Here is a 133,739-nt window from a genome sequence, read left to right as displayed (position 1 = left end):
ACATCTTTATCCAAATCTTTGATATAGATGACAAACAACAACGGGCCCAGCACTGACCCCTGGGGCACACCACTAGTCACGGGCCTCCAGTCCAAGAAAGAACTTTCCGCCATCACCTATCATCAAGCCAATTATGCATCCAATCAGTCAGCTCTCCCTGGATTCCATTGTGGATAGTGTAAGGTCGCAGAGCGAGTGAATCACTCATGCGGTCCATTCTAAGGTTAAATGGAAACATATCTGTTTGATTGACTGTTCACCTCAGAGGAAGGGGGAGGGCCGTTCACCATTACTGTGTGATTCTCTCCCCCTCCGACTCCCCCACCCCCCTCCCTCTCCCGCACTCTCCCCCCCACCACCACCAAACACATCCCTCTTCCTCTCCCTCTATCCCTCTCTCTCCCTTTCTAAGTTGAAAGCTTGGCACTTAGGGACCAACGTACAGACGTTCAGTCATCACTTAGAACACAGAACTGTATAACACAGGAATAGGCCCTTCGGCCCACGATGTTGTGCTGAACTAATTGAGCTAATGACACCTGATCTCTGTCTCCACATGGTCCATATCCCTCCATTCTCTGCACTTCTTGACCAATCCAAGATAAGAAGGTGCATGATCAGTCACATCTGACTTCACCTTCCCTGTGTGATCATCACATGCCTTACAGACTCCTGCAATTGGGGTCCGGTGGTCTCATTCCTGAAGTATTCATTTGATCAGTTAAGGCTCTGGTTACTATGGAGATGGTAACAGGAGCAGACCCGTTATATCCAAGGGGACCTTCTGATATCTTGTGCACTGTTGCACAAACCAAATCTTTATTCTTTGTTGGGGGAAACGTTCACTGTTCTCTGACACCCCACTGCCATCTTGTAACATAATATGTAATTAACCTGACAGCCCAATTTCCCCCTGTTCGCTATTGTACCCGATCACCATGAGGGCCAGCACTTTCATGACAGACAAACCCCCCCTCCCCATTCTACCTTCTCCCAGGGGCTGAAGGAAAGTTTACAAAGTGTTGTGACTTTCAATCTGCAGTTTACATGAGCTCTCTGATGCAGGAGTGAGAGGCCAACTGTGAAAGGTGGAGGGAACCAGGAAACTAAGAGTTACTGTGATAGACCACAAAGAAAGTCAAAGGGCACATCACAGTGCAGACAAAGAATGCAGTTGGAGTGCTGGTCCTTTAAATGGCATGGTTTCAAGGGACATGCGTTTGTACAGCCAGGCTGTTCTCTGTCTCATTACTCAGACAATTGAGGTTGAAATTCAGGCATGAGACAAGTTTTGCAATGTGTACTGTTGTTGAAGTTATTTGGGATTTTAATGCTGGAAAATGAGGTGCAAAGCAAAACAAAAACCGACCAAAATATCAAGACTGATTTCCAGACAGGTGATGTCGCTCTGTTCCAGGTTAAGCAAATTTAACAGCTTTATGAAGATGTTCTTTGATCCAGTGCCCTGCCGCAGGAACATTTGTTGCAGAAGGGAAGGACAGCCAATATGTTATGGAAATGCAGTTTAGTTCTATCCCTGTGATGGACTTGGTGGAATTAACTCTCTGTGTGTTGATTCCATTGATGATTGAACAATTGGGTCAGGAACTTGAGCAGGAACAGACCCTCTGTATCCAGTCATCTCACTGGACCTTCTGGTATCTCTTAACTTGTAAATGAAAATAAAAAATGCAGATGTTAGATATCTGAAATAAAAACACAAAATTCTGGAAGCACTCAGCAGGTCAGGCAGTATCTGTGGAAAGTGAAAACCTCTAAACGTTTCAGGTCATAGGGTCACACAGCGCGGAACCTGGCCCTTCAGCCCAACTGGTCCATGCTGACCAAGACGTCCATCTAAGCTGGTCCCATTTGCTCACATTTGGTCCATATCCCTCTGAACCTTTTCTATCCATGTACTTGTCCAAGTGTCTTTTAAATGTTGTTAATATACTGGCCTCAACCACTTACTCTGGCAGCTCATGCCATGTACGGATCACCTTCTGGGTGAAAAGGTTGCGAACAGGTTAACTCTCTCCCCTCTCAACTTAAACCTATTCCCTCTATTTCTTGATTCCACAATCCTGGGAAAAAGACTGAGTGACTTCACCCGATCCATGCCCCTCATGATTTTATACACCTGTATAAGTTCAACTCTCATTCTCCTATGGTCCAGTGAATAAAGTCCGAGCCTGTCCAACCTCTCTCTGTAACTCGGTCCTTCATGTCCCAGCAACATCCTCATAAATCTCCTCTGCACTCTTCCCACTTTAATGGCACCTTTCCTACAGCAGGGTGACTAAAATTGAACACAGTATTCCAAATGTGGCCTCACTAATGTCTTGTACAACTGCAACATAACATCCCAACTTCCATACTCAGTGCCCTGAATGATGAAGGCCAGTGTGCTAATAGCATTCTTTGACACCTTGTCTTTGACACTTTAAGGAGTTTGTATATTCTCCCCATGATTGCGTGGGTTTCCTCCGGGTGCTCCGGTTTCCTCCCACCTTCCAAAGACGTACGGGTTAGGAAGTTGTGGGCATGCTGTGTTGGCGCCAGAAGCGTGGCGACACCTGCGGGCTGCCCCCAGAACACTCTATGCAAAAAGATGCATTTCACTGTGTGTTTCGATGTACATGTGACTAATGAAGAAATCTTATCTTTTTTTTTGTTTGGAATTGATCTGGGATGGGGGGGGGAGCAGAGAGAGAGAGAGAGACAGAGAGACAGAGAGACAGAGATAGAGAGATGTAGAGAAAGACCAAGAGAGACACAGGGAGATAGAGAGAGAGAGAGAGAGAGAGAGAGAGAGAGAGGGAGAGGGAGAGAGAGAGAGGTGGGGAGAGAGAGAGAGAGGGGGGAGAGAGAGGGGGAGGGAGAGAGAGAGACAGAGAGGGAGAGACAGAAAGAGGGTGGGGGGGAAGAGAGAGAGAGAGAGCATGAGAGAGAGAGAGAGCAAGATAGGGGGAGAGAGAGAGAGAGAGAGGCTCAGATTCTACACTGGCCATATGAAATCCAGTTTAAGGCATTGGAAGTATATTTGTTTCTATTCCTGATATGAGATTCCCACATTTCACAGAGAGATTGGTATTTAGGGAAATGAGTGATTAGTGCACATTTAAATTTGGAATTTGAAATTCATAGTTTGGGAGATAGATTGGAATAACTGCGGAGTAATCCTGAATGTCGTTTTTCCAAACATTGTTTTTCTAGAAGTTTTGAAGATTTGTTTAAGACTTTTGACCTACTGATTTTGAGTCTTAGAATTCTTTTGGAAAGCTTGTTTTGATGTGATCATGAGCAGAAATACACTACACCCGTGCAAATCCTCACGGCATCCGGCGACCCCGTGATCTCTGTCTCGGAGGCCGATATCAGAACATCCTTCAAGAGGGTGAACCCTCACAAGGAGTCAGGCCCCGACGGTGTACCCGGCCGGGTATTGAAAATCTGTGCCGACCAACTGGCTGGAGTGTTCAACCTCTCACTGCTGCGGTCTAAGGTCCCCACCTGCTTCAAAAGGGCAGCATTTCCATTAATGGTCCCCTCACTGCTGACTCCACCTTCCTCAGAGCTCACCATCCAACGAAGTTTAACACACCGGTCCATTTAAATGTCTGCTGTGGGAACTCAGGCTTCCTCAGAGTCAGCACTCCAAGGGTTAATGATTGCAAACTACAACATAAGCTTAGCATATGTGTTTGCATAATATATAAGTTGATGTTATTCCTCATCACCTACATTCACAATCATCTTCAGAAAACAATATAAAAAGGTTTGAACTCACTGTTCCAACAGCAGATCCACCTGAAGGTGCCAAGAATCACCGGGTGCATCCAATGGTGATCAGAACAGTCCAGGATGCTGAGGCTCTGGTTAACTCTCTCTGTCCTCCTCAGGCTCCAGGTTGCAGGAACAGGAGCAAGAGATCTTGTGGAAGAATCGTGCGAAAGCATTATCTGTCATCCGATCTTGAAGGTCACTGCGTATGATGTAAGTACTGTTGGGAATCAGCAGCGGTGTAAAGTGAGGAAGATTGGATACTTGTTATAGAATCAGAGGGTCATAGAGTTATAAAGTATGGAAACAGGCTCTCCAGTCCTGGTAACATCCTTGTGAATCGTTTCTGCACCCTTTCCAACTTAATGACATCCTTCTTATACCCAGGTGACCAGAACTGCACAAAGTACTCCACACAGTATTCCAGGTTTGGTCTCACCAATGTCTTGTACAGCTGTAACATGACATCCCAACTCTTGTTCTCAATGCCTTGACCGATGAAGGTAAGTGTGCCAAATGCCTTTTTCACTACCCAGTCTACCTGTGTCTCCATTTTCAGAGAACCATGTACCTATTCCCATGGGTCCTTCTGTTCCACCACACTTTCCAAAGCCCTACCATTTACTGTGTAAGTCCTGCCCTGGTTTAACTTACCAAAGGGCAACATCTTGTACTTGTCCAAGTTAAATCCCATTTGCCATTCTCTGGCCCACTTCCCGAGTTGGTCTTTATCCCCTTGTATACCCTCTTCACTGCCCAATACACCACCAGTTTTGGTGTGGTCAGCAAACAATCACAATGTTAACAACATTGTCATCCAAATCATTAATATAGATGACAAACAACAGTGGAACCAGCAGCACATTGCTGGTGACAGGCCTCCAGTCTAAATAACAACCCTCCACTACCACCCTCTGCCTCCTTCCACCAAGCTAATTTTGTATCCAATTGGCCAGCTTCCCTTGTATTCCATGTGATCTCACCTTCCAGACCAGCCTACCATGCGAGTACATCTACTGCCCTGCCCTCGTCAATCCTCTTGGTCACCTCTTCAAAAAAATCATGGTTTCCCATGCACAAAGTCATGGTCTCTATCCCTAATGAGTCCTTGCCTTTCCAAATGCTGGTAGATCCTGCCCCTCAGAATCCCCTCCAGTGACTTTCCCACCACTGGTGATAACCTCACTGGCCTATATTTCCCTGCCTTGTCCTTGCAGTTTTGCTTGAAAAAAGGCACTTTCAGTCTTCTGGTACCTGACCCGTGGCGAAGGAAGTCACAAATATCTCAGCCAGGGCCCCTGCAAATTTCTTCCCTAGCTTCCCACAAGGTCCTTGGATACACTTGGCCAGGGCCTGGGGATTTATCCAACTTAATATGCTTTAAAACTGCCAGCACCTCCTTTTTTCTGATGTGCATATGTTCCAAGACATCACTGTTCATTATCCCTCAATTCCTGAGCTTCCATGGCCCTCTCCACAGTAAATACAGATGAGGTATCCATCATTTAAGACCTCATCCATCTCCTGTGATTCCACATATTGACAACCGCACTGATCCTCAAGGGAACTTATTCTCTCCCTAGTTATCTTTTCACTCAATATACCTGTAGAATCTTCTTCAACCTTTCCTGCCAGAGCTAGTTCATGTTCTCCCTTTGCCCTTCTGATTTACTGCTTAAGTCTGCTCCTACATCCCTTGTACTCCAACGGGATTTGCTTGATCCCAGCTGCCTATACCTGTCATATGTTTTTTCCTGACCAGAGCCTCAATATCTTTTGAGAAGCAGGGTTCCCTAATCCTGCCAGTCTTGCCCTCCACTCTAACAGGAACATGCTGTCCCTGAACTCCATGTACCTCACCTTTAAAAGCCGGCCACTTCCTAGTCATCCCATTACCTGCAAACAGTCCCCGCCTGTCAACATTTGCAAGTCGGAGACAAAAGAGATTTTTCAGATGCTGGAATCTGGAGCAACAGACAACCACACACACACCCACACACACACACCCCCACCCACACACACACACACCCACCCACCCCCCCCCCACACACACACACCCACCCACACCCCCCCCACACACACACACACCCACACACACACACCCCCAACCCACACACACACCACACCCACCCACACACACACCCCCACACACACACCCCCCCACACACACCCACCCACACACACACACCCCCACCCACACACACACACCCACACACACACCCACACACACACCCTCACCCACACACACACCCACACACACACCCACCCACACACACCCCCACCCACACACACACACACACACACACACACACACATACACCCACACCCACACACACACACACACATACACCCCCACCCACCCACACCCACACACACACACACAATGCTGGAGGAACTCAGCAGGTCGGGCAGCATCTATGGAGGGAAATAAGCAGTCGATGTTTCAGGCCAAGACCCTTCATCAGGACTGGAAAGGAAGAGGGCAGAAGCCAGAATAAAAGGGTGACGGGAGTGGGAGGAGCGCGAGCTGGCAGGGGACAGGTAAGTCCAGGTGAGGGGGGAAGGTAGGGGGAGAGGGGAATAAAAGGAAATGATGTGAGAAGTTGGGAGGTGAGAGGTGGAAGAGGCAAAGGGCTAAAGAAGAAGGAATCTAATCGGAGAGGACAGTAAACCATGGAATAAAGGGAAGTGGGGAATGAGAGGGAGGTGATGGGCAGGTAGTGAGGGCGGGGAAGGGAAGGAAGAGCAGGTTAAAAGGAGAAAACAGAGGGGACTGGTTACAGGAAGGTGGAGAAATCAACACTGATGCCGTCAGGTTGGAGACAACCAAGGTTGAACATGAGGTGCTGCTCCTCCAACCTCCATCTGGTCTCAACGTGGCAGTGGAGGAGGCCGTGGATAGACATGTCAGTATGGGAATGGGATGTGGAATTGAAGTGGGTGGCCACCGGGAGGTCCTGGCTGTTGTGGCGGAAGGAGCAAAAGTGCTCGACGAAGCGGTCACCCAATCTGCGTCAGGTCTCGCCAATGTAGAGAGGCCACATTTGCAAGCCTACATCTAATGCCTTGGTCACCTCTTCCAAAAAAAATCACAATTTCCTGCCACAGAGGAAGCCCAGTGTTTCCCATTTTCGAGCAGGTTCATCCACATATTTGGAGCCCAAACCAGCACCAAACCAGTATTTCAGGATCTTCACTATTTTCTACAGTTCCTTCAAATAAACACCACCAGCACTTTTGGCTTTCACTCATAGTATTTGAATTGTGATCATACCAAGCTGCGCAGAAATGCCGTGAGACTTTCTGATGCTTGTACACCAATCATGCAGTGAAGGCTGTGACCATTCCCCTTATCTATGCCCCTCTATAAGGACATCCCTCAGCCTCCAATGATCCAAGGAAAAAGCCTGAACCTAGCCAGTCTCTCCTTTTATTCAAGCCCTCCAGTTCTGGGAACATCCGTGTGAATCTTTTTGACACTTTCCATCTTCACGACATCCTTCCTATAGCTGGGTGACCAGCACTGCAGACAATACTCCAAGTGTGGTCTCACCAACATCTGGTACAGTTGTAACATGACATCCCACCTCTTGTAGTCAATGCCGTGACTGATAAAGACAAACATGCCGGATGCCTTCTTCACCTCCCGCTCTACTCGTTTCACCATTTCCAGGGAACTATATATTTGTACCCCAGGGATCTCTCTTCTGCAACACTCTCCAGGTACCTGTCATTCACTGTGTAAGTCCTACCCCGGTATAACTTCCCAAAATGCGACGCTTCACACTTGCCTAAGTTAAACTCTATCTGCCATTCCTTGGCCCACTTTCCCAGTTCTACACCAGGGTCTGGTTAAACTTCCTCCAGAGGTTAAACCATGTCTCTGACAGTCTGTCCTGTGTTGTGGAACTGAACCACACAGACCAGGAAGGATGTTGGATTCTGAATGTCTCCTCATCCTCACTCCCCACTCCCTCTGGAGTTTATCCCAGAGGGAACGGGGACTGAGGAATGTTGCCTGATGACATCTGTGTTCTGACTGCATAATTACTTCCTTTTTTCAGTCTCAAAAATAGAGTCACAGCTAAAGTTGAAAACATAATGAAGATCTGGCTACATTTAGCACAAGGAAAGATGAAAATCTGTTTATCCACCCATGTGTAGTCTGCAAATATTTGAAGTATTACAACAAACAGTGTAAACTATTGCCTGATGGTGTGTGAGCGGGGAGAAATCTTCCCTAGAGAGGAGGATTTCCTCCTCAAGGCGAAGTTTTACTCAATTGGTCTTGTCAATAACCACACTCAGAATATCTTCAGTGCCGTCCGTGAACTCAGCAGTGAAGTTGCATTGCCTCGTGCATTCCTCATAGGTTTAAGCTGCCTTTATTCGCATTGCATTTAGAAAGATCTGTCTGACTGGGGAAGGGATGCTCTCCAGATCCTCCCCGTCAGCAAGGTCTTCCTGAACTGGGTGTACCACAGACAGTGGCAGAGCAAAGTCCAATGTAGAACCACAGCCCAGAGCTCACAGTACAGTCACTACCCCACCTGTAGGACCCCACTCCCCACTCCACTCGATCGTTTCCAGTTGTGGGCATGGACCCCTCTCCCTCTGGGGAATGGGCTCAGACTCCTCAAGCTCAACCCACAGTGGAGCCTTGCTGATGACAGAGGAGCCTTTCACCCAGTGTGGAAGGACAGGAAACTTTCTGCTTTTTATTGAAGAAGATAAAAATGATCAGAAAGCAAAATTATTCCACGAGCAGCAATCCCTTTACGTTCAACAAATTCTCTCAGTCATTCACTCCAGTCAGAGCATGAAGACTGCGGCCTCACCAGGCACCCACCACACAGCTCTGACACCGATGCTGCCCATCAACCTTACTGCTGTTCCTTTGACTCATCTGTTTCCTTACATTACCCTAGGATTATGACGAGGTAGATTTCCCAGCCCTTCCTTGGCTTTATACGTTTACTAATGGAACGGATTTGAAGACTGCAACAAACATTGCCCTGGACAGATTTTTCGATTATTCACATTTTAATAATGCTGCTGGTACGTGAGATGTTTCTTCAGTCTAACAGCATAGAACATGTCTTGTGTCTCAGTGTGTGACCCATCTTATTTCAAACTAGTGTGCAGGCAGGCAGACAGGATCCATAGTTGGTTAACCTGATGGTTTTCTGTGCTTCACGTCGTGAAAAAAGGACACGGGACCAAAGGAGGCCAGTCGGCCCTTCCTAACCATGCTAGCTCGGGTCTTCCCATTTTCCATCCAATCGCTTCTTCCTGCAGCGAGGTGACCAGAACTGTACACAGTTGTCTGGTAGCAACATCATTCCTCTCTCATACAGTGCCAGCTTCAGTTTCCAACTCGTATATTCTTTGCTGGTTTCTGACTAGTGGAGCCCACCAGCCCTCAGATCCTCTTGTGAGTGAGGCTGGGGTTCAGTGGGAGGGAGCTCAACTGTGCAGGAACACTGGGCAAAGTTCCAATTCGGGAGTTTCACTGAGTGTCCCGAATCTGTGTGTGTGTGTGTGTGTGTGTAAATTAAAATAAAAAAACAACCTAAGTTTAAAGCACAACTCTTACACATGGGTGGTGATGAGAGACTTCTGATGGCTGTACACTAGGTGTGGTGGAGATGGTTGCTGCTTTTTGTTTGATGAGGTGGGATGGGATTCTTCTGACACCCGGTACCTTTCGCCATGTCCCCACCTGTAATAAAAACAGAAAATGCTGGAAATACTCAGCAGGTCAGGCAGCATCTGTGGAAAGAAACAGAGTTAACATTTCAGGGCACTGAAATTTTGTCCGTACTGCACCCGTAACCCGTCCCACCCTGAACAATGTGGTGAACGATCTGCTAATACAACACTGTAACTGTAAATTGTTCTTTCTCCACAGGTACAATAGTTCCCATCTCTGCACCTTGGATAGTTTACACTCCATTTGAAAATGCTGTTATGAAACCTGAATTTAAATTTTTTGTTTCATTGCCACTTGAGGGTCCAAAGTCCACCTGAACCAAGAGATCCATCAATTTGAGTAGTCACTAGTCCTCCATCGATGGTTTATGAGAAGTGAGATTTGTTGGCATTTGTAACGTTTCATATACAATTTTCGCATTGTCTTCCTGACATCACTGCACTCAGGCACTGTCAGACTGAGGTAAGCGGGCTGGTCCACATGGGGAGAGACCTTGACCGTCATTAACGGTGTTAAGAATGAGGTGGTTCATGTCTCACAACCTTCACTTCCACTTCTGAGGACATGGCCACTCTCCACACCGACATGTTCGGAAGGAGCACCGGATGTGACCCACACATGATTTCACCTGACATCATCCCTGGTGAGGATTCTGTAGCTGCTAAATGATGTAGCTGGCAATTCCTCTCTCAGACTGTCCCATTAGTATTGGACCACTTACTGATGCAAAAATACACTGGCTCATGAAACTCCCACAGAAGCCACAGTGAATATGCACTTTCTTAGATCCTTGTCACATTCAAATAAAACATTATTATTGACAATCAATACAGCCGCAGATGCTGGAAATCTGAAATAGAAACAGAAAATGCTGGAAACACTCAGCAGGTCAGTCAGCATCAATGGAAAGAGAAACAGTTAATGTTTCAGGTCCGTGACTCTTCATTAGACCTGAGAAAGTGAGAAAACAAATTAGTCTCAGCAGCAGAGTGGGGGGGGGGGGTGTTTAGGGTGATGGGTGCAAGGAATGGAATTCCTCTGAAGGGATGAAATCATGTTGCTATTAAAGGACAGTTAAGCTCCTTGTCTGTGTCATTTGTCGCTAATGTTGTAAAGTCTGGGTAAAGTTGCGCAGTCTGACTCCCTGGTTCATCTTCAACATGGATGTACAATCCCCTTACACCTCCATCCCACATCCGGAGGGTCTGAGGGCCCTCTGCTTCTTCATCGAACAGAGGCCCAACCAGTTCCCCTCCAGCAACACACTCACCGCCTGAACCTGTCGTCACATTAAACAGCTCCATTAGTTCCACTCACTTTCTCCAGATCAAGGGTTTAGCCACCGGCATTCACATAGGCCCAAGTCCTGCCTGCCTCAAAAATTTCATCACTTTTGCAGTCAATTTCCACCCAGCTCTTCCCTTCACATTGTCGATCTCTGACTCTTCCCCTTCCGTGTCTGTCTCCATCTCAGGGAATAGGCTGGCCATGAACATCCACTACAAGCCCCCAGACTCCCACAACTATCTCGATAATACTTCCCCCCACCCTGCCTCCTGAAAGGTCTCCATTCCATTCCCCCCTTTTCTCTGTCTCTTTCTTCGTTCCATACAGCTGCCTCTGAAATGTCTTCCTTCTTCCTTACTGTGGCTTCCCGTCTAATATAGTGGACAGAGCCCTTAACTGCATCCCATCATTCAGCACTTGGCCCATTGCCTTCAATGCCAAGGTGATTTAAGTGCTTGCCTAGACAGCTCTTAAATGTTCTCAGTGACTCTGCTTCCATCACTCTGACAGTATATTGCAGGTACTCACCACCCTCTGGGTGAAAAAGGTCCCACTTAGATGCCCCCAAAATCTCTTACCCCCTTACCATAAATCTCCGTCCTCTAGTTTTATTATAAAGAGAAAAGATTCATGCACCCTATCCTATCTATACCCCTCATAATTGTATATACAGGCCCTCCCCAGGCTTCGGCAGGGTTCCGAACCTGGGTGGCACGGTAGCGTAGTGGTTAGCACAACACTATTACAGCACCAGCGATTGGGGTTCGATTCCCGTTGCTGTCTGTAAGGAGTTTGTACGTTCTCCCATGTCTGCGTGGGTTTCCGCCGGGTGCTCCGGTTTCCTCCCACATTCTAAAGACGTACAGGTAGGTTAATTTGCGGTTTAAAACGGGCGGCGCGGACTCGTTGGGCCGGAAGCGCCTGTTACCACACTATAAATAAAATGTTTTAAAAAATTAAAATGTTTGTAACCTGAACAGTTCACTGGTCAGAAATGCAGTGGCAAACCAAGTTCCCACACGGTAGAAGATGTCTGTAGAGGTCATCTATTCCTATGGGACAACCCAGAGAAGCAGCTAAAACCTCATTTTGCCATTCTTAATAATAAAGCTGATCTTAACAATTTTAGCCTAAGCCTGTCTCCTGGGGAACAGATAGGATGAACTGCAGGAATCTTTTCTTATCAGAAGAGAGAAGAATTGGAAGATGAAGATTTAGGGTAAGGGGTAAGAGATTTAGAGGGGGTCTGTGGGGAACATTTTCACAGCATGTCTCGAGATGGGATTTGCAAAATGGACATCAACATGTAGCGAGAATGTATCCTTCTTGGGTTCGATGTGGCAAAGTTCCAGCTAGTCTCCAGGGCAATCACCTTCAGCACTACAACAGCAGGCAAATCCATCCCGCTGGTCTCCCAGATGGGCAGTACACAAGTCAGGCAGTCTTAAACTGGGAAGGACCTGTACCTTAATCGTGTCCCTTTCAACCTCCTCTTCCCCAGGGAACACAGACCTAGATTCTCCACTCTCTTCTCATACCCAACCAAGGCAATATCCAGATGAATCTCCTCTGCACCCTCTCCATCACCATCACATCTTTCCTAGAGTGTGGATGCCTCCGCATTCAATGTATCATCCTTCCCAGTTTCTGCCAGCACCAGCAAGACTCCACCACCAGACACATGTTCCCTCCCCTTCTCCTTCAGTATTTTGAAGGGACTGCTCCATTCTCAACTCCCTGGTCTGCTCTCCTGACCCTGCCTACTGCTGCCCATCATATGGCACTTTCCATTGCAACCGAAGGAGGTGCAACACTTGTCCTTTCATCTCTTCCCTTCCCACCATCCAAGGACCCCAAACAGCCTTTCCACATAAGGCAGCAATTCACTTGCACTTCTTCCAATCTAGTGTACTACACTCGGTGTTCACAATGTGGCCTCCTCTGCACTGCAGCGACCAAACACAGACTGGGTGATAGCTTCAAGCAGCACTTGTGCAAAGAATTCCTGACTTGAGTCCGACACCAAGTAACTCCCAACAGAGGACAGCAGTCACACACAGGAGGGAGGCTGTGAGTGTTGTAACCCTGGAGTTCATCTGTCTGAGGGGAGGATGGCGAGGCTAAAGGAAGGACTGAGGGAGGGAGAGCGAATTCAGAGCCTCCCAATGGGGAGCAGCCTCTGCTTTACATTGTCTGGGGCCGACTGTGTTGCAAGCCCAGAGGGAGTGATGAAACCAGCTCGTTTTCAACCTCAGCGATCGGGAGAGCGTTTTTAACAATTTAATCATAAAATATTTAATTTTTATTCCAAATTAGTCACTGGATAACTGAGCAGAAAAACGAAGACTATGTGGCACTTGCCAATGAATTAAAAAAGGACTTGGAAAATAACCAACGTTCCTTTGACAGCTGTGGTGTCTTCATCGGATGGTTCAACACACATGGGCATGTGAACATCTGCAAAGAAATGAAACAGTATTTCTCTCATGGAGGTTCTGTTACATTTACAGGTTTCAAACAGTGAGATGTGCTGAACTCTTTTCTTAACTTTAACACGGTCTCCCACCTGCAAAAACATGTACATCTGTGGCATCTTAATGGGGTAAAACAGGCTCTGGGTGATTTACACACATTGGATTTAACCCTGTATGTTTGCCACTTGCGGTTTTGTCCGTGTGTAAACACTGCCCTCTAATGGCAGTTGCCAGTTCCTGCCTCCCACCCACACAGTTGAAGTGTGGGAGCTCACACTTCATTCACAATTAACCAGTGACATTAATTCCAAAGTGAAGCTTTCTTGCCCATTCACTGGTTTGTATTTTACATCCACTGTTTTGTGGTCCAGTCTAGGGGCCCTGATCGATGATTCCTGCCCAGGGTCCACACTGATTGTCCACTGCCTGATAGTCCCCGGTTCTGCGTCTGTGTCTCCCTGTCACTCCCCAGGTGAAATATGTTGGGGAGTCACATGGTCTTCCACCCTCACCTTAACCAGACATTTGGCTCCAACCCTGACAGATCCGACCGCCCCAGACAGAGGAGCCCTGGCTGCTGCTGTTCTGTTTAATATTGTTTATAATGAACTACCCCCTTGAATCCCAAGTTATTTCCCAGTGTCCAGTGACCTACCAGTTGCGTAGGTGCTGAGAAGCCATACTGCACGGTGAGAGAATCACTCAGCCAGTAATAGGAAGCATCACATTTAAACTTTTCTGGTGAGAAATGTAGGAATTTGGGGAAAGACCCATCAAGGCAGAGATATTTGTTCACAGTCTCCACACCACACAGTTGTACATGCGTGGGGACCTCCTCTGGGCAACAGGGATTAATGACTCTGGGAATTTCCCTTTCCTCTAATCTTGCTTTAAACAATTTGTGCACTGACTGAAAATAAGATGGTTCTGAGGACAGATACAGTTGCAGAGCATTCTGTCTCCACTCTGGGATGGATTCTGTGTGTGTTTACACAGTCACACTGAGCAGAACAGTAAAAGATGATATGAAAAGAACTGATTGAAAATGGGAAGTGCTGGGGGCACAGAGCACTGAAGTTGTGGTGGGTGAGGTCAGATGTGGGATTGTAGGCCTCTCTCTGAGCTGGTTCCAGGCTGATGTACAAAATAAGGAAATGCTGAAACTTGAAAGAGGTAGTGTGTTTTTGGTTTGAAAAATATTGCTTTTGCCAGTTCAACCTTCCTGTTCAGTGCCCTGCCCTCTGCAATGTGGAGAGTGTGGTACACTGGGTGCTGTTGGACGAGCAACTCATTGACTGGAGGAGCCAGCTCATGGACCATTGCTCCTGTTAACAGGCGGCCCATTCACTACTGTTCTGCGGGAGTTGATAAACTATCATCTTCAGAGTCTTCGTCTGTCCTTTGCTTTCCAAACCGCTGGGAATGTATTCTCACTCTGAAATAAAGAGGGTGATGCATCACAACACTTGGTCTCCAGCTCAATTCTTACTCAGAAACAGAACTGGCCACTGATCACATCACTGGTCTCGCAGTTGGCTCAGTGGACAGCTGGGAAGGTGCATGATCTGTTGGTCTTCTTTGCAAGATGCTTGGAAGACAAAACAATCTTGCTCCATTTGTACACAGCTTTGTTGACACCACTCCATTTTGCTCTCCATCCATCAGTCTGTCCTCAACAACTTGTTCCTGGTCTATGTTTGCTACACATTAACATGCAAGTGATCAACCAAGCAACGAGCCCCACATGGATCCAATATTCCGAATTCAAAAATACTGCAAATGCTGGAAATCTAAAACAAAAACAGAACATGCTGGAAATACTCTGCAGATCTGTGAGTTAATGCTTCAGGTCAAAGACCCTTCATCGGAACTGAAAAGGAGATAAAAGAAACCTTCCTCTTATATTTGACCTTTCATTGTGCAATACCTCAAACTTATCTGGATTAAACTCTATCTGCCACTTCTCTGCCCACACTTCCAACTGGTCTATATCTCACTGAATGCTTTTATAACCTTCCTCACTGGCCATAACTCTGGCAATTTTTGTGTCATCTACAGCCAACTAAATTTTCATCCAAATCATTTATTTATATCATGAACAACAGAGGCCCCAGCAGTGATCCTTGTAGAACACCACTAGTCACAGACCCCTAGTCAGAATAACAGACCTCCACCACTACCCTCTGTCTTCGTTGACCATGCCAATTTTGAATCCAGTTCTGCCAGGTCTCCATGGATCCCTCTGCCTTAATCTTCTGGATCAACCCATCATGAAGGACCTTATCAAAAGTTCTACTGAAGTTCATGCACACAACGTCAACTGGCCTACCCTCGTCAATCATCTTTGTCACTTCCTTAAAAAACTCGGTCAGGTTTATAAGACGTGACCTCCTCCAGATAAAGGCATGCTGCCTATCCCTAATAAATCTATGCTTTTCCAGATGCGTGTAGATCCTAACCCGAAGAATCTTCTCCGATCATTTTCCGACCACTGAAGTAAGGCTCGCTGTCCTTTAATTTCTTGGTTTTTCTCCATTGTCCTTCTTAAATGAAAAAAAAACATTGGCTATTCTCCAGTCCTCTGGAACCTCGCCTGTGGCTCAAGAAGATAAAGATCTCTGTCAAAGCCCCAGCAATTTCCTACCTTTCCTCCCTCAATATCCTGGGTCGGAAGCCATCAGACCCTTTGGGACACCTATCTTAATGCTCTTCAAGAGCCCCAACATCTCCTCCTCGATATCAACGTGCCCTTGAGTATCAGCACACCCCTCCCTGATCTCGCTCTCCTCTGTGTCCTTGGTGAATAGCAATGTGAAGTCTTCGTTTAGTACCTCGCCCACTTCCTCTGGCTCCAGGCATAAACTCCCTCTTTTAGTCCCTGAATGGCCCTACTCTCTCCCCAAGTTATCCTTTTGCTTTTAATGTAGGTGGCTCTTTTTTCCAACATCAAGCCCTCACGTCCTGGGGTTGATCATAAGAGGAAACATCCTTTCGTCATTTATCTTGTCTACCTCGCCAAGAATCTCATTTGTTTCAGCAAGATTGCCTCCCATTCTTCTAAACTCCAATGAGTAGAATCCAATCGGTTCAAACATTCCTTGTAGGAGAATCTCGCCACCTGAGCTCATCCTAATGAGTCTCCTCTGAAGCATCTTAAATAGGCGGAACTTAACTGTTCACAGGACTCTGGATGTCGTCATAGAGTAATACAGCATGGAAACAAGCCATTCGCCCTATCACATCCATGCTGACCAATGGACACCCAACCATATTAATCCCATCTTCAGGTGTCCTGAAGAAGGGTCCTGACCTGAAACGTTGACCGCCTGCTTTTCTCCACGGATGCTGCCTGGCCTGCTGAGTTCCTCCAGCATCATCGTGTTTTTCATCCAGATTCCAGCATCTGCAGTCCTTTGTTTCTCGCTTAGTCCCATCTTCAGTGGTTGTCCATAAACTTTCATGCCTCAGCTATTCAAGTGCTTGCCCAGACACTAGCTTAATGCTGTCAGCAACTCTGCCTCCACCACTCTCTTGGACCACGTATTCCAGGTACTCACCATTCTCTGGGTGAAAAAAGGGCCCCTCAGATCCCCTCTACATCTCTGATCTCTTACCCTAAATCTATGTCCTCGAGTTTTACCCTATCTATACCCCTCATAATTTTATCCACCACAATTATGTCCCCTCTTAACCTCCTCCACTCCAGTATCTCCCCATAAATGCACCGCCCCATCCCAATCAACATCCTGATAAATCTCTTCTGCACCCTCTCCAGTGCTGTCACATCCTTCCTGTAGTGCGGTGACCGGAACTACCCGCAGTACTCCACCTGAGGTCTGACCAATGTTTTATAGTTGGAGCATAACTTTGTATTCAATGCCCTGACTAATGAAGAGTAGCGTTCCATATTCTTTCTTAATCACATAATTTACTGCAACTGCTACCTTCAAGGATCTTTGGACTTGTACACCAAGGTCCCTCAATCTTACTGTTGTCTCATTTGTGCTTTATACAGTTGCAGTGAGACTTCCCTCCACGGAATCATAGAAAAGTACAGCACAGAAACAAGCCCCTTCGGCTAACCTCATCTATGCTGACCATGATGCCTATCTACGTCAATCCCATTTGCCCACATTAGGCTCAAATCTCTCTACTTCTTTCCTATCCAAGTACCTATCCAAATGCCTTCTAAGTTGTATCTGCCTCCACTGCCTCCTCTGGCAGTTATGTTCCAGATATCCCCACTCCATGAAAAACTTACCCCTCAGATCTCCTTTAACTTTCTTCCCTCTCACCCTCCAGTTCTAGACTCCCCGGCCCTGGGAGAAAATTTCTGACTATCGATCCTGCCTATGCTCTTCACGATGTCATGAACCGCTATACGGTTCCAGTGAGAGTAAACCCAGCCTGTCCAATCTGATGAGCAGCTACTTCCCTTCAACTGTTTGGTTCTTGAATTAACTGGCAAAACCCTAATCACCATGACAGCATGGCAACACCACTAAAATTTTTCCTTTTTTTTGTTCTAATTGTGTTCTTTTCTTGTAAAAATTGCATATAATTTATGTTTATGTTTTCCTTGTGAATGCTGCTTATCTGATGCTACGTGCCTGTGATGCTGCTGCAAGCAAGTTTTTCATTGTGCATACATGTACTTGTACATGTGACAATAAACTCGACTTTGACTTTGGTTTTCAACCTGACACATCGACAATTCCTTCCCCCCCCAAACAGATGCTGCTCGACCCACTGTGTTCCTCCAACAGATTGTCTGTTGCTCCAGATTCCAGCATCTGTAGTCCCTTGTGTCTCTATCCAATCTCTCCTTATAACTACAGCCCTCCATTCTAGGCAATGTCCTGGTTACCACATCCTTCCTGTAGTGTGGCGACCAGAACTGTACACAATACTCCAAATGTGGCCTAACCAATATTTTGTACAACAGAAATATGACGTTCCAATTCTTATACTCAATGCTTTGGCCTATGAAGGCAAGCATACCAAATGCCTTTGCACTACCCTATCCACTTGTACTGCCACTTTGAGGGAGCTGTGGACATACCCCAAGGCCTCTCTGTCACATCAATGCTCCTAGACTCTGTGCCTTCCTATACCTCCAGCACACCAAGACAAACATCGAGTGCTTCTGCAAGGTCTTCAACTCGGCAAAAGATGCTCTTTGGTCCACCTGAAACCTGTTGGTCTTCCAGAGCAACGTATGTACGTTAGCGAGTGCTGCACATCCCAGACCGCAGAAGTGCACGCCAAGGCATGCACTGGAGCTTGGTGCAGCTAATGCAAAGGCTTTGTGGGGAAGAGCTGCAACCTATGGTTCAAGCACAAACAGAGATGATCCATCAGAATTGAGGGTGGAGGCTTTAAGAGTGGCAAACGCAACTTAGCAGTTGAGGGGGCCTGAGGGTTCAAAGACGTTAGTAGGTCAATTGAATTATAATTGGTTGGAAGCTTGACCAATGTAAGTATGTAACCTGTATTGTAAATTCATTTGTTGGATTGCATGGGATTATCTTCCATTTTAAAAGAGTGGCAGTGTACCATGTACAAGCATAAGGATGACTTTAAGAACTATTGAATGCTAGTTGATGCATTGTTGTACTAGGCACTGCCATTTAATTGACGGTTACTTTCTTCAATAAATTATGATCTGCTGGTTGCTGTTATTTGTAGCAATATCCTTGAGACACAGAAGTGGTTCTGAAATGAACAGCGCTCTGCATACAGATAGCCAGTCCTGTGTACCTATAATTTCACTGGAAATTAAGTCATGGGCCACACACCAGCATTTAAGATATCCAGCACAAAGTTCAAGACTTTTCTTTGGGGTATGCTGAATATACATCACTTGGAGCAATGTGTGCAGATTTGGTCGCCACACCATTGGAAGGATGTGACTACGCTGGAGAGAGTGCAGTGATTCACCAGGATGTTGCGTGAATGGGAGGGTCGAGGGATGGGGAGAGATTGGACAGGCTGGGTTTGTTTTCCCTGGAGTGAGGGAGGCTGTGGGGTGATCTGATCGTAGCATATTGAGATTGTGAGAGGCATAGATAAGGTAGTCTTTTTCCCATGGTAGGGGTATGAAAAACAAGAGGGCATAGCTTTAAGTGAGGGGTAGGAGTTTCAAAGGGGATCTGAGCAGTATTTTACACAGAGGGTGGTTGATATCTAGACTGCACTGCCAGAGGAGGTGGTGAAATCAGATACACTCACTCTGCTCAAGAGGCAGTTAGTGTTATGAACCAGCAACAAAAGAAACACACTGAGTAATGTATCAGTGTTAAAAACTACTTCATTAATAACTACTTATGATAATAAGAAAAATAAAAGTAAAAATGTTAGATTGTTGGAAGTAAAAATGTTAGATCTTAAACATTAACCCCAAAAACTAAACTCGTCGTGTGTGTGTGTGGCAAACTCCCAAACTCCAAGTCCAGGAATAGTTTTCAAAGTTCAGTTCAGCAAGCCATAAGGTGAAACGTGAGCAAAGGCTTCTTCTAAACCACCGTTGACTGAAGATAAGACATAGACGTAGTGAGAAAATAGAGAGTAATTACGAAATCCAAATGTTCCACGATGGAACCCATACGACACCTCAGTGTCTACTCAGCAGTGACCATTCAACCGCATCTGCCTCACCCCAAAAGGCTCTCGAATCGTGGCCGTCCACACAAATACCTGTTTCCTTCTACAGGTCAACAACAAAGTGAACTCCACTGCTTTGTTCCGAAGTATCTGCCACCCCGAAAAGCATCTGAGATGTGGCCGTCCACACAGATACCTGTTTCCCTCTACAGGTTAACGATAAAGTGGACTCCACCAGATTCCTCCAAAAATCTGCACGTGGATTATAGTGACAGGCACAGTTACTGTTTTTCATCCATCGATAGAGAAACTAGCAGGCTGGTCTCTCTCCCTCTCTCTCTCCTCTGACGGATTCCAACTGACTGCTTCAAAAATGTCATTACTTCCTTTATCTTCTGTTGTCGTAACCACACCACACACACACACACACACACACACACACACACACACACACACACACACACACACACACACACACACACACACACACAATGCTCTATCTTAAAGGGACATTCACCAATAGTAACCTAGTCCATAACAGTTAGACAGACACTTAAACAGACAAGGCATAGAAAGATATGGACCTAATGCTGGAAAATGGGATGGGCAAGAAGGTTAGCATTAACACAGTGGGCTGAAGGGCCCACTTCTGTATTGTACCACTCCATGACTCATGGTTTTGATGGACAGATGCATGGAGCCCAAGCATGCACAGCGGTGTCCAGATTATACCTGACGCCACATGGGGTTTCGACCCGAACTGTTGACAATTCCTTTCCTCCTACAGATGCTTCTTGACTCGCTGAGTTCTTTGTGGCCACTTCTGTGAGCTTCACTCAGGAAGATGTAGACTGCAGACGGCATGGGTTACTCCTTCAGAAGTGTGCCATGTGGGATGTCCTGCAACTTACTGTATACTTCCCTCTTCCATTTGACCTCCCAAAGTGCAACACCTCACACTTGTCTGGATAAAACTCCATCTGCCATTTCTCTGCCCACATTTCCAACTGGTCTATAACCTGCTCTATCCTTTGACAATCTTCCTCATGATCCATAACTCCACCAACGTTTGTGTTGTCTGCAGCCCATCTGCATTTTCATCCAAATAGAGGTCCCAGCACTGATCCCTGTGGAACACCACTGGTCACAGATCTCCAGTCAGAATAACACCCTTCCACCACTACCCCCTGTCTTCCATGGCCAAACCAATTCCAAATCCAATCTACCAAGTCTCCATGGATCCCATATGCCTTAATCTTCTGGATCAGACTACCATGAAGGGACCTTGTTGAAAGCTTTTCTAAAGTCCATGTAGACAACATTCACTGCCCTGCCCTCATTAAACATTTTCATCACCTCCTCATAAAACTGAATTGAGCTTGTAAGGCATGACCTGCCCTGCGCAAAGCCATGCTGACTGTCCCTAATATGTTTATGCTTTCCCAGATCTGAGTAAATCCTATCCCTAAGACCCTTCTCCTTTAATTTCCCTACCACTGATGTAAGGTTTACCTGCTTATAATTTCCTGGTTTGTCCCTGTTGCCCTTCTTAAAAAGAGGAACAACACTGGCTATTCTCCAGTCCTCTGCGACCACTGTCATGAGCCCAGCAATCTCCTCTCTTGCCTCCCTCAATAACCTAGCAATAGATCCCATCAGGCCTTGGAGAAATTATCCACCTTAGTGTTCTTCGAAAGACCCAAAACCTCTTCCTTCTTGATGGCAACGTCCCCCAGAATATCAGCACACCCCTCCCTGATCTCGCTATTCTCCCATGTCCTTCTCCTTGGCAAATACCAACGTGAAGTACTCATTTAGTACCTCACCCACTTCCTCTGGCTCCAGGTATAAATTCCCTTCTTTGTCGTTGTGTGGTCCTACCCTCTCTCCAGTTATCCTCTTGTTTTTAATGTATGTATAAAATGCCTTGGGATTCTCCTTAATCCAACTCACCAAAGACATTACATGGCCCCTTTTAGCACCACGTTTAAATTTTCTCCTGCTTCCTTGCAGGGTTGGAAAGAACTGAGGGAACGTCTGCGGTAGGATGGAGAGCAACAGAAGCTGAAGGACATAAGTGGTGGCGCAGCTGGCTGAGGGAGGGCGGTGAGGCTTGTTAACCAAAGCTGATCTGTCTGGGGGAGGTGCGAATAGAAGAGCAGATGAGTGATGATAGGGGAGGGGGAAGGAAACCATGCTGGAGCTGTGAGATACAGAACACAGCAGTTGCTGAAATTCTGAAATGAAGATGAATGCTGAAAATATCCATGGAGCAGGAAGCAGAGTTAACGTTTCAGTCTGATGACCTTTCAGGACAACACCATGTTCTCTTTCTCATTACCTGCTTTCAAATCCCCTTTCATCCCATAAAGTGTACAACGCCATGGACTTTGTGCTCAATTGAATTTTGCACCATGGACCCTCAGAGAAAAAAAATCATCTGTGGCCAAAACATACCATTGATTTCGCAGTCACCGAACCAGGCACATCAGCACTTAAATTAACTAAACTAATTTAATCAAATTAATTTAAATTCAGTGTTTGATTTAATGTGTCTTTCTAGATTTTGAAGAAACTTTGAGCTAGTTATGTTGAGACTCCAATGCTGTTTAAGCAGTTGGAAAAGTAATTTTGGAGTTGGCTCTGCAGGGGTGACAGAGGTCGATCACTTCAAAGACGTCTCATCAACAGCAGAACCTCCTGAAGGAGCCCAGCTATTATTGTGACCATAAATTCAGAAGCCCCTGGAAGGCTTGCTGGCCGCAATTCCAGCCGGATATAGACGGACAATGACAACCGGATGCAGAGGAACAGAGGAAACCAGCAGTCCTACCATGGAGGAATCACCCAACTGGAACGTAACATCGAGATGAATGGATGCAGAGGACAAAGAGGGCGATCGCAGTGGGGAAAGTATAGAGTGTGGAGGGTAAAATGGATTCCAGGATTAAACTACTCTGTGAATTTAATCTACTTATTTAAACGTTTTAGGTAGCTGGTGCAATCCATTACAATAGGTACTGCAGAGGAGAGGGGTGCCTCAGCCCTTTATTTTATGGATGTATTCATACGTGTCAATGTAAAGAGGAAACTACATTACAGAGCACTTTATTGCACAGAAGTACATGGAAGAACACAGCACAGAAACAGGCCGTTCGTCCCAACCAGTCCATATGCCCCACTCAAGCCTCTTCCCCGATGATCAGTGCAACGCTCCATCCCCTTTCCCTAAGTTGGCCAGCTTTCCTCTGGGTGAGGGATATTGTAAGTAAGTTCGACACCACACTGTGGAGGCAGAAATGGCCTTGCTTAACCTCAGAGCACGGCTGCAGAGGGGGTAGGAGGGTGGTGCAGGAAAGGGGACTTGGGTTGGAAGAGAGGTCAACCCGCTCACAGCTTAGTGGGAGTGTCTCCCCAGTGCTAGTGAGGTCCAGGTTCTTACTATTGTTAAGGTTGTAAGCTCCCTCTTTGTCTTCATAGTTACATCAGCAGCTTCCAGCACATCACAAAGCACTTGTCAACAAATGAAGCACAATCAAATGTGACCAACGGAGCAAGAACTAATAGCTTACAGCCCCACAAAACAGCAATGAGATAAATCATAAGATTATCCATCTTTTTGATTTCAGCTGAAGGATGATTATTGGCCAGAACACAATGGGAAACAAACCTGCTCTTCTGCAGAAAGTTCCATCAAACTTTCTCCTGCATCCACTGAGAGAGCAGCAACTTCCTCAACTGAAAGACAGAACCTCTGACAGTGCAGCATTCTCTCAGTGATCACCCCAACTGAGCTGTTTTCCACTATGCACAGACAGAATGTTGGTTCGAATCCAAGTGACACCCAACCTGGTCTCCGCAAAAATCTACTCCACTTGTTTATTTTATATTCGGAGGTATATCCCAGCCTTTAGGGAGCACTTCAGAGAGAAGGAAATGAAACTTGTAAAATTTGTATCCCCTTCCTAATTTTCTTCTCCCTGAGTATCTACCAGAATACTCAGCTTCTATCCCACTGTTATAAGACTATTGAACAGTCCCCTAGTATGATAAGATGGACTCTTGACCTCACAATCTACCTCGTTATGACCTTGCACCTTATTGTCTACCCGCACGGCACTTTCTTTGAAGCTGTGATACTTTACTCTGCATTCTGTATTGTTTTACCTTGTACTACCTCAATGCACCATGTAATGAATTGATCTGTACGATTGGTATGCAAGACAAGTTTTTTGATACCTTGATACAAGTGACAATAATAAACCAATACCAATTCCAAATCCAATTCGCACAAAGCGAACCCCTGGTTGCGTGGGTATAGGCTCTGCCACACAGGGTGAAGGGTGCAACAAATCTCCACAATGCACTACGTACTTTCTGACAACATCAAAGCAACAAAGGAAGCTTGAAGATCTGCCGAGGCATCAGCTTCACTTCCTGAAGACTCCAATGGTATCTTTGATGAAGGTTCCATACTTCATATGGACACAGCACGAAAATAGGACATTGGCCGCCAAATCCATTCCGAACATCAACCATGCAATTACACTACTCCTACATTAATCCCATATTTTATGGAGTCATAGAGTCATACAGCACAGCAACAGGCCCTTCGGCCCACCACATCCATGCTGACCTTTTTGCCCATCTACGCAATTTCCATTTGGCCCACATTAACTGTAAACAGGCCCCACCTTCTCATCAACTCCTGACAGATTCTGCCACTCACCTACACACTGGGGGCAATTTACAGTGGCCAATCAACCTAGCAATCCCCACATCCTTGGGACATGGGAGGAAACTGGAGCACCCTGGGGGGAAAGCCATGCCGTCATGGAGAACGTGCAAACTCCGTACAGACAGCACCGGAGGGTAGGATTGAACCCAGATCTCTGGCGCTGTGAGACAGCTGCCCCAACGTATCGCCCACTCGGCAAATGTTCGGTGATTGTCGTCGGCCGGTTTATCACCTCGCCCTGGCTGTGGAGGGGTTGGGGTGGGTGGGGGTAGGGGACAAGTTGGGAGAGAGATTTGTCAGCACAGCTTAGAGGGAAAGGGCGGTTTTTATTGACATCTCCACCAGCCAATCCCTGGTCAGAGATCAAGACCAGGTTCCTATTCTAAAGAACCCACAACATAAAGTCAGCACCAATTAGTTTCCAGGATTCTATAATTTAAGCCCGTTCATCCCAGTGATATTATATGCAGCCAAATCTCACCAGCTCATCTCTCACAGCCAGAACCACTAGCCAGATTGATGGGTGCAGTGCCACATTGTTTCAGCACTGTGACCAGGTTGAGCCTTGGTCTAACATATTCTCCATTCTGTTTTCCTCTTTACTGCCTCAATGTAATTATGTATGGCATCATCAGTCTGGATGGCACGCAAAACAAAAGATTTTCACTGTATCTCAATACATGTGACAATATTAAACCAATACCATTTCAATCCCAGTTGTCCAGCATTACACTGACAACGAGTGGTGAACTACTGAATTAAAAAGCAGAGTCACCGGAAACTTCAACCGAGCCGAGAAAGGGAACAAATGGACTCTGTAAACAGAAAGGATAAAGCTGGAAAGCTGGTGGGGGTGGCAAACGAAACTGAGGTCAAAGTGGCAAAGGACAAAATAAACTCTGATCCCAATAAGCTCATTGCCCCAGAATGGTCACGGAGAGTAAAACTCCGATAATCCAGCACACTCGAGGCTCTGGTGTGTGCCGGTTTAGCAGATTTTCTGGACTACTGGATGCTATTCCTGCTAACACACTATCATTTCATTTTCCCTCCATGTTACGCAGCCGGTTAGTTTAAAGAGGGGTGGGAAATGTACAAGAACTCCGGACCCCGTCGCTGGCCACAAACCTGAAAACATTCCGGATTCCTGGCGTTCAGGACCCCAACCCCGGCTCCAGCTACACACCCAGCCCACATCCAGCCCGGACTACACCCCCCCCCCCCCCCCCCCCCCCCCCCCCCCCCCGACTCCACTCACAATCTGGAACCCCCAGCTCACAGTCCAGACGAATGAATGAGCCAGATGCCGAACCATCAGAGTTTCGGGTGCCGGATTATCAGAGTTTTACTTGTAGTTGGGGCGGGTGGGGGGTTGTGGGGTAAGAAGTCTGTGGAATTGTCTAACAGTCAGTCACTGTGCAGAGAACTTGCTTCAGTCGGAGCAGCTTGAGAAGGGCTATTGGCCTTCTGCCCAGGTTTGCTCTGACGAGACAGGTTGGGACTGTTTCTGACCGCAAGTTTCTCTCCCTCATCTCCCTGAGAGCGCCTCCGTCCACAATCAATCAGCTCAGCCAATACCTCTAGGGAACTCGTCCAGCATCACACACACCCAACACCATATGTTTGGGAACACAGGGTGACGGAGTTGTCCTTCACCTCTGATGACTGTGCTGTTCAAAGTTTATGGGTTCAGATTCTCAGAGGCACGCAACCCCCCCCCCCCCCCCCCCAAACATCGCCACTCTCGGGTGATTGGGTGGGGAGGGTCGCACTTGAGAGATAAGCAAAAGCGGCCTGGGTTCTGATCGCACACTTGGTACTCCTGTCAGCTATGGATCCAGTGCTGGGGCAGTACCAACACCAACGCTTATAATTATGGCTTTTACTAATTACAGAATCATTGTGTTGGGTCTTCTCTCCAAGATCCAAACCAATTAAAGACATGAAGCTATAAGTCTGATACAGTAATCACCTCTGAACCCCCACCCCACCATCTCCCTCCCCGCCCCCACATAAATTTTGGTCTTCCGTTGTTCCTCCATGCATTTGCCTCTTCTGTTGCTATTTGCTCTGTAACCACACCATTTTTTTTTTGCATCCCAGCTTTCCCAGATTCAAAGCCCCGCTCTTTGTGGACTCAGCCCATCCGCTTCACCACGTGGATGAAATAGCACGGTGTGTAGTCCTGGCCGGGCTGGTGAGGCTTAAAGTCACCATACAGGGTGTGCTGGCATCTTCCATGGAAGGCACTCTTCAGGAGCTCGGTGAAGGCATCCACACGGTGCGGGTAGTAGGAGAGGCGGAAGGTGCTGAGGGAGACAAGGACAACACAAGGACTCTCACTTGGGTTGCACAGTGCGGAGCGTGCGAAGAATATGAACAACATAGTTGCAAAAGGGTTCATAATTAGCTGCACATCCTTGCTACAGCACCACCAAATCCACCAAGAACCTACAACCGTTTGAACGAATTGAGCCTCGTTAGGGCCAAGTCTGCTTTTTTGTTATTGTCCTTATCCGCCTGCAACTGACCGCGATGTGACCGAGCACAGAATGTGGAAAGTTACTGAACAGGAAAAGAAAAACTTATAAGATGGGATAGTAAGGAAGAAAGTTGAGCAGTTTGGTTGAGGGCTTGGTCCCTTAACTGTTCCCTTGCTAGCAAGATGACAAAAGAAGGATTTTGCTGTTAGCAGTCGGTGTGCTCAACTTATTTACAACAAGGTGAATTATGAAGTCAACACTAAAAGGCAGAGTTTTGGAGTCCAAGTCCAAGCGTCAGGGATAAAGCAAGCACCTCAAAAGGAGAGAGCCCAGAAGGAGGACATTTCCAATGACGGAGAGGTGTCATCGGGAGTCCATGCTGGTGGAATGGGAACAGGAGGACTCTTCTGGCATCAGGGGAAGATGCTTTTGACTTCACCCAAGAGACTGAGTCAAGTGTTGTTAGTGCGATGGGACCACAAGGTCGCAGTGCAATGGACAACGTTGATATTTTTTATTTTTTAAAAAAAATACTGGTGAATCTGTGGAACTCGTTGCCACAGAGGACTGTGGAGCCAAGTCATTGGGTGTGTTTAAGGCAGAGGTTGATACATTCTTGATTGATAAGGGGGTTAAGGGCTACAGGGAGAAGGCAGGAGAATGGGGCTGAGAGAAAAAAGAATCAGCCATGATTGAACAGCAGAGCAGACTCGATGGGCCGAACGGCCTAATTCTGCTATATCCTGTAATCTTATGGTCTTCTGGTTATCTTGCGGACATTACTAATAAAGAAGAGGGGCAGGCTTAGGAAAATTGTGCGAGTGACATTTAACCACAGGTGGCTTCAAGCTGAGCAAGGCTGGCAGATGAAATCTCCCAGTTAGATGGGTCGGGGAAGATGGAAAAGGGTAAGGAACATTATTGATAAATGATAACTAAGTTGGCTGGAACATGCTCTGAGTGAGCTGTGTGCACTGAGGGAAGGGCGCATTGTGCCGTGTACGTGATTCACAAATTCTAACAATCCTGTGAATGGTGTCAGCTCAATGGTGTCCAGCAAGAGAGGCTGCAAACAGATGTGGCTGAAGTGTCAGCCATGCAGGCGATGACTGTCTCACCTTAAAAAGGGATGACAACAACGAGAAAACATCCGGCACCCATGGAAAAACAAAATGCAAGTCAATATTAAGAAGGATCAAACTGGAAAATGTTATTATTGAGATTATGGCATGTGGGAATATATTGAAAACGCATAATCATGATGACTATGTCTAAGTTCGGGGGCTTTCAATTGAGAAAGTATATGTTGGATTCGACTGTTTTAAGTAGCCTTTTAACATGTATAGTGTTTAATACACCTCAAGTGTCTGCACAAGGAATGGCCACTTCCTCGTTTATTGGTTCGTCCATCAGGTGAGTACGTGTTTTCTCATTGGTTGGTTAGGCCACAGGTATCTAATAGGTTTCCTGCTTGGACTATTGTTAGCTAAGGAGTACCTCTTATCTGTTATAAAAGGTGTCGATTTTTGTTAATCTCTCTCTTGCTTATCTCTCTCTCTCTCTCGCCTCTATCTCTCTCTTGCTCTCCACCACCCCCCCCCACCCCCACCGGCCCTAGCTCATCTTTAGTTCCTTTGTCTCGACTCATCTCCCAGTAGTAAAGCTAGTGCCATGTGCTCTGTGACTGTTTCTTTGTTTTAGACTTTTCCAATAAAACTTTGCGAAGCACCAAGTTGTTCTCAACTCATTCCCGGACTCCTGAAAGAATCTGCGGATTTGAAAATAACCGGATCCGACAGTATATGTACCACAATATATATTGATTATTTGAGGTCATTTTAACAGCTGTACAGCAAGATATGATATCTTTATTCAAAACACACAGTGAAATCCATCTTTTTTCTGCGTAGAGTGCTCTGGGGGCAGCCCGCAAGGGTTGCCACGCTTCCGGCACCAACATAGCATGCCCACCAACTTCCTAACCCGTACGTCTTTGGAATGTGGGAGGAAACCGGAGCACCCGGAGGAAACCCACGCAGACACGGGGAGAACATACAAACTCCTTACAGGCAGCAGCCGGAATTGAACCCGGGTCGCTGGCGCTGTAAAGCGTTATGTTAACCACTACACCCACTTAGTTATATGTGAAGCTTACCAGGGTGGTGATCCGTTGGGATTAGTATAGGGCGTAGATAGAGGGAGATGGTTAGTTTAGTTTAGTTTGTTATTGAGAGTAGTACATGACCTAACACCTGTTTATATAATTAATGAACTGTGCATATCTGTGAATTTTCACATAAATAGTTATTTGTATAACTTCACATGTATCACTGATAGATTTATGTAATATGTAGATAATTGTTAAGGTTTTGTTTTGAAAAGAAAAAGCAATGCAGTGTGTATACCTTTAAGAACTACATGTGGTGTCACCTTTCATACAGTGTTGCATCAGCCACTATGTTGTTTGCCTTCAGTCAAGGATGTTTGTTTAGTGATTCTGTCCTTGTTACCTGTCTTAACCACTAGCAATATCAGGCAGCCCATGAACACAAAGCGCTTTGAAGGTCAATGAGTCAAGGTGGTGCAGTTAAGGTAGAGGTCAGGCAGATATAACTGAATGGTGGATTGGGGTCAAGTGGCTGCTACTACACAGGGTGCAGAACCCATCATGCAGTAAGTACAGGAAGGATGGAGAGGTATCAGCCTCTGGGTGCTTTCTCATTCTCATTCAGGCGCTGGGCAGGAAGCCAACAATTGCAGCCCTGAGAACGGAGAAAGCAATGGAGTGCAACCCTTACACTGATCACCTTTGGGATAAAACAGAGAGGGGCAGGGGCAGGAAAATGGCATGAGTGACATTCGTGGGCCAACTAAACTATGTTGGCAGTGGACATAGATATTATGGCCTTTTCACAATCTTCCTTTAGTTTCGCGGAGAGATACTTCAAGTTATTAAGATTGAAGATGTTTATTTATTACTCAAGTGTACATTGAAACACAGCGAAATGTGTCTTTTTGCGTTACTGAGACTGTGCTGGGGGGCAGCCCGCAAGTGTCGCCACTCTTCGGGCGCCAACATAGCACGCCCACAGCTCCTAACCCGTACGTCTTTGGAATGTGGGAGAAAACCAGAGCACCCGGAGGAAACCCACACAGACACACGGGGAGAACGTACAAACTCCTTACAGACAGCGGCCAAGATTGAACCTGGGACGCTGGCGCTGTAATAGCGTTAGGCTAACCGCTTCCTGCCAGCTAATTCACATACCTCACACTCAGTGAAAGGATGCAAGCCAGCACATGACCATCGATAGTCGACATACAAGAGCAACCCTAAGAGTGTTGAACTGCTGCATTGATGTAACAGGACTTTCATTTTCAAAACTGAATCTTAATGGTTATTGTTTGCTCCTGTTCCCTCGCACAATCCTACCTCACTTCTGGCTGCTTATCTTCCTCCTTATTTGGGACGTGAACAGTGTAATCCAATGTCACCATGTGAGGCTTGTTGTTTACATAGAGCACAGAGGTGTTAATGTCTTTGGTCAGGTCACTCTGGAAGACACAATTTGCAAAGTTTCCTGCATTAAAATGGTGATCGCGCTTCAGAAGAATGTTGGCCTCCAGAGCTGGTGCATGTAAAACAATTCTTTATTTCACATAGTAAAAAGAGTCTGGAATGGAGGAAGATTTGATTGTAGTGTTCAATAGTGTGTTGAGTTTATTCAAGTCGTGCACAAATACAGTGAGGTACAGGTACAATGAAAAACTCGCTGGGCCAAAAGGCCTGATTCTATGCTGAATCTTTCTGTGATTTTCACTCCACAGCAGTGGTGGCTTCACCTACAATTGCTCTTACAGGGGACATGGAGCTACCATTGCAATATCTTGGTATAAACGCCAAATATTGCCAGAAACTCAGAATGAAACAAATGCAAAGCAGTAAAACAAAATGCTGGAGAAACTCAGCAGGTCAGGCAGCATCCCCTCCCCTCCTTGGACTCTGTCTTTACCTCTCGTTGTCTTGGTGAAGCAGCCAGCATAATCAAAGACCCCACCCACCCAGGACATTCTCTCTTCTCTCCTCTTCCATCGGTAGAAGATACAGGAGCCTGAGGGCACATTCCACCATACTTAAGGACAGCTTCTACCCCATTGTGATAAGACTATTGAACGGTTCCCTTATACAATGAGATGGACTCTGACTTCACGACCTACCTTGTTGTGACCTTGCACCTTATTGCACTGCACTTTCTCTGTAGCTGTGGCACTTTACTCTGTACTGTTACTGTTTTTACCTGTACTACATCAATGCACTCTGTACTAACTCAATGTAACTGCACTGTGTAATGAATTGACTTGTAGGATCGGTTTGTAAGACAAACTTTTCACTGTACCTCGGTACAAGTGACAATAATAAACCGATACCAATACCAAGCATCCATGGAGGGAAATGAACAGCCGATATTTCGGGTCGAGACCCTTCATCAGGACTGGAAAGAAAGAGGGGAAAAGCCGGAATAAGAGGGTGGGGTAGGGGGGAGGAGCTGGCGGGCGATAGGTGAATCCAGGTGAGGGGGGGAAGGGGAAGCGGAGGAGGTGGGGATGACGTGAGAAGCTGGGAGGTGATGGGTGGGAGGAGGCAAGGAGCTGATGAAGCTGGAATCTGATAGGAGAGGACAATGGACCCTGGAATATAGGGAAGGAGGTGGGGAAGCAGAGGGCGGAAGGTGTGGGTGATGGGCAGGTTGTAAGGACGGGGCAGGATAAGAGAAGGGGTAATGGGGCCAGAGGGATAAAGCAAAACAAAAGGGGCCGAGGAATGACAGAGGGCTGTGGTTACCATAAGTCCGAGAAATCGATGTTGGCGCCATCAGGTTGGAGACTACCAAGACAGAATATGAGGTGTTGTTCCTCTACTCTGCGTCTAGCTTCAACTTGGCAATAGAGGAGGCCGTGTCGGTATGGGGATGGGACGTGGAACTGAAGTGGGCGGCCACCGGGAGATCCCGGCTGTTGCGGCGGACGGAGTGAAGGTGCTCGACGAAGCGGTCACCCGATCTGCGTCGGGTCTCACTGATGTAGAGGAGGCCGCACCGAGAGCGCCGGATACAATAGATTTGTAGGTCCAAATGCAAAACAGTGTCGGACTGAACACACTCAAAAAAAGTAAATTGTTACTTTTAAAAGTATTCAAAAGTAAATTGCACTGCACCAGTTCTACTGATGTACGTTACCTGGTAGTAAATATTTTTGCCCTTCGGAGCATGGCCTGTTTCCAGGATGGCATCATAATTCCGGTGGTCAATGATTAATATTCCACCTGGTTTCACCATGCTGGCGATATTACTTAGTGCCAACTTCTGCTCGCTCTGGTCACCTGCAGCAGTCCGAGAAAATGAGAAAGGTTCCAACTTGGCGTTTGTGGTTCAGCAAGGGGGTGGTTATAGGGAGGAATGGGGTAGGGTCATGTTGAGAGTTCAAATGTGATAAAGATCCCAGACAGGACCCACATCATCCATTCCTGCTTTTAAAATCAATAGGATTAGTGGCCAATAATCAAGTCGGACGTGGAAGCGAGTGTTCTCACGTATCGAGAGACCTGGCGTGTAAAACCGAGGCCCGGGAGCTCCCCTCGGCCCAACAAGCCAAGCCACAAACTCCGTACAGTCCATCTGTGTTCTCTCTTATCGCCAACGCACCCATCATCTCCATCACTAAGCACCCTCCCCTCCTCCTGCACCAACAGGGCCCTGCTACCATGGGTAATCCCGGCTCCCCATCCAATCCCCTTCGCTCTCCTCCTGACCATTCCCCAGCTCCTCTGATCTTTTTCCAAAAATTCCATCCCTTTGTCTAGTGACTCCTCTCCTAATCTCCCCTGATATCACTCCCGCCGACTTCTCAAATCCCCTCTGGTGTCACAGTGTAATACAGGACGGAAACAGACCCTTTGGCCCAACTCGTTCATGCTGAACAAGATGCCTATCTAAGCTCATCCCATTTGCCTGCGTTTAGCCCATATCTCTCCAAACCTTTCCTACCCATGTACCTTTCCAACTGCTCTTCAATGTTGTTAACCTATCCCTGATACATCTCTCCTTCTGAACTCTTTCCCAATCTCTCTCTGACCCACTGGCATCTCCCCTATCCCCACTAAACTCCCCCTGACCCATCTCTCCCCAATCCTCTCCAATTTCTCCTTCGACTTCCACCTACTGCAAGTACCTCCTGACTCTTCTAAGTGGCACGTCCTGTTCCAAGCATTTCTAGTCTCATATTAGAACCTGCCACCAATTCTTTGGCCACACAAGAATAAAAGAAGTCAGGCAAAATTTTACCTTTGAAGTCCGGCAAATGTGCAAATGAATTCCCCAAACAAATCACGGCATCAAACCCATCACCTGGCTTCGGGATGTCCAAGGGTAACGTCAACCAATTGGCTTCTTCGATTACTGTGAAGCAAAGCATGCTGGTTAATGGGCTAAAGGAGTGGGGCCATCAGAGATAAGTCACACAAGGGTAAGTCCTGAAAGGGGTCAATGTGGCTTTCTCGCCAACTCAAACAAGCATGACAAAAGAGGAATGATAGATACAGATCTATTAACTTTCAAAAGGGAATTGGATTGCTTTTTCAAAGAAAAACACTGCAAGGCTGGGAGGCAAGTGCAAAGGAATGAACTGTCTGGGAGCTCTGTAAAAGAGCTAGCACTGACAGGATGGAACAAATAGTCTCCTTCAGATGTCCAAGACTTTTATAACAGCTATGTCCCAAAGCACTTTACAAGTGTCCTTTTAGAGATGCAGTAGAGACTGTAAGTGCCACAGCAGCAAGATCCCATTCAGTGAGGAAATAATCTGAAATAAAAAAGAATGCTGCAGATGCTCAGTAGTATCTACGGAGTGAGAAACAGAGTTAATGGTTCAGGTCAACTAATTTTTTTTATCACGATTGAGAAAAGTTAGAAATCAAAGATGTTTCAAGTTGCTGAGAACACGAAGGGACTGGAGAGAACAAAGTAAATGGCCGCACGAAGATGGAGACAAGAGAGGCTGACTGATACAAGTGGCCATCTCTGACGAATGGTCATCAACACTAATTTGGTTTCTCTCTCCACAGATGCCACCCAACTTGCTGAGTATTTCTGTTTTTATTTCAGATTTTTTTTTCTGATTTTCAGGGCGACAATCTGGCTTACTTAGTGATGTTGTTTGAGTGGTAAATATGACTAGGATACCATATTACAGTAACATTGGAAGGACCCACCACAAAACAAAAGCCCAACAAGTCTGGAAGATTCATGGTAAGCAGGAGAGTACACTACATCACATACCAAGAACAAATAAAGAAACAACATTTCCAATAGCACACATTTAAGACCACTAGCAAACCAGATGATACAACTGAAAGCATTTAATGACATGTTAACATTTGGAATACATTGCCAGATGGAATGGAGAAAGGAATTTCAACCGAAACTTTCAAATACCAATTGAATAAATATTTCAAAAGAGAAAGAAACTGCAGGGACATGGTGAAGGAGAAGGGAGGGGTGACGCTATCTGAATTCCTCTCTGAAAAAGCTTGCCTGGAAACAATGGATAAACTTGTCTCCTCTTTGTGTTATATGCAACTGTGCAGACCACAATGGTCAGATACCAGCCGAGCCCGTGCTGTTCAGAGCAAACAATTGTCCTTTGTTTTATTATAAACCATCCAAACCCTTTGATTAGATGCTCATCTGTGATCACCCCCAGGTATCCATTATTCTATATATAAACCCCCTGAACCCCTGGATTAGATCCCAGTCTGTAATCACCCCCAGGTATCCATTATTCTATCTATAAACCCCCTGAACCCCTGGATTAGATCCCAGTCTGTAATCACCCCCAGGTATCCATTATTCTATATATAAACCCCCTGAACCCCTGGATTAGATCCCTGTCTGTAATCACTCCCAGGTATTCATTATTCTATATATAAACCCCCCTGAACCCCTGGATTAATCCCAGTCTGTAATCACCCCCAGGTATCCATTATTCTATATATAAACCCCCTGAACCCCTGGATTAGATCCCAGTCTGTAATCACCCTCAGGTATCCATTATTCTACGTATAAACCCCCTGATCCCCTGGATTAGATCCCAGTCTGTAATCACCCTCAGGTATCCATTATTCTACGTATAAACCCCCTGAACCCCTGGATTAGATCCCAGTCTGTAATCACCCCCAGGTATCCATTATTCTACATATAAACCCCCTGAACCCCTGGATTAGATCCCAGTCTGTAATCACTCCCAGGTATCCATTATTCTATATATATAAACCCCCTGAACCCCTGGATTAGATCCCAGTCTGTAATCACCCCCAGGTATCCATTATTCTATATATAAACCCCCTGAACCCCTGGATTAGATCCCAGTCTGTAATCACTCCCAGGTATCCATTATTCTATATATATATAAACCCCCTGAACCCCTCAGTTAGATTCGAGTGTCTAATTAAATTCAGGTATTCATTTTTTGATTAATTTGTGGACATCACTGGACAGGCCAGCATTCATTGTCCCTCCCTTCGTGCTCCCAAGAAGGTAAGGAGTTGCTCTTTTCCATGTACTGCCAGCGTTCCTACAACACTTTGGGCAGAGAGTTCCTGAATTCAGACACAGCAATACTGAAGGACCTGCAACATATTTCAACATCAAGGTGATGTGTGACTCAGAGGGGAACCCGCAAACGATGATATACCATGTGCCTGCTTGGTCTTTGTAGAATTGGGAGGTGCTGTTAAACCGGCTTGTTGAGTTGCTTCAGTGCATAAGAACAAGGAAATATAAGAGATAAAAGCAGGAGTGGACCATAAGGGATAAGGGTACTCAGACCAACACTGCCATTCACTAAAGTCATTTTTCCATGTGATAACAACGTGCAATGTTTACATCCAGTAAAACCTGAACATCGGCTTAGGCAATAGGTGGCAGGTAAAATACAAGACTCACAAATGTTTGGGAAGGAGCATCTCCAAAACAAGAGAGTCTAACCACTTAATTGTGATATTCAATGCTATTACCACTGCTGAGTCCTGCATCCTTGACTGTCTGGGAACCAGAAACTCAATTGGACCAGACACTTAAGTACTGTGGCTACAATTATTTTGTTTTTATTTTGTTCTAATTGTGTTCTTTCTTGTAAAAATTTATGTATAATTTATGTTTTTCTTGTGAGTGCTGCTTATATGATGCTATGAGCCTGTGATGCTGCTGCAAGTTAGATTTTCAATGCACCTGTGCATACATGTACCTGTGCATGTGACAATAAACTTGACTTTGAGCTTTGACTACAGCAACTGGGTTTCCTGCAATAACTTACCTCCTGACAGCCCAAAGCTTTTCCAGCAAGCACAAGGTGCGAGGCTGGAGCGTGACGGAATACTTTCCATGTGCTCAGATGAGTCCAGCTCCAGCAACTTTCAGGACATTCAACACCACCCAGCCCACTTGATTGACAGCCCATTCACCACCTGGCACATTCACTCCCTCCACCACCGGCCCACAGTGGCCGCAGTGTGCACCGTCTACAAAACGCGCCGCAGTTATTCATCCAGGCTACTGTGACAACACCTTCCAAACCTGTGACCCCTGCCACCAAGAAGGATCAGAACAGCAGGTGCACGGAAACACCACTGACTGCGTCCCTTTCCAAGTTGCATCATCATCCTGATTTTGGAAATACATCGCCGGTCCTCCCTTGCCACAGGTCTACATCTCGGAACTCTGTCTCCCGGAGCTTCTTCATCAGAACGACTGCAAGGATTCAAGAAGGCAGCTCAGCACCACCTTCTGAAAGGCAATTAGGAATGAACGATAAACACTGGCCTTGCCAGATCCTGAAAAATGAATGAAAAAGGCGACTATTCCATGGACCTGACATTTGCCTTATAGAGTCATACAGCACGGAAACAGGCCCTTCAGCCCAACTTGTCCATGTCGACCAAGATGCCCATCTAAGCTGGTCACATTTGCCCGTGTTTGGCCCATATCCCTCTGAACCTTTCCTATCCATGTACCTGTCCAAATGTCTTTTAAGTGTTGTTATTGTACCTGCCTCAACCACTTCCTCTGGCAACTCATTCCATATGTGGACCACCCTCTGGGTGAAAAAAGTTGCCCCTCGAGTTCCTATTAAATTTTTCCCATCTCACCTTAAACCTGTGCCCTCTAGTCTTTGATTCCCTTTCCCTGGGAAAAAAGTGTGTGGATTCACCCTATCTTTGTCCCTCATGATTTTATACACCTTTATAAGGTCACCGCTCAGACTCCTATGCTCCAAGGAATAAAGTCCTTGCCTGCCCAACCTCTCCCTCTGTCCTTCTTGTTACAGAGCGCCTCAGTGCACCCTTTTAGCAAGATACTTACCCCAATTATCAAATGCTTCTTCTTTCCGTCGGTTCCATCGCTCCTTCAAGGCATATTTCAGCATCTTGTCGCTGGCGTCTGAACTCACTAGGGTGAAGCCCTCCTCCAGTAGCATGATGGAATCCACTCTGTCAAGACAAGGAACAGGGAGATGAGAGAGTGCAGAGGAGACTTACCAGGATGCTGCCTGGATTGGAGAGCATGTCTTATGAGGATAGGTTGAGTGAGCTAGGGCTTTTCTCTTTGGAGAGGAGCATGAGAGGTGACTTGATAGAGTTGTACAAGATGATAAGAGGCATAGATAAAGTGGACAGTCAGAGACTGTTTCCCAGGGCAAAAATGGCTAACATGAGGGGGCATAATTTTAAGGTGATTGGAGGAAGGTATAGGGGGGATATAGGAAGTTTTTTTTACACAGAGAGTGGTGGGTGCATGGAATGCACTGCCAGCAGAGGTTGTGGGGGCAGATACATTAGGGACATTTAAGAGACTCTTAGATAGACACATGAATGATAGAGAAATGGAGGGCTATGTGGGAGGGAAGGGTTAGATAGATCTTAGAGCAGGATAAAATGTCCGCACAACATCGTGGGCTCTAGGGACCCTACTGTGCTATAATGTTCTACGTTCCATGAGAAGGGGCCCACTCAATGTGGTAAGACTGGAACAACCTCACCTCTGACACAGTTGAAAAGGGACATTCATGGGCTTATTCAGAAAGGCAACCTTTGGACATCTTTAGAGAAGGAACCGATCCTTACCTCAGCGAGGCACACAGGATTTATACAGTGTCTTTCACAACTTCCAGGGCACCCCATGAGACAGAAGAAGCATAATAACGTGCCAGTGCATTAGGAAAAGTAGCACACAGCAAGCTCCCACACAGAGCAGATCATGAATTTCAATAAATTATTTAAGGTATCAGCTGACCGTTATAGCGCAGGGTAACTTTAAATGGTGAGCAAGAACACAAGGACCTAGGCAGGTCAGGTGACAGGGAAAGAAGGCTACCAATATTAATCAGTATAAAGAAATATGAAGCAGTACATTTTACGTGAATGTAGTGTGAATGCAAAGAATACAGTCAAACTCTGATAATCCGGCCCCTAATTGTTCAGGATCCTGAATGGTCCGGCATCAGGCTCACTCAGTCTGGAACTAAACTCAGGGTCCAAAGTGCAAGTGGGGTGTGCATCCAGAGCTGGACTTGGGCTTAGGGATGCGAGTAGGTTTGCAGCCAGAGCTGGGTCCAGTACACTTGTATATTTCCCGCCTGCTTTAAACTCCTGAGTTCACCAGAGAATTGAGTATACTGTTGGGTTACAATGCAAAACAACAAGTGAAATCAAAGGGTGTTGGGGTATTATTAGAAGTAACATCCAACAGCCCAGAAAATCTACCAGTCAGCCACTACCAAAGTTCAAAGGGTGCTGGATGACTGGAACTTTACTGTATTGCTCCCTCACTGTTCCCCACAGTTGGCTGCACAAAGTTCAACAGTAATCTTGTCCTCACTCCACAAACTTTTGTTTCCAAAGGTGGGTCTTGGATATAGGTAAGTCTAATACAATAGCAGTGACAGGATATGGGAGCTTTAAATAAGAGTGTTTCCTTTATTTCAGGTTATCTACAGGAACTGTGAACACTGAGTTTACATCATATTTCATGTAATGCAATGATGTGGCAAACATCCTCAGACTAACATAACTCATTTACATTTTATACATAACGCACCACACTGCCAACAATGGTAACCAATTTGTTGCCTGGCTTCCTTTGGCTTCTTCAGCTGTGTACTTGCAGTGTGAGGCTTGCAGCCTCTTGACTAACTGCTGTTCTGTGATCCTTCATTGGTAGTTGACTCTCTGTCAGTATTAGGAATACACTCATTGCCATAGATCACTTCAGCATTGACAGGCATGTCCTTTGCTGAGATTGCTTTATCCAAATGGACATCACTGACATGATTTCTGATATTCAAACACCATTGAACTACTGACAGGCCTCGTCACCAAGGTCCCACCGTTGAGTGTCCTACTTGTTCATTGGTCCGGTAATTCTCTCTCTTGGTCAGAACCGCTCAAGACTTTGCCTTCTGCTTCAGTTTCTATCGCTCTTCTCTCCCCCTCTCGTTAGACTGTAGTGACTCCGTCATGTCAGGAGACAATGAAGCGATGACAGCTCTCCCAAAGTGAGCCAGCAGCAAAGTATGGAGTGGTAAAGTATTTGAACGAGTTAGACCATCGATGATTCATTGTGAAGCTGAAGTAACTTTCCCTTAGTGTCAATAAAACAAAAGAGCTGGTCATTGACTTCAGGGAAGGGGGCGGTGTACATGCACCTGTCTACGTCAATGGTGCTGAGGTCGAGAGGGTTGAGAGCTTCAAGTTCCTGGGAGTGAACATCACCACAGCCAAGAAAGCTCACCAGCGCCTCTACTTCCTCAGGAGGCTAAATAAATTCAGCACGTCCCCTTTGACACTCACCGACTTTTATCGATGCACCATAGAAAGCACCCTATCTGGATGCATCACAGCTTGGTATGGCAACTGCTCTGCCCAGGATCGCAAGAAACTGCAGAGAGTTGTGGACACAGCCCAACGCATCTGGACACCAGCCTCCCCTCCTTGGACTCTGTCTTTACCTCTTGCTGCCTTGGCAAAGCAGCCAGCATAATCAAAGACCCCACCCACCCGGGTCATTCTCTCTTCTCTCCTCTTCCATCAGGCAGAAGATACAGGAGCCTGAGGGCACGTACCATGAGGCTTAAGGACAGCTTCTACCCCACTGTGATAAGACTATTGAACAGTTCCCTTACACCGTCAGATGGACTCTGACCTCACCATCTACCTTGTTGTGACCTTGCACCTTATTGCACTGCACTTTCTCTGTAGCTGTGACACTTTACTCTGTACTGTTATTGTTTTTACCTGTACTACATCAATGCACTCTGTACTACCTCAATGCACTCTGTACGATCAGTATGCAAGACAAGTTTTTCACTGTACCTCAGTACAAGTGACAATAATAAACCAACACCAATACATTTTCTCCTTTAAGGCTTCTTTCCATCCGACACATCGATAAATGTTTGATGCCATACATTACATAAGACTCATTTAATTGCAAAGCAAACTGTGGTCCTTAGTCAGGGACTCACTCTCCCAGTATTTCAGGCCAGGCAAAGATCCAACATCAACTCTTCAATGGATGCCTTGCTATCATACAAGTACCTACATATCTGACTTCACATTTTTTTTGACTACACAATGAGCACAAGAGTTGACACTGACTCATTGCTGGCAAACTGTACAAATTAACACAACATCCTCCAATTTTTCTTTTATCGATGTTTGCCCAATACATACAACTCCTGCTCTTCATACTGGCAATTCCAGTGCGTTCGACATCAACGATCCTTAATCAGGGGAATACTTATAAGGACTTGGTATTTAGTCAGTGGGCCAAATGGCCTCCTTCTGTGCCACAACTGTCCAGAACTACAGTAGGTGCTTGGCAGTCGGCAGTTAAAAGTTAAGATACGGCAAACCTTGGCCTATAAATGTGGCCTCTAGGACAGGTCATGAATGAGGAAATATCTAGGGAGCAATAGTCAACCAGTTTTTAATGATTATCTACCTGGACGAGCACTTGAATTGCTAAGGCATAGCAGGCGACAGACCAAGTGCTGGTAAACAGGATTGGCACAGATGGGTACTTCATGGTCAGAATAGACCTGTTGGACCAAAGGGCCTGTATCTGTGCCATATGACTCTATGACTCTCCAACAACTTCTGCACTTATTGGTGAGAGATTGATTTTGTACCTTTTTTTAAAATTGAATTTACATTCTCATATCGTCAAGCTGAGGTATGACTTTGCCTTCTCTGTCTTTATTTCATCTAGGCCTACAGGTGTGTCGCAATAATTGGTCCAGTATGGTTAAGCTAAACATGCTCTGCTATCAGGAGAAATGGGCTGAATTGGTCTTTTGATGGCGCCCTCCCCAAGTTAGTTCATCTATCCTGAGGTCCACACCAAGCACCCTTCCTTGGATCAGTGACACTGGACCTTGGAATACTAATCACTGCAGTATATACAATGTTGGCTGTAAACAATGATTGTTAGTCTAGTACTGTCCCCCCCGTCCTGTGACCAACTGTTCTCTGAAATGCAGGAATGTTATAGGAAGCTCCAGAGCCAGCCTGTGAAGATCCCTTGAATAAAATATGCTCACTTTGTTTCAGATCTTTCTGCTTCATGTTCATTAGTCTGTGCAGTCCCCAATGGATTTCATTAAAGATTTGATATTTTCATCTATGGAAAATTGGTGAATTATTCTTTATTGTCACATGTACCAAGGTACAGTGAAAAACTTTTTTTGCATGCCATCCATACAGTTCATTTCATCACATCAGTACATCGAGGTAGTACAAGCAAAAAGCAATAACAGGATGCAGAATAGAGTGTTACAGTTACAGAGAAAGTGCAGTGCAGGCAGACAATAAGGTAAAAGGCCATGTCGAGGTAGATTGTGAGATCAAAAGTCCGTCTTATACAAGAGGTCCATTTGGTAGTCTTATAACAGCGGGATAGAAGCTGTCCTTGAGCCTGGTGGTATGTGCTTTCAGGCTTTTGTATCTTCTGCCCGATGGGAGGAAGGAGAAGGGAAAACGTTCTCCCTGTGACCGCTTGGGTTTCCACCACGTGCTCCAGTTTCCTCCTACACCCCATAGACACATGGTTGTGTAGGATAACTGGGATGGGATTAACGTGGGATTAGTGTAAGTAGGTGGCTGATGGTTGGTGTGGACTCGGTGGACGTGTTTCGTGCTGTATGACTTTGGGAGAATGACCCAGCGGTTAATTGTATGAAGGGCCTGTTTACGTGTGTATGAATGTGACTTTGCCCCTTGTGTATTTAAGCCTAATGAAATCCACTGCAGAAGGTACAGAAGTATGTACTGAGCACACACACTTCACTATTGTGGTTTCTGACACTGGCCCCTCAATCTTCCAACACAGAAAACATCTGACACGAAGGGCTCAGCTCAGGGCCAAGGCCTTTGATAGTCTCTTTGGAACTAATCTCCAATCCCCTCCCACCTCCCCCCACGTTATCTTCTTAATATCCGACAAATATTTTTACACGCAGCTCGGTGGCCTGGTTGAGTTCTAGCACTTCCTTGAACAGCACTGTTTACTTGAACTCTCTCGGAGTCACAAGAGCTGGACAAATTACAGAGTTCAAAACGTGGCACTGAGCATCTCATTCTGTTTTGAGCTGTGATTATTCTCCCAGTCCAAGCAAAGTAACTCAAACTCTCCAGCAATTGAAGTTACTCCTGACTGTACTTCAAGCAAGCATATCATAGCAAGCAGATGAAACACTTGCATTTATTATAGCGCCTGTATGGCTTCAGGATACTAAAGTCAGAGTCATAGAGTCATACAGCACAGAAACAGGCCCTTCGGCCCACCATAGTTAGGCTGACTTTCTTATCCACCGATATTAATTCCATTTGTCCTTCTATGCCTTGCCTATTTAAGTGATTGTTTTAATGCCTCTTAAATGTAGTAATTCTATATGATTCCACCACCTCCTTTGGCAGAGTGTTCCAGATATCAACTCTCTGTGAGAAAACTTACCCCTCTGAAGCTCTTTTAAACTCCCTCCTCTCAGCTGAAACCAATGCCTTAGATGCCCCTACCATGGGAGGAAGATTTTGACTCTTCACCCAATCTATGCCTCTCATAATCGTGTATACTTCTGTCAGGTCACCCTCAGCCTCCTTTGCACCAGGGGAGAAAAGCCGAGCCCATCTAATCTCTCCCCATAACTCGACCTCTCATCCGGCGAACACCCTGGTGAATCTCCTCTGCACTCTCCCTAGCTCTCTCAAAGTTAAGATAAGAGAAGATATCTTTATTAGTCACACGTACATCGAAACACACAGTGAAATGCATCTTTTGTGTAGAGTGTTCTGGGGGCAGCCCGCAAGTGTTGCCACGCTTCCGGCGCCAGCATAGCATGCCCACGACTTCCTAACCCGTACGTCTTTGGAATGTGAGAGGAAACTGGAGTACCCGGGGGAAACCCACACAGACACATGGGGAGAACGTACAAACTCCTTACAGACAGCGGCCAGAACTGAACCCGGGTCGCTGGCGCTGTAAATCGTTACGCTAACCGCTACATTACTGTGCCTGCCCAAAAGCAGTGGCCCATATGGGGATCGAACCCGCGAGCTCTGAAGCATAATCAATGCTAAAATTTAGGGAATACATCAAATGGCTTATCGAATAACACAAAGCGATATAGATAGAAGATTGTGGCACATGGGGGCTCAAAAATATTGCTGTTCCTTCATCATCACCAGGTCTAAATCCTGGAACTCTCTCCCCAACAGTGCAGCTTCACCAGAAGGACTGCAGCAGTTCGAGAGAGCAGCTCCCCACCTCCCTCTCAGGGCCATTTGGGCAAGAGCAGTAAAATTGGCACTGTGGACAAGGCCCAAATTGTGTAAAGAAAGACATGGAAGGAATATGGGGATGTGTCATTGGAAGGTCTGTTAGAATATATTCAAAAATGGAAGAGTCCACACTGGAAAGTCAAAGGTGACAGAGAGAGAGAGAGAGCGAGAGAGAGAGAGAGAGGGAGAGAGAGATGTACAAGAGCAGATCTACAAACAACCACCAACGTTTGGTTTCAAGTCTCATCTCAGATCTGGCATTTCCAACAAGACTGGAGTGTCAGCCGAGGCTGTGTATACCGGCTTCTGGAGGGGGCAACTGACCCAACGTTCTTGTTGGGGAACCTAAGGTCAGTCAGTCATCTGCTTCCTTAAAAAGGAATCCAGACACAAATGGTATGATTTCACTCAAGGGGTGTAGAGAAGGTTCACTAGAATGGCTCCAGGAATGAGGAACTTCAGTACCAAAATTATTCTGGGGAAGCTGGGGCTGTTTTCCTTGGACCAGAAAAGGTCAACTCATAGAGTCATATTTCACAGAAACAAGCCCTTTATCTCACCATCTCTTTGTTGACCATCAAGTAACCATCTATACTAATCCCATTTACCAATGCACGATCCTTCTATGCCTTGGTGATTCAAATGCTAGTCCAGATGCTTTATAAATGTGAGAGCCTCTGCCTCCACTTCCTTCTAAGGCAGTGCATTCCAGATGCCAACCACCATCTGAGTGAAAAAATTCTTCCTCAGATCCCTTTTAAACCTCTTAGTTCTCACCTTAAAGCTATGCCCTCGGGTCTTAGACACCTCCGTCATTGGGAAAAGTTTCTTACTCTCCACCCCACCTATTCTTCTCACTATCTTTCCCGGTTCCCCCCTCAGCCTCCTCTGCTCCATGGCAAACAAGCCCAGCCTATCCAGTCTCCAGAGAGCAGACTTGACGGAGGTGTCCAAGGTGTTTAAACAGGCAACATGGAGGGAAGCTGTTCTCCATTCGTAGGTAGTTCAAGGGCCAAGTCTGAGCAGAAGGATGCGAGGAATATCATTTTTACGTGAGTGATTTTGATCTGGAATTCACTGCCTGTAGAAATGGTGGAAACAGGACAATTAGGGCTTTGGAAAGGGAATGGGATCGGCGCTTGAGGGTGAATATTTTTCAAGGCCATGAGGAAAGAGCAGGTGGAAAGAGACACCAAACGTGAGTCATAGAGTCAGACATCACGGAAACAGGCCTGTCGGCCCAACTGGTCCATGCCAACCAAGATGTCCATCCAAGCTCGTCCCATTTGCCCGCATTTGGCCAGCATGTGGTTTTATTGGCCAACAGGACATGTGCGCTCGCCGGCTTTATTTTTGTTTGTAGCTTTAACCGTGCAGTACACCCTTCGGGTAAGCAGATCAGGTGGCAGCAGACAATGAAATGTGTGCTTGGCGCACTCTAGCCAACAACGGGACCATCAACTCCCTTGAAGGACTGAAGAGATTAACCTTGGTCAACAAAGCAGGAGCCACTATTGAAAACTGTACTGCAACAAAACTGAACTGAAACCTCATTAAAAAGGATTTGATTATACTTGAGGCATAAAGATATGATCAAAGTTACTGGGTATAACACTGCAGAACAGTGTCATACTCATTAAGATTAGGCTGTAAGACATTTTGCAATGTTCACTGGTAGAGCTTGCAGTGAGGAAATTTTTGTTCCCACCCACCTAACTGAAAAGGGGAACTTGGGTGTCAGCCATCGGCAGTGGAGTTACAGAACATGGAACACTACAGCACAGTACAAGCCCTTCGGCCCACAATGTTGTGCCGACATTTTATCCTGCTCTAAGATCTATCTAACCCTTCCCTCCCATGTAGCCCCCTATTTTTCTATCATCCATGTGTCTATCTAAGAGTGTCTTAAATGTCCTATATGTATCTGCCCCCAGCACCTCTGCAGGCAGTGCGTTCCATGAACCCACCACTCTCTGTGTAAAAAACTTACCCCTGACATCCCCCTTATACCTTATCTTATCTTACATGCCTTGCTTCAGAGCTTCAGCAGGCAAGTTACTTACTTCAGGATACCCGGTTCCACAGTCTACTGCCACCGTCTTGCATGGCTGCAACACACAAAATGCTGGAGGAACTCAACAGGTCGGGCAGCATCTACGGAGGGAGATGGGATAGTCGATGTTTTGGGTCGAGACCCTTCATCTGGACTGTGGCTCTACGTGGCTATCCCAGTTGAGTTTCTGATCAATGGTGTTTCCCCCACCCAAAGATATTGATGTTAGATGAGCAATGGTAACACCAATGAAGGGCAGAAGGTCAGGTGGTCAGACTGTCTTCCTTTGGAGATGATCTTGCCTGGCAATTTTATGATGTGAATGGCTCTTGACACTCATCAGTCCATCACACACAAGATGCTGGAGGAACTCAGCAGGTCAGGCAGCATCTAGGGAGGGGAATGAACAGTCGGCGTCTCGGGTCGAGACCCTCCATCTGGACTGGAAAGGAAGAGGGCAGAAGCCGGAATAAGAAGGTGGGTGATAGATGAGTCCATGTGAGGGGGGGGGGGGAGGTTGATGGCGGGGGGGGAGGTAGATGGGGGGGGGAGGGACGGATGATAGGGAATGATGTGAGAAGCTGGGAGGCGATAGGTGGAAGAGGCAAAGGGTTGAAGGAGGAGGAATCCGATAGGAGAGGACAGTAGACCTTCCCCCTCTCGCCTGAACACCTATCATCTGGAAGAAAGGATTAGAGGAATGTGGGCAAAGCACAGGCAAATGGGACTAGCTCAGATTGACATCTTGGTTGGCACAGAAGATTTGGGCCGAAGGGCCTGTTTCCGTGCTGTATTACCCTATAATTCTATAAGTGCTGCTTGATAGGGAAGGTGTGGAGAGAGGGCTGCTGCTGAGGGCTGTGCCTTATCCAATTGAAGCCTTTATCCTGAAAAGACTCCCCGTGAAAAAGTTCCCAGAGCTGCAAGATGTTGATGCTCCTCCTAGCGTTCTGCAAAGTACATTTTGTGAAATATCAGGCAGCTGGTTGCTTGCAAATTTTAAAATACCACAAACTATTAAAAAGTCTGTATTTTTATTACTCCACAACTTACAATCTCTTACATGGACTGTGAAGGGAAAAACACCATTCTAACCTGCTGTCCTTTCTTGGAATGGCACTGAATTATTTTCTGAAATGATTCCTGGTCAGCAGGCAAAGGCTGTTGATTGCACCAACTTGTGTTTGTTTCCAAGGTAAGATGTGGCAAAACAGCTGTAATTATGCACAGTGCCAGCCATACCTCCAGCAGCGGCCAGTCATGTTCAGCCTTTACTTGGGGGGTGACCCAGAGCACAAATCAGTTGCCAATGATCTACAATCTCATCCAGGAGGCCCTAAAACATACTAAAAGTCCACTCAGAGATTGGGGCAGGGAAGGGGGCGTGTGGAGTGGGGGTATAGGTTTGGAGCATCTACAATTATCAACTCACTCTTGAGGGCTCACTCCAAATTATTAACAATCCCCCTACCCTGACTTTGCAAGGTGCTTGTCAGCTACTAAAAGGAAACGGGGGCTATTGCTGGGGAAAATCTAAGGATACCACAGAGAAAGAATTGAAGAGGGCCGTTCAGTTTGGAAGCATCCACATTGGAGTGGAACAAGAAATCACATAAAGGCCATAATGGAATTGGAATTGAAATTGGTTGATTGTTGTCACATGTACCGAGAGACAGTGAAACACTTAGTTTTGCATGCCATCCATACAGATCGTTTCAAAACATAAGTACATCAAGGTAGTACAAGGGTAAAGCAATAACAGAATGCAGAACAGACTGCGACATTTACAGAGAAAGTGCAGTGCAGGCAGGCAGTAAGGTGCAAGGGCCTGGACAAGGTAGATTGTGAGGTCAAGCAGTTCATCGTTGATGTATAGGAGGTCCGTGCAAGAGACCTATGGCAGTGGGATAGAAGCTGCTTCTGCTTCTGAGTAATACACTTGGAATCAAAAGCTTCTAATGGAAACTACTAGATTGTTGTAAAAACTCATTTGGTTCACAGAGGTCCTTCAGGGGCAGAAATCTGCCCTCATTACCCGGCTTGCCCTATTTGTGATTCTAGACTTATAGCACAGTGGAAAACTGAAGCAAACCACCCAGTTCTGGGGCAAATTGGGAATCGAGCAATATAAGAAGATTTCTTTATTAGTCACATGTACATCGAAACACACAGTGAAATGCATCTTTTGTATAGAGTGTTCTGGGGGCAGCCCGCAAGTGTCGCCACGCTTCCGGCGCCGACATAGCATGTCCAAAACTTCCGAACCCGTACGTCTTTGGAATGTGGGAGGAAACCAGAGCACCCGGAGAAAACCCACGCAGAGACGGGGAGAATGTACGAACTCCTGACAGACAAGAGGCCGGAATTGAACCCGGGTCACTGGCGCTGTAATAGCGTTACACTAACCGCTACACTACCGTGCCTGCCCACACTAACCCAGCAAGGACCACCCGTACCCTGTGAACAGTCAATTTAAAAATAAGCCCCATCGCACCTGCCATCCCCAACACTCAAGTGACAGAACCAAATGGAAAAAGGGTACGTTGTCCTAACAAAAAAAATGCAAGTAACAAGACAAAAACAGAAAATGCTGGAAATACTCAGCAGGTCAGGCAGCATCTGTGGGAAGAGAAACAGTTCACATTGCAGGTCTGCTACCCTTCATCCCGACATTTTTCTCTCTGCAGATGCTGCCTGACATGCTGAGTGTTTTCACTATCTTCTGTTTTTATTTCAGACTTCCAATATATGCAGTTATTTGATTATTTGCATTCAATCACAGTGCCTTTGAAGATGAAGATGATTGGGTAATTCACCTGTCAATCAAACCTCAGTAACCAACTGAGGTCGATTTTAGCAGTCATATTGTATTACATAACAATTCTCCATTCAAAGCGTTTTTCTGGAGAAGTCGCCCTTCATATGTTAGAAATTGCAGTCGTTTCTGTTGCATGTGTCATGTGTGTTCCTCAAGCAGGGGTGCACAGATGGATTCTGTTTACTGAGGACATAAATCTTGCTCACTGTAAGTCTGACAGCCTATCAGTCCCCAACTATCATTTCCTGGCAGCAAGTTCAGAGGACACTCTGAAGTAATAAACACATAACTAAAGATTAAACCAGCAGTTTTTCAATATTTCCAAAAGCATGTTGCAAATTCTAGGGTTTGTTTTCCTAGGTGGCTAAGGGGTGACCTAATAGGAGGTTTATAAGATTACGAAGGGGGTGGATATGGTAGGAGATAAAAGTCCTTTTCTCATGGTAAGGGTGTCTAAGACAAAGGGAGTAGGTTTAAGATGAGAGGTAGGAGATTTGGGAAGGATCTGAGGGGGGATGTTTTTTTCTCACAGATGGTGGTTGGCGTCTCAAAAGCACTGTCTGAGGAGACAGAGACTCTCACAGCATTTAATAAGCAACTGGATGCTTTCTGAATCACTAAGGCACAGGATGCTACGGACCTAATGTGGGTAATTGGGATTAGTATAGATAGATAATCTGGTGGCATGGATGTGGTGGATCAAAGGGCTTGTTTCTGTGCTGCATGACTATGACTCTAAATCGGGAATTAAACATGGGATGCATTTGCAATTCCAATTAAACAAAAATTAGTATTATTTATTTTTTCATTTGTTGTATAGAAAGTGACATCACTGGCAAGACTGGCATTTCTTACTTGTGCCAAACTACCCTCAAGACAGCAGTGGTAAAATGAATCCATGAGGCTGGTTGAGCCAGAGAGCATGGAAACTGGCCCTTTGGCCCATCAAGTCCATGCCAACCATCGATCAGCCATTTTTACACCAATCCTACCCTAACCTATTTTATTCTCTACACATTCCCCCCATCAACTTCCCCCAGATTCCACCACTCACCTGCACATGAGGGGCAATTTACAGCAACCAATTAACCTACCAACCTGCACATCAGTGAGAGGAATCCGGAGCACCCGGAGGAAACCAGGCAGTCACAGGAATAACGTGCAAACTCCACACAGGCCGCACCGGAGGTCAGGATCGAACCGGGGTCTCTGATGCTGTGAGGCAGCAGCTCTCCTTGTTGTGCCACTGTCAAGGACTGTGGCCTTCCTGAACCAATGCAGTTTTTGTGTTTTAGGGCTTGTGGTTGAATGATCTCCAGTGCCAGTTTTATGCCCAGGCATCAATACTATAACCAGAAAAGTAGAAACAGGAGTAGGCCATTCAGCCCCTCGAGCCTGCTCTATAATTCTAGATCAGGGCTGACACTTAAACCCCACTCCATAAAGATGAAGGCCTTAAACTTCCATAGGGTATGACCCACCTCCTGCTATTAATGAATGGAATACTAGAGGTTTTGTGGGTAAAGGCTACATCCTTCCTTATTATGGAAATTTTCCATTGGATCTACTCAGGAAGTTGCTCTCTGAAATAATCTAATTACATGTGCAGTTGTCCAATTATTAAGAATAAGAGTTGATGTGGGCCAGTTCCTCTTATCCAGATGTGCTGTTGGAGACATTCAGACGGCTGATCCAAGTATATACTCAGCAGTTGTCTTGGTGAGCTCGCTAGACTTATCCTGATCATAATTCCAGGCGATACAAGTCATCTGAAGCAAGATCAGGATTGCTGGAAGAGCTCAGCCACTCAGGCAGCATCTGTGGGAAGAGCATCCGGTCAAGGTTTGGGGTCCGCCGCCCTTCCTCAGAACTGGGGAGAGGAGGGTAGAGGGTCTTCACTTTTCTCAGAGCTGGGAGGGAGAATTGAGGTGTAAGACCACATGGAGATAGGTTGAGCCAGATCAGGTGATGACGAGCCTGAGTACTGATCCTTTGAGTGAAGCAGGGTGAGAAAGGGACATAAGTATGATAGTGGGAAACGATGAGTGAGCAATTTACCCAAAGTTGGAGAATTCGGAGCTCATTCCTGAGGGTTGCAAACAAGATGTTGTTCTTCCAGTTTACATTGGTAGTGGAGGAGACTGCAGACAGACAGGTTGGAAAGGGAGTGGGATGGAGAATTAAAGTGGCAGATAGCAGGAAGCTCAGGATCACCCCTACGGACTGAGCGCACTGTAGGTGCCCCACAAATAGATCACCCATTCTATGATTGTTTTTTCCATTGTAGAAGAGACCATATCGTGAACACTGAACGCAGTACACGGGATTGGGAGAAATGCAAGAGAATCACTGCCCCACCCAGAATGACTGTTTGAGCCCCTGGATGGTAAGAAGGGTGAAAGGGCAGAGGCTGCACCTCCCCTGGTTGCATGGGAAGATGCCGAGGGACAGGGAATGATGGGCAAGGACAGAAGAGTGGGCCAGGAAGTCACAAAGACAGCGGTCCCTGCAAAATGCAGAAAGGGCAGGAGAGGGGAAGACATGACTGGTGGTACGATCGTGTTGGAGCTGACGAAAGTTGTGAAGGATAATGCGTTGAATGCAGAGGTTGGTGGGATGGGAGGTAAGATCCAGGGGAACTCTTGTTTCTGTTTTCAGGTGAGAGGGAGCAAATGTGCAGTTGAGAGCTCCGTCCACTATGGAGGAGGGGAAGTCACGCGTCAGGAAGAAGGAGGACATTTTAGAGGCACCAGGATGGAAGGCTTCATTATTGGAATAAAGAGACAAAGAAACTGGGAAAAGGGAATGGTGTTCTTACAGGAGGGAAGGTGAGAGGTATAGACGAGATGGGCTTGTCAAGGGTGTTAGTGGCTGAGATGGAGACAGAGAGATCCAGAATGGGAAGGATCAGAGATGGACCATAAAGCATGAGAGCAAGACGGAAGTTGGCAGCAAGAGTCATCCGATTTTGAAGTCCTACATGGATGCTGGATGCGACATCCATGCAGTCGTCGATGTATCAAAGCGTTGGGGAAGTGGTCCCGAAAAAGATTGGAGCAAGGACAGTTCCATGTATCGAACAAAAACACAGGCACAGCTCAGGCCCATGCAAGTTCCCATGGCTACACCTTGAATCTGGAGAAAGTTGAGTGGAATTGAAGAAGCTGTTGAGCGCAAGGAAAAGTTTCTCCAATTGAGTGTGCTGGTGGAGGGGAACTGGTTGGACTTCTGTGCAAGGAAGAAACTGAAGGAACTCACTGATGTGTGATGGCATTGTATAGGGATTGAACATCCACAGTGAAAATGAGCTGGTTAGGACCGGGGAATCGGAAACTCTCGAAATGGTGGAGGGCGTCAGAACTGTCACGGATGTAAGCGGGAAGGGACTGGACCATGGGGACCAGGATTGAGTTAGGGAGGAAGAAATAAGTTTGGTAGGGCAAGAGCAGGCAGAAGCAATAGTCTGCTGGGACTGTCCTGTTTGTGGATCTTGGGTAGGTGGTAGAAGCGGGCAGGGCACGGTGGGCGCACTACTAGGCTGGAGGCTCTGGAGGGAAGATCTCCTGATGAAATCAGATCTGTGACAGGTTACTGTCTGACTGGCTGAGTTCTTCCAGCATTTCTGGTTTTTATTTCAGATCCCAGCATCTGCAGTTTTATTTATTTTCCACCGGATGTGTGTTTTTTCCCTGTCGTGTCCACCCCCTCTCTGCGCCACACTGTCACAAAACTTAAAAGATTAGTCAGCATCATTTTCCCATTTTACTAACAGAATGTTAAAAGGACGTTTGTTCAAGATAACAACCACAACAGACAGTAATTTCTTGTGAAAAGCTTTTCGTGGTCATAGGCCAGCAAGACAGTAATCTCAGTCTGTGTTGAGTGAACCAACCTCGAACGAATTGACATTGCTAAACGTTGCACGCATCATTTGTTACCGGAACACAGGAATAACAGGCAATCAGGTTACTTATTGACCAATCTTCCGGTCTTGCCAGGAGCAATTAAGCATCAGCTTCACCCGTTGTGAGACAAGAGTCACAAGCAAGCATGACAGGGTTCCATGCTTAAAGGACACTTGCAAACCAGTAGGGCATTTAAGAGCATAAGAAATTGAAGCAGAAGACACAAGAGACTGCAGATGTTGGAATGTAGAGCAAAAAAACGAGCTGCTGGAGGAATTTGGCGGGTCAGGCAGCATCTGTGGAGGGAAACGGACAGTCGATGTTTCTGGTCAAGACCCGAGTAAACCCAAAGTCAAAGTCGAGTTTATTGTCATAAACACAAGCGCATGTACGTACAGGTGCAATGAAAAACTTACTTGCAGCAGCATCACAGGCTCATAAGCAGTGTTCACAAGAAAAACAGAAACATAAATTATACACAATTTTTACAAGAAAGAACACAATTAGAACAAAAAAAAACTATTCATTCCTTTGTGCTTGGTCCAACACCCAGCATCACTTTCCATCACTGAGCCCTCGATTCCCCTAATATTTAATATTCCCCAAACGTTCTCTGGTTTAGGACAATTTGGCAGCTTCAAAGTTGTATTGGATGACAAAGTTTCAGTTCCATTATATTTACATTGAATTATGGTTCTCAAATAGCTATGGCAGGATTTGAACCAGTATTCTTCAGATTATTCCTCCATCCTTTGGGATTACATGCTTGCCCTCATTGGTCAGGACACAGAACATAAAAATTGGGAGGTTGTGCTGCAACTTTACACTGGTTGGACCGCACTTGGAATATCGTGAGCAGTTCTGGTCACCACATTATCAGAAGGATGTAGCTGTGCTGGAAAGAGCGCAGAGGAGATCCACCGGGACGTTGCCTGGATTAGAGGACTTTTTTTTGAGGAGAGATCGGATAGGCTGGGCTTGTTTTCCCTGGAGCAAAGGACACTGAGGGGTGACCTGATGGAGATATATAAAATTATAAGAGACATAGATAAAGTAGATAGGGAGAATTTTTTTCACCTGATAGGAGTATAAAAAACAAGAGGGCACAGGTTTAACATGAAGGAAGGAAGGAGTCTAAGGGGATCCAAGGCAAAAGTTATTTTTTTTACACGGACAGTGGTTTATATCTGGAACTCGCTGCCAGAGGAGGTGGTAGAATCAGATAGAACTATTATCTTTACCAGGCATGTAGACAGTCACTTAAAAAGGCAAGGTATAGAAGGATATGGGCCAAATACAGGTAAATGGGCATAAAGGGTGACATGGACGTGGTGGTCTGAAGGGCCTGTTTCTGTGCTGTATGACTCTATGAATAGATATAACAGATGTACTGTTGAATGCATCCTGACTGGTTGCATCATGGTCTGGTACGGCAATTGGAGTGCACAGGAATGCAAGAAGCTGCAGAGAGTAGTGGACTCAGCCCATCGGTAGTATCTACACGAGGCGCTGCCTCAAGAAGGCAACATCCATCATCAAAGATCCCCACATTCCAGGTCATGCTATCTTCTCGCAGCTACCATCGGGCAGGAGGTACAGAAGCCTGAAGTCCCACACCACCAGGTTCAGGGACAGCTACTTCCCTTCAGCCATTCGGTTCTTGAACCAACCGGCACAACCCTAATCACTACAGTTTAGAAATACTACAACCACTTTGGTCATTTTACACTAAATTGGATCTTTTTTTTGTTCTAATTGTGTTCTCTCTTGTAAAAATTGTGTACATTTATGTTTACTTTATGCTTTTCTTGTGAATGCTGCTTGTAATGTTACGTGCCTGTGATGTTGCTGCAAGTAAGTTTTTCATTGCACCTGTGCATACATGTACCTGTGCATATGACAATAAACTCGACTTTGACTTTGAATATGACAAGAATCAGAAGTATATATCAATAGGGAGAGGTGGGGATAACAATGTAGTCTGGTTTTTGTTGCTGGTCATGTCTGCAAGAAATTTCATGTGGGTGCATCTCAAGCGTACAAACACACTTGCACACACACATGCACACAAACACACCCATGGTTACACACACAGACACAGGAGGAGCTGCTCCTTAAGACAGCACATAGCCTAACATCATTTATACATAAATAATCAGAAGAATTGAGGGGTATTTTTCACCCAGGGGATAGTTGAAATCTGGAATTGGCTGCCTAAGGAGGGGGTGGACGTAGATACTCACAACATTTCAAAATAAGTATCTACTTTCTTTTCCACAGAGGTCAATAGTATACCAGTAAATTGGGCCATCATCGCCAATGTAGAAAGTATCCTAACAGGTTGCGTCTCAGCCTGGTCCGGCAACTGCTCTGCTCTGGACCGACGGAACCTGCAGAGAGCGGTAAACACTGCCCAGTCCGTCACAGGCTCCTCACTTCCTTCCATCCTGTCCATCTTCACAGTGCTTCAGGAAGGCTAGTGGTATCGTCAGTGATGCCTGCCACCCTGACCGTTCCCTTTTCTCTCTTCTATTTTCTGGGGTGAAGACACAGGAGCTTGAAAGCCCGGACGACCAGACTCAAGAACAGCTTCTTCCCCACTGCTATCGGACTTCTGAACCAATCACCTCTTTCACATTCCCTTCCCGGTGCTGCTGCCATATTCTTGGGTCTCTTAGTTCTACCGTTCCCATTACTGTCACTTCAGCATTTCTTTTTGCGTTACCTCAGTCTGCACGACTATACTTTGTACCATTCTGCTGTTTTGCGCTTGTCGCCGTGTTTACGCTTGTATTTATTACCACCATGTTTACTCTGCGAACTTCACACGAGCAAGGAACTTCACTGCAGAGGATGAGCCAAATTGCTGTTTAAGTTGCTCCGGTTTCTGATGTATTTAAAGTCATTAAAATGGACACAATGAACCGAGAGCCAATATGTTTTTCTCCTTAATGTCCCCAATGAGTTGCTTTATGCAATGCAGCAACACGGAAGATGAAAGGGAAAGCCAAGTGTAATTGCAAATTGCAAATTTTGATTTGGCAGCAACGCAGCAGAAACTCCGGTTAGAAGCGGCTGGTTTTCTTTGCTACTTGCCGCCGAGGTGCACCTCAATCATCCAGTCAGCATCCGGAGCCTCCCTGGCCTCTTGCTTGAAAGCAGCTGAAAGTGCGGCCAAAAGGAGCTACTTGGCGTTCATGGTCACCCCTCCTCCTTTTCGCAGGTGGAAAGCAGAAGGTTGGCTCTCTAACCCTCCACCTACACCGCGAGATTCCTGTCCTTTCATCATCTGCCAGTGCCCTTCATCTGGCCTCCGCAGAGGCTTTTGAAACCCAGTGGCACCTCTGAAGATAAGGCCTGCGGAATTGTTGTTGATCCACTTAGTTACATAAACATAGTTACAAACTGCAGGGAGTTGTGGACACAGCTCGGCAAATCATGGAAACCAGCTCCCCCTTCATAGGATCAGTCTACACTTCTCGCTGCCTCAGTAAAGCAGCCAGCATAATCAAACACCCCACCTACCCCGGACATTCTCTCTTCTCCCCCCTTCCATCAGGCAGAAGATACAAAAGCCTGAAAGCACGTACCACCAGGCTCAAGGACGGCTTCTATCCCGCTGTTATAAGACTATTGAAAGGTCCTCTAGTACAATAAGATGGACTCTTGACCTCACAATCTACCTCGTCATGGCCCTTGCACCTTATTGTCTGCCCGCACTGCACCTTCTCTGTAACTGTAACACTTTATTCTGCATTCTGTCATTGTTTCCCGTCTACTACCTCAATGCACTGTTGTAATGAAATGATCTGTATGGATGGCATGCAAAACAAAGTCTTTTTGCAGTACCTTAGTTGCTGGAACATTGTTGGAGTGGTTCAGTGTTAGAGTGGGGGACTGAGGCTTTGGCTTGAGGCTTCAGCCAGAAGAGGCTGAGTAAGTGACCTAGGTGAGGGGAGTGCGAGCAGCTCTTTAAAAGAAGTTTCAGTAAGAAGGCATTGGTAAGAACGGGTAAGGTCTTTATTTTGTTGTCTGTAAATCCTTAGTCCTTGATTCAGTGTAGGCAGGATGGCAGTCAGGGCAGTGGAATGTTCCTCCTGTAAAATGTGGGATGTCAGGGAATTTTACTGTCTCCCTGATGACTGCATCTACAGGAAGTGCACCCAGCTGCAGCTCCTGACTGACCAGGTCAAGGAAATGGAGCTGGAGTTGGATGTACTCAGGACCATCTGGGAAGCTGAAAACCTCATACGTGGGACTTTTACCGAGGTGGTCACACCCAGGGTACAGGCTTCAGATAGATGTGTGACCACCAGGAGAAGCAAGGGGCGTAAGCAGATAATGCAAGGTTCCCCTGTGACCATTCCTCTCAGCAACAAGTCTACCCCTTTGGATACTGCTGAGGGGGATGGCCTATCAGGGCACAGCAACAGCAGCCAGGTCAGTGGCACTGTGGCTGGCTCTGCGGCTCAGCAGGGAAGGGTAAAGTCAGGCAGGGCAATAGTGATAGGAGACCCGATAGTTAGGGGGACAGACAGGAGATTCTGTGGCCACGAAAGAGACACCAGGATGGTGTGTTGCCTCCCAGGTGCTGGGGTCGAGGATGTCTCAGAGCGGCTTCAGAATATTCTCAAGAGGGAGAGTGCATGTTGGCACCAATAATATAGGTAGAAAGAGGTCCTGCACAGTGAGTATAGGGAGTTAGGAAAAAGGCTGAAGAGCAGGACCTCCAAGATAGTAATCTCTGGATTACTCCCGGTGCCTAGTCAGGGCAGGAATAGGATGATAGAACAGATGAATGAATGGTTGAGGAACTGGGGCAGGGTTTCGGGTTCTTGGATCATTGGAACCTCTTCTGGGGCAGGGGCGACCTGTACAAGAAGGACGGGTTGCACCTCAACTGGAGGAGAACCAATATACTGGCTGGGAGGTTCGCTAGTGCTGCTCAGGAGGGTTTAAACTAGTTTGGCAGGGGGATGGGAACCAGAGCACCGGGTCAGAAAGTGGAGGGATTGAGAGGCAGGTAGATGTCGGGGCCAGTAAAAACACGCAGGAGCAAAGTAATAGACATGATGGGATGGACAGTTTGAAGTGTGTGTATTTGAATGCTAGGAGTATTATTGTTAAGGGTGATGAACTTAGAGCATGGGATCAGTACATGGAACTATAATGCTGTAAACTGAACAGAGACTTGGCTGAGAGAGGGACAGGAATGGATACTTAATTTTCCAGGGTTTCAATGTTTTAGAAAATATAGAGAGGGAGGTAAAAGGGCGGGGGTGGGGAGGGAGTTGTACTACTAACCAGGGACAATATCACAGCTGCACTCAGAGAGGACATAATGGTGGACTTGTCCACTGAGTCTATATGGGTAGAACTCAAAAATAAGAAAGGTGCAATCACTCTAATGGGATTATACTACAGACCCCCCAATAGCCACTGGGACATTGAGGAATAGATATGCAGGCAGATTAGGGAAAGGTGTAAAACTAATAGTGTTGTAGTCAGTGACTTCAATTTCCCTAATATAGACTGGGAGCTCCTTAGTGTAAGAGGTTTAGATGGGGAAAAATTTGTTAGGTACATCCAGGAGGGTTTCTTAAATCAACATATTGATAGTCCAACGAGAGGAGGGGCTGTACTGGACCTGGTGTTGGGTAATGAGCCTGACCAGTTGACCAACCTTTCAGTGGGAGAACAGTCGGAGAACAGTGACCACACTCCTTAAGTTTTAAGTTAGCCATAGATAAGGATAAGTATGGACCTTGCGGGAGAGTATTAAATTGGAGCAGGGCAAATTACGGGAGTATTAGGCAGGAACTAGGGAGAATTGATCGGGAACAGCTGTATTTGGGCAAGTCCACATCTGACATGTGAAGGGTGTTTAAAGACCAACTGCACAGAGTACAGGACAGGTATGTTCCAGTAAGAAGGAAGGACAAAGAATGGCAAGGTTAGGGAACCTTGGATGTCAGGAGAGATGGTGAATTTAGTCAAGAAGAAAAAGGAAACATATGTAAGGTTTAGGAGGCTAGGATCAAACAGAGCACTTGAGGATTATAAAGAAGCCAGAAAGGAACTCAAGAAGGGAATTAGGAAAGCCGGGAGAGGCCATGAAAGTCCTTGGCAAGTAGGATTAAAGAGAATCCCAAGGCATTCTGTCCATACATCAAGAGCAAGAGGATAACTAGGGAGAGGGTAGAAGCACTCAAGGATAAAGGAGGGAACATGTGCTTGGAAGCGGAGGATGTGGGTGAGGTCCTTAATGAGTACTTGGCATCAGTATTTTCCAAGCAGAAGGACATGGAGGAGGGGGAGATCAGTGTGGAGCATGCTAATATGCTAGGGCATTTCGAGATAAAGGAAGAGGTAGTGTTGGGTCTCTTAAAAAATATTAAGGTGGACGTCCCCAGGGCCTCATGGGATAGACCCAAGGTTATTGGGTGAGGCAAGAGATGAAATTGTTGGGGCCTTGACCAATGTCTTCATGTCCTCTCTAGCCACAGGCGAGGTTCTGTAGGACTGGCGAGTAGCTAATGTTGTTCCATTATTCAAGAAGGGAAACAGGGATAATCCTGGTAACTATAGACCAATGAGTCTCACATCAGTGGTAGGGAAGTTACTGGAGAGGATTTTTAGGAATCTGGAGCATTTGGAAAACCATAGCCTAATTAGGGATAGTCAGCATGGCTTTGTGCAGGGCAAGTTGTGCCTTACTTACTTGTTTGAGTTTTTCGACGAGGTGCCGAGGTTGATTGATGAAGGTAGAGCTGTAGATGTTGTCTGCATGGATTTTAGTAACGTGTTTGACAAGGTCCCTCATGGGAGGCTCACCCAGAAGATTAAGATGTATGGGATCCACAGTGAATTGGCCGTTTGGATTCAGAACTGGATTCCCCGTAGAAGACAGAGGGTAGCGGTTGCTGGGACTTATTCTGGCTGGAGGTCTGTGACTTGTGGTGTTCCTCAGGAATCCGTACTGGGACCTCTGCTCTTTGTTATGTATATAAATGATCTGGATGAAAACGTACATGGGTGGGTTAGTAAGTGTGCAGATGATACGAAGATTGGTGGTGTTGTGGACAGTGTAGAAGACTGGCAAAGGATACACCAGGATATATCAGTTGCAGATATGGGTGGAGAAATGGCAAATGGAGTTCAGCCCAGCCAAATGTGAAGTGTTGCACCTTGAGAGATCAAATGTAAAGAGATAGCACACCGTTAATGGCAAGACCCTTAACAGTGTTGATGAGCAGAGGGATCTTGGGGTCCAAGTTCAAAGCTCCCTGAAAGTGGCTACACAGGTTGAGAGGGCGGTAAATAAGGCGTATGGCAATGCTCACTTTCATTAGTCGAGGCATTGAGTTCAAGAGTCAGGAAGTTATGTTGCATCTTTATAAAACTTTAGTTAGGCGGCATCTGGAGTACTGCAATCAGTTCTGGTCACCCCATCAACGGAAGGATGTTGAGGCTTTGGAGAAGTTGCAGAAGAGGTTTACCAGGATGCTGCCTGGATTAGAAGGCATGTGCCATGGGGATAGGTTGGACAACCTTGGGTTGTTCTCTCTGGAGTGGCAAGAGGCTGAAGGGAGACCTGATAGAGGTTTAAAAGATTATGAGAGGCATAGACAGAGGAGACAGTGAGTATCTTTTCCCCGGGGTTGAAATGTCTAATACCAGAGGACATGCATTTGAGGTGATAGGGCTTAAGTTCAAAGGAGGTGTGCAGGGCAAGTTTTTTTTACATAGAGAGTGGTGGGTGCCTGGAACGTCCTGCCAGGGGTAGTGGTGGAGGCAGGTATGATAGAAGTGTTTAAGAGGATCTTAGATAGGCACATGAATGTGCAGAGAGTGGAGGGATATGGACCATGTGAAGGCAGAAGGGACTAGGTGTCATATTTTTATTAGTTCAGCACAACATCGTGGGCTGAAGGGCCTCTTCCTGTGCTGTACTGTTCGATGTTCTATGTTCTAGTGCTCATCCAGATGCTCTTTCAATGTTGTGACAGTCTCTGCCTCCACCACCTCCTCAGACCATGCGTTCCACATTTCAGCTACCCTCTGGCTGAATAAAATCTTCCTCAGATCCCCTCCAAACCTCTTACTCCTCACTTTAACCTATGCCTTCTGGTCTTTGGCACTTCTGCTATAGGGAAAAGTTTGTCAGAATCTACCCTATCTATGCCTCTCATAATTTCATACACTTCTGTCACATCCCTCCCACCCCCCAGCTTCCTCTACTCCAAGGAAAACAATCCAAGCCTAACCTCATAACTCAAAGTTTCCATCCCAGGCAAATTCCTGGTGAACCTTCTCTGTACCCTCTCCAGTGCAATCACGTCCTTCCTATCGTGTAGCAACCAGAACTGCACGCAATACTTCAGACCTGCCCTGACCAATGCTTCATAAAATTGTACCAAGACCTCCCTGACTGCTCGGTATTTTGGATTTCAAGCACCTGCAGTATTTTGGTTTTGCATTTTTGCATCTAGACTCATTCCTGGGACAATGAGGACGTCCCATGAGAATCAATGGAGCAGTTCTCTGGAGTTCAGAAGAATGGAAGGAGATCTCATTTAATCCTTTAAGGTTCCAAGGGGATCCCAATGGAAGATAGAACTAGGGGACCTGGGAACACTCTTGGCTCACCCAAGACACCTTCCAAACCCACCACCTCTATCAGCTAGAAGGACAAGGGCAGCAAAAGCCTGGGGAACACCACCACTGGGAATTTGCCCTCCCAAGCCACACACCGTCCTGACTTGGAAATATATCGCCCGTTCCTTCACCGTCACTGGGTCAAGATCCAAGAACTGCCTCCCTAACAGCATTGTGGGAATACCAGACTGTAGCGGTTCAAGAAGGTAGCTCATTATCACCTTCTCAAGTTCATTTGTGGATCACCAGCAAATGCTCACCTTACCAGAGATGCCCACATCCTGAAATATAAATAAATAAAAAAGAAAAGCTGATGCATACGCTCTTTGGCCAAATTTATTATATTTCCCCACAAAATATACTGAGTGTAATTAGTTTGCCAGTAATTTTTGGTGCAGTCATTTTACTGCGGCAATTCTTTTTGAATTCAGTTCTGTTCAGTTATTGTGTTCGGTTCTGGTCGCCTCACTATACGAAGGATGTGGAAGCTTTAGAGAGGGTGCAAAGGAGATTTATCAGGATGCTGCCTGGATTAGAGAGCTTGTCTTGTGAGGATAGGTTAAGCGAGCTGGGGCTTTTCTCTTTGGAGCGAAGGAGGACGAGAGGTGACTTGATAGAGGTGTACAAGATGATAAGAGGTATAGATTGAGTGGACAGTCAGAGACTTCTTCCCGAGGCGAAAATAGCTCACACGAGGGGGCATAAGTTTAAGGTGATTAGAGGAAGATAAAGGGAGGATGTCAGAGGTAAGTTTTTTTTTTACACAGAGAGTGGTGGGTGCATGGAACGCACTGCCAGCAGAGGTTGTGGGGGCAGATACATTAGGGACATTTAAGAGACTCTTAGATAGCCACATGAATGATAGAAGAATGGAGGGCTATGTGGGAAAGAAGGGTTAGATAGGTCTTAGAGCAGGATAAAATGTCGGCACAACATAGTGGGCCGAAGGGCCTGTACTGTGCTGTAATGTTCTACGTTCTATGAATGCCGCAGTTCTCTAAATGACAAGGAGAGTGCGGTTGATGGGTGTGTGAGAGAACAAGTTGAAGGGTTAAAGGGAAATAAGGAGAGAGGGAATGGGAGGGATGGGATTGCTTTGCTGGGAGCGGTCAATACCCTGAGGGAGTGAATATCTGTTGTAATAAGCAAAAATGTTACATGTATGCAATGTTCCACTCTTGCTGGCATTTTGCATTTTTCACTAAACAAAGTCTTCACCCAGTGTTATGAATAATTACACATGAGCAACTCAAAGAATGGTTGTGGTGATGTGAAAAACAGAAAATGTTGGAAAGGCTCAGCAGTTCCGACAGCATTTGTGACCAAAAATGGTGTGTTAAAGTTTCACATCAGTGGGCAGCACAGTGGTGCAGCTCACAGAGCTGATGCCTCACAACTTCAGTGACCCAGATTCAAACAACACCTCGGGTGGGGTCTAACTGGAGCTGGCCTGCGAGGATCGGTAGGTTAATTGACCACTGCAAATTGTGCCTGGTGTTCAGGCGACTGGTGGAATCTGTGGGGTGAGGTTGATAAGATATCTTTATTAGTCACATGTACATCAAAACACACAGTGAAATGCATCTTTTGTGTAGAGTGTTCTGGGGGCAGCTCGCAAGTGTCGCCACACTTCCGGTGTCAACATAGCATGCCCACAACTTCCTAACCTGTACGTCTTTGGAATGTGGGAGGAAACCGGGGCACCCGGAGGAAACCCACGCAGACACGGGGAGAATGTACAAACTCCTTACAGACAGCGGCCGGAATTGAATCCAGGTTGTTGGCACTGTAAAGCATTATGCTAACCGCTACACTACCGTGCCTGCCCATGGGAATGTGGGGAGAAAAGGCTATAGGGAAAATTGGTGGGGAAGGGGATTGCTCTATGAGTTGGCATAGACTCAATGGGCTGTACAGCCTCCTTCTATTAAGTTATTAAAAAATTGATAGATATGGTACAGTATGACCTCCAAATGGAATGAAAGATCAACAAAGTGAAATGTTCACTCTCTTTCCGCTCATGTTGCCCAAGATGCCAGGTATTTCCGGCATCCTCTGTTTTTATTAGAGATTTCCAGCATCTGCAGTATTTTGGTTTTGAAGCTCTCCAGCAAGATTAGTACAAGTGTTTTAACCATCCAGCTTCAGTCAGTCATAGAGTCATACAGCACGGAAACAGTCCCTTTGGCCCAACTCGTCCATTCCAGTCAAGATTCCCATTCGAGCTAGCCCCATTTGCCCGAGTTTGACCCACATCCCTCTCAGCCTTTCCTAACCATGTACCCATCCAACTGCCTTTTAAATGTTGTTAATGTACCTGCCTCAGCCACCTCCTCTGGCAGCTCGTTCCATATACGGACCACCCTCTGGGTGAAAAAGTTGCCCCTCAGGATCCTATCAATTTTTTTTTCCCCTCTCACCTTAAACCTAAGCCCTTGATTCCCCAACCCTTGGAGAAAGACTGTGTGCATTTGCCCTGTCTATGCCTATTTTATGTGACAAAAATATATCTTCGAAAGAAGATTATCAAAGTGTGTGTGATTTGTTTAGTTCTTAACTAAGTGAACCCGCCTGCTGTTCCCTGTGTTAATTCGGGGTCGATCAGCTGTCCCACAGAACTGCTGCCATCTGGTAAAGCAATCATTCTTGTTTTGAAGATCACAGCACCTTAAGAACACTGAACTCAGCTCATGGCAGATCTCTCAAGATTCAGAATTGTACAGCACAGAAATGGGCCCCTTCAGCCCACCTCATCCATGCTGACCATGATACCTATTTGTTTCATTCCCAGATTGATGCGGGGTTCTGACCCAAAACATTGACAACTCCCTTCTCTGCCACAGATGCTGCTCGACCCACTGCGTTCCTCCAGCAGATTGTGTGTTGCCCCCATTTGCCTGCATTAAGCCCATATCCCTCTACTCCTTTCCCATCCCTGTCCAAATGCCTTTTAAACATTATACTTGTATCTCTAAAAGCTACCCGGCTAATCTCACTGTGCCAATTGCCTACTGGACAGCTGCGTACTGATGGATGAATTCTGTTTTTTTTACACTGCAGTGATTGCATCATGGAGTCAAATCCTCGGCTGCAGAAGGTCGTAGGCTCAGCCAGTTCCATCATGAGCACAACCCTCCCCACCATCGAGGACATCTTCAAGAGGCGGTGCCTCAAGAAGGCGGCATCCGTCACTAAGGACCCTCACCAACCCGGACATGGCCCTCTTGTCGTTACTACCGTCAGGGAGGAGATACAGGAGCCTGAAGACCCACACTCAACGATTCACGTACAGCTTCTTTCCCTCCGCCATCAGAATTCTGAATGGTCCATGAACCCATAAACACAACCTCATTGTTCCTTTTATTTGCACTATTTCTTTTGTAACTTATAGTAATTTTATGTCTTCATACTGTACTGTTGCTACAAAATTTCACGTCATAAGACAGTAATAAAAAATCTGATTCTGATTCTGAATTTTCTAGATGGCACCCGCCCCAATAATCAGTCTGTCAGTTTTTAAACTGCCAAGAGTTGGTGGACTTGGTAAGCGCTTTGCCCAGTATCTATACGTACACGTCTCCTTTAAAACAAGCACAAGGGAACGGATGAACAGATTTTTTTTCAAATACAGAATCTGGTTTTCACATAACAATTGCCTGTATAGTCACAGTCTGGTCACTGCAGCAGATTCCATATGGTAAACACCACGCGTCCTTTTTACGAGCTTAAAGCAATTAAATCCACGTTTCATTTATTAAAGGACACAGCAGGCGTGGCCCCGGTCACACTGAACAATCTCACTTCAGAACCCACTCTGACAAATCAGCCGATTCCCATACAGGATGCATATGTGTGAACATTCCCCGAGCAAGCGGGGGCATATATATGTATATTAACATGTAATGGGGGATTTGCTTCGGTTTACCTGTAATACGAGACTGCAGGGTGCTATTGATTGCAAACACACAGACGCGCTCTTCAAAGGAGCAACAGAGCATGTAACACAACGCTGCAGTGGGGAACACCAGGACTTCTAGATCACTAAAGGAAAGCAAAATAGGTGCTCGTGTTTTGTTTTGGTTTTGGTTTGATGCAATTTCCCCTACCCGGTGCCGCAAGCCACGTCCAGGATTCGCTGACACTTGTGCTGGCGCAGAAGCTGCACAACCGCGTTCCTGTACTCGTCAGTCCTGCTCCGGGTGTCTCCAATGTACAGCTGCCAGACCTTGGCTGCTTTGCCGTCGGCGTACTGGTCGGGCAAGCCGACAGCCGCCACCCCGAGCGACCGGGTCCGGTACACGCTGTCCACCATTCCCCCAGCAGATTGAAGGGGGAGAACGGGAATGAACGGATGGGATGGTAAACCTGCCTCCAAGCCCGAGGGTGAGGGAATCAACAGGGAAACCTGCGACCTGTAACTTCACCAAAACTTCCTCCCTCGCCGCGAAACTTCAGTGCAACTCCAGCCAAACTTTGGCAGCCAATCGCCGACCTCGCGTCTGGCCACGCCTCCGCCCCGCCCCTTTCCTCGCGTCACAATGCCAAGTCGCCCCGCCCATTCAGGTGGGCCCAAGGGGAGATCCCGCCTCCCGGTGGTGCTGGCTGGTTTAGCCCTCCCCCGCCCACACCCCCCCCCTTCCTTGGTCACGATTGGCCAGCGGCCACGTCACTCTTCGCTCCTCCCGCCTCCTTGCCCAACAGGGGAGCCCTCGCCAGAAAGGTCCCAAGAGGAGAGGAGGGGGGGGGTGGGGAGAGGTGGAATTATCTACTAAAAATCCATTAAAATGGAGACTGATAGTCCTGGAAATACTCAGTGGATCAGACAGCGTTTCCAGGGAGAGAAACAGTTCATTATTTCAGGTTAAGCATGAGATAACAGGAGCAAAGTAAGATAATTGCAAAGAGGACACAACCAGTGTCAGAAATGTGCCCAAGACCCCAGTCAGTGAATTGAAATGAGGTTGCCTCCGATTGGGAGGCTCACAGTTTTTACCCCACTGCCGCGTCAGGTTTTATCCTGAGGCAGCAATCTCCTAACTGCACCAACACACACAAAATGCTGGAGGAACTCAGCAGGTCAGGCAGCATCTGTGGAGGGAAATAAACAGTCGACGTTTCGGGTTGAGACCCTTCACCAGTCCTGATGAAAGTCTGATAAAAGCAGTGCAGAAGCTATCCTTGAGCCTGGTGGTACATACTCTCAAGCTTTTGTATCTTCTGCCTGACAGGAGAGGGGAGAAGAGAGAATGATCAGGGTTGGTAGGGTCCTTAATTATGTTGGCTGCCTTACTGAGGCAGCGGGAAGTGAAGATGGAGTCAATGGAGGGGAGGTTGGTTTGTGTGATAGACTGGGCTGTGCTCACAACTCTCTGCAATTTCTTTTGGTCACGGGCAAAGCAGTTGCCATACCAAGCTCGTGATGCATCCGGACAGGCAGAACTAATTCCTGTACCTACATAACAGGCTGGTATTTGCAGTGACTGGGAGTCACAGGTGTGGGTGGGAGGTAAGGAGAGGAAGTAGTGGGGAGAAGCTGCAAACAAGATAAGATTTCTTTATTAGTCACGTGTACTTCGAAACACACAGTGAAACGCATCTTTTGCTTAGAGTGTTCTGGGTGCAGCCCGCAAGTGTCGCCACGCTTCCGGCGCCAACATAGTACGTCCAAAACCTCCTAACCTGTACGTCTTTAGAATGTGGGAGGAAACCGGAGCACCCGGAGGAAACCCATGCAGACACGGGGAGGACGTACAAACTCCTTACAGACAGCAGCCGGAATTGAACCCAGGTCGCTGGTGCTGTAATAACATTACGCTAACCGCTACACTACCATGCAGCTAGAAAGCAGGCAGTAGGATCCATCTTCCATTCCCCCCTCTGTCCGAGCTCACACCCTTCTGTGCGAGGGTGCCCCATCGGCTTTCGATGGTCGTGCCAGGCCACTTACATGGTGTGACCATTGCCCGCTGCCCAACCTAGAGGCACCAGATGACATCAGAAACCTGTTCATGGTTGCAATGTGGATGCCCCAGCCTCATGGTCATACAGAGATACAGCAGGGAAACAGGCCCTTCAGCCCACTGGGTCTGCGCCGACCATCAATCACCCATTTGCACTATTGCTACATTAATCCCATTTTTTAGTCCCCCCCATATTCGCATCAACTCCCCCCTAGATTCTATCACTCACTTCCACACTAGGGGCATTTTACAGTGGCCAATAAACCAACCCAACCCAAGCCCCACATCTCTGGGATGTGGGAGGAAACTGGAGCTCACAGGGAGAATGTGCAAACTCTAAACAGGCAGCACCGGAGGTCAGGATTGAACCAATGTCTCCGGCTCTGTGAAGCAGCTGTTCTATCTGGTGTGAGCAGCATTGCAGGTAAAGTTTGAGAAGTTTTGTTTGCAAGAGTATATTACAGCTTTCAAGACCTATGTCTCAGCCCCTAGAAGACGTGAATGTTGATGTACATTTCTGTGCCACATAACCATCTTGTGAGTGAGGCTAAGACAAACCCACCCGTAAAGTTGGTGAGGCCGTGCCCACTGTGTGTTAATTTGCATGTGCCCCAGTTTGTCCTATTGTTAACCTATTGAATAGTCATCCGGGTGGATTGGATCCTCTGGAATGCTTAAAAGGGAGATATTTGTCGGGAGTTTCTTTGGGCAAGAAATCAATAATCAGTGCCATGAATTGTAAACTGATGCCAAGAGATAAGATCATTTTTTTGCATGCAAGAGTTCTTAAGGTATGGGAGGTTTTGACATTGTTAACATTCATAGAGTCATAAAGTTATACAGCACAGAAATAGGCCCTTCAGACAAGCTTGTCCTTGCTGACCACATTGTCCACCTGAGTTAGTCCCATTTGCCTGCATTTGGCCCATATCCCTCTAAACCTTTCCTATCCATGGACCTGTCTAAATGTCTTTCATATGTTGTAATTGTACCCGTCTCTACAGATTCCTCTGGCAGCTTGTTCCACATACCCACCACTCTCTGTGTGAAAATGTTGCCCCTCAGCTCCCTTTTAAATCTTTCCCCTCTCACCTTAAACCAATGACGTCTAGTTCTACAGTCCCCTACCCTGGGAAAAAAACTGTGACCATCCACCTTACCCACACACCTCATGATTTTATATACCTCTATAAGTTCACCTATGCCCACTACACTCCAGAGAAAAAATGTCCAGCCTGTCCAAACTTTCCTTATAACTCAAGCGCCCCAGTCCCAGAAACATCTTCACCGATCTTTTCTGCACCCTTTCCAGCTTAATCACATCCTTCCTATAGCTGGGCAACCAGAACTGCACACAGTACCCCAAGTGGGGGTCTCACCAACATCTTTTATAGTTGTAACATGAAGTTCCAACCCCTGTACTCAATGTCCTGATCAATGAAGGCAAGCATGCCAGGCACCCTTTTCACCACCCTGTCTACCTATGTCTCCACTTTCAGGGAAATATGTACCTGTACCCCTCGGGCTCCCTGTTCCAAGACACTTTCTAGTGCCCTACCATTCACTGTGTAAGTCCTACCCTGGTTTAACTGATTAAAGGAGTTCCTTTGAAAGCAATCCAAGACTAAATCCAATTGATGTCCCAAACCTCATGATTTTTGCTTCAAATCAACTCTTCCTCCAAATAATAAAATGAGGTAGCCCTTCCAATTGTATCTTCATTTTGCAACTAGGTGGCATTAAAATGCTGACGCACAGCGTGTGAATCAGCAATGCACACATATCAGTTGTAGCTGTGGCAGCAGGCACAGCTACACAGACAATGGAGAAAGAGACAGAGGATCTCTCCATTTCTCTTGTAAACATATCACTCGGGTTTGATCTTGTGTAGTTTTGATTATAGACAAGTAATGATGCAGTTGAGTGCTTGAGCATCTCAAGCTATGGAAGAGCAACAAGCTACAAGCCACTCACCACACAGTCCCACCATTTGTACCCTTATACACTGGCGATGCCTTGCTACCCATGGCACAGTGGCACAGCTAGTAGAGCTGCTTCATGCAGTGACCCAGGTCCAATCCTGACCTCTGGTGCTGCCTGTGTGGAGTCTACCCGTTCTGCCTGTGACTGCGTGTTTTTCTCCCGAGTGCCCCGGTTTCCTCTCGCCTCCCAAAAAATTAGCAACTGGTGGGTTAATTGGCCGCTGTAAGTTGTCCCTAGTGTGTAAGTGAGTGGTGGGACAAGGGTTGGGGGAGTGGGAATTGGTGGAAATATGGCGAGAATATCAGGGGGAAATCAGTGGGGAATGGGATTGCTCTGAATGGGCTGAATGGCCTCCTTCTACTTCATATGGAAATGTGGGCCTTGTTTGGGTAAAGAGTCAGGTCTACAGCTGGAAATCAACCCTCAGAGAAGCAGTTGCCCCACTATTTTCTTTCAGTAGGCAGCATCTTCTGTTTGCATTTCAAGCTTCTTTTGTGTATTATGTAGCGGTTAAGTTACTTGACTAACATCTTGGGCTATTAAACTACTGACAATTTCAAATCCCACTGTGGCAAATTTAAACAGGGAAATTTGGAATTTCTTTTAAAAATGGTATGAGTAATGGTGATCATGAAATTATCAGATTGTATTAAAAACTCATCTGGACCACTGATGTGCTTCAGGAACACAGCTTAAGAAAATGGGAGCAGGAGTGGGTCATCTGGCTCCTCAAACCTGCCTGCCATTCAATATGATCATGGCTGATGTACACTGGGCTAGATCAAGGGACCATGCTTACCTAGTCTGGCATATGTGTGACTCTAGACCCACAATAATATGGTACCCACTGTTCAAACGTACAGCTGTTATCAATTCAAACGAATTAATATTATAGACAATCCACAAACACTACCTCCTCCATTCTTTCAACTGTTCCTTTATGGAGACACAATGTTCCAGAATCATATAATCGTACTGTACCAGAAGAGGCCATTTGGTCAACCCTGCCTGTGCCAGCACTTTGGAAGGACTTTCCAATTTACTCCCATTGTCCTATCATTCACCTGTCACTGTCTCCCAACTCCACTCCCGCTCCCTTCCCCTCTCAGGCACAATCTGCCTGTCACCTTACATCCCTCCTCAGTCCTCCAATCGCCTCAGAATCCTTTCTTACCTCTCCTCTTTACACCGGCCATCTCCCCTCTCCACTCCCAGTCCTGATGCAGGGTTTCGACCCGAAACGTCGACAGTCCCTTTCCTCCCACAGATCTTGCTCGCTCTGCTGATTTCCTCCGGCAGATTGCTTGTTACTCCCATAGTCCTGCTTTTTCCCTTCAGCCCTATATTTTCCAAGTGTTCTATCCACTGAGTCTCCCTGACTCCCTCAGTGCATAAACAGGGAAAATGATGGCAGTCCACGGATCTGTTCACAGGCATATCTGGCCAGGAAGCACATTTTCCAATCCAAATGTCCCCTGAACTGAAGAGGTTGCTAGGCCTTTTCATAGAGCAGTTAAAATTAAATCTCTTTGCTATGGGTCTGAAGACACATATTGGACAGACGAGATAAATATGACAGGTTTCCTTCCTTCAAGGCCATTGGTTGAACAACAGGAAGGCAGTTTCATGGTCACCAATACTTAGACTGGCTATTTTATTCATGATTTACTAATTACTTGAATTTTAATTTCCTAGCTGCTACAATGGGATTGTAACTTTTGTCTCCATATAAATAGTCCAGTCCAGGCCTTCAAATAGGAGTCTTGTAATTCTGCAAACCGAGCACCAATTTAGAGCCATTTTATTGTGTGATAGGTAGACCCAGCAATTAAGAAAGTAAGTGGAGTGTTGGCCTTTATTGCAACTGCGATGGAATTCTTGCCACAACTGTACAGGGTGTTCGTGAGTCCATACCTGGAATAATGTGCATAGTTCTGCTCTCCTTTTGTAATGAGGGATACTCACTCATCAGTAGTTCAGAGAAGGTTCATGTATTTGATTGCTGGGATCAAGTCGTTGATACATGAGGAAAGGTTGAACAGATTGGGTCTATAGTTCAGGAGAATGAGGTTCTTAATGAAACCAATAGGATCCTGAGGGGACTTGGCAAGATAGATGCTGAGTGAAAGTTCCTCCTTGCTGAGGCATCCAGACAAGGGAGAATTGTTTCAGTATTAGGCACCGCCCATTAAGACAGAGACAGGAGGAGTTTCTCCTCTTGGAGGGTTGTGAATCTTTGCCATTCTCTGCACTAAAGAACTATGGAGGCAGAGTCATTGAATATATTCAGGACTGCGTGAAACAGTTGTTTTTGGACCACAGGGAAGTCGAAGGTGGTGGAGAAGAGAAAGTGGAGTTGAGATCAAGATCAGTTTAACCGTGATCCTACTGGATGGCAGAACAGGGTGGAGGGACCGTGTGGCCAACTCGGTGCACATACTCCTGTTTACATCAATGGTGCTGAAGTGGAGATTGTTGAGGGCTTCGAGTTCCTAGGAGTGAACATCACTAATAGCTTCCTAAGGAAGTAGAGATGCTGGTATGCGTTCTTGGCCGTGGTGCCTGGTCCAACCACCTAGACACCACGGCCGAGAAAGCACACCAGCCTCTCTACTTCCTTAGGAAGCTAAAGAAATTCGGCATGTCCCCGTTGACCCTCCCTTTCAACTCGCTGGGTTCACTGGAACGTTTTTTATGCTACTGTGTCATATGTAAAAAAAAGGGAAATAAAAATATGTTTGGATATTAATAGGAGGAACTTCCAATAATCAGGAAAACCTACCCTTCTTTGGATGCCAGATTATCACTGGGATCGTGTGGAACCTGATGCTTACTAATGTGGAGTATGAGCTGACTATGTGGCGCATAAAACTGCCTTGTAAATAAAACATATGCACAAAGAATGAAAAAGTATATGGTAAATTTTGCAGTGATAACAGATGCAAGGTGTCCTTGAACATCACGGGGCTAGTTCAGCCAATGGGCCAAAATCAATAGTTTTACTTGGAAAATATTTACCATGCTAATTATTTGTTCTGTTCTCTCCCGTGGCAATGCCTTGACCCTTGTTTCATTACCTGCTGCAACTTTGATTATTCTCCCCATCAGATATTTGTGGTTTTCAGTAATTAAAGTTCAAATTATGAGTAGATTGTATTCTGGATCCATGCTCATTACCTACCAAGGGATAAAAATTCAGTCTCAATCATGTGCATTGAACTCTCCTTCCAAAGTTTGTGTCCATTGACTGTCAAAGTGACTCTTCATCGCTATTGTGGGTAGAGCTTATGCTCTTCCCTCACCCACGCAACAGTGTCATGTCAAGTTTGGTCCTAACATAGACACCCGTCAATCAGGAAGTTGTATTGTAGATGTTAATACAAAGCCTGTATGGCATATACTTTTTTCATTTGCATTGTTAGTTTCCAAAAAATCCTCCCTAGCCTGCAAGAACCTGCAGATTGTGGAGGCAGCTCAGCACATCACGGAAACCAGCCTCCCCTCCATGGACTCTGTCTGCACTTCCTGCGGCTTCAGTAAAGCAGCCAACATAAACAAAGACCCCGCCAACCCCGGATATTCTCTCTTCTCCTCTCTCCTATTGGGCAGAAGATATAAAAGTTTGAAAGCACCTACCACCAGGCTCAAAGACAGCTTCTATCCTGCTGCTGCAGGACTATTGAACAGACTTCTTGTACAATAAGATGGACTCTTGACTTTACAATCTACCTCATCTTGACCTTGCACCTTATTGTCTGCCTGCACTGCACTTTCTCTGTAACTGTAACATTATATTCTGCATTCTGTTATTGCTTTTCCCTTGTACTACCTTAATGTAGTGATGTGACGAAATGATCTGTATGGATGGCATGCAAAACAAAGTTCTTCACTGTACCTCAGTACATGTGACAATAATAAACCAATTCAATTTCGCAATGGGCTTTCTCCTGTCCCCTTTTAAATAATTTCATTGTAATTATTTCATGTTTTGTTGATATCCCTTCTGAGTTTCTTTTAAACCTCCCTTTCTGTAGCTTTTATTCATTCTGTCACAGTTTATATCTTTTCCATTCATTAGGATGCTTGCTATTTTCTTTTTACTTGTAAGTCTCTTTTTATATAAAAAATATGCTTCTCTCTTAGGCGTTTGAGAAGATTTGGCTTGTCCATGAGGATTCTCTCAAACTTCGACAGATGCGCTATAGAAAGTATCCTGGTAGGTTGCATCTCAGCCTGGTTCGGCAACTGCTCTGCTGTGGACCGACGGGACCTGCAGAGAGCTGTAAACACTGCCCAGTCCGTCACAGGCTCGAGACTTCCTTCCATCCAGTCCGTCTTCACGGTGCGCTGCTTCAGGAAGGGTAACGGATTCCTGCCACCCTGGTCGTTCCCTTTTCTCTCTTCTACCTTCTGTGGTGAAGATACAGGAGCTTGAAAGCCCAGACAACCAGACTCAAGAACAGCTTGTTCCCCACTGCTGTCAGACTTCTGAACCAAATCACCTCTTTCACATCCCCTTCCTGGTTGTGCTGCCACGTTCTCGGACTCTTAATTCTACCTCTGTTATTAATTCCTTTATTGTCAATTCAGTATTTCTTTTTGCACTTCTTCTCCTTACAATCTACCTCATCTTGGCCTGCACTACAATCATTGCACCATTCTGTTGTTTTGCACTTATCTGTATTTATTGTTGTCTTTACTATTATCATGTACACTGTTAATGCTGAGAACTTCATGTGAGCAGGGAATTTCTTTGCAGCCTGGTGTATGTGACGATAAGCTCACCTGAATCTTCATTTGCCTTTTTACTTTCTCCAAGAATTTTTGTGGAGCAAATTCCACCAAGCTTAGAGGTATAAAAGGAGTTCAAATAACGATATTAATACAAAAACAAAAAAGACTGGATGTGAAAAATCTGAAATAAAAACAGGGAATGCTGGAGATGCTCATCAGATCAGGCAGCATCTGTGGAGACAGAACTCTTCAGGTCAATGACCTTCGATCGGTTCTAATTAATTCTCCTCTGATATTGCCTGGTTTGCATAAGGTCTGTAAGGTTCTTCTTATTTCCATATCATTAGGATTTGCATAATTTAATTTTCACTACTGTCTTTACACTAAAAGTGTTCCTCCCAGTTCTGTGCCTGAACAGTTTTTTTTAATTAGGTAAAGCTATTAAGAACAAGCTGGTTTTCAGATTTTTTCTCAAAAATTTCTTTATTCGTGAAATTTTCAAATATGCAACACCGCGTCTTTAAATATCGGCATTCACAGTACACTCCACTTTTGGGTCGCGACCCTTCATCTGGACTGAAAGATTTGAGGGGAGATAGTCACCATAAAGAGGTGAGGGGAAGGGGTGAGGCAAGAGGTGGCAAGAGATAGGTGGATCAGGTGAGGAGGGGTGATCGACGGTTGGAGGAAGGGCGGGCGGAAACAGCGACAGAGGCCAGGAGGTGGTAGGTGGAGGCTAGATGTGATCTGGGTTCAATCCTGACGTCCACTGTTATCTCTATGGTGTTTGTATGTTCTGCCCTGTGACTGTGTGGGTTTCCTCTGGCTTTGTCCTTCGCTCCAAGGACGTACGGGTTGGTAGGTTAATTGGCCTCTGTAAAGATCCCCCCATGTGCAGGGAAGTGATAGAATCTGGGAGGGGGATCTGTTCATCTGTGGGCCAAAGGGTCTGTTTCCAGACTCCATAGAACCATAGAACCATAGAACAATACGGCACAATACAGGCCCTTCAGTCCACCATGTTGTGCCGCCCTTCAAACCACACCTATGACTATCTAACCCCTTCCTCCCACATATCCCTCTAAGTTAAATTCCTCCGTATGCTTATCTAACAATCTATTGAACTTGTCCAATGTATCAGCCTCCACCACTACCCCAGGCAGCGCATTCCATGCACCAACCACTCTCTGGGTGAAAAACCTCCCTCTGATATCACCCTTGAACTTCCCACCCATTACCTTAAAGCCATGTCCTCTTGTTTTGAGCATTGGCGCCCTGGGAAAGAGGCGCTGGCTGTCCTCTCTATCTATTCCTCTCAATATCTTGTATACCTCTATCATGTCTCCCCTCATCCTCCTTCTCTCCAATGAGAACAGCCCTAGCTCCTTTAATCTCTCCCCATAATCCATACTCTCTAATCCAGGCAGCATCCTAGTAAATCTCCTCTGCACCCTTTCCAACGTCTCCACATCCTTCCTATAATGAGGCGACCAGAACTGGACACAGTACTCCAAGTGTGGCCTAACCAGAGTTTTGTAAAGCTGCATCATTACTTCGCGGCTCTTAAACTCAATCCCCCAATTTATGAAAGCTAACATCCCATAAACTTTCTTAACTACCCTATCCTACTCTATGACTCTGCTGCATCATGTCATAATTACTTTTCCTCAACATGGATTCCATAGCCAAGCAGACTAAGGGTTCTTTTTTAAACAAGGGTTCCAACCCAAGAGAATGCAATGGCAGGAGAACCTTAAACCATGGCTTTTCCCCTAGAGTTCCTGTTTCAATGTGTTCCTCAGACTGTAGTCTTGGATCTTGGAATACATACAATCCATGAGCAAACAACCCTAGAGCTTTGCACTGGGGAGTCCAACCCTCAGTGTGCAATGACATAAGGGCCATAAACTGTGGACTTATCAACATCCTCTTGTCAATCTTCCATTCACAGTTAATGTTTATAAAGCACTGAGTCTTGTCTTAAGAAGTAGATCGGATCAACTCTGTTCATTAAATCTGTAAGTATATAATACAAATATATGTCAACATTAACAGTGCAAAACAAGTCATTGCACTTATTTACCTAATACACATTATATTTGCATTACAAGTATCTTTCCTACATACATACCACAAGCAAACATAAGCAAGAGGTTTTCACAAGCAAACTACTCGAGAGGTTTTCACACGGGTTGCAGCTCCCTCTGTGTACAACGACACAAGGGCCATTGACTGTGGTCTTTCCCCTTGGAGCCATTGCTGTGGCTGCTCCAAACTTTTGTTGAACTGCACGTTGGAATGTGCCAGACTGCGGCACTCAGCTAGGGACAGCTCCTTGCACTGAAAGACTAGCAAGTTTCGGGGAAACCAAAAGTCATCTTTCATCGCTGATAATCTTCCAGCAGCTGTCGGGATTTGTCTCAGCGTACGTCCCCGGGAACAGCCTGCAGAGCACAGAATCCTGTGGTACACAGCTGTCTGGGTCGAACCTTGACCAAACCCGCTCCATATCTCTCCAGACATTCTTGGCATATGCACATTCCAGAAGGAGATGGATCGCTGTCTTCTCCTCCCAAGACAGCCACTCGTTTCCTTTGTCTGAACAAAATCCATGCTCCTAGAGGGAGGGAAATAGATTTGTACATGCAGGCTGCTAATTTAGCCTCATGGTTTTGTACCTCTTTTGTGGCACTTGCTTTTCTTAGTGAAAAAAATGGAAATATCTCTTCAGCTTAGAAGAGAAACTGCACTTTGTAATTCATCTCTCGTCATACCAAATGGCAATTTATCAATGGTCAGTTTGATGGTCTGTAACACTCTTCGGGTTTTTCAATTAAATTTAATGATTTAAACAATCTTATTTAATCAAAGTTTGTCTTTACACGGATGCTGTCTGATTGAGTATTTACAGTATTTTTTGTTTTATTTTATATTTCCAGCACCTGCAGTTTTATTTTGATTTAGAAATAAATAGATATTATCTATGGGTCACCACAGAGATACGGTTGTAGAGTCATGGAGACAAAGAATAATACAGCACGGAAGCAGGCCCTTCCGCCCAACTCGCCCGTGCCGACGAAGGTGCCCTCCTAAGCTAGTCCCATTTTCCTGCCTTTGGCCCAAATCCCTCTAAACTTTTCCTATCCATGTACTCATCCAAATGCCTTTTGACTATCATTATTACACCTGCCTCAAGCAGAGTGACCAAGATTGGGAATTCAATATATCAGGTGTAGCGGCTGCTAGTGCGATGTGAAAGCAAGGCACTAGTCGATGGGTTTCAGAACAAGAACTGGTTTATTTTCCTGCCTTGCGCAGGCCTTTTAAGAGATACTGTTCCCGCCCAACGAAAACGGAAATGACGTATACGCTACGTCATCAAACCCTTCCCGCGCGCAGGTTCTCCCTGTTGCTTGGGGAAGTCGAAGACCCAACGCCATCTTGGGCCTCGCCGCTCCGACGACGCGCGACCCGACCGCCGAGCCGGTTCGCTTGCTCGGATGGTGAGTCGCTACACAGATTAATTAAACTGTAGAAGAGAGAAGCAAAATGGAAGAGGAGGAGAGGTAACCATGACAATAAAGGACGGAAAAGGACACAAGGCCGACAGTGACATGGAGAAACAATGAAAGGCAGTAAGCATTGTTGGGAATTGTCTGTCAGACCACAAGCAATAGCACTAAGGTAGAGAACAATATAAAGACAGAAATTAGAGTGGTGAGTAACAAAGGAAACAAAAGAATATGCTTTTTGCGGAGCACAGCAGTGCTGGAAGTCTGACAGGACGGAGAATGCTGGAAGTGCACAACAGATCGAGCAACGTCCACGGAGGGAGAAAAGGTGAGAATGTTACAGGTGGATGACCTCAGATCTTTTAAATCTAGTGCTGTGCAAGCAGAAAGAATTGATTAATGATCTGGCATTTAACAGACGTTTATGGGGAGAGTTCTCATAATAAAGATTGGAAGTGATTTAGTTTAATCTGAAACAAGAGCTCTCAAATCTTAAAAAAATATAATGACAAAGGAGTGAGTTGATTACAATAAATATTTAATATCTTAAGACAGGAAAAGTAGGCCAGCCGTGGTAATTGAGATCAGAATCAGAATCAGGTTTATTATCATTGACTTATATGATGTGAAATTTGTTGTTTTGCGGCAGCAGTACAGTGCAAAGACATAAAATTACTATAAATTACAAAATAAGTAAATAGTGTAAAAATAAAGAATATCGAGGTAGCGTTCATGGGTTCATAGATCGATCAGAAATCTGATGGTGGAGGGGAAGAAGCTGTTCCTGAATCATTGAATGTGGGTCTTCAGGCTCCTGTACCTCCTCCCCGATGGTAGTAACGAGAAGAAGGCATGTCCCAGATGGTGAGGGTCCTTCGTGATGGATGCCGCCTTCTTGAGGCACCGCCTCTTGAAGATGTCCTTGATGGTGGAGAGGGTTGTCCCTGTGATGGAGCTGGCTGAGCCTACAACCCTCTGCAGTCTCTTGCAGCCGTGTGCATTGGAGCCTCCATTGATAAAGGTAAAGATCAGAAAATGGAAAAGGTTGGGAGTGTTGCCAAAAAAAGCAGCAAGCCTGAGGATTGGGAAAATCTCCGAATTCAGCAATGAAAGTCCAAGAAATTGGTAAAAAAAAAGAAAAAGTAGAACAGGAGAATAATCCATCAAGAAACATAGACTGTAAAAGCTTTAACAGATGAGAAAATAGGTAAAGATCAGCAAATGTTAATGTGGGACCCTTAGAGACTGAGACAGGAGAAATTGTGGAATATGGGACTATGGATGCGGAAAAATGTAAGCCTTCACTTCACAAGAAAAACAGAAAACTTTTCAAAAAATTGTGTGAAACTAGAAATTGTTGGTGTTCAAATGGGTTTCCTTGTAGATAAATCATTGATTATTGAGCAGGTACAGCAATTGACTAGAAATCTCAATTGTATTTTTAAATTTAAATTTTTTTAAAATTTTATTTACAGTGTGGTAACAGGCCCTTCCGGCCCAACGAGTCCGCGCCGCCCATTTCAAACCCAATTAACCTACCCGTACGTCTTTGCATTGTGGGAGGAAACCAGAGCACGTACAAGCTCCTTACAGACAGCGACGGGAGTTATTCACCAGTCCTTACCAATGAAACCAATGAATGAATTAAAAAGAAGTAGTATAGGTCGATAACGAGTTGGAGGCAAGGAGCGCAAACATCAGGGCTGACAAGTCATGCAACCATGACAACTTAATAAGAAAACAGTCCGTGTAACTTCTCACAGTAACGGCAGGGCAATTTCATCAGTGCAGAGAGTGGAGGATAATTTCATAGAAGTGAGGTGCTTGAGTTCAATCTTGTGCTATCACCAGGATGAAAAGTCGACAATTTTTCTCCCCCCGTAGGTGCTGCTCGACCTGCTGAGTTCCTCCAGCAGATTACTTGTTGCTCCAGATTCCAACATCTGCCGTCTCTTGTGTCTCTAATTGGGAGTGGAGTCACTCAATCATCCTCACTCCATCTCGAAACAATATGCATGCAGCCTGTACAATAAGTGTCTCTTCATCTGCTGCAGGAGCACAATCAGATAGGGTTTTAACAGGCCAAAAGAGGGCAGATTAGGATGGAGTTACTGAGGTCTTGGACAATGAGAGGTGTAAGGGATACAAGAGAGGTGGAGGTGTTTGGGATGGGGGATCTAGAGGGCTCAGTGATTGGGCATGGCTGTCACTGGTGGGGTATAGGAAATTGCGGTGCACAAGACTGAGTTGTCCTCTTTGACAGTTCCTCAGGGTCAAGGAAGGTTTATTTACACTCTCGTATTTTGAGGAATGAAAGATACAGGTACAGAATGTTTTCAACACGGGGCGGGCTGCTACCACAGAGGCTTGGTAAAGCAGGGTCTTGGCTCAGTGGTGGGAAGGTTCAAGATGATGGGTGACCAGGCCTTGAACACACATACACACACACACACACGCCTAGACAGACCCTAACCATACACCTATGAGACAAGTTCATGCACCCTTACCCTCAATCACTCCTTCAGCCCCTTTCCCTCATCCTCACCCCTCCCTTCCACTCTAATCAATGCAGGAAATCCAGCAGCCAATTTGCACACCACAAGCTCCCACAGACAGCAACGTCAGAATGTCCTCGTGTTGTTTGAGGGAAAACTATTGGCGGTGACCCTGGTGAGATCTTCCTTGCCGTAGGGTCTGTTTACATCCAACTGAGACAGCAAGCAGCAACTTAAGTTTAACAACTCATCCAAGAGGATCAAGAGGATCCAAAAATCAAGCACTCTTTCATAAATTCAGCAACTGAAAAGTCTTTAAGACAACATTTCACACTTTCAAACCAAACCAAATACATGGTTGGCTACTTCGTTCACCACACACTGCATGCATTTCAGGTTGTTCTTGTTGAGCCAGCAGCCTAAGTAGCACAGTGCTCTGTAACCTTCCTGTAGAATGGTACATAAATCAGTATTCAGTGGAGTTTGCATGTTCTCCTACTGTACTCCCTATACACTTATGACTGTGTGGCCAGATTCTGCCCTAACTCCATCTACAAGTTTGCAGATGATACCACCATAGCAGGCCATATCTCAAATAATGATGAGTCGGAGTACAGGAAGGAGATAGAGAGCTTAGTGACATGGTGTCATGACAACAACCTTTCCCTCAATGTCAGTAAAGCAAAAGAGTTCAGGAAGGAGGTGGTGCACATGCTCCTGTCTACATCAATGGTGCTGAAGGTGAGAGGGTTGAGAGCTTCAAGTTCCTAAGAGTGAACATCGTCAATAACCTGTCCTGGTCCAACCATGTAGATGCCACGGTCAAGAAAGCTCACCTGCTTCTCTACTTCGTCAGGAGACTAAAGAAACTTGGCATGTCCCCATCGACACTCACCAATTTTTATAGATGCACCCAGAAAACATCCAATCTGGATGCATCACGGTTTGGTATAGCAACTGCTCTGCCCGTGACTGCAAGACACTACAGAGAGTTGTGGGCACAGCTCAGCACATCATGGAAACCGGCCTCCCCTCCATGGACTCTTGTCTATACTTCTCACTGCCTCAGTAAAGCATCCAGCATAATCAAAGTCCCCACCCACCCTGGACATCCTCTCTCCTCCCCTCTCCCATCAGGGAGAAGATACAAAAGCCTGAGGGCACATACCACCAGGCTCAAGGACAGCTTCGATCCCACTGTTATAAGACTATTTGACGATAAAATGAACTCTTGACCGCACAGTTTACCTCGCCATGGCCTTGCACCTTATTGTCTGCCTGCACTGCACTTTCTCTGTTGCTGTTACACTTTATTTTGCATTCTGTTATTGTTTTACCCTGTACTACCTCAATGCACTGTATAATGAATTGATCTGTATGAACGGTATGCAAAACAAGCTTTTCACTGTACCTCGGTACATGTGAAAATAACAAACTACTTCCAATTCCAATTCCCTGTGTCTGCATGGATTTGCTCTGTGTTTCGTCCCAGATCCCAAAGAGTTTTGGGTTAGTTGGTTAAATTGGCCACTGTGAGTTACCTGAGTGAGTGATAGAATCTGGGGGACCGTGGATAGGAACGTAGGGAGAACGAACTGAGGTAGGTGTAGGATTAGTGTAAGTGGGTGGTTGATAATCAGCGTGGACTTGGTGGGCCAATAATCTAATACCATCAGAATGTTTATCAATTAAACAGCACATCAGTGGAACATTTAAGAGCTGGGACCATAGCCCTTCTCCACAGAGCCTTTGCTGTGTAGTTCAGCTCAGGTTTATCTGTCCTAAGGCTACATTACGTAATATCTGAATCTAATGCGGTTATGTAAGATGAAGCCTAACACATTTAAATTCACCCAGAGCAAATTCTGGACAAAGATATGCGATATATTTATTGATGCCCTTTTTCCCATTTAATTCCAATGGGAATGCTCAGAGTACCTTATTGTGATGTGCTTTTAACTTCTGGGAATGCAGCATGATCCAATCTACGAAAATATCAGTCTGGGGCACACTGCACGCTTCCATTTTTTGACCCTGGAGGCTTTGCATGAATCGTCAGCAGGAATCCTGCAATGCCAGCAGGATTCTGTTCTTTTGTGATCCCTTTCCCACAATGGGCCCGTCTAATTCCAGCCACTATTCTGGAGACTTTGTGCAGAAACTAGTTTCCAGCCCATCAGATCGGTTCTGTGAAGGTATCAGTCAAACCGATTCATGAAAACCTTTGGAAATAACAGAGGGGTTTGAAAAAGGCGGACGCGCTTGTGAAGGCTGGGAACCCTGCTGTAAAGGGCCAGGAAAGGGATGCAGACTGCTTGCAGTGAAGGTCAAAGGTTGTCGTGAGGGGATATTCAGAAAATTAAAGAAAAAAGACAAGGGAATAGTGCAGGGTAGTGAAATAGGAAATGATAGCCAGAGTCTCACCGGAAAAGACAGAGCATCCAGATTGCATCAGACAGAGCAGAGAAAAATGCTGCAAGGCTTTTATGTGAATGCACATTTGGAGTAAGGAGAATTAGTGGCACAAATGCCATAAAACTCTGATAACTCGCTATCCGACTGTTCGGAAATCCTGATGGTTCAGCATCTGCCTAACTGGGTGGCGTTTGCCGCTCTCCCTTTCCACCCACCGGGGCCCTGGTTCCCACACTTCCTTCCGCTCACTGGATTCCCGCTCTCCACACTTCTCTGCGCTCACTAGACTCCCGGTTTCTTCAGTCTCTTTCACTCGCTGGGGTCCCAGTTCCCGCGCTCCCTTCCGCACACACAGACTCTGGTTCCGTCAGTCACTTCCCACTCACCAGGGCCCAGGTTCCTGACCTCCCCTTTCAACTTACCTGGTTCACAAGAAAGTAAAATAATACCTTGTAACATTTAGAAAAATGTGAATTAATTATGTGTTGAGATCTTATGAATAACATCCAATAAACTGTCAATCTGGAACCACCAAAGTCCCTAACATGCTAGATTAATGGAATTTTGCTGTAAATGATTACAAATTCATAGTCATTACAGGAGGTAATGGTAGAGGGATCAGAATCAGATTTGTTATCACTGGCTTAGATGATGTTGTTTTGCGGCAGCGGTACAGTGCAAAGACATAAAATTGCTATAAATTACAAAAATAAATAAATAGTGCAAAAAAAAGGAATAACAAGGTGGTGTTCATGGGTTCATGGACCGTTCAGAAATCTGATGGCGGAGGGGAAGAAGCTGTTTCTGAATCGCTGAGTGTGGGTCCACCTGTACCTCCTCCCTGATGGTAGTAACGAGAAGAGGGCAAGTCGCAAACGGTGAGGGTCCTTAGACATGGATGTTGTCTTCTTGAGGCACCACCTCTTAAAGATGTCCTGGATGGTGGGGAGGGTTGTGCCCGTGATGGAGCTGGCTGAGTCTACAACCCTCTGCAGCCTCCTGCGATCCTGTGCATTGGATCCTCCATACCAGGCGGTGACGCTACCAGTCAGAATGTTCTTCAATATCTACACAATCCTTGGAATTAGGTATCTCATGATACATTGTAGAGATGGGAAAAATGGAAAAGGAGGGGTAAACATGACAATAAAAAATGGTATAAGGAACATGGCTCATAAAATCATGAATCATTTGGGTGAAGCTGAAAGAAACAACAAGAGGCAGAAAGATTTGCTGGGAGTTGTCTTTATAACTCTAAGTAGCAGTGGTAACATAGAGCACAGTGTAACTCGGGGAGTTAGAGATGAACGTAACAAGGGTGATAGCATAAAAAAAGTAAGATGCTGGAGAAAGTTAGTGGGTCAGGCAGCACCTGTGGAGGAAAGTGGACAGTCTCAAAATGTCGACCGTTCATTTCCCTCCACAGATGCTGCCTGACCCACTGAGTTCCTCCAGCATCTTATTTTTTCCTCCAGATTCCAGCATCAGCAGTCTCTTGTGTCTCCATGGTAATAGAATTATCAAGGAGCTTTTTTTAATTTACATGGAGATTAAGGGTAGTAGTGTGGAAGATGAATTGGTAATTGGTTTTATTATTGTCACATGTACTGAGGTACAGTGAAAATCTTGTTTTGCATGCCATCCATACAGATCATTTCACCACATCAGTACATTAAGGTAGTACAAGGGAAAAGCAATAACAGAATGCAGGATATAGTGTTACAGTTACAGAGAAAGTGCAGTGAGGACAGACAACAAGGTGCAAGGGCCATGACGAGGTAGACTATAAGGTCAAGAGTCCATCTTATCGTACTAGGGGACTGTTCAATAGTCTTATAACAGTGGGATAGAAGCTGTCCTTGAGCCTGGTGGCACGTGCTTTCAGGCTTTTGTATCTTCTGCCCGGTAGAAGGGGGGAGAAGAGAGAATGTCTAGGGTAGGTGGGGTCTTTGATCGTGTTAGCTGCTTTTCCGAGGCAGTGAGAAGTGTAGACAGAGTCCACGGAGGGGAGGCTGGTTTCCGTGATGTGTTGAACTGTGTGATGGTTTTCTAGATCAGCACGTTGAACCACGAATGAGGAAACTGATGATTTTAGATCTACGATAAAGGCAGAAAATATTCGAAATACTCGACAGGTCAGACTGCATTTGTGGAAAGAGAAACAGAAACAACATTTCAGATCAATGACCCTTCATCAGAACTGGCAAAATGATAAAACAAGTGTGTTTTAAGCTGTGGAAAGAGGGAAGAGTGAGGAGAACAAAGTGAGTGTCTGATAGGACGGAGATCGAGGTTGACCGGGTAAAAATCGCTTTTGGTACCAGCAAGTAGAGAGAAAGAGAGAGAATGAGAAAGGAGACAAAAGACAACAGACGTGGCTGGAATCTTGACAGGAAAGAGAAGACTAAAAACCCGCCAAATCAGAGACCATCTGTGGAGAGAGAAAATCTGACTTAAAGTTACAAGTGAAATAAAGGCAGTAAATGTGGGAAACACTCAGTATCTGACCTGAAATGTTGACTCTGTTCCTCTTTCCACAGATGCTGCCTGACCCACTGAGTGTTTCCAGCTTCTACGGTTTTTATTTCAGATTTCCAACATCTGCATGGGCAGGCACGGTAGTGTAGCGGTTAGCGTAACGCTTTACGGCACCAGCGACCCCGGGTTCAATTCCGGCCGCTGTCTGTAAGGAGTTTGTGCGTTGTCCCCGTGGCTGCGTGGGTTTCCTCTGGGTGCTCCGGTTTCCTCCCACATTCCAAAGACGTACGGGTTCGGAAGTTGTGGGCATGCTATGCTGGCGCAGGAATTGTGGCGACACTTGCGGGCTGCCCCTAGAACACTCTATGCAAAAGATGCATTTCACTGTGTGTTTCGATGTACATGTGACTAATAAAGATATCTTATCTTATATTTTCTGCTTCTTTTTCAATTTTAATTTAATATTACTGGTGGGAGACCTCAAATTTTTTTTAGAATGAGCACCGTACAAAGGAGAAAGTAATTCGTGATAATCTGCTTGGAGCACTGAGGGAGGACTGCACATAATATAATAAAGACTTACGTAAAGATTGAAAGTGATTTAGTATTTAAATCCAAACAAAGCTGATTACAAAGGTATGAGGTATGAGCTGGCTACAGTGCATAAAAGGAATGACAGTAAATCAGCAATAGGTAACATTTAAAAATGTTAATACTGTGGCGACTCACCGTCTAGTCGGGCGAACCGGCTCGGCAGTCGGGTCGCGCGGTGTCGGAGCGACGAGGCCCAAGATGGCGGCGGGCCTCATCTTTCCGAGCGACGGGGAGAACCCGCGCGCGGGAAAGTCCTGATGACGTAGGACTTACGTCATTGCCGGTTTTTTGGGCGGGAGTTTTTCTCCCTTAAAGGGCCCGCACAAGGCGGGAAAATAAACCAGTTCTGTTTGGCAATCCTCCGAGTAGAGTCTTGTTTTATTCCGCGGTAGCAACCGCTACAATACATAGATTACAGCAAATATATATCATTTAAGACAAAGAAAATCTGACAGGAAAAGTAGTAAGTGTGGCTATCGAGATGTTAAGGATGGTATAAGATCATAGGAAAAGGTTGAGGATATTGCCAAAAATAGCAGCAGGCCAAAGGATTGGAAAAATCTCAAAATTCAGCAAAAAAAGTCCAAGAAGTTGGTAAGTAAAAAAAAGTACAATGCGAGAACAATCCAACAAGGAACATAAAAACAGACCGTAAAACCTATTGGTGAGCAGAGAAAGAAGGACAAGCAGATATTAATGTGGGTCCCTTAGAGACTGAGACAGGAGAAATTGTATTGTGGGATAAAGACATGGAAGAGAGCTAAGATACCCTGTCTCTGTCTTCACAGAAGATGCAAGAAAATTAGTCCACTGGTACCTCTTTTAGAGTTCAGTATTTGTTACCAGAAATAAGGGCACTAATAGAATTGGCACTCTCTGTAGAGGGATCCGTTACTGACAGCGCTGCTGTGCTGGGAAGCTGGGTACCGAGAATCTGGATTGGTGCCTGCCCTCCCCATAGCTGCACACTGCTACGTCGCAAACCTTGGTGCTGAGAAGATGACACAACTCTTGCAATGGATTGCTCCCTGGCTCAGTGTGGAGAAGCTGACTGTTGGGCAGGCCTGGGTGAGTGATCTGGCTGTACAGTGCTGAGGTATGGAGCTCAGGGTTGTACCCTGGCTGGCAAGGTGAGTGAGGGTTATTGATGGGGACTGGCCAATGGACAGACTACCCAGGTCCTACAGTCCCTCTCATCATGACCTGTTGGATGTAATGGAAACCACTGTCTCCCCATCTCTTTTGTTTCACTGCACATCTCTCTACAGCCTAGAGATTTGTCTATGGTAACAGGCTCAATGGGCTTGGGAGAGTTATTTCATCACACAAAGACTAGGGAACACTGGTTAGCCTGACAGCGATACCAGGGAGGATACTAGTACAGCATAACAGGGGACTTATAGAACTGGAGAGAGTCAACTTGGGTTTATGTTAAGGAAATTGAGAGCCAGAGAGGGGAATAAAGGGAAACAAGTTGATGTGGAGCATTTGGACTTTCAGAAGGCCTTACGTAAGGTGCCACACAAGAGGTTATGAAAGAAGATTAGGCCATGTGGATTTGGGGTAATATACTGTCATGGATTGAAGATTGGCTGGTGAACAGAAAACAGATAAGGACTGGATGGGTCACTTTCAGCATGGAAGGCAACAATTAGTGGAGTGCAACATAGAACATAGAACAGTACATCACAGAATAGGCCCTTCGGTCCACAATGTCTGCTCCGGTCACAATGCCAAATTAAACTAAATCTCTTCTGCCTATGAATACATCTCCCTCCATTCCCTGCATATTCATATGTCCATCTAAAACTCTCTTAAACACCACTATTGTATCTGCTTACACCTCTCCTCCTGAAAGCTTGTTCCAGGCATCTACCACTCCCCGTGAAAAACCTTGCCCCGCACATCTCCTTTAAACTTTCCCCCTCTCGCCTTAAATGCATGTCCTCTAGTATTTGACATTTCCACCCTGGGAAAAGAATCTTACTTATCTACCCTATCTATGCCTCTCATAATCTTATAAACTTCTATCAGGTCTCCCCTCAGCCTCCAATGCACCAGAGAAAACAACCCAAGTTTGTCCAACCTCTCCTTATAGCTCATCCCCTCTTATTTGGTAAATTGGTTTATTACTGTCACATGTATCGAGGTACAGTGAAAACCTTTGTTTTGTATGTCAACCATACAGATCATTTCAATACCACATTCCATTGAGGTAGTACAAGGGAAAAAATAACAGAATGCAGAATAAAGTGTTACAGTTACAGAGAAAGTGCAGCACAGGCAGACAATAAGGTGCAAGGCCATAACAAGATAGACTGTGAAGTCAAGAGTCCACCGTAACGTACTAGGGGACCATTTAATAGTCTTATAACAGTGGGATAATTCAGGCAACATCTTGGGCACATACCACCAGGCTTAAGGACAGCTTCTATCCCACTGTGATAAGACCATTGAACAGTTCCCTTATATGATGAGATGGACCTCTGACCTCACCACCTACCTTGTTGTGACCTTGCACGTTATTGTCTACCTGTACTGCACTTTCTCTGTAGCTGTGACACTTTACTCTGCACTGTTATTGTTTTTACCCCTACTACCACAATGCACTCTGTACTAACTCAATATAACGGTGTAATGAATTGACCTGTACGATCGGTATGCAAGACAAGTTTTTCATTGTACCTCGGTACAAGTGACAATAATAAACCAATACCAATACCAATCTGCATCCTTTCCAAAATCTCCCCATCCTTCCTGTAATGGGGAGACCAGAATTGCACACAATAGTCCAAGTGCAGCCTAACCATAGTTTTACATAGCTGCCACATGACATCCTGACTCTTATACTCAATGCCCCAACTAATGAAGGCCACCATTCCATACGCCTTCTTTATCACCCTATCTACTTGCATGTCCACTTTTAGAAAGTTATGGACTTGGACCCCAAGATCCCTCTGTACATCAATGCTGTTAATGTTCCTGCCATTAGGCGATTCGTGCTGGTGCCCCAGCTGATAATTCTCTTCATGGACGATGGATGATGGACTCAAGTGTAATATATCCAAGTTTCCCGATGATTCAGAGATGAGTGGCAGTGTATTGTAAGAAGGGTGCAGAAAGACTGCAGGGTTTTGAAGACTACAGGCTAAATGAAAAGGCAAGGATATGGCAAATGGAATATAATGCGGAAAAATATGAGATTCTCCAGTCTAGTAGAAAAAGTAGAAAAGAAGTATACTTTTTAATTGAGAGATTGAAAGAAATTGACACCTAGGTGTCCTAGTACACTTATCATTGAAAGTTAATGAAAATTAAAAATGCTGCAGATGCTGGAAATCTGAAATAAAAACAGGAAATGCTGAGAATACTCAACAGGTCAGGCAGCATCTATGGAAAGAGAAATAGTTAATGTTTCTGTTCCAGGACCCTTCTTCAGAACTGACAAAGAGAGAAAACAAGTTAGTTGAACAAGAGGGGGACAGGACAAAGGGAAAGTTAATATCCAGGGATTGCAAGCAGTTATAAGGGCTAAACTGGTCTTCATTGCTTGAGCTTTGAGTAGACAATAAATTGCCTTATTGAAATTATCTTGGTAAGATTACACCTGGAATAATATGTACAGGTCTGGTCTCGCTAGCTAAAGAGGGATATACTTGCAATAGTGGGAGTGCAGCAGATGTTCAACAGATTGATTCCTGAGATAGGAAGGTTTGTGCTATGAGGAGAGATTAAGCAGTCAGGACCTACACACTCAAGAGTTTAGATGAATGAGAGGTAATCCCATGGAATTATAAAGAGATTCTTACAGACCTTGACAGGGTTACTGTGGGGATGATGTTTCCCCTGGATGAGGTGTATAGATCCAGGTTACAATCCCAAAATGAGGGTCAGCCATTGAGGACGATGACGAGCATTTAATTTCAGTCAGGCGATTTAAGGAAATTGAGGGATATGGGCTTAGAGCAGGACAGTGGTGCTGAGGCAGAGGATCAGCATGATGTTATTGAATGACAGAGCTGGGCTGAATGACTTACTCTTGCTTTTATTTGTCTGCTCTCCTGTTAAAAAGTTTAGACAAATTTTAGTTTTTTTTGAAAGGTAAAATCAACTCGTGCATATAATTGGAAACAGGACTGCAAGCACAAATAGTTAGATAAAATGTTATTTACCTGCTATTCACAGTGAACAGTAGGGCCCTGGAGTGTGTTGTAGAACAGAGGGACCTAGGAGTACAAGTACATAGTTCCCTGATAGTGGCATCACAGGTAGACAGGGTGGTGAAGAAGGCTTTTGGCAAGCTGACCTTCATCAGTCATGGCAATGAGTACAGAAGTTGGGATGTTATGCTGTAGTTACACAGAGCATTGGTGAGGATGTACTTAAGACTAATGTGTTCAGTTTTGGTCACTCTGCAGTAGGAAAGATGCCATTAAGCTGGAAAGAGTGCAGAAAAGATTTATGAGAATATTGCCAGGATTCAAGGGCATGAGTTACAGAGAGAGGTTTGGCAGGCTAGGACTTTATTCCTTGGAGCGTAGTGGTGATCTTATAGAGGTGTATAAAATTGTGAGTAGCAGAGATAGGGTGAATGCACACAGTCTTTTTCCCAGGGTTGGGGAATCAAGAACTAGAAGGCATAGGTTTAAGGCGAGAGGGGAGAGATTTAATAGGAACCTGAGAGGCAATTTTTTTATGCAGAGAGTTTTTTGTGGACTTCAGGAAGGGGAAGTCGGGAGAACACACACCAGTCCTATCAGCAGTGGAAAGTGTGAGCAGCTTCAAGTTCCTGGGTGTCAACATCTCAGAGGATCTATCCTGGGCTCAACGCATTGATGCAATCACGAAGAAGGCATGCCAGCAGCTGTACTTCATTAGGAGTTTGAGGAGATTTGGTCTGTTAACAAAGACTCTTGCAAATTTCTATAGATACACGGTGGAGAGCATTCTGACTGGTTGCATCACTGCCTGGTATGGAGGCTCCAATGAGCAGGATTGCAAGAGGCTGCAGAGGGCTGTAGACTCAGCCAGCTCCATCGTGGGGCACAGCCCTCTCCACCATCAAGAACATCTTCAAGAAGCGGTGCCTCAAGAAGGCAGCATCCATCACTAAGGAAAAAGAGGGCATGCCCTCTTCATGTTACTACCATCAGGGAAGAGGTACAGGAGCCTGAAGACCCACACTCAACGATTCAGGAACAGCTTCTTTCCCTCCACTATCAGATTTCTGAATGGTCCATGGACCCATAAAAACAACCTCATTGTTCCTTTTATTTGCACTATTAATTTATTTTGTAATTTATAGTAATATGCAACTATTTTGACCTCTACTGCTGCCGCAAAACAACAAATTTCACGACATAAAAGTAAGTGATAATAAACCTGATTCTGATACTGGGGGTATATGGAACGATGAGGCATCAGACAAAGTGGTTCAGGCAGATACAATAACAACATTTTGAAAGACATTTGGACCGGTACGTGGATAAGAAAAGTTTAGAGGGATATGGGCCAAACGCAGGAAAATGGGATTAGCTTAGTTGCATATCGTGGTCAGCATGGATCAGATGGGCCAAAGGGCCTGTTTCTGTGCTGTATGACTCAATGACTCTACCTTGTTTCCTTGTGTCTGTGATAGTCCCCATTGTAATGAATGGGATCCTGACTCCTGTAATACGCTCTAGCCTGGTGCAGGATTGGTGAGTCCATGTCTTGGGGACCTCAGGTGGTTGGTGCTCTGCAGCTGAAGCCCCTGTGGAGTCCAGTGCACAGTGCAATGATGGATTCCTGCCTCGCTTTGCCTTTCTCGAGCGTGCCATAGAATTCTGCCTTCCCCCCATCACCTGTGGGCCGAGCAGCATTTCCTCGGAGCAGTTCTGTGACCCCTGACCCCAGCCTGGATGGAAAGTTTGTTGGGCAGTAGGGTTTCAGGATGAAGGCTGTGATACAGTGGCAAAACAAAGTCCACATCACCAGGGAACCATTCAAATATTTGCCATTGACGTCATGCAGCTGCGTCATCCAGTGTCAATAATGACCGTGTTCTGAAATGCTATGTGACCTTGAGGCTCATGTGCCTTTTAATTATTACGTGGCCTCAACATTTTGTGCTTGCTGGCAAGGTTTTCAGAGCTTTGAATGGGGCTGGCACAGTGGCGCAGCGGGTAGAGCTGCTGCCTCGCGGCCCCAGCGATCCGGGTTCAATCCTGACCTTGGATGCTGTCCGTGTGGAGTTTTCAAGTTCTCCCTGTTTCCCCCACGTGCTCTGGTTTCCTCACACGTCTCAAAGATGTGCAGGCTGGTGTTGTAGTTGGCAGCTGTTGATTACCCTGAGTGTTGGTGGAAGTTGACGGAAATGTGAGAAAAGGTACAAGGAAATAAGTTGGGAGTGGCATTGGCTCCGAGGGCCAACTGAGGCCAAATGGCTTCCTTCCATACCATGCAAAGTATAAGAAATGAGAAATTTTGCAAAACACAACATGGTTCACTGAACCAGAGAGGAATGCATTCCCAGTTAGAATCACAGAGTCACAGAGTTCTACAGAATGGAAACAGACCCTTCAACCCAACTCCTCTATGTCCAGCTAGTCCCACTTGCCTGCATTTGGCCCATATCCCTCTAAACATTTCCTATCCATGTACCTGTCGAAATGTCTTTTATACATTGTAATTGTGCCTGTCTCTACCACTTCCTCTGGCAGTGCATTCCATATACCAACCGCCTTCTCTGTGAAAAACTTGCCGCTCAGGTCCCCCTTAAATCTTTCCCCTCTCATCTTAAACCTATGACCACAATGAAGTGCCCCACTTGACTTTACTTTCTTTACTCTTTTAGGAGGTTAAGGAGGTTTGGCTTGTCACCGACTTGTACGGGATGTACTGTTGAAAGTATCCTGACTGCTTGCATCACGGTCTGGTACGGCAATTTGAATGTGCAGGAACGTAAGAAGCTGCAGAGTAGTGGACTCAGCCCAATACATCACGGGCACATCCCTCCCCACCATCGGTAGTATCTACAGGAGGCGCTGCCTCAAGACAGCAACATCTATCATCAAAGATCCCCGCATTCCAGGTCATGCCATCTTCTCGCAGCTACCATCGGGCAGGAGGAACAGAAGCCTGAAGTCCCACACCACCAGGTTCAAGAACAGCTGCTTCCCTTCAACCATTCGGTTCGTGAACCAACCGGCACAACCCTAATCACTACAGTTTAGAAATACTATGACCACTTTGGTAATTTTACACTAAATTGGATCTTTTTTTTGTTCTAGTTGTGTTCTCTATTGTAAAAATTGTATATATTTATGTTTAATTTATGCTTTTCTCGCAGCTACCATCAGGTAGGAGGTACAGAAGCCTGAAGTCCCACACCACCAGGTTCAAGAACAACTAGTTCCCTTCAACCATTTGGTTCTTGAACCAACCGGCACAACCCTAATCACTACAGTTTAGTAACACGATGACCACTTTGATCACTTTGCACTAAAATGGACTTTGTTTTATTTGTTCTAATTGTGTATAATTTATGTTTAATTTATGTTTTTCTTGTGAATGCTGCTTATCTGATGCTATGCGCCTGTGATGCTGCTATGTACTTGTGCATATGATAATAGACTCGACTTGGACTTTGATTGGGGTCCCTACCTCCACCTCCCCCAGAGTGATGTGGCTTTAGTGTGTTCTATCCTTTGGATACAGCGCAGAAACAGAAAATTCTCAGGTGTCCTTCAAATGCTTGGAAGAGTGGGATAGTGCAGAGGGATTGCACCAGTTTTGAGTTTGCTAGCTGACAGATATTAGAAGGAATCACCCAGATAGGCATGGCCTTCTGTGTTGTCCTCCTCCTTGTCAGGTCCCACCTTTCCATGTAAACATTGGTGGAATATGTTGTGCTGTGTAGGATCTCAGATGATGACCAATGTTTGTATCTCCTGACAAACTCAATAGCCATAGGATCATAGACCAATACTGCATGGAAGCAAGTCCATTCCAACCATTAAGCACGCACAAAGTCTCTCCCTTGATGGTATAAATCACCACCACTTCATGAGTTCAGTTCTGGTTGTCTCATTATAGGAAGGATGTGGAAGCTTTAGAGAGGGTGCAGAGGGGATTTACCAGGATGCTGCCTGGATTGGAGAGCATGTCTTATGAGGATAGGTTGAATGAGCTAGGGCTTTTTGGAGAGAAGGAGGCTGAGAGGTGACTTGATAGAGGTGTACAAGATGATAAGAGGCACAGATCAAGTGGACAGTCGGAGACTTTTTCCCAGGATGAAAATGGCTAACATGAGGGGGCATAATTTTAAGGTAGATATAAGGAGGATATCAGAGGTAAGTTTTTTTACACAGAGAGTGGTGGGTGCATGGAACGCACTGCCGGCAGAAGTTGTGGGGGCAGATACGTTAGGTACATTTAAGAGACTTAGGTCGCCACATGAATGATAGAAAAATGGAGGGCTATGTGGGAGGGAAGGGTTAGATAGATATTAGAACAGGACAAAATGTCAGCACAACATTGTGGCCCAAAGGGCTTGTACTGTGCTGTAATGTTCTATGTTCTGTGAGAAAGCTACATCTGTGGAATCCCACTCCAAATCTACTCCTGCTCTGCAATTTTGGCTGTCTGCAATGGGAACCGGATGCTTCTCCTCACTGGAAAATAATCCCATCCCGGCTGCATTCAGTAGCTTTGTTGCCCAGTTTCCCCCCTTCTTTTCTTCAGAGTGTGTGCCTGGCTGATTCTGAAGATGCAGTCAATGAGACAGTAGGGAGCAGAAAGATGAGTCCTTGTGGCTGGCGAACATAACAGCTTATGTTTGCCATCTGACCTCTGTACTGTCACCAGTGACTTCTGATGTCAAGGAGTGTCAGGACAGATAATGCATACAGGCAGGGTGCAGGGACAGCTCTTATTATTCCTTGTACAGGTCATTCTGCTATAATGCAATAGTTATGTTCCTAAGAAACTTTATGTTATAGGAAGTGCAGTACAGCAGAATGGGCTGTTGTTGCCTTCAAAGCACACATTTAAACAGGTTTTCCCCATCCTGATCGTGCTATAACAATGAGGCCCTGATAATGCATGTAGAGTTCCCTAATCCATGAATCGTGTTATAACCACTTGGTGTTATGGAAACGTGTTCCAGCAGAACTAGTAGGACTTGCACAGATAACGATAGGACCCTGGGGAGCGTTGTAGGACAGAGGGACCTAAGAGTTCATACATGGTTCCCTGAAAGTGGCATCGCAGGTAGACAGGGTGGTGAAGCAGGCTTTTGGCACGCTGATCTTTATCAGTCAGGGCACTGAGTATAGAAGTTGGGACATAATGTTGCAGTTGTACAGATGTTGGTGAAGCTGCATTTGGAATATTGTGTTCAGGTTTGGTCACCCTGCTATGGGAAGGATGCCATTAAGCTGGAAAGAGTGCAGGGGAGATTTAGGAGGATGTTGCCAGGACTCGAGGGACTGAGTTATGGAGAGAGATCGAACAGGTTGGGATCTTTTTCATTGGAGCATAGGAGAATGAGGGGTGATCTTATAGAGGTGTATAAGATTATGAGGGGCATAGATAGGGTGAATGCGCACAGTTTTTTTCTGGGGTTGAGGAATCAAGAACTAGAGGGCATAGGGTTAAGGTGAGAGGGGAGAGATTTAATAGGAACCTGAGGAGCAACTTTTTCACTCGGAGAGCGGTCAGTATTTGGAATGAGCTGTTAAGGGAAGTGGCTGAGGCAGGTACATTAACAACATTTAAAAGGCACTTGGACAAGTACAATGAATAGGATAGGTTTGGAGGGAAATGGGCCAAATGTAGGCAAATGGGACTAGCTTAGGTGGGAATCTTGGCCAGCATAGACCAGTTGGGCCGAAAGGACTGTTTCCATGCTGTATTACTCTATAACCACCTGTATAATATTCAGGGTGGTGCCAATGTAATTACTGGGACTTGAGTAGCAAGTGCAGCTGCAGACAAGCAAAGTGCTTAGACACTCATGTGCAGGGTGATTGGAAGAACATGGAAAGGGTTAGACAGTAGTATCTTTGCCTTGTAGCAGAGGTACCCATAACCATAGGGCATGGTTTAAGGTAAGGAATAAGAGCTACAGAGAGAATATAAGGAAGAAGTTTATCACCCAATGAATGGTTGGAATCTAGAATGCACTGCTTGAGGGAGTGGTGGAGATAGGTACTCTCACAGCATTTATCTGGACTCGCACTTGAATTGCCAAAGCGTTAAGGGCCATAGACCAAGTGCTGGTAAGTGGGACTAGAATGGATGGGTGTTTAACAGTCAGCATGGACAGGGTGGGCCGAAGGGTCTGCTTCTGCACCGTATGACTCTGTGCTTCCTATTAGAAATTTGGGAGCCTTCACAGAACGATGTTTCAGAATTTCAGAGGGATATGGACCAAACGCAGGCAAATAGGACTAACAGGGATAGACGTCTCGGTTGGCATGGACACGTTGGGCCAAAGGACCTGCTTCCATGCTGTATAGCTCAATGACTCAACGATTCTGTGTCAGGTGTTGACTTTAGCTCTGGTAGTTGGAATGTGCATTTCAAAACAAGCCCAGCATTAGCCAAAAGTACACTTGGCTTTTCTGATGTTCTAGCCCTAAGCGATGCTTTGAATTTGTTCCATACTGTCTGGTAATTTCAGAAACTTGTTTCCATATTCCCTTAAGTCATACTTGGAGGCCACTTCGATGTTCAAGTCCATACCAAGTCACAGAGTGATGCTAATCCCCCACTAGTTTTCCATGTAGCCTATTCTCCTCATGTTCCCATCAGTTCCCCCCCAATTCCACCATTCACCTACACCCCAGCGGCCTTCTAACCCACTGTACCTCACAACTTTGGGATGTGGGTGGAAACCGGAGCACCCGAAGGAAACCCACGCGGCCACAGGGAGAACGTGCAAACTCCAAGCAGACAGCACCAGAGGTCAGGATCAAACCCAGGTTTTGTACCAGCCGTGCTGTTGATGTCATTTCAACAGATGCCAGTACCATGGATTCTGAGGTGACTCAGTAATCCATTCTGGGCCCATTGATCTATCTGCCAAAGCTGTAGATGATTCCTTGTGGGAAAGCTGCCCATTCACCGGAGTTTCTTCCCTTCCCTTTCTACGCACAGTTTTGAGGAGAAAGGGGTTGTCTTCAAAGCAGTTATCAGCTAGGTCAGGGGTTTTGCAACACTGACCTTGGCTGGCAGCCTGCTCTTTCCAATTCATGGTGTTCGTGTCTGTTTTCATGAGAAGTACCTTGCACAGATCTCTGTCGCATTTACCTTGAACACGGTGGGATAACTAACCATGACTGAGCGGAGAGAATAAACTGTGTTGTGGAGTCCAGAGCTGGCCATCCATACTTAGCGTCAGCCCAATGATGTTCGCCTCATTGCTGGTGGCGGGAAGACAGATGTTGGTGCCTTAGTCTTCGCACATCATCATTGGTAAGACTTCCATCTGCAAGTCACTCATCCACAAAGAAAGGGGATGGTAACCTTGCTGTACACTTGGAACTAGATGCGATGTCATGTGTCGTGGTTAACAAAGGGGGACCAAAGGAGTTCTCAAGGTAGTCAGAGTGGCCTGGAGTCTTTGACGTACCTTGCTATCGACACTCACTGTTCGGTTTGCTGCTCAGGTAAAGGAAGTGCTCGACTGTCTCCAGGCTACATCCTTCAATAGTGCAACATGCGGAGGGTTTGAGATGGCTGACGAAACACCTCGGCCTTCCCAATGTTGCCTGTGTGTCCCAGGCTTCAGTGAACCTCTGCAAGAAGATGGTAAGTAGATTGGATGGATACTGAGAAACTATTGCCCATAAGATAAGATATCTTTATTAGTCATCGAAACACAGTCAAATGCATCTTTTGTGTAGAGTGTTCTGGGGCAGCCCGCAAGTGTCGCCATAGCATCAGATACGTAGCATTAGCAAGAAATCTGAGCAAGAAAAAATATTTTTCCTCAAATCCTACTTGTATCTTCTTTGCAAAATTTTAAATGTGTCCCTGGGTCCTGAGTCATCCACTAATAGGAACAGCTTCCCTCTGTTTATTCCATCCAAACACGTCAAGGTAATGAACTGCCCACGATAAATCTATCCACAAACACCAGGTGGAGCTTGCTGCCATCTGGTGTTGGAAGCAAAGAATGTAAACATTTGCTGAAAGAATCAAACTCACTGGGAGAGAAGCATGTCTCTGGTCCACTTCAGTCAAATCGAACGTGTGTACCACCAAAGGCTGATACTCTGGCAGACATTTAACACTACAGCCACAGGTGAACTTCACATCCCACAGGCACGCTGTTCAAAGCCAGACAGAGATTGGATTGGGGTCTCAGACTGAGAATTGAAACTCAGCATTAAAAAGCAGAATATATATTGCTTCCTTCCATGCTACTGAGAAACAGGTACAATCCTGGAATAACAATCTTACCTTGGATGCATGCACTAAATGTACAACGCAGACATTATGTGCTATTTCTGAGATTTGGCTCCACTGACATGACTGGACCTAAATTTTGGAAAAAGAATTAATTTACAGTACCATATCACAAGTTTAGCCTACTGGACATGTTTCTGCCCACCCCTTTTTCCACCTCCCTTGCCTTACGTTTGTCCAACATTAACTCCCAGATGAAGCAACCTTTCATCCAATTGACTGGTGGTAAAATTAAAATGAGCGCTTCTTCTCCCTGACCCAAATTCCCAACAACTCTGTTCCCCAACCATTTATTCTGTCACTCTCCCTAACTGCTGTTGCAATCTAGACCAGACTCCTTGCAATTCCAGCTGAAACCTTTAGCCTCAAGTCTTCCAAAGTTCTCCTGACCAGCTTCATGCCCTCTGTAAATGTGCACTGCTTCTAATCTCTGCCATCTGTATCCTTCGAGCTTGGCAAAAACCAGAACAATACTGATCTGGAAAACTAATCTGGCAGACACGGTAGTGTAGCGGTTAGCGTAACGCTATTACAGCACCAGTGACCCAGACTCAATTCCAGCCGCTGTTTGTAAGGAGTTTGTACGTTCTCCCCGTGTCTGCGTGGGTTTCCTCCGGGTGCTCCGGTTTCCTCCCACATTCCAAAGACATATGGGTTAGGAAGTTGTGGGCATGCTATGTTGGGGCCGGAAGCGTGGCGACACTTGTGGGCTGCCCCTGGAACACTCTACGCAAAAGATGTATTTCACTGTGTGTTTTGATGTACACGTGACTAATAAAGATATCTTATCTTATAAACAGATATTGTTTACATTGTAGCGGCCAGCTACACACTACAAAATGAAGACAGTCGCTGGTTCGAAATCAGAATTCAAATGAACGACAGGGGCGTGGTGTGCCTTTAATATCCCAAAACTTCCCACGCTACAGTTCCCGCGCTGACGTCACGCGCAGGTCACCTGACCTTCCCGCGTGCGGGCTTTCCTAGCCCGACGACTGGGAAGAAGGAGGGCCCCGCGCCATCTTGGATAGGGACCTCCGACGACGTTCACAAGGTCGGGAGCCGGTTTGATGCCGGTGCGGTGAGTCGCTACATACCCCCCCCCCCCCCACAGAACTGGCAATACCGTCGCGAAAACCAGAATTAAATAAACTATGACTTGGGTGGCCTGCCCCTGCGCCGCGCTCGCTGGACCACCACGGGTTGGTCCAAGTCTAAATGAGCCGGCTTCAGCCAGTCAACCGTAAACACCTCCTCGCACCCCCCAATGTCCAGCACGAACGTAGACCCATTGTTCCCGATGACCCAGAATGGCCCTTCGTACGGCCGTTGCAGCAGTGTTTGGTGCGCGCGCCTCCTGACGAAGACAAACTTACAGTCTTGGAGGGAAGTCGGCATACAGGTCGGGGCCTGTCCGTGTTGCGAGGTGGGAATCGGGGCCAGGTTTCCAAGCCACTCGTGCAGCCAGTCGAGCGCCGTGGCAAGTGCTTCCTCTGGCCCCCGAGGGGCTGGTAGGAACTCGCCCGGGACGACTAAGGGCATTCCGTAGACCATCTCCGTGGATGAGGCATGCAGGTCCTCTTTTGGCGCGGTGTGTATCCCCAGCAGGACCCGGGGAGTTCGTCTACCCAGTTGGGCCCCTTAAGGCGGGCCATGAGTGCCGACTTCAGGTGGCGATGGAACCTCTCCACCAGCCCATTGGATTGTGGGTGATAGGTGGTGGTGAGGTGGATCCGGGAACCCCACAAGTCGGCGATGGCAGACCACAGGCCGGAGGTGAATTGAGCTCCCCAGTCTGAGGTGATAAGTGCCGGGACACCAAAACGGGCCACCCAAGTTGACAAAAGGGCCCGTGCGCAGGACTGGGTGGTGGTGTCTGTGAGGGGAATGGCTTCAGGCCAGCGGGTAAAACGGTCGACAATCGTGAGGAGGTACCGCGCTCCTTGGGAGACTGGGAGGGGGCCGACCAGGTCAACATGGGTATGGTCGAACCTCCGGTGGGTAGGTTGAAAATCCTGCAGGGGGGGCCTTGACGTGCTGCTGTACTTTCGAGGTCTGGCAGTGAGTGCAGGACCGGGCCCACTCGGAAACCTGTTTACGCAGGCCATGCCAGACGAACTTGTCTGACACCATCTGGACAGTAGTCCGGATGGATGGGTGTACAAGGCCGTGGATGGCATCAAACACCCATCAGCGCCAGGCAGCTGGGACGATGGGGTGGGGTCTACCTGTGCAGATACCGCAGAGCAGGGTGTGCTCACCGTGGCCTACCAGTAAGTCTTGCAGTTGCAGGTCCGAGACTGAGGTGCGTTAGCTGGGCATCTCCATGTCTGTTCGCTGTGCCTCCGCCAAGGCGCCGAAATCCACCCCCGGGACAAAACTTGGATGGTGGGCCATGACAGTGCATCCGCGACCATGTTCTCTTTCCCAGACAGATGGTGGACATCAGTAGTGAACTCTGAGATGTACAACAAGTGCTGCTGTTGCTGTGCTGACCAGGGACCTGAGACATTGTTGAAGGCGAAGGTCAATGGCTTGTGGTCGGTGAAAGCTGTAAACGGCCTGCCCTCCAAGAAGTATCAGAAGTGTCTGATGGCCAGTTACAACGCCAACAGCTCGCAGTTGAAGGCGCTATATTTGAGCTCTGGTGGTCGAAGGTGTCTGCTGAAGAACGCCAGAGGTTGCCAACACCCTTCGATAAGCTGTTCTAGAACGTCTCCGACCACTGTGCTGGAGGCAGCGACCGTGAGGGCAGTCGGGATGTCTGTGCGAGGATGCACCAACATGACTGTGTCGGCCAAGGCCTGCTTGGTTTCGACGAATGCGGTGTGAGCCTCTTCCGACCAAACAATGTCCTTGCTTCCGCCTGACAGGAGAGCAAACAACGGGCGCATGATGCGGGCCGGAGATGGTATGAACCGGTGATAAAAGTTTACCATACCCTTGATGGAGGTGGGTCTGGCGAAATGGCGGATGGCGTCGACCTTCGCAAGCAGGGGCGTGGCGCCGTGTTTGTCGATCCGATGGCCCAGGAAGTCGATTGTCTCCAGCCCGAATTGGCATTTGGCTGGGTTGATTGTCAGGCCGAAATTCCTCAGGTGAGAAAAGAGTTGGCGGAGGTGCGTGAAATGTTCCTGGCGGCTGTTGCTGGCGATCAAGATGTCGTCAAGGTATATGAAGGCGAAGTCAAGGTCGCGCCTGACTGCGTCCATGAGTCCTTGGAAGGACGGAGCAGCGTTCTTGAGACCAAAGGGCATCCAGACGAATTCAAAGAGGCCGAAAAATGTGATCAGCGCCATCTTCGGCATGTCGTCCGGATGCACCGGGATCTGGTGATACCCGCGGACAAGGTCGACCTTGGAAAAAATGGACCGCCCGTGCAGGTTGGCAGCAAAGCCCTGAATGTGCGGCACGGGGTACCAGTCCGGGGTAGTAATGTCATTGAGGCGTCGGTAATCGCCACAGGGTCGCCAGCCTCCGGCTGCCTTGGGGACCATGTGTAGCGGAGAGGCCCATGGGCTGTCCGACCTGCGGATGATCCCCAGCTCCTCTATTTTTTTGAATTCCTCTTTCGCGAGGAGGAGCTTGTCTGGGGGTAGCCGCCGGGTGCGGGCATGGAGTGGAGGGCCCTGGATGGGGATGTGATGTTGGACGCCGTGCTTAAGCAAGGTGGTGGAGAACTGGGGCGTTAGTACGGACGGGAACTCTGCCAGGACCCTGGCAAACTCATTGGTCAATGTGGTGACGGAGTCGAGGTGTGGGGCCGGTAGCTTGGCCTCACCCAACAAGAACGTTTGGAAGGTCCTGGCATGTACCAAATGCTTACCCCGCAGGTCAACCAGCAGACTGTTGGCGCGAAGGAAGTCTGCCCCGAGGACTGGTTGCACGATGGCGGCCAGGATGAACCTCCAAGTAAAGTTGCAGGTGCCGAACTGGAGGTGTACCAAATAGGTGCCAAAGGTCCGAATGGCGCTGCCGTTGGCGGCTCTGAGGGCGGGTCCTGGTGTGCAGTTGCGAGTCTCACAGCTGTTGGGAGGCATGACGCTGACTTCGGCTCTGGTGTCCACTAGGAACCGACGTCCAGAACGCCTGTCCCACAGATGCAAGAGGCTATCCGGGTGGCCAGCCGCCGTAGCCATCAGCGGCAGCTGGCCCTGGCGTTTCCCGGAAACCTGCATGGTGGCCGGCATCTGCAGGCGTCAGCGCCCCACCACTGGTGGTAGAAACACCATTGGTCGGTTGGTGTCTCAGACCTGGTGGCGGGTGGGTTGCATTCGATTGCCGGGTCTGGCCTGCTGGGCCGCTGGGTACGTGGCGTGGCAATGTGCTCGATGGACACCCCGCTCTCCTTTTTCGCCCGCCAAAGGACATCCGCCCGGGCGGCCACCTTCCGAAGGTCGCTGAAATCAGCATCCGCCAGGAGCAGGTGGATGTCGTCAGGTAACTGCTCCAGGAAGATCTGTTCAAACAGCAGGCAGGATTTATGCCTGTCTGCCAGGGCCAACATCTCATTCATGAGTGCGGAGGGGGGTCCGTCGCCCAGCCCATCGAGGTGGAGGAGGCGGGAGGCCCGTTCACATCGGGAAAGGCTGAAAGTCTCGAGAAGGTTGGTCTTGAACTTATCGTACTTCTCCTCCTCCGCGGGTGCCTGGATGAAGTCCTCGACCTGGGCTGCGGTGTCTTGATCGAGGGCACTCACCGCGTAATAGTACTTGGTGTCATCCCTGGTGATCTGGCGAATCTGGAACTGGGCCTCAGCCTGGTCGAACCAGACACAGGGCCGGAGGTTCCAGAAGGTGGGCAGTTTAAGGGCTACTGCCCGTACCTCTTGCTGTGCAGACATCGTGGGTCCAAAAACGTTTGGGCCTGTCGGGGTCACCAATGCAGCGGCTAGCTAGACACTATAAAATGAAGACACAGAGCCGCTGGTTTGAAATCAGAAGTCGAATGAACGACAGGGGCGTGGTGTGCCTTTAATATCCCAAAACTTCCCGCGCTACAGTTTCCGCGCTGACGTCACGCGCGGGTCACCTGACCTTCCCACGCGCGGGCTTCCCTAGCCTGACGATGGGGAAGAAGGAGGGCCCCGCGCCATCTTGGATCGGGGCCTCCGACGACGTTCGCGATGTCGGGAGCCGGTTCGATGCCGGTGCGGTGAGTCGTTACACCACATTATCTTGTAAAAAAAACACCCAAGTCATCTTCTATTTGATCTGGAGATCCAAATGGATCATGTTTGCAGAAAATCATTGCACAGGTGTCCAGAGGAAGGGGAATAATTGTACCAAATGTGCCTTCATCTTGAAGACCACCTTTGTGTATGGCTGCAACATGGTGAGCGTCAAGCTGGGGATGCAAATGCCAGGTGTCACAAGGCATTGAAATTCTACCTAATATGACCAATAAACTTGCAACTAACATGAAAATTGGTGGTGCAACAAACAACCTACCTGGAGGAACTCACCGGGTCGAGCAGCATCTGCGGGGGGAAAGGAATTGTCGAGGTTTCGGGTCGAAACCCTTCGCTCTGACTTCAGGTAAATGTGCTACAATTGCAGGACACAAAACCAGTTTTCAGTGGAATACAATTCAAAAAAAATCCCCAGCACATACAGGACAATCCCTCAGCAATGTTTATCGCAATTGTGTTGGGTCTTGGTGAGATTGCACATAGAACATAGAACACTACGGCACAGTACAGGCTCTTTGGCCCACAATGTTGTGCCGACATTTTATCCTGTTCTAAGATCTATCTAACCCTTCCCTCCCACATAGCCCCCTATTTTTCTATCATTCATGTGTCCAGCTAGGAGTCTCTTAAATGTCCCTAATGTATCTGCCCCCACAACCTCTGCAGGCAGTGCGTTCCACTCTCTGTGTTAAAAAAAACCTACCTGGAGTATTGTGCACAGTTTGGTTTTCCTTAATTAAGTGTTTACCATGGAGAGAACACAATAACGATTCAGAACACTGGTTCAAGGGATGGTCAGTTTGCTTTATGGGGAGAGATTGAGTTGGCAGGGATTGTATTTTCTAGAGTTTAGAAGAAAGAAGAGATTGTATCGAAGCCTACAAATTTCTTACAGGATTGAAAGTCAAGATACAGGAAAGATGTTTTCCCTGGCTGAGGACTCTGGAAACAGTGGTCACAGTTTAAGAATAAGAAGTAAGAGGATGAGGAAAATGTTCTTCACTCGAAGTGGGACATAGATATGGTGAAAGCATACAGTCTTTTTCCCAGGGAAAGGGAACCAAAAACTAGACGGTACAGGTTTAAAGTGAGAGGGGAAAGATTTAAAAGAAACCTGAGGGGCAACCTCCTCACGCAGGAGGTGGTGTGTTAATGGAACAAGCTATCAGAGGAAGTGGTTGAGGCGGGTACAATAATAACATTTAAAAGACGTTTGCATAAGTACATGGATAAGAAAGGTTTAGAGGGATACAGGCCAAATGTGGGCAAATGAGATGAGCTTAGGTGGGCACCTTGGTCTGCATGGACAAGTTGGGCCAAAGGGCCTGATTCCGTGCTCTATTACTCTATGACTCCATGACTCTTAGTACGGTGAACCTTTGAAATTCTCCACCTTGGAGGGCTTTGTCAGCTCAGACACACAGAGATGATTCCAAGCAGAGGTAAATGGCTTTCTGGATACGAAGGGAATCAAGGAATATGGTGACACTGCTGGAAAATGGCACTGAGGTGAAACGTCAGCTGTGATCTCAAAGAATGGCAGAGCAGCCTCGAACGATGGGATGTCCAACTCCTGCTCTAATAATAATCCTCCAAAGGTCGATAAAACTTTCAGCATCAGAGAGGGCATTCCCATTGGTTAGTATGACTTGCTGGAGTCAGGCAACTGCTTTTAGCTTGAAACAGGGTTCAGCCCACAGTATAAATTGATTCAGCTCAAACTTTATCAAAAGGTAACTTTTGATTATATATTAGGAAAGTTTGAAGCACTTAAGACTGAGATTGTAGCTTAAGGCTTCTGATGGACATCCACTCCCAATTAAGTATGGCTTAAGGTGAAATCGAAAGCGTGACTACATTTCTCTGCTAGGTAGAACCCTTCCGTATGAAGATCAGTAAGTATACAGGTAACAGAATATCACAGAGTCATAGAGCAATATAGCACGGATACAAGCCCTTCGGCCCAACCAGTCCATCCCGACTGCGGTGCACACCCAGCTCATTCCCATTTCCTGCGTTCAGCCCATATCCGTCCGGGCCCCGCCCTTGCAAGTGCTTCTTAAACGATACTATTGTACCTGCCTCACCCACTTCCTCCGGCAGCTCATTCCATATAAACACCACCCTCTGCGTGAAAGAGTTGTCCCTTTTAAATCTTTCCCCTCTCACCCGAAACCTATGGCCCCCTAGTTTTATCTCTCCACAACTCTGTCATCATACATCCTCCAATGCTGAATACTACTTTTGAAGGCACGCTTAAGCCTGAAGCAACCTTACTTTTTCTTCGATGTTCATTTACGCAATATGGATATCACTAACAAGGTTGACATTTACAATCCTTTTCTAAATTGCCCCAGACTTGAATGGCTTGCATTTCAGAATCAACCAAACTGGTGTTTGTAGGGTTACACGTTGGCCAGAGAGGGGGAGAGAGAAGATTTTCTTTCCTGAAGCATATTTGTGAACCAGATGGTTTCATGGTCACTATCATCAATGTTAGCTTTTTAATTCCAGATTTTTTGAAGATTAGATTAGATTATTTTATTACCGTATACACCAGAGTGCAATGAAATCCCTTGTTCACATGAAGCTCACAGAGTAAACAGTACACATGTTAATAATAAATACAACAATAAATACAATCACAAGCACAAAACAGCAGAATGATGCAGAGATTGGAGTGCAAGCTGAAGTAGTGCAAAAAGAAATGCTAAAGTGGCAAAAATGAAATAACCGAGAGGGGCAGAATTAAGAGTACAAGAACTTGAATTTAAACTTCCCAGTTGCCACGGTGGGACTTGAATTGTCTTTGAGTCAATGGTGTAAGGCTGTACAAACCAGTCTAGTAACGTAACCACTATTCTACTGTAACTCAGCTGTGGGGTAGGACAAGTTCAAGATCATGGATGCTTGACAGAAGGAGAGGATGCTGCAAATATTCAGCAGGTCAGGCAGCATCCATGGAGAAAGAAACAGCATTTTACGTTAACGACTAACTTCATCAGAAGTTAGTGCCCTGTATTGAGTGCTGGTGGCTTTGAGAGATAAGCTAAAAGAAGAATGAATGTTCCAATCTGATTCCAGTACCAGTACAAACCTCATGGATTACGTCAATGGAAGTTGCTCCCAAGAAGTAAGGCATAAGAAGTGTCCTCTTTGATCCAAAGACTTAAACAATATTAGCAAATTAGAGAATTATCCTCTATTTTTGCTGTATATCTGCTTGATACACAAATTTTCATTTTTCCAGGACCACGATAGTGTCCGATGGTGGGCTCTTGTTAACTTAGACCTTACATGTACAAACACTAGATTCACACTCAGATGAGTTTTATTAACTTCTCTAAGTTACAAGGAAATAATTAGCGATGGTGCTGGGTTATCAACATCGGTATCTGTGCTTCCAAACTCCTCTTAGACAATCTGTTCTTGCTGTGGTCTGTCTCTTCAGATATGTCTGCTGATGTCGTGATTCCATTTGGCTTAAGTCCCTCTTGGTTACTAATCTGCTGTCCTCACGTGGAACATGCGTGATATCTCACAATTACTCTGCTCTCAAATTCTCAGGCTGCTTTGCCAATCCGACATTCACGTCTCCCCAAGTCCCATTCTTACAGCAGAGTTCTGATCTCCTGAACAATCGCTCAGACCCTGTCATCTCCACCAAGTAAGTGACTGCACAGTTTTGGTCTGGCTCGTCTTTGTTCACAAGCATTGAAGGTAATAAATGGACAACAAAGTGCGTTAATGGTCACTATATGGAAAGGCTATTTTAATGTGGCCTCAGGTTCTAAAGCATTTCCTCCAGTAATTACCCAGCCAAAGATCCTTATTACAGTTAACAGAACAGCAGGGCGTGCATGGTTTACATATTCGCCACACAATTCTTTAACCCTTAACTCACTCAGTCAAGCTTTTCATCAAGGACTGCAGTCTTCTGCCGCGCACAGTTCCAGAGTGTTCACTGAGTCCTGGAGTGAAAGGATTATTGCATGAAGAGAAGATGAGCAGGTTGGGTCCATTGGAGAAGAAGGGGTGGTGATGTTATTGACAGATATGTGATTATGAAGCTGTTTGACAGATCAATTAGATCAAAGTCAAGTTTATTGTCATATGCACAAGTAGATGTATGCACAGATGCACTGAAAAACTTACTTGCAGCAATATCACAGGCACGTAGCATCAGATAAGCAGCATTCCCAAGAAAAGCATGAATTATACACAATTTTTACAAGAAAGAACACAATCAGAACAAAACAAGTACATTTTACTGCAAAGTAATCAAGGTGGTCACAGTGTTGCTGAACTGTAGCGATTAGGGTTGTGCCGGTTGGTTCAATAACTGAATGGTTGAAGGGAAGTAGCTGTTCCTGAACCTGGTAGTGTGGGACTTCAGGCTTCTGTACCTCCTGCCCGATAGCAGCTGCGAGAAGATGGCACGGCCTGGATGGTGGGGATCTTTGATGATTGATGTTGCCTCCTTGAGGCAGCACCTCCTGTAGATACTACCGATGGTGGGGAGGGATGTGCCCGTGATGTATTGGGCTGAATCCACTACTCTGCAGCTTCTTACATTCCTGTACATTTGAATTGCCAGACAATGATGTAACCAGTCAGGACACTTTCAACAGTACATCTGTAGAAGTTTGTCAGTGTTCAGTGACAAGCCGAACTTCCTTAACCTCCTTGCAAGAGTCTAAACGAGGCACATTTGCAAATTGTTACCAGTTGATTGGCTTATTAACAGCAGCAAATAAAAGGAAGGCAGGTCTAAGTGAGTGGCCTTGTTGTGAGTAGCCAGTGTTAGAGTGGGATATTGAGGCTTTGGCTTAAGTGGTTTCAGTGAGAAGAGGCAATGGTAAGTCTCTAATAAGTTCCTTTCTTTCTTTAATTTGGTGTTCCCTTTAGTGCAGTGTAGTTAGAATGGGGTCAGTGGTGTGTTCAGCTTGTGAGATATGGTCTCCAGTCACCCTGATAACTACATCTGCATGAGGTGTATCCAGCTGCAGCTCCTTTCTGACTGTGTTAGGGAAATGGAGCTGTAGCTGGGTGACCTTTAGCTTCTATGGGACACTGAGGAGTACCTAGATGAGGGCTACAGGGAGGCAGTCACTCTGAAGCTGCAGGAGGCAGGTAGCTGGGTGACTGTCAGGAGAAGGACAAAGAATAGACGGGTAGTGCAGATACCCCTGTGGCTGTTCCCCTCAATAACAGGTACACTGCTTTGGATACTGTTAGGGGATGACCTACCAGAGGAAAGCCTCAGCAACCAGGTCTCTGGCACTGGACCAGGTTGTGATGCAGAAGGGAAGGGGGAGAAGAGGAGGGCAGTAGCAATAGGGGATTCCATAGTAAGGGGGTAGGTAGGAGATTCTGTGGATATGAAAGAGACTCCTGGATGGTATGTTGCCTTGCTGGTGCCAGGGTTGGGGATGTCTGGAATTGGGCCCACAGTATTCTGAAGGGAGGGTGAACAACCAGAGGTCATGGTACACATTCCTACCAATGATATATGTAGGAAAAGAGATGAGGTCCTGAAGAGGGAATATAGGGAGTTAGGTAGGAAGCTGAAAAGCAGGACCTCAAGGGTACTAATCTCTGAATTGCTGCCTGTGCCAGTGAGGGTAAGAATAGGATGATTTGGCAGATGAATGTGTGGCTGAGGAGTTGGTGCAGGGGGCAGGGTTTCAGGTTTGTTGATCATTGGGATCTCTTCCAGGGAATGTATGATAGTACAAAAAGGATGGGTTACACTTGAACTGGAGGGGGACCAATATTCTTGTGGGCAGGTTTGTGAGAACTGTTGGGATGGGTTTAAACTAGTTTGGCAGGGGGATGGGAACCAGAGTGATAGGTCAGAGCTTGGTTCCTTTACTGTACAAGTAGATGCAGAGTGTAGAAATACTGAGGAAGGATAGGCAGTTGAAAGGGTAAAATTGCAGTCTGTTGGATGGGCTGAAGTGCCTCTACTTTAATGTGAGGAGTATCAGGAACAAAGCTGATGAACTTAGAGCATGGGTCAGTACATAGAACTATGATGTGGTGGCCATTAGAGACTTGGCTGTTGCAAGGGCAGGAATGGCTGCTGGATATTCCAGGGTTTAGATGTTCTAAAAGGGATGGGTGGAGATAAGAGGTGGGGGAGTGACTTTGCTGATCAGGGACAGTGTCATAGCTGTAGGAAGGATGTCTGGGCGGGATTGTCTACTGAGTCAGTGTGGGTGTAAGTCAGAAACAATAAAGGAGTGATTACTCTTGGAAGTATTCTACAGAACCCCCCCCCCACCCTCCCCTGTAGCAGTAGAAATGCTGAGCAGCAGATCGGGAGGCAGATTTTGGAGCGGTGCAAAAATAACAGGGTTGTTGTCATGGGTGATTTCAACTTCCCTAACATTGGCACCTCAGTGTAAAGGGGGTAGATGGGACAGAGTTCCTTCCGTGTATACAGGAAGGGTTCCTGGCACAGTATGTGGACAGGCTGACTAGAGAGGCAGTACTGGACCTGGTACTAGGCAATAAGCCTGATCAGGTTTCAGATCTCTCAGTGGGAGAACATTTTGGAGATGGTGACCATAACTCCTTGACCTTTGCCATCCTCTTGGAGAGGATAGGAGCAGATGATATGGAAAAGTATTTAACTAGGGGAGGGGGAATTATGCTATTAGGCAGGAACTTGGGAGTGTAAATTGGGAACAGATGTTCTTGAAGTGCACAGCAGAAATGTGGAGGTTGTTTAAGGAAAACTTGCATGTGGCTTTGGATAGGTTTGTCCCATTGAGGATGGTAGAGTGAAGGAACTGTGGTTGACAAGAGACGTAGAATATCTCTTCAAGAGGAAGAAAGAAGCTTACCTGAGGTTTAGAAAGCATAGATCAGACAGGGCTCTGGAGAGTTACAAGGTAGCCAGGAGGGAGCTTAAGAATGGACTTAGGGGAGCTAGAAGGGGACATGAGAAGTCCTTGATGAGTAGGATCAAGGAAAACACCAAGGTGTTCTACATGTATGGGAAGAATAGGAGGATGACTAGACCGAGGGTAGGACCAATCAGGGATAAGAGGAAACATGCCTGAAGTCAGAAGAATTAGGGGAAGTCCTTAATGAATACTTCAGTATTCATGAGACCTTGAGGTTTGTGGATGGTGTACAGCAGGCTGATATGCTAGGGCATGTTGATGTGAGGAAAGAGGATATACTGGAACTTCTGGAAAACATTAGGATAGATAAGTCACTGGGGCCAGAGAGGATATATCCAAGGTTAATATGGGAAGTGAGGGAAGAGATTGCTGTGCCTTTGGTGATCTTTGCATCCTCACTGGTCACAGGAGTAGAGCCAGATGATTGGAGGGTGGCAAATGCCCTTTCCTTTAAGAAAGGGAGTAGGGATAACCCTGGGAATTACAGACCAGTGAGTCTTACTTCAGTGGTGGGCAAATTACTGGAGAAGATTCTGAGTCAGGATTTATGGGCATTTGAAGCATAGGTTGATTAGGGACAGTCAGCATAGCTTTGAGGGGCAGGTTGTGCCTCATGAGCCTGACTGAATTCTTTAAGGATGTGACAAAGCACATTGAAGGTAGAGCAGTGGATGTGGTGTACATGGATTTTAGTAAGGGATTTGAGGTTCTTCATGGAAGGCTTATTCAGAAAATCAGGAGGCATGGGATCCAGGGAAGCTTGGCAGAGTGGATTCAGAATTGGCTTGCCCATAGAAGACAGGATGGTGCTAGATGGAAAGGATTCTGCCCAGAGATTGATGACCAGTGGTGTTTTGCAGGGATCTGTTCTGGGACCCCTGCTCTTTGTTATTTTTATGAATGACTTGGATGAGGATGTTGAAGGGTGGGTTAGTAAGCTTGCTGATGATACAAAGATTGGTGGTGTTGTGGATAGTGTAGAAGGTTGCTGTAGATTACAACAGGACATTGATAAGATGCAGAGCTAGGCTGAGAAGAGGCAGATGGAGTTCAACCCAGAAAAGTGAAGTGATACACTTAGGGAGATTGAATTTGCAGGCAGAATACAAGGTTAATGGCAGGACTTAGTGTGGAAGAACAGTGATCTTGGGGTCTATGTCCATAGATCCCTCAAGGTTGCCTTGCAGGTTGATAGGGTTATTAAGAAGGCATATGGTGTGATGGCCTTTATTAGTCAGTATTGCACTCAAGAGCTGTGAGGTGATGTTGCAACTCTAGAACTCCGGTTAGACCACACTTGGAATATTGTGTTCCGTTCTGGTCACCTCATTATAGAAAGGGTGTAGAAGCTTTAGAGGGTGCAGAGGAGATTTACCAGGATGTTGCCTAGATTGGAGAGCATGTCTTATGATAGGTTGAGTGACCTAGGGCTCTTCTCTTTGGGGAGGAGGATGAGAGGTGTACAAGATAAGAGGCATAGATTGAGTGGACAGTCAGACTTCTCCCCCAGAGTGACAATGGATAATGCAAGGTGACATGACTCTAAGATTGGAGGAAGATAAGGGGATGTCAGGGGGTAAGTTTTCAGTGGTGAATGTGTGGAGTGCACTGCCAGAGGTTGTGGGGACAGATACATTGGGACATTTAAGAGGCTCTTAGACACATGAATGATAGAAAAATAGGGGGCTATGTGGGAGGGAAGGGTTAACTAGATCTTGGAGCTGGATAAAATGTCAGCACAACATTGTGGACTGAAGGGCCTGTACTGTGCTGTAATGCTCTGTTCTATCTTCTATAAAGTAGACACTGGTGTACCTTGTGATTCCATCTATGTGCTGGGCCCAGGACAGGTCATCCAAAATGTAATGTCCAGGAACTTAAAGCTGCTGACTCTCCACAACACTGACCCCCCCCTGCACCCCCCCCCCCCATGTAGACTGGTGCATGTTTGGCCCCTTCCCCTTCTTGAAAGTTCCTGATTCAGATTAGTTTAGTTATATACACAGGATGCAATGAAATTCCTTTTTCACGTAAATGACAAAGCATAGGTGGTTGTTGGAGGAATTTGTGTATTAAACCTCACCCTGAATCTGGCCTTCACATGGGACCCAGTCATCCTCTTAGCTCAGATTGGGACAGTGCACAAAGTAAATCTCTTGTACAATAGTTGTGAGTTTCTCAAACAAGGTCAGGCCCTGTTACAGGATACATTAGGGAGCACCTCTAGTGGGAGCTCAAACATGCTCCACTGACCCAAAGCACTTCCAGCAATTTATTTGTGTCACAATAGTTACATATGAACTTCACAATTTCATCAGTAACCTACTTTTTATTTGGTCTTTTTATCTCTGCAGGGGTTGCCTCTCTGCCTGACAAATGGGATTTTGCCTTCCTTTGCCAGACAGTCGTATCCCCATTCTCCTTGCAATTGGGTGCTTGAATAAATGATCTTGTCCTTCTGTCAAGACTCAGTTTATCTCAAATCAGTTCTCCTGCACTTAAGCTGTGTTCCAACCTCCATTCATTCATGTCTGCTCCAGTTAACCATGACTTGTAATCTAAACACTTTCCTGACTGAAGTAGTACTGTTTCTTCTAAGTGACCTTTAAGCCTCCTGCACTATTGTCCTGTTTTCCCATCATCCCTTTCCCATTTGTATGACACTTAAGCTGGCCATATTACAAACTTTCCCAATTTTCTTAATTCCTGGAGATTCCTGCTTCAAAGGCAAGCACAAAACAGTAAGTGGTGTAAAGGCTGCAGTGCAAAGGTTGAATACTGAGGATGTTTCACCACCTGAAGGTATCTGGATGTGGGGGAAGCATGGATTCAGAATAAGGGGTCTCACCCACTTAAGATGAGTTGAGGAGGGATCTCATCTCTGATGGTCATGTACTCTTTGGAGTTCTCTGCCCTGGGGAACTGGAGGTGGACCCAATGAATATATTCAAACCAAAGATTGACAGTTGATCTTCAAGGCAGTCAAGTTATGGGGAGGGAGCAGGGAGGTGGTGTTGATCCTAACATTGGATCAGCAATCATAAATTTGAATGGCAGAGCAGGCTCAAGTGACCAATTGATCTATTCCTGATCCTCATTTTTTTTACTTTTTTCTCCAACTGCCCTATTAATCAATTAAGTTGACAGCTCCAATGCATTGTCACTTGTACAAACTTGGGCTCCACCCATGACACATTCCCTTTCTTCTCTCTGCCCTTTTTTCAACACCTTAAAACACATTTTTCATCTCTTCTGCATCGAATGTTAGTTACATTCTGGCTACTGTTCTCAAGTAAAGTGTCAGGAATGGTTTATTTGATACCACAATGGAATATGAGCTCTTCAGTCCAAAATTCCCCAGCCTCTGGATGAAAACATTTCTTCTCAACGCAGTCCTGAATGGCTGACCCCTTATTTTGAGACTGGCCTCTTGTTCTAACATCAGTCCTGTCAAGCCCTGAGTGAATATTGAAATTGGTTTATTGTCACATGTACAGAGGTACAGTGAAAAGCTTGTCTTGCATACCATTCATACAGATCAATTATCAGTGTTGTGCTAGTACAGGGTAAAACAATAACAATGCAGAATAAAGTGTCACAGTTGCAGAGAGTGCAGGCAGACAATAAGGTGCAAGGTCATAAAGTAGATTGAGGTTGAGTCCATTTTATCATTCTAGGGAACCATTCAATAGTCTTATAACAGTGGGATAGAAGCTGTCCTTGAGCCTGGTGGTACGTGCTTCAGACTTTTGTATCTCCTGCCCAATGGGAGGGGGGGGGGGGGAGAAGAGAGAATGTCTGGGGTAGGTGGGTCTTTGCTTATGCTGGCTGCTTTGTACATTTTAATGGGATTACCTCCTACAAATTCTATGCCCATCCTGCTTAATCTCCCCTCAAAGGCCAAACCTACCATCCCAGGAATCAATCCAGTTAACCTTTGCTGCACTCCCTCTTTTGTAAGCATATCCTTCCACAGGTAGTTACCGGACTTGGACACAATACTCCAGATGTAGTCCCACTCAGTTACACCATGGAAGCAGGTCCCTGCCCCACCAAGTCCACACTGACCATCAACCGCCCACTTGCATTCGTCCTGTATTAATCCCATTTTTAACCTCTCCATATTCCTATCAACTCGCCTGCCCCAAGATTCTACGACTCACCTACACACCTACGTGTGCAGGCTCCACACAGCACCAGAGGTCAGGATCAAACCCAGGTCACTGGAGCTATGAGGCAATGGCTCTACCAACTGCATTGCCGTCCTGCCCTTGGATGTGTACTGAAGTATGCATCTGTGGGAATGTATGTCAGTATGAGTTTGTTTGCCTGTGTGCTTGTGTATGTCTGTGTACTTAGTGTATGACTGTATATGAGTAAGAGTATGTATAAGCGTGCATGTGTGCCCTTGTTGATTGAACACCTTTTTGCAGAACAACTCTATATTCAGTTGCAAGTGCAACCCTGAGCTTCTGGTGGTCTGTCACTTTAATTCCCCATCCCCCTCCCACTCTGTCCCTTTGGCTCCATCATTGCTGCCTAATGTAAATGCAAGGATTAGCATCTCATCGACTGGTTATATTGCAGCCCTCAGGACTTAATAACTAACAATCTCAGATCCTACCCTTTTATTCTCTCTCAATAGAATGGCGACACTTGGGGAGCTGCCCCCAGAACACTGCAAAAGATGCATTTCACTGTGTGTTTTAATGTATGTGTGACTAATAAAGAATCTTAAACTGGGACCTCCATAGTGCAAGAGGTTTAGATGGGGCAGAATTTGTTAGGTGCATCCAGGAGGGTTTCTTAAATCAATATGTAGATACTCCAATGAGGAGGGGTCATGAACCTGAGCAGGTGACTGACCTTTCAGTGGGGGAACAGTTAAGGAACAGTGAACACAACTCAAGTTTTAAGATAGCTACAGATAATTGTGGGAGAGTATTAAATTGGAGCAGCCCAAATTATGAGAGCATTGGGCAGGAATGAGGGAGTAGATGTGGCTAGGCTGTTTGCCTTGGTGGGTGACTCCAGGACCAGAGGGCACAATCTTAGAATTAGAGGGCACAGTTTCAAAACAGATGAGGAGAAATTTCTTTAGCCAGAGGGTGGTGAATTTGTGGAACTCCTTGCCACGTACATCAGTGGAGGCCAGATCAGTGGGGGTGTTCAAAGAGGAGATAGATAGATATCTAAATAGTCAGGGTATCAAGGGATATGGGGATAAGGCCGGAAATTGGGATTAGAATAGGTTTTTTTCCTCCCCATTCCCCATTTCTTTTCCCTTTTCCTTGGAGCAGACTCAATGGGCTGAATGGCCTGCTACTGCTCCCTTGTCTTGTGATCCTTGAACAGATGTTTTGGGGCAAGTCCACATCTGACAGGTGGAGGGTATTTAAAGACCAACTGCACAGAGTACAGAGCAGGTATGTTCCAGTAAGAAGGACAAGGATGGCAGGGTCAGGGAACCTTGGATATTGAGAATGGTGGTGAATTTGTCAAGAAAAAGAAAATGTATGTAAAGCTTAGGAAGCTAGGATCAAACAGAGCACTCGTGAATTATAAAGAAGCTAGAAAAGAACTCGGGGAATTAGGAAAGCCAGGAGGGGGTCATGGAAAGTCCTTGGCAAGTAGGATTAAAGGGAATCCCAAGGCATTCTGTACATACATCAAGAGCAAGAGGGTAGGACCACTCAAGGATAAAGGAGGGAATGTGTTTGGAAGCAGAGGGTGTGGATGAGGTCCTTAATGAGTACTTTGCATCAGTTTTTTACCAAGCAGTAGACATGGAGGAGGGGGAGATCAGTGTGGAGCGTGCTAATATGCTAGGGCATTTTGAGATAAAGAAGCAGGTAGTGTTTGGTCTCTTAAAGAACATTAAGGTGGATAAATCCCCAGGGTCTGATGGGATATACCCCAAGTTATTGAAAGAGGCAAGAGATGAGATTGCTGGGTCCTTGACCAAGATCTTCATGTCCTCTCCAGCCACAAGCAAGGTCCCAGAGGACTGACAAGTAGCTAACTTTGTTCCATTACTCAAGAAGGGAAATGGGGATAATCCTGGAAATTAGACCGGTGAGTCTCATGTCAGTGGTAGGGAAGTTACTGGAGATGATTCTTAGGAATAGGATTTATGAGCTCTTGGAAAACCATAGCCTAATTAGGAACAGTCAGCATGGCTTTGTATAGGGCAAGTCATGTCTTATTAACTTGATTGAGTTTCTTGACTAGGTGACAAGGGTGATTGATGAGGGCAGAGCTGTGGATGTTGTCTACATGGATTTTAAGGTGTTGGACAAGGTTCCTCATGGGAGGTTCATCTAAAAATTAAGGTGTATGGAATCCATGGTGAATTGGCCATTTGGATTCAAAAATGATAGGGGTGTTCAAGAGGCTCTTAGGCACATGAATGTATAGGAAATGGAAGGATATGGACATTGTGTTGGCAGAGGGATTAGTTTAGTTGGGCATTTGATTACTAATTTAGCTTGGCACAACATTGAGAGCCTAACAGCCTGTCCTCTGCTGTTCTGTTCTAATATAAATTAGACATAAAATTATACCATAGTGGAAAAAAAATCTGCAAAAGCAAGACTTCAGTGCAAAAATAAAACAAAGACACAATTGAACATAAGTCCATAAAAATCTCAGCCTTAAATATACCCAAGGACTCTGGAACTCCTTGCCAAAGAGCTGTGGGGCAAAGACTCTCAGCCCTCTAAAATAAGAAATTCTTCCTCATGTCCATCTTAAATGGGTGCCCCCTTATTCTGAGACCAGGCCCTTTTGTTCGGCACTCTTCCATGAAAGAAAACATCCTTTCACATCTTATCCTGTCCAATTCCTTCAGAATCTTATTTTTTCCAATAAGATTGGTCAAGCAACTGATAGGGGATGCTATTGTAAGGGGCCACAGATGTCACTCCAGGATGGTGTGTTGCCTCCCTGATGCTAGGTCCAAGGACATCATGGAATGATTAGAGCATCCTCAAAGGGGAGAGTGAACAGTTGCTGGTTCTAGCTCCATAGAACACAGAACAGCACAAGAACAGACCCTTCAGCGCACAATGTTGTGCTATACTACTTAAGTTAATGACTCCTGATTAAACATCCTTTCTGCCCACACATGTTCCATATCCCTCCATTCCCTGCACATTCATGTGCCTATCTAAGAGCCTGTTAAACACCACTATTGTATCTGCCTCCACTACCATCCCTGGCAGTGCATTCCAGGCACCCACCAGTTTTTTTTAAAAAAAGAAATCTGCCCCACACATCTCCTTTGAACTCTGCAAGCTCACCTGAAATACATGTCCTCTAGCATTAGACACTTTGACCTTGAGAAAATGATTATGACTGTATATCTATGCCTCATAATTTTATAAGCTTCTATCAGGTCTTGCCTCAGCCACTCCAGAGAAAACAACCCGTTTATCCAACCTCTCCTCATAGCACATGCCCTCTAATCTGGGCAGCATCCTGGTAAACCTCTTTTACACCTTATCCAAAGCCTCCACATCCTTCCTATAATGAGGTGACCAGAATTGAATGCAATACTCTAGATGTGGCCTAACCAGAGTTTTATAAAGCTGCAACATAACTTCCTGATTCTTGAACTCAATGTCTCAACTAATAAAGGCAAGCATTTACCACGCTATCAACTTGTGCGGCCACTTTCGGAGAGCTATGGACTTGAACCCCAAGATCCGTCTGTACATCAGCTCTGTTAAAAGTCCTGCCATTAATTGTGTACTGTCCCTTTACATTTGATTTCCCAAAGTGCCACACCTCTCACTTGCCTGGATTAACCTCCATTTGTCATTTCTCTATCCATATCTGCAGTTGATCTACATCCCACTGTATCCTTTGGCAATCTTCTACACTATCCACAATGACATCAATTTTTGCATCAACTACAAACTTACTAACCCACCCATCCGTGGTTTCATCCAAGTAATATATATATATATATCGCAAACAACAGAGGTCCCAGTACAGATCCCTGCAGAACACCACCAGTCACGGACCTCCAACCAGAGTAAGACCCGTCAACTACCCTCCCTTCTATGGGCAAGCCGATTCTGAATCCAAATGGCCAAGTCATCATGGATCCCATACATCTTAATCTTCTGGATGAGCCTACAATGAGGGACATTGTTGAATGCCTTACTAAAATCCATGTAAACAACATCCACTGCCCTATCCCCAATCACCTTCACCTCCTTGAAAAAAGCCATGCTGACTGTCCCTAATTAGGCCATGGTTTTCCAAGTCGTCATAAATCTTATCCCTAAGAATCCTCTCCGATAGCTTCCTTGCCACTGATGTGAAACTCACTGGCCTATAGTTTCTGGATTATCCCTCTTGAACAGCAGAACAACGTTAGCTACTCACCAGTCCTCCGGGACCTCGCTTGTGGCTAGAGAGGACATGAAGATCTTGGTCAAGGCCCTAGCAATCTCATCTCTTGCCTCTCTCAATAACCTGGCATATATCCCATCAGAGCCTGGGGACTTATCAGCCTTGATGTTCTAAAAGAGACCCAACACTACCTTTCTCTTTATCTCAAAATATCCTAGAATATTAGCACTGATCTCCCCATCCTCCATGTCCTTCTTGGTGAATACTGAAGTACTCATTTAGGGCCCTGCCCATATTATCTGTCTCCAAGCACATGTTCCCTCCTTTATCTTTGAGTGGTGTTGCCCTCTTCCTGGTTATCCCCTTGCTTTTGATGTTTATATAGAATGCTAATAGAAAAAAAAAGGAAAAGGCTGGAAATACTTGGCAGTTCAGGCCACATTTGTGGGAAGAGAAAGGTGATTAATGCTTCAGGTCAAAGACCCTTTAATGCCTTCCCAATGACCTGCTGCATGTGTGTGCTGGCTTTCTGCTTAATGCACAAGGACCCCAAACCCCGTTGTGTTGCAGCTTTCGTGCAGTTGCTCTGTGTTTAAATAATTTTCTTTTGGTCTTTCTTCCAATCCCCACTGCCTTTCTAGTTTAAACCTTTCCCCACAGCGATAGGAATCCCCCTGCTGGGATGTCAGACCCAGTCCTGCCTGGGTTTGACATCCTGGAGTGATGTCTGTGGCCACCGACAGTAGAATTCTGTCAGTGCTTCTTGACCGTTTGTTTGGCTGATCTCCCACCCCACACCTGCAGGTGGCACTGTTGCTGCCCCATTGGTTGATATCCCTTTCTTCCTCTAGGTGACAGAATTGCTGCGGTAAGTCAGAATTTGTGGGGCTTGAACTTGCACCGTGCACCGACACTGGTTAATTTATCAGCCTCCGAATCTGAGCGCGAGCCTGCTAATTGCAGCACAACAATTCAAATCCAGCCCCTGCCCCCACAACCCCTCCCCCGTCTTCAATGGTAGCGGTTAGCGTAACGCTATTACAGCGCCAGCGACCCGGGTCCAATTCCGGACACTGTCTGTGAGGAGTTTGTACGTTCTCCCCGTGTCTGTGTGGATTTCCTCCGGGTGCCCCAGTTTCCTCCCATATTCCAAAGACGTACGGGTTAGGAAGTTGCGGGCATGTTATGTTGGTGCTGGAAGTGTGGTGACACTTGCGGGCTGCCCCCAGAACACTATGCAAAAGATGCATTTCACTGTGTGTTTTGATGTACATGTGACTGATAAAGAAATCTTATCTTATAACTGTGGAAACTCTTAAATAAATTTGCAACTCAATAGCCAGTATTGAAGAAATAACTATCCCATTGAAAGAAATTCCTCTGATCCACTCACGTCTTTCAGACGAGGGAAATGGATGTACATGTGATGCCAGGCCAGTCTCGGATGGCCCAGGGCGCAGCAAGTAGAGCTGTTGCCTCTCAGCTCCAGTGACCCAGGTTCGATCCTGACCTCGGGTGCTGTCTGCGTAGAGTTTGCACGTTCTACCAGTGGGGTTTTCCCCCCAGGTTCTCTGGTTTCCTCCCATAGCCCAAAAACAGGCGGGTTGGTAGGTTAATTGTACACTGTAAATTGGCCCAAGTGTGTAGATGAATGGTAGGATCTGGTGGGAAATTAATGGGAGCGTGGGGAGAGTAAATGTAGGATTAGTGTAAATGGTTATTTGATGGTCATCAGGGACTCGATGTGCTGAAAGGCCTGTTTCAGTGCTAAATGATTGTAAGGTTAACACCAAGCACCATTGAAGTGACATGTACGGGGTAAATGGCAAATATTGACCTTGACAGCAACGTCGCTGCTCACAGAAGGAGCTTTAACAGTGCACTTATTTCAAGGAAATACAGCCTCCTGCTTGCACACCGCAAGGCCCCATAAGTAGCAAGTTGACAACCACACTGACGGTTGGGTGAATATTGTCCTGGATACTGGGCAAACCTGTTCATGAAATCTTTTATATTAACTTTAGACAGTTCCTTGGAATGACTTATCTGAAAAGCATGCAAATTGATAAAAGTTCCGGCATTGAGGATCAATGGTCTGTTAGCCTTCAATTCAGCAACAGCTTTCCGATTGGGCTTCAATTAGTAAGGATCTTTGTCCTCCCTAGATAAAACACCCCAGCAAGGAGAAGCACAGAAGGAAGTAAATTGACAAGAAAAATACTTTTTTTTAGCAGCATGAATGCAACAGCTATAATGCGGGCTGGATGATTTGCATACTTGTTACCTTACCCAATAAAGTGATAACCGCATTGACAGAAAGGAAATTTCCATTGCTCTGCTTGTCATCTCCCATAGGTGGCGCAATTGATCACCTTTAGCTTCATCCCCTGACTGTTGGTGGGTCAGTAAATGAAGAGGCTGCTCGCGAAATCTGAATCCTCCTGCATTAATTTTCAGGCTCAGGGGGAAAAGCCAGGCTAAGGTCACAGGTCTGTCTCCGGGGAAGCACAGCGGGGCAGTTGGCAGAGCTAGAAACAAACTGCAGCAGGAAATAGAGCAACCCACAATCATGAAGGGACATAATTTTAAGGTGATTGGAGGAAGGTATAAGGGGGATGTCAGGGGTAAGTTTTTTTTTACACAGAGTGGTGGGTGTGTGGAACACACTACCTGCAGAGGTTGTGGGGACAGATACATTAGGGACATTTAAGAGACTCTTAGATAGACACATGAATGATAGAAAAATGGGGAGCTATGTGAGAGGGAAGGGTTAGAGAGATCTTAGAGCAGGATAAAATGTTGGCACAACATTGTGGGCTGAAGGGCCTGTACTGTGCTGTGGTTTTCTATGTTCCAGCTGGAGGAACTCAGCGGGTCGAGCAGCTCCTCTGGGGGCGAAGGAACTGTCGACGTTTCGGGCCGAAACCCCGCATCGGGGGTGGTGACTGTCATAACAACGAAAGGGGGAGGGGTGAGACAGGAGCTGAGGTGATTAGTGGACTGAGGGGTGGTGAAGGGCAACGGGCAGATGGAGCCGGGGAGGGTGGTGGGAAGAGTGGAGTTGGGAGGCAGGCAGGTGGGTGATAGGTAGAGGGAGACAAAGACACAGGCAGATGAAGCGAGGTGTGGGGAGGGTGAAGGTGGGGACAGCGGCTGGAGGGAAATAATGACCTTGCACCTTATTGTCTACCTGCACTGCACTTTCTCTGCAGCTGTGGCACTTTATTCTGCATTGTTTTCCCTTCTACTACCTCAGTGCACTGTGTAATGAATTGACCCGTATGAATGGCATGCAAGGCACGCTTTTCACCGTACCTCGGTCAGTTCCAGTTCCAATAAGCAGGAACACAAAGGCTCCCAGTGCTGGCAACTGATAAGGAAGGTGAAAAAGGGAATCGTTAGGGGAGAGGTGTAGGGCAGATGCAACCAGGACCAGGTGGGGGGGGGGGGGGGGAGGAGCCAGTGGGTGAAATGGGTGGGTAGTGGGTAGAAAAGGATGGTGCAAATGGATGATGGGGGGGGGGGAAGCTGGAGGGAGGGGGTATTTGAAAGGGAACAAAACTAGGAGGATGGAAGGAGGATCTGAAGAGGAAAGGGGGTGGGAGGGAATAACACTGGAGGTAAGGATTACCAGACATTGGAAAAATTAGTGTTCATGCCATTGAGTTGTAGAACTACCCAGGTGGAATATGAGGTGTTGTTCCTCTAGTTTAAGTTGGGCCTCACCCTGGCAGTGGAGAAGGCCGAGGATGGACAGGCCAGTGTGGGAATGGGAAGGGGAATTGAAATGGCGTTCAGCTGGGTATTAGGGATGGGCCAATATGGACAGAGCACGGGTGCTCTGCAGAACTCTTGGCTCTGCAGGAGGAGCTCAGTAGGTCAGGCAGCGTCTGTGGAAGCAGAGCGATGGTCGACGTTTCGGGTCGAGGCCCCGTCCCAGAACTCATCCGTCTGCCTCCGCAGACGCTGCCTGACCTGCTGAGTTCCTCCAGCAGGCTATGCTTTTTGCTCCGGATTCCAGCATCTACTGTCTCTTGTCTCCTGCCAGTAGAGTGGCCATCTCACAGCTCCAGAGATCTGGGTTCAATCCTGACCTCGGGTTCTCCCGCTTCCTCCCGTATCCCGGAGATGTGCGGGTTGGATGGTTAATGTGTGGTAGAATCTGGGGGGAGTTGATGGGATTTTAGGGAGAATAAGTTACAGGGGAAAAAATGCACGGCAGAATGAAATCGTTTTCCAAGCCGACATTGATGTGATGGGCTGAATAGCCCTCATATCATATGGAAATATGGATCGAATTGAAGTAATTTTAAACCAACTCTCGACACAGCTTAATTCACTGGCCAGGTCTATTCTATGACTTGGGACCCTCCTTGCTTCACGTCAGGTTGCTATGTCATAGTGATGTAAGAGTTATACAGCAAGGAAGCAGGCCCTTCAGCCCAAGTCATCCATGCCGACCAAGTTGTCTACCTGAGCTTGTCCCATTTGCCTGCGTTTGGCCCATATCCCTCTAAACCTTTCCTATCCATGTACCTGTCTACCTGTCTTTAAAATGTTGGAATTGTACCCGCCTCTACCACTTCCTCTGGCAGCTCGTTCCATACACCCACCATCCTCTGTGTGAAGACGTTGCCCCTGATGCAGTGTTTCGACCTGAAACGTTGACTAATTCTTTCCTCTCAGAAATGCTCCTTGACCTACTGAGTTCCTCCAGCAGTTTTCTCATTGCTTTCAGCATCTGCAGTCTCCTGTGGCTCCAGTGTCTCATTGCATCTCACATCCCTTTTAAATCTTTCACCTTTCACCGTAAACCTATGTCCTTTGGTTTTAGACACCCCTACCCTGGGAAAAAGACTGGCCATGCACCTTATCTATGCCCCTCATGATTTGACATACCTCTATAAGGTCAGTGCGGGCTACTTTATTATTGTCTGGACTTGTACCTAGACACCTGGTCCTGTTTGCTCGTAGAGGGTTGAGACTTTTCTCCATTCAGTTGGGGAGGGGGTAGTGGTGGAATGGAAGAGAAAAACATTGAGCAATCTACACATCTATTACATTTCAAATACTCCCTGGATGTTTCATAATGAGCCTGGAGGCATTTTCCACAGAAGTTTCACACACATTATCTTGGCATAATGATTATGGGACCCAATGTGAACACTTGTTCTCTATCAAAACCATCAAATCCCAATGACTTGCAGACCCTATACTTTCAAAAGAGGTCTTGTTTTATTTGTTTGCCTCCAGAATGTGGACATTGCAGGAAATGCCAGCATTTATTGACCACCCCTAATTGCCCTTGAATTGAGGAGGCAGTAAAAAGTTAACCACATTGGAGGGTGTTTAGTCACATTTAGTGAGATACAGGCAGCAGATTTCATTCACTGAAGGACATTAGTGAGCCAGATGGGATTTTACAATGATCCAGTAGTTTTACGGTCATAATTATTGAAATAGATTTTTGTTTTAAACAAATCTTAAAGTTTTATTTTAATGAAAAAGAAGAGAAGAATAATTCGCAAGGCTTTGTCATTTATGAGCTGTTGTTGTCTCCTGTTTTCAAATACAGGTGACCCCTGCGTCATGGCTGTTCTAGTAAAGGGAATTTTGCCCTGACAGAATTTACAAGTCACTACCAAAGAATCTGAGATACAGAATAGAAGTTCACTCTTACGAGATTTATGTGAACATAAAAGTTTTTTTCAACTCACATTTCTTGACACAAGCACAGATGATGCGGCTTTGTGTTATGAAAAATTGCCATATGGTCCGTTTTCAAGGAGCACAACCCTCCCACGACACCGGGATTGCCGGTACAATATCAAAATGTCTGTACGTTAGCTGTTTTTATAATCCATTACAAATATGTAAAAATGTTTGCTGAGACCGTCTTCTCACCCTTTCCAGCAATAGTAAATCCTGTCATTACTTCTCACCTCACCCCCAGAACTCTGCATTTTATGATGAATTTGCAAAACAACAAATTTCACGTCATATAAGTCAGTGATAGTAAATCTGATTCTGAATTAACACAATGCTGGAGTAACTCAGAAGGTCAGGCAGCATCTATAGAGGGAAATGGACAGTTGACATTCTGGGTCGAGACCCTTCATCCAGACCTTTCATCTGCCAGTCCAGAGGGAGGGTCCCGACCTGAAACGTTGACTGTCCATTTCCCTCCATAGATGCTGCCTGACCCGCTGAGTTCCTACAGCATTGTGTGTGCATTGCTCCAGATTTCCAGCATCTGCAGTCTCCCTTGTGTCTCTGATTCCGAATTGATTGTTATCGGGTTAAACTGGTGACGGTGTTTCTTATTCCATGTACTCATCGAGGTGAGGGATCAACATCTAGTGTGGGTAGCATGTTTTCTCATAGGCCTTTGCTTTTGACTTCCAACAAATGTTTCGCAGGTGATCTTCGGAGCCGTAGAGAATACTTTGTACCCATCAACCTTTAAGATATCTTTATTAGTGACATGTACATCGAAACACACAGTAAAATGCATCTTTTGCGTCGAGTGTTCTGGGGGCAACCCGCAAGTGTCGCCACGCTTCCAGCGCCAACGTAGCACGCCCACAACTCCCTAACCCGTACGTCTTTGAAATGTGGGAGGAAACCCACGCAGACATGGGGAGAACGTACAAACTCCTCACAGACACCGGCCGGAATTGAACCCTGGTCACCGGCGCTGTAATAGCGTTAGGCTAACCAGGACACAGTGGCACAGCTGGTAGAGCTGCTGCTCCACAGTGCCAAAGATCTGGGTTCAATCCTCACCTCAGGTCCCGTCTGTTGTGGAGCCTGCACGGTCTCCCTGTGACCGTGTGGGTTTCCTCCCACACCCCAAAGACGTGCAGGTTTGTAGGTAAATTGAGTACTGTAAAGTAAGTGCCCCTAGTGTGGAGATGAGGGGTAGAACTTGGGGGGACTGGATGAGAATGTGGGGAGAATAAAAGAAAAAATGGGATTAATGTGGGGTTCATGTGAATGGATGCTTAATGGGAAATCAAAGGGCCCATTCCTGTGCTCTCTCTGGCTCTGTTAATAGGCCATTGTAACATACCACTAAATGTAGGTTTATGGCTAATACAATAATGAATTAACAATATGTGCAAGAGAGTAAATTGCAGGGGTACCTGGAAATAAGGAGAGCGGGACCAAGACTAATGGGATTGCTGAGTATGTTCAAGTTCAGAAGACAACTGGGCAGCGCAGCTGAGCCACTGTCTCGAAACGCCGGACACCCCGGTTCGATCCTGACCTTGGGTGCTGTCTGTGTGGAGGTTGCACATTCTCCCTGTGACTGTGGGTTTCCTCAGATGGGCACTCTAACTGAGCCAAGGTGGCAAACACGCAGCAGTCCAGAATGGAGAAGACCTGGACATCAGCGGGATTGAAATTAGACCACCCACTCCCCACCTAAGATTTAGTATGATAAAGGAGGAACCAGAGGATGTGGTGTACTTGGAGTTACAGAAGTCTTTCAATAAGGCTCTGCACAGGAAGTTGGTCAACGAGGTTAGAGCACATGGAATTGGGGATAACGTTCTGAGATGGATTGAGAACTAGCTATTGAACAGAAAGCAAAGAGTGGGAGTAAAGGCAGGCACGGTAGTGTAGCGGTTAGCGTAACGCTATTACAGCGCCAGTGACCCAGGTTCAATTCCAGCCGCTGTCTGTAAGGAGTTTGTACATTCTCCACATGTCTGCATGGGTCCACATGTCACCTCTGTATACTGGCTACCTCCCCTCTACACTCTCAGTCCTGATGCAGGCTTTTGACCTGAAACATTGACCATCCCTCTGCCTCCACAGATACTGCCTGACCCGCTGAGTTCCTCCAGTAGTTTGTCTTTTGCAGTGGGAATAAATGAATCTTCCTCAGGTTGACAGGCTGTGACTAGTGGGTTACTGCAGGGATTAGTGCTGGGGCCCTAGCTGTTCACAATCTGTATTAACGATTTGGCTCAGGGAACCAAACATATTTCCAATTTTGCTGAAAATAATGATCTAGGTGGGAAGAGGAGGTAAGGAAACCTCAAGGGTCTATGGTGTGGGACCCTTGAGTGTGGGAGAGAACATGGCAGATGGAATATAATGTGGAAAAATGTGAGGTCACTCATTTTGATGCACAAAACAGAGTATTTGTTAAATGTGAGGGATTGGCTGGTGTTGACAGTCAAAGTGACCTAGGTGTACTTGTAAGAACAGTAACTGAAAGCAAACATGCAGGTGAAGCAAGTAATTGGGAAGGCAAATTGTATGTGAGTGTTTATTATGAGAAGATTAGATTATAGGAGGAAGGAAGTTTTATTACAATTGTCCAGGGTGAGACTGCACATGTACAATTTTGGTCTGCTCCCCTGCAAAAGGATATGGTCCTCATAGAGGGAGTGGAGCAAAGATTCACTAGTCTGCTTCCAGGAGGGCAGGTTTTCTGTACTGAGAAGATTGAGACTTCATCCTCTAGTTTAGAGTAATGAGAAAAATAACTTTTTTTTTAAAGAAGAGAGGCAGGGAGAATGTTACCGCTTTCTGGGGAGTCTAGGACCAGAGATACATTTTGAGAAAAAGGGCTAGGTCACTTAGGACAGAGATGAGAAGAAATGTCTTCTCTCAGAGGGTGATGAATCTTTGGAATTCTCTACCTGAAGTTCAGTCACTGAGTTCAAGGCTATTCCATTGATAGATCTCTGGGCATTAAGGAAATCAAGGGATAATGGGGTAGTGCAAGAAACTGTCTACCTACACCACACTTTCTCTGTAACTGTAACACTATATTTGGCATTCTGCTATTGTTTTTCCTTTTGTACTACCTCTGTCTACTTGCGTTTGGAATGACCTGGATGGCATGCAAGCAAAAGCTTTTCACTGTATCCTTGGTACATGTGACAATAATAGACTAGTAACTAATAACTAATAATGATAAAAAGCATTAAGGTGAAGGTCAACCAAGACCTTGATGTACGGCAGACCAAGCCTGAAGGACCGTGTGGCCTGCTCCTCAGTCACAATTAGAGTCACAGTCATACAGTAGGGAAACAGGCCCTTCAGCCCAACTGGTCCATGCTGACCAAGATTCCCATCTGAGCTAGTTCCATTTGCCTGCATTTGGCCCATACAGTATCCCTCTAGACCTTTCCTAACCATGTACCTGTCCAAATGTCTTTTAAATGTTGTTATTGTGCCTGCCTCAACCACTTCTTCTGGAATGTTCCATATATGTAGGACCCTCTGTGTGGAAAAAGTTGCCCCTCGGGTCTCGTTTAAATCTTTCCCCGCTCACTTTAAACCCATGCTCTCTAGCTTTTGATTCCCCTTCCCCAGGAAACAGACTGTGTGCTATCTATCTATGCCCCTCATGATTTTATACACCTCTCTAAGAACACCCTCTCACTCTCCTACACTCCAAGGAATAAAGTGTTAGCCTGCCCAACCTCTTCCTATAACTTAGTCCCTCGAGTCCTGGCAACGTTCTCGTAAATCTTCTCTGCATTCTTTCCAGCTTAATGACGTATTTCCTATAACAGAGTAACCAGAACTGCGCACAATACTCCAGGTGCAGCCTCACCGACGACTTATACAACTGCAACATAACTTCCCATCTCCGATACTCAATGCCCTGACTGATGAAGGCCAGTGTGCCGAATGCCTTTATCACCACCTTGTCTATCTGTGACGCCTGCTCCTATTTCTGATGTTCTTATTCCTTTGCACGCTTGACCGAACATTATTTGCCGCTTCTCATCCCATGTTGCAATGTTGTCTAGGTCCAGCTTTGGTTTTTGATTTGGAATTGATCATTAGATAATCAAGGCACCCCCACTTCTGACCTACCGATCAATGAAGCAGCTGAAGGTGGTTAGGTCAAGAATACTAACCTGAAGAAACGCTAAAGTGATGTCCTGGAGCTGGAATAATGACTCCCCCTACAACCACAACCATTTTCCTTAGGAGTCACAGTAAAACAGCATGGAAACAGTCCTTTTGAGCTGACTTGTCCATGCTGACCAAGATATCTATCCGAGCCAGTCTCATCTGCCTGCATTTGGTGCATATACCCCCCCCCCCTCCCCCAAACCATGTATAATCCTAACACACCTTTTCTATCATTCCTTTGTCTGAGGTAAGATTCCAACCAAAGTCAAAGTCGAGTTTATTACCACATGCACAAGTACGTGTATGCACAGGTGCAATGAAAAACTTAATAGCAGAAGCAGCACAGGCACATAGCATCGGATAAGCAGCATCCACAAGAAAAACACACTAGACATAAATTATACACAGATTTTATGCAAAAGGACACAACTGGAAGAAAAACAAAGTCCATTTTAGTTCAAAGTCATCAAAGTGGTTATAGTGTTGCCAAACTCTAGTGATTAGGGTTGTGCCGTTTGGTTCAAGAACTGAATGGTTGCAGGGAAGTAGCTGTTCTTGAAACTGCTGGTGTGGGACTTCAGGCTTCTGTACCTCCTGCCCGATGCGAGAAGATGGCACTGGAATGTTTCCCCCCCATGATGCCCATTGACTTCACTTTTGCCAGGATCCCAGGGTCACACTGAGTTAAACATTCCCTTGATGTCAAGGGAGTTCACTCTCACCTTCCCTCTGGAATTCTGCTCCTTGGACCAAGGCTATGATGGGGTCTGGAGCAAAATACTCCTGGCGGTACCCAGTTATTGGTGAGTCCATTATTGGCCTGTGAGTCCATAATTAGCCTGTGAGTTGCAGATATCTGTTTATTGCCATTATAAATATTTAGATTTAAACCAGTACCAGAAGCAGCGACAACAGGAAATGGTGTCTGTAGTCAGGAACTATACATCCTTCTCAAGATTGCTGATAAGTAACATCTCGTGCCAGCCACACTTCAAAAAATAAAACACAACTGAAAAACACCATTTCCTGCCGTTACCTTTAGCCATAGATTTACACATGAAAAGCTACAGCCTTACTCTCCCTTGAGCTGTTAATCTTTGATGGCCCACCATTGCTGCCAGCCCACGACTGAATTAAGCCAGAATTTACAACAGACAGCATTTACCTCTATTGAGTGAAAACCACATAAACACAATTGTAGCATTACAGCAGGACAATGTACCGTGTGTGCTACTTGCCTTCAGCTGACAAGATTCTAGGCTCTGGAATTCCCTTCATAAACCTTCTCAGCTCTTTGGAGGAACTCAGCAGACCAGGCAGCATCTGTGCAGGTTAATAGACTGTCGACGTTTTAAGTTGAGACCCTACAGAGGGAAGATAACCTCTTTATACTGGCTTTCTCCCCTTTACTCTTTCAGTGCAAATAGAGGGATTCGACCCAAAATGTTGACTATCTGTTTCCCTCCACAGACCTACCAATCTCCTCCAGCAGCTCATCTTTTGCCCCGGCTTCCAGCATCTGCAGTCTCTTGTGTCTCCATCTCAACACCTTCTCTTTCCTGCTTCAAGACACGTTTAAAAAAGTTACCTTCTTGACAACCTTCACTATTCAAAGTCACCTTCCCTATTGCCTGGAGATGCTCACATCCAGAAGAGTAATATTGAAAATGCTGGAAACAGTCAGCAGGTCAGGCAGCATCTGTGGTGGGAGAAACAGAGTTCAATGTTTCAGATCCTAAACCTTTTTGATTCTTCAATATATCTGAACGTCCCTGACAGTCAAAAACATTTAAACACTACCAAAACATAATAAGCTATTGCAATTGTTTTAAATTGTTAAATCATAAAATCACTAAAAAGAAGCTAATAACTCATGTATCTTAAATAATATGGGTATTAGCAATCAATGCTGTGTTTTTGGGCCTTACTATTCGAAGGATTGTGTCGTGTGACTGACTGCTTACTGAGCTGCAACATCGTTGAGTGTGGGGCTTTCCAAAGTGTCTCTGTCTCAGTGGTAGGATCCCACTGTAACACATCTGTCCTGACATTGTAAGATTTTCCTTTATTTAGTAAAGTACACTTGTAGGTTTGAATGACTGATAACTTTTCTGCTAACTTAGTGAGAAGGAGGATACTGAGACACAAGTAATTGAAAGGATTACTATAAATGAAAATAATTTGAAAAGAGTAACAGGTTATCTTTGCCTTTCTCCCTTATGGTCTGACATTCTCCATTCAAGTCAAAGCACTGACTGACCCCACTCCACGACAAACCTGGCATTGGATGTGAGGGCAGACTCCCCAGCTAAAATGTAGGGGAATCTTGACAAAGCCCCATCCCACCAACAGACGGAGAGCAGCACTGGATTACACAGAAACCACAATGGAAATTGCCAGCAGAATTGGAAAAGCATGTTTAGAACCTGCACTGTCGTATGGGAGACCCAAATATATGATAACACTTACGATGATAAGTGCCAGCAGTCCGTGCTGAACCCAGCAAAATCCAGGGTGTTACCCTTCTTCGTGGCTCCATTTCAAATATGGACTCTTGATCTGCCAATTGACCTTATCGTGGCCCTTGTACTTTATTTATCTACCTACACCTCACTTCCTTTGCGACTGTGATGTTATATTCTGCATTCTGTTTTCCTTTTTAACTACTTCAATTTACTTACGTTTGGAATAATCTGTCTTGTTGACATGCAAGCAAAAGCTTTTTCACTGTATCTTGGTGCACGTGACAATAATACTCCAATTCCAATATCCCTCCTGCGAAGCACATTTCAGGTGCAAATAAAGGGAAGTTGTCATTAACAACGCACCAAATTTGTTTACTTAATTCCAATGAATTGGACTTGATTTTCAGAAATAATGGAGATGCAAGAGACTACAGATGCTGAAATCTGGAGCAATGCACAAAGTGCTGGAGGAACTCAGCAGGTCAGGCAGCATCTGTGGAGGGGAATGGACAGTCAACGGTTCAAAACCCTTCAACTGGACGAGAGGGTCTCATCCCAAAATGTCAACTGTCCATTTCCCTCCATAGATGCTGCCTGACCCTCTGAGTTCCTCCAGCACTTTGTGTGGTGCTGAAGAAATAATGAGTAGATTTTCTACTAAGTTCAATCAAGAGTAAGAATAATTAAAAATAATATTGAAAAAGTTAAAATTATTGGGGAAATGCACACATTTAAAGCAATTATGCATTTAAGTCAACTGAATTGAATCAGATAAATGATCTATTTATCATTCACCCAGCAGACAATTCCTCCCATTAGCTTAACCAGGCACAGGCTCAGTTGGTAGATTTCCCATCCTGAGAGCTGCGAAAGTGGTACACGGTGTCACAGCTTATATTTCTCACACAGTGCCTCTGGTAATGTCTGTGTGGAGTTTGCACATTCTCCCTGTGACCACGCGGGTTTCCTCCGGGTGATCTGATTTCCTCCCACGTCCCAACGATGTGCAGGTTGGTTAGCTAATTGCCCAGTATAAATTGCCTCTAGAGTGTAGGTGAGGGGCAGGATCTTGGGGGGAGTTGAGGGGAATGTGGGAAGAATAAAATAGGATTAGTGTAAATGGGCACTTGATGTTCACCAATGACCTAATGAGTCAAAGGGCTGATTACATGCTGTATGATTCATCTTTGGCTAATGTTCTGGTAAAGAGTCTCTAACCTGAAACACTACATAAAACATAGAACAGTACAACACAGGAACAGGCCCTTCGGCATATGATGTCTGTGTTGAACATGATGCTGAATTAAACTAATTAAATTAAACCTTCTGCTTGCACATGATCCATATCCTTCCATTCCCTGCTTATTCATGAGTCTACCTAACTGCCTCTGAAACACCACTATCCTATCTGCTCCCACCACCACCCCTGGCACATTCCAGGCACCCACTGCTCTCTGTGTAAAAAAAAACTTACCCCACACATCCCCTTTGAACTTTTCCCCTCCCACTTTGAAGCTATGGCCTCTACTTTTCCACATTTCTACCCTGGGGAAAAAAGATTCTGGAAGTCTACCCTATCTCTGCCTCTCATAATTTTATAAACTTCTATCTGGTCTCCCCTCAGCCTCCAACACTCCAGAGAAAACAACCCAAGTTTGTCCAACCTCTCCTTATGGCTCATACCCTTTCTGAAACCTCCACATCCTTCTGGTAATGAAGTGACCAGAACCCTCTCTCCCTCTCTCCACAGATGCTGCCTGACCTGCTGAGTGTTTCCTGCACTTTCTGTTTCATTTCAGATTTCCAGCATCTGCAGATGTTTAAAACATTTTCATTTACTTCTGAAGAATTGAAGCATTGATACCAACATAGGGAAGTGTTCTTGTTGCGTTAAAGGCACTATATAAAGGCAAGCCATTGACAACATAAAACATCAGACTGCACTACTTAACCAGGAGCGGTATCTACATATAACAGCACAAAACAGTGAGCAAAATCATGAACTATGTTTAAGAGGCTTTCAGTAAATCTTCAGCCAAAAATGCTCTAAAGACTTGACAAGTGTGTGCACTATAGCTAATTTATGTCCATCGGCAAAGCTCTTGGCAGTGCAGCTGGTCAAACAGAGAAGTTATTCAACAGATCCACATGAGCCTGTTATTCCCACAGGTTTTTGATTCACAATGCATGATAATTAAGATCAGATTTGCTTCCTCTGCTAAGTTATATCACCGACTTATGTCAGCCCAGATGATAAAGGCTTTGGCTGCCACTTTGGGACAGTCATCACGCTTGGATAGACAGGGGCACACATCATGCCAGCCCACACACCGGGAGCATGCAGCAAAATTAAAAGAACCAGTCCTTGTGCCAACTTGATACTAAATCACCACATGTTCAACTCTGTTCGACAGGCGTCAGCCCCCTCTGCCCTCCCCAGCTCTGCTTCTATGCGCTAGGACGACGCCCATTGATTGAGGACCTTTTCTGAGTCTTTAGCATTTGTCTCTCCAGCTGTGCCCAAAGTACATGAAGGGCCATGAGCGTTAACGTTACTGGAGCACAAAACACTCTCAGGACAGCTCTCAGAGCCAGCAACACAGACAATCTTCCTTAAATGGTGTCACCAGAGTGGTTAGCAAAGTTATGGCCAAGGTGTAGTTACACGAGGTGCCATTACTAATTGCGATAGGCAAATGTATGCACCGCACAGTGGAATAGCTAGTAGAGGCTCTGCCCTATGGCTCCAGAAACCCATGTTCAATCCTGACCTCGGGTGCTGACTGTGTGGAGTTTGCACGCTCACACTTTACACTACAATGAATTTGGTTTTTTTGCTTTAATTGTGTTCTTTCTTGTAAAAATTGTGTATAATTTATGTTTTTTACTT

The 133,739-nt window shown here is 46.0% G+C and overlaps 1 protein-coding gene and 1 long non-coding RNA gene across 3 annotated transcripts; one reads left to right on the top strand and one right to left on the bottom strand.

Moving 5' to 3' along the window:
* Nucleotides 1–22,952: 22,952 nt before the first annotated feature.
* Nucleotides 22,953–70,824, bottom strand: gnmt (glycine N-methyltransferase). Of its 2 annotated transcripts, none has more exons than XM_052024303.1 (6): nucleotides 70,521–70,824; nucleotides 37,497–37,624; nucleotides 33,423–33,536; nucleotides 32,319–32,461; nucleotides 30,515–30,636; nucleotides 22,953–26,907 (listed from the first exon to the last, which is right to left on the bottom strand). In XM_052024303.1, exons 1-6 carry the CDS (start codon nucleotides 70,781–70,783, stop codon nucleotides 26,736–26,738), a joined length of 942 nt encoding a protein of 313 aa, XP_051880263.1. In that variant the 5' UTR covers nucleotides 70,784–70,824; the 3' UTR covers nucleotides 22,953–26,735. The 2 variants fall into 2 exon arrangements, with proteins under 2 accessions (XP_051880263.1, XP_051880264.1); XM_052024304.1 differs by lacking the exon at nucleotides 70,521–70,824 and adding an exon at nucleotides 65,510–65,859.
* Nucleotides 70,825–91,713: 20,889 nt separating this feature from the next.
* LOC127575389 (uncharacterized) lies at nucleotides 91,714–93,154 on the top strand. Its single transcript, XR_007957047.1, has 3 exons — nucleotides 91,714–91,941; nucleotides 92,410–92,807; nucleotides 92,905–93,154. It is a non-coding gene; the product is annotated as an uncharacterized LOC127575389 (long non-coding RNA).
* The last annotated feature ends 40,585 nt before the right edge of the window (nucleotides 93,155–133,739 follow it).

Source organism: Pristis pectinata, chromosome 10 (genome assembly GCF_009764475.1).
Source record: "Pristis pectinata isolate sPriPec2 chromosome 10, sPriPec2.1.pri, whole genome shotgun sequence".
NCBI lineage: Eukaryota > Metazoa > Chordata > Chondrichthyes > Rhinopristiformes > Pristidae > Pristis > Pristis pectinata.
The sequence above is the reverse complement of the archived record's forward strand: the minus strand, read 5'-3'. Positions and strand labels throughout refer to the sequence as shown.

What these genes read in the sequence shown, in the direction of transcription:
- gnmt (XM_052024303.1), bottom strand. Translation starts at nt 70,783, where the DNA reads ATGCCTGTGAACAGATCCGTGGACTGCCATCATTTTCCCTGTTTATGC. An exon ending in GCAAAAATATTTACTACCAG is followed by an intron (nt 30,637 to 32,318) that starts GTAACGTACATC and finishes TGTGTCTTCCAG; the next exon opens with AGTGACCTGACCAAAGACAT. An exon ending in GATAAGCAGCCAGAAGTGAG is followed by an intron (nt 26,908 to 30,514) that starts GTAGGATTGTGC and finishes TGTCTCCCTCAG; the next exon opens with CACCTTCCGCCTCTCCTACT.